A 103,853-nucleotide genomic window follows, 5' to 3' on the forward strand; every position below is an offset into this window, starting at 1 on the left:
TTCGAAAAAAAAAATCACAAAACCTTTACTTGTTTTCATTTTAACGTAATTTAAACAGTTGCTTAAAAAACAACCCTAGCATTTCGGGGCTCTGTAAATGAAGGAGGATGGATGCAATGTTTAGAAAAATAGCCAAAAACAAACCCAAGACCCTGAAATGAAGAACTCAATCGGTTCAATGATTAACGAGATCGCAATGGAAAGACAAAAAATACGTATGAACTTGAGTAAATCAACGAGTGGCTACGCATCTTAACGATATTTACCTATATTGACATTTTAATTTCACATGTGAATGTTTTTGACAATGTACAAAAAAAATCATCACTTGAAAAGGTTTCGTGATGATTTGGGTTGGACGATTTTTTTTATTTTGTTGGGCTATTTCTTCATGGTATACATCAGCAGTAAAGATTACCTCTTTTGTAGATTAAAATTATTGGTTGAAACGTTTCTGAACTATGAATAAGATTGCTTAGTTAAAAGACATTGAGAACCATTGTAATTTACAGCCCAATGTTCTTCCCTGCATGGTAACGTTTAGAGTAGCTTTGATTCTAAAAATCTAAATTAATACCTACGTTTTTGATAAAAATAAATAAATTGTTGACTTTTATCAAATTTTGCCCTTTTATAAACATAACATTTTATATTATCTATCTGAAAAGAAAACACTAAAATCTTAAGGTATTAAATCACAAGCAATGAAATGTGACCAATAGAAAAACGAAAACAAAAATTATAAGAAAAATATAAAATATGTGTACTATGGCATAAATGGGATGATTCTTTTTATTAATAAGTAGACAAGATAAAATCGGATACATTATATCATTACAAAATCATCACAAAACTTATGATAAAATCAGATAAATTATAATTTTAAGAGTACAAAATTCTTAAAATGTAAACAAACTGGTACATGGTTTGTTTGTCTTCTGGAATAAGGTGATCATTTGCAATTTTAAGATTTATAATAACTAAAAAACTGTTGAATTCAGCTACAATAGATTTCTACCAAGATTCAGCTCTATTCGGGAATATAAGCTCTTATTAGTATTGATCTTAATTAGGTTTTATCAAGGATTACTGACACACAAGTTTAAAAAGTTCACATAAACATGAAACATCGGGCAAAGGCAATTAAATGTGTTAATTTTTAAAGGTATCAAAGCTTTTTAAAAAATTAACATGGAAATATTTTCGTTCGACAACCTCGAATGATAACATGTGCGTCTAAAAAACAGAAGTTTTAATTCTTTTATTTACATTATTTTGATATTTCTCACTTGATTTGTCCTTCACTTTACATACTTATTTATTCACTTTAATTACATTTTAATTTAAAATACTTGTTGTGAGAATTTTGAGAAACTACTCTAACAATAAAGAACTTTGATGATAGTTAGGGTGGCCTAAACTTAAGCTTTTGTGGATAAATGGATATAATATACGCGGATATTATTACAGGGGAAATTTGATGTCAATTTAGGTTGCTAATTTAGTCCTCATTTATTGCAAAGTAGGTTCCTTCCGTAAAAAAGAGGAGTTGGGGTAATAAGGGTGGATAAAGGACATCGTTATATTAACCAGCGTAGGTAAAAATATGGAACAAGTGTTTATTTTTCGATTATCAAACTGAGAATTATGAGAAACTGAGTATAATCAAGTAACTATAACTGGAAAGTTTTTATCACAATAATCAGAGTGTTTGTTCTTATTTTTATCTTGATCCATATTCAAGCATTATTTTTTACTTGTTCCAAGTCTTTGCTGATGTGCTGGAACCACGTGTGCAGTCACAAGGAGTGGGTGTAACTATAAACAACTTTGATTGTAATGTGTAGGTGTCCAGGAAAATGGAGCTTTGAAATGGATGTATAAATAATACGTAGATATTGACAGGGGAAACTTTGTCATCAATTTAGGTTGCTACTATAGTGTTCCTTTATTGGTCAGTGGATCCTCCATTAGAATGGCAGGTAATAGATAGAAAGTATTATATTAAGCAGCTGGAAGTATCATTTTATTAGATTAGGCGAAATTCTAGTGTAATTAAACATCGATTAGCTTTGGTATTATTCATTTTGTTTTTGACTATACCTCATAATGTTTTGTTCACTTTTACACGAAACAATCAATGATTACTTCTTTACACAGAGCCCAGGAATATATCTCTGATTTACAGCAGAGCTTACATCACTTCCATTCTAAGAGGGGGAGTCATTTATGGCAAAATTATTGATATTCAGTTAAAAGATTGTCTCGGATAGCCTATAGTGGACGCGTTACATCACAAGATCTTGCATGTGTATCTCTGAACTAAATCATGCTTAACGATGTCACGTGCATAATTATATGGTAAAACGCCCTTAAGACAAGAACCCTTCAAATGATTTTACGACTTTTTACTTGCAGTCCTAAATGTGCAATGTATTGAGTTGCTTTTGTTTATATCACAGACCCAACATAGAAGCATTAGGAACCATTCTAATGTCATTAGTCATGAAGCAATGTAGGTTGTGTTTCAAACCTATCATATATCTAACAACGAGCGGATGCGCTTCGTGTAATACGCCACAGTCGCAAGTTGAATTAAAAGGATCGTCATATTATTTCTGACTATAAATATTTAACTGCTAAGCATTCTAAATTATTCTGGAATGTCTTTATTTCAGGGATAAGCCATTGGAGAATTTATTGAAGTACATTCCCATTAATGATATAATATAAAATAATGCCATATAGACAAAAACACGACCTAATAATAATTTTAACATGCAAAAAATATCCGGTGAATTATTTCGCTATAAATGTTTCCCCCTCCCTCGTTCAGATCCTCTTCATCGCCTGTTTTAGATCTGATTGCGCGAAGTCTCCTTATCTCCTCCTCTCTGTTTCCACAGTTCAATTCATGAAAATTCTTCACGAAATAGCATTAAAAACACCCTGGTTAATTTCCTACTTTATGAAGCAGAAAGGTTTTATTTCTATGTAGCTTTGTGATTTTGATAACTAATGAACCGATTAAGGGAAGCTTCACTTAGGTCCCTGTAAGGTTTTAAGCTATTTTCTGCCCAACCATTCCCCTTCTGTATACAGTCTCTAGATATAGATGCTTAATATTGATGTAATTGCTTTTTAGATGTAATTGTACAGCTATATACTTTTATAATAATGTTATTATTTATCATAGGAATCACCATTTATAAAATCGATTAATACAATAGTTTCAAAATTTGCTTTGCTTTCAAGATTCTTACTTATTGTTAAAGGAATCTTAATACAAGGTTTGACACCGCTAGGCCGTTTTCCACATTGACAATTTAAAAAACATATTATACTTTCATAATATGTTTTTGTTGAACTGTTCCTAAATGCTTTTCTTTCTGATGGAGTTGCGTTGTGGATCTTTCTGTTAAATAAACATAATTGAACAAGGATGACAACATCTATAAGTAGCGAAGCTAAAAAAATCCATAGAATGGAAAAACATACAAAGTGATTTACAGAGCAGTTGTCCAGTTCTCATAAAAAAGGAGATAACATGCAAAAACTAAAAAGAAGGAAATTTTAAAACTACCAACCACTTACCTAGTCCATTCAGTTTAGCTTTTAACATAACTTAAAAGACTTTTTAAAACTACGAGATTTTAGTTCTTTAGACTAAAACAAAGTGTTGAACTTTCATAGGTCTTTCGAGACATGAAAACGGTGTCTGGAAGAGAACAAATAAACTAGGCTTGCAGTTACAGTGCTGCAGACAATAAAACGATAAAATTGAAAATTAATCTATGAATTTTGTCAGCTTCTTTAAATGAATATGGAACGAGGAAATGATAAGATTTATGTGCGACCAGAAAAACCGTTTAGGCTGCTCGCTAGAACATTATGGAATACCTAATAAAATATGTTTAATTTCCTGATAACATTTCTGTTTTTGATGGTAGCTGCTGGGTTATAACCACCTAGAAAATTTTGAATTGTCTCAGGGGTGTATATTCTGTATTTGATCCCCGGCCAAAGAGGGAGGGGAAAAAACGAATCTTGTGCAGAATATACACCCCTGAATTATCTTCTTGAAAGAGTACAATCTCATAAATTGCCTCATATGTGTAGAAAGCAGTTATTGTGTAAGGTATTTACCTGGTTTGTTTCAATTTTCACTGTTATCCAAAATTCAGCTCCATATAGCCTTCTTTTTGTATTTTAAGAAGCAATACCGACTGAAGGATGGATAATATAAAGGAGAAACAAATTCACTTAACGTCATTTAGTTAACAATAAATACTTCTGCTGGGATTTATTAAGATTTTAATTGTTTATATTATTATACGCCACGGTCAAAAGCCCTTCAGACAAGGGGGGGGGGGGAAGTTCTGACACATTTGCGCAAACCTGGTGTATAGGCTTTATCTTTGGACTGAGAGGATAGGTTATTAGGGATAAAATCATTCTTATATGATAAATTTCCCCCAGATTTAAGCTTTTTTGGATAGGCCTCCAGGTTCCGGAGCTCCAGGCCTCCAGGTGGTCTCTGTACAGGTAAAAATTAAAAATAAGATTTTTTTTTTGAAGAGTTAGAGGTTAACTTATAAAACAAAATATGCTTCTTTTTGATAGTTATTCACATATTTTAAGAAAAAACATACATATTTTGTCTCATAAGCTGACATCTAACTCTTAAAAAAAAATTTTTTTTTCATTTTTACCTGTAGAGAGACCACCTGGAGGCCTGGAGCTCCGGAACCTGGAGGCCTATCCAAAAAATCTTAAATCTGGGGGAAATTCATCATATAAGAATGATTTTATCCCTAATAACCTATCCTCTCAGTCTAAAGATGAAGCCTATACACCAGGTTTACGCAAATGTGTCAGAACTTCCCCCCCCCCCCTTAACCCTTTAATTGTACTACAATTGTCTAGAAGTCTTGACTTTGCATAGTGATAAATTGCGCCTGTTTTTAGCCCAAGTCATTCTCATAACCTAAATATTTATGTCGCGCAACATACATAGATTCTAGAGAGAAAGAGGGGACAATGGACTGTTTATTATACTAGTCCCTGAAGTTCTATAATAACGCTTTCTTAATCGTTGGCTTTGATTGGTTAATTCATTCAATTGAATGTTAAAACGTTTCAATCACGAATAGTAATTTTTTGTATCGTAATTTGGGATGTACATCAATTTATCGGCCATTGTCTTATCCCTTTAGATCCCTGGGTAAATTACCTGCTGTATTATTACAGCTGGCGCCCCAATCCTCTTCATCAACTTCTTCTTCAGCTGGCTGATCATAGCAACAATATCATTTACTTAGTACAAATCAGGAAGGAAGGGATGAGGCATTGAGCTATAAATTACACCAGTAAGATCCAAGTTATCTTAATCCTTGGCTAAACAACTTTGGAAACTTTGTAAAAAATAATTATAATTGATCAAATAACAGTAGAATTGACGACCTTTTTATCTCCCCCCAAATTATTAAACATTACTACATGTTTCGTGATTTTGGGGAAAAACTTCGTGGTTATGTCGACCTTCTGACCTTCCCCCAAAATATTATTTAACATTTATTTTGCTTATTGGCTATACCTTATTCCTGCAAAATTACACATGTGCTCAAATGCAAATAAAGTTTAGGGTGGAGGTTTTTTTTAATAAATTGAACATAAGGAAGGTTTTTTTCTATGCCTAACACCTGCAGCAAGCTCTATTTCCTATAGGGTGGGGTGGGGGTCTCCCCTCTTTATTTCTATGTATCTCAAAATAAGGGGGAGGGGTATCAATGATCAAAACGCCCCACGAAAATTTTCTTTTTTGTTCAATTTTTAGGATTTTTATTGCCAACGGCGTCGAAAAATAGGTATTATCTTTAATTAAAATTTTTCTCTTATTTTACTCTCTTAAGAAAACCCTAGGGCACATGTATTAGGTATTATATTTAAGGAATGTTTTTAAGTATGAAAGTGATATTGTTTCCGTATTGTCCACAACCGTTGCCCTAAGTTAAGAGTAGTTTCATTTAAAGGTTTTGACAACAGATCTATAGTATAGATGTATATACAGACAACTACCTCCCTTCCTTTTTCAAAGACCTATTTCGTCTGCTTCTAAACTATTTTCTGTACTTGGCTGTGTTAATAAAGCGACACCATTGGTTGATTATCAATGACCCAATAGAAAGGTTACACAAGGTGGTTGCGATGGGGAGTTACAGATATCTAACCCTTTCTTCCTATTTAAAGCTATTTTATTTGAGCACTTTCCAACAATTAAAGTTCAAAGACGATAGCGACAAGTTCAGAATTTCATACCTATAATAACCATAATCTTGTTTAATATTAGTAAATAAAATTGAAATGAAACTAATTTCCTCGTCATACTGCATTCTTTCACTACGTTCTCCAAAGCCTGAAAACAAAGACAATTACGTCAAAATGATGCACAGTAATAGCAAAACTACAATTTATAATATAAGGGGGGAGGGGGGGGTAATGCAACCATCTCGTAATCAGTGAGCAAATGGCACTTAGAATTCGAATTTTGATCTGAAATTTTGCATGAGTAATCCTTGGTAGGTCTATTTTCCCTAAATCGAACAAAAGTTGAAAAAGTAACGGCTAACGGCTCAGCCGTTTAGCCGTTTTTTTTTGGCTATTTTTAGGGAAAATCTGCCATAAATTATGTAGGAATCAACTTTTTGAAACATGTTTTTGCTTTAAATCATGTGAAAGGATACAAAAAAAAACATTTTTAGATTTCTAGTACCAGCAACTAGCGGCAAGAACCGTTTGAAAACGTTTTGGAGCAGCAAAGAGTATTATGTAGAGATAGGTTTCGTGATGATTTGCCTTGAAAATAGTTTTAAAATGGCTAAACGGCTGAGCCGCCAGCCGTTATTCGTTACTTTTCCAACTTTTTGTTCAATTTAGGGAAAATATACCTACCAAGGTTTACTCATGCAAAATTTCAGATCAAAATTCGAATTCTAAGTGCCATTTGCTCACTGATTACGAGATGGTTGCATTAAAAAAAAACCCTTTCTATTAAGAAAATAAGATTTTTCTGTATATCCGTTAGTTCTTGCTAACCAAATAACCGATTCTCTATTTCAGGGAAGCTTCACTTTTGTCCCATGAGGGTTTTATGCTAATCTAATTTTAAACCTTGGGATGGTTTTGTGATATGTTTTGCCCCTTCAAATACAGATATAATTGATGGCTTAACATCAATCAATCTACACAACTATCTTGCTTTTTACCTCTGCATCGTAATGTGCTTTATCAGGACAGACAAGCAAATGTTGGTTCATCAATTCAGGCTAGGTTCACACATAAGACAAGTGATTTATTGCATGCATTATAAGACAGCTTTCGTGGTTATTAAAAACAAAACTTGAGTTTTCATTATTTGTTTAGTAGACAGTAAGTACTAAATTATAAAATACATACTGATATGTCAAAGCATTTGTGCTATTAATAAAATTTGTAAAATGGATTAAACACAAATGTACCCCCCCCCCCTCAATTTTTAAAATAAATTAATCATCTAATGTGCCTTGATGCGATGAGTGGTGTTGAAAACGCATGTATCCAACTAGATGTCCATAAAAATTTGAGGTCACAAAATTATTTTTATCAAACTCCGCATTGGAAGAAAACCTTTGGTCGTAAAACAGGGGAAAGATATACATGAAGATTGTATAAAACAGTACATTAAGAAAACTTTATACCTATAGTTTCATAAAAAAGTCGGGGCTTAGTTGGTAATTTTCGCTTAAAAAATAATTCATACAGCTAGTTAGTTGTACATTTATTTTTTTGAGAAAAAGTATCAAAAGAATATAGGTATATGGGAAATTCTATGAAAATTTTTTTTTTGTCTCAGATGATTTCAAATTGTTTAATTTGGTGAGAAAAGGCAAACAAAATTTTGGCGGGAATCGGCGGGAGTGGCGGTTCCACCGCCGTTTCTTCACAGTTCCTTATTGTACCTCTTTAAAGCAACTGCCATGCCTAATCCCAGAGCTGTAACACTTTATTTAGTAAAGTTCCTTTGAGTTTTGGTTTCAAAAAGTGTCACTTCCGCCCCCATCCTTTTATGTTAACTACACCAGCTGCTCCGAAGGAAGGGGGAGAAAAACAGTGTAAAACCATTCCAAGAAATGGAGAACTCAATCGGTTAGTAAGAGATCTTAACAGAGAAACAAACAAAAGCTTACTTCTTTTTATTTCAGGATAGGGATGGGAATATTTTCTATGAATATATTTTTTTTAGATGACGTATATAAATAGCTTTCCTTAAACGAGAAAAAAAAGAAAGGAGATCTATAACTCTTAACTATAGTAGTCAAAGTCATATCTTGCTGGCTATATCCTACGTTACAGACAAAGAGATATCCTGTAAGTAATATATGGAAATCAAAAAGAGAGGGGTCAAGGGGATGTTTATTACACTAATCTCCAAAGTTTTATACTAACGTTTTCTTATTCGTTAGCTTAACAACTTTGAGAACTTTTAAAGAATTCTGAAAGGTTGGTTCATTCAGTTGAGTGTCCAAACGTTTCAAACACTAATTGTAATCTACAAGTAAGGTAATTAAGTGTATTATCATTGGGGATGTGCATCAATTTATCGACCATTGTCCTATCCCTTTAGATCCCTGTATGGAAAAACAACTAAAAACAATTTTGTGATGCTCCTTGATATGTTGATATGATCTGGAACATTTCATCAGGTGATTGTCAAACCTCCTGCCGTGAATTCAAGGAAGGATTTTTCATCTGTAGAAAACCTATGTTGCCTCCAACTTTAATCAGTTAAAGAACTTTAGTATAATTTTCACAGGGAAAAGACAATGGCAGTTAAATCATTTTCCAATATGGCTTAAAAACCGACGGATTAATCCACTGGATTGGAACTTGTTTTCAGCCACACTGATAAGGGGGGGGGGGAAGTTCTGACACATTTGCGTAAACAGTGAGAATAGGCTTCATCTTTGGACTGAGAAGATAGGTTATTAGGGATAAAATCATTCTTATATGATGAATTTCCCCCAGATTTAAGTTTTTTGGATAGGCCTCCAGGTTCCGGAGCTCCAGGCCTCCAGGTGGTCTCTGTACAGGTAAAAATGAAAATTTTTTTTTTTTTTAAAGAGTGAGATGTCAGCTAATGAGACAAAATATGTATGTTTTTTCTTCAAATATGTAAATAACAATCAAAAAGAAGCATATTTTGTTTTATAAGTTAATCTCTAACTCTTCAAAAAAAAAATCTTATTTTTAATTTTTACCTGTACAGCGACCACCTGGAGGCCTGGAGCTCCGGAACCTGGAGGCCTATCCAAAAAATCTTAAATCTGGGGGAAATTCATCATATAAGAATGATTTTATCCCAAATAACCTATCTTCTCAGTCCAAAGATAAAGCCTATACTCACTGTTTACGCAAATGTGTCAGAACTTCCCCCCCCCCCCCCTTATTTATAGAATCGTATTACAGACAGTTTTCCATGAATATTAAAATAAAAATCATAGGATTAATACCACTTTTGTTGGCCCAGGCACTTCAGAACAAAACTGGTTTTGATCTTTAAAGTTTTCATTTTAATATTCACGGAAAGCTGTCTATAATACGATGCGAAAGATAACTATTATTCCCTTAATTTCCTGAAAAATCTTTTTTAAAAGTTAGATAGAATTGTTTCAGGTATAGGGAAATAAGGGGGACCTTAAGGGATGAGACAATTCACGATAATTTGGAAAACAAAATTATCAATTCTGTTGATTTAAATCAATGGTTGCAGAGATTGGACACTGCTAGTTTGGAACCAATCAATCAACATTCAATATAAGTACCCAAAGTTTTTGAACCAACGAATGGGGTATAAAACTCGAGTACCATTATAATTTACAGTCAAATGCCCTATTATCTGCCAGCGTCACCTCCCCTACGGAGGTAGCATGCTTTTCTTAAAATGAAATATCCCTCCTCCTTCCTGCGTTGAATAGTGTGGGCAATGTTGTAAGGACAAGTCACAAGATCGTCCGCCATTTTCAGATTTAGCTGGAATTAGGAATCTGTAAAACATTTCAATTTAAAATTAATATCATGCACTACATTACAAAAAGATTTAACTTATGGCTTTTGATGTGAAAAAGCTAGCCGACCTTTCATATAAAGGTAGGCAAACTCCATTTAATATTTAGTATAAGAAAATCAGTAATATTTAGCCACAAAAACTTTGAAAACTCAACGGAAACGGTCAAGATACACCCTACCGCTATGACAAGACATCTTAATGATCTAACTACTGCATAGAATGAATGGAAATTACCAAACAAAACCAGACATAAACGTGACACAAAAACAACCTATATTTTCTAAGATTATGGAAAATGAAATGCTGTTTTTTTTGGCTTTTTTTAGGGCTAAATTATCGATAATAATACGAATAAACTTTCAAAATGTCTAGTACCGGCTGCTTAACAGCTAGAACCGACTAAAAACGGCTGGTATAAGCTATAAAATGCCAAGAGTATCATTTTGATACCAAATAATGAACTATCATTCAAAAATTTGATTCCTACGTAATTAATGATGGATTTGCCCTGAAATTAGTCCAAAACCTGCTTAACGGTTGAGCCGCCGCCCGTAACTTTTTATTCGATTTAGGGAAAATAGACTTACCAAGGATTACTCATTCAAAATTTCATCCTAAGTGCCATTTGCACATTGATTACAAGATGGTTGCATCAACCCCCCCCCCCCCCCTTATGTAAGGCAATTCAGGAATAATGTATAACAAGCGAAATAAATCTAAAATAATATTTGGGTGGCAAATGTAGAGGTCGTCAATTTTACGACAGATGAAAAACATGTATAGGTTTCGTGATTTATTTCCAAATTAATTTCGTTGTTAGTAGAAGCTGAAGGCAATTACCTTTAAAGAAAACGCAATTAACGGATCTTTTTCCCTGCATATTAGATAATTTGAAATCGATTGACAGATCATTTTTTCAATAGGTTTTCCTCATATTTGCACTTGGCTGGACATCTAAGACTTTTGATTTCAGGAATTAAACAAAATAAGTTATCAATTTTAACAGTAACAAACAAAATCGGCGGGAGACGGCAGTTTTCAGTGGCTTCGTTACAGTATTTTTACAAATTATCTTTAATTTGAATCAGGCTTAACGCAACATCTTAGATGTTATCAACAGATTTAATGACTTACAAACGCATTAAACGCTTTGTTAAAGTTAAATCTACAATTCTTGAGCAATATAAGTTTTTAAAGCGAAGCTTTTCTATAATTAGGGTCGGTCCGTCCGTCACAGAGAATTAGCTTTTTTCGTTAATTTAAACAGGTTAGAATTGTCCTATCGATTCCAAACTTTGCATGATGATTCCTGTAGTAGTTAGAAACAATTTAGAAAGCGTAGCAACTCTATATTCAATACCAGATGTCCATTTGAAATATGTCGATTTTTAACTTTTTTGACAATAAATTTTTGTATGTTAAAATTATCCGATTATTCTGATTTTTTGAAAACCGATACCTATTACGACAAGGTACAGTTTTATAAGCAAAGCATCTCTATAAACATGGCCCAAAAATGTAAGTAAGTCCTTAAACAGTATCATCTATTTATGCAGTTTTACAACAAATTTACTTACAATATTGTTTGTACTGATGCATTAATATTCTGCTAATTTAGTTCTAATAATCTACAAGTGTCAATGTTAGTTTGTCCTTCCATTTCAGAGCTTCGCTTTTATGGATGTTGTCATCCTTGTTTTTTAAATGTTAACTCAATATGACGAATTTTTAAAATAAGATATTTTCAAACGTCCTTTGTATAAGAGTGATTCATCGACCAAGTCTATATTGTAATAAACTATATTCTTACAAGATCCGCATTGACTACGAACAGAAGGGGGTTATAATATACTAACACTCTTTCAACTCCAACATTTGTTACTAGCTGCCAAAGGTAGAATTTCGACATGAGAATAAAAAGCGGGTTAATTCTTTTAAACAAATACTTCAAAAAAAATAGTCATTTGTCGCATTGTATTAGGTATTTTTTGCCTATAGTAAGATTCAAAACTTTTAAAATTTTGATAGCCCCAAGGGGCGAAGGCCCAGGCCAACAAAACTGGTATTAATTTTATGCTTTTTAGTTTAATATTCGTGGAAAATTATCTATAAAACTATACATAAATCTTCAATATGACTAAGAACTGGTTCTAATCCAGCAATTGTTGATCGGTTTCGAAGCCATAATGAAAATTCAATCAAGACTACCTACATATTTAATTGAATGACCACAAAACTCAACCTTTTGATCATGGATGTTTTATACTTAAAAATCTTTAAAAAATCACTAAGCGTATAAATACTGATTATTCAACTCTTATAATAAAGAATTTTGCATTCCATAACATGTATGTAATAATATAATACATATAAAATTGATGATAAGGATAAAATTTATTTCAAGAACTATAGATTGGTAATATTAAATAAATAACAATGGATAATCAAATAATACAATATTGATTAACCTAATAATTAAAGAAATGCTTTAATGAGTTATTAACAAGATGTATATGAGCTAAATCAAATAAAAAAACAAGAGAAAGGTAAAAAAAAAGGAAACTGGTTTGATGGTAAAAATCATAGGGGACATTTTTAATTTTAGTAGCTTCTGCCGAACATACAGTAAAACTTAGGAGCATTCTCGCAGCCAGGGCGCACGCACTTGGTTCCCGCCGCCAACTCTTGAGGCTGTTTGAAGGGTATGCACAAAGATTTAGCTCCCATGCTGGGTGCTCCAGGCTCCAGGTCTGAGTCCTTCTTGCTCAAATCTTTGATCTGGTCCTCACAACTCTCCTCTCCACAGAATGGTGTCTAAAAATAATTTTGGTTTAAGTTTTTTAGATTCTTTTATGGAGTGGTAAAAAAAACTTTTAAGTTGAATATTTATATGATTAAAACATTACTATCCGTTTGTTGTTAGGGAGATTCGAAAAACCATTAAAAATCCTAGATGTTAAACAACAAAAGAGGCAATATCTTATTCTTGGCCATTTAAAGGCGTCATTGCCGAACAGTGTTAAGACTTTAGGTCGTGTTATCAAATAGTTGGGATGTCAGTGCCTTAGACTTACTTTAAATGGTAGCTCAAGGTTGTTATCAACAATCCTTATTTTGTTTTCTCTGACTTTTAAAACTTTAGTTTTTTACCTGTAACAAACATTTCTCATCCAGTCCTTTAAGGAATCCATCAAAGTCGTGGACAACTCTGATATGATCGGTCATCTCAGTTTTGGCCTTGGCAAACATGCATGACTGGATGGTGTCCAACATTGCAGGGATGTCATCCTCTGCCCCAGCTCTCTTCATCACAATTTTCTCTCCCGTGTCCCTTCTGACTACAACATACTGACTATTTTTCATATCCTTCGGTCCAATTTCCACACGAATTGGGACTCCCTTCAGTTCCCAGTGGTTGAATTTCCATCCTGGTGAATAATTTTCTCTAAGATCTTCCTTGACTCTGACACCAACTTTATGCAATCTTGCCTTAAAGTCCTCGCACTCCTTGTACAAGGCATCCTTGTCTTCCTTTTTCAAGCTGGCTGTTACACCACAGGGCACAATAACAACCTGGATTTTGGACACCTTCGGTGGCAGGACAAGACCGTTGTTATCAGCATGAACCATGACCATGCACCCAATACTTCTGGTGGTGATACCCCAGCTGTTCTGATACACAAACTCTTTCTCTCCAGTCTCAGGGTTCTCAAAAGTGATGTCAAACATTTTGCTGAAGTTCTGGCCCAGGTGATGGGAGGTGGCTGCCTGGATGGCACGGCCAGACGCTCCAATGTAGGCCTCAATGGTGGTTGTAAAATCTCCGCCAGCAAATTTCTCCTTCTCAGTCTTTCTGCCCGGAACAACTGGGACAGCCAACAGTTCTTCGTACACTCGCTTGTACAGGGTTAGAATAACCATAACCTTAATTTAAAAATAATGAATATTAAGTAACACTTCTTTACTCCTATACCTAATGTAAATAAGAAGTTATAATTATAGCTTTCTCTGATTTTGTAAAATCTTATTACAAGATATTATTTTACCCTTCTATATAAATTCAAATATTCGTTGAAAAATGTGTTATCCGTCATAGCACCCTCATTAACTGCTTTGCTTACCTCGTCCTCAGCCTCCTTCTTGGTGGCAAAGGCCGTGTGTCCCTCCTGCCAGAGGAACTCTCTAGTCCTTAGGAATGGTTGGGGATGTTTAAACTCCCATCTCTGAAAAAAAAGGTTGGATAAACTTTAGGTGGCGATTAAGTAAAATTTTCTTTGAAGTTGGCATAAAAAGAAAATTACTGCTAGTGGCAATTAAAGAAATGAGATTCTTACTGATTTTTCTAAATGTCAGCTTCCAAGTGCTCAGTTTTTAAAACCATGGCCTCTCATATTATCATTCAAGAAACAGAATGATAATCAAATATACTAAATAAAAATGATAACCTACCACAACATTATTCCATTGATTTAGCTTGACTGGAAGATCTCTGTAAGACTGTATCCACTTGGCATAAGCTGGATACATGACAGTCTCACTGGTTGGACGGATGGCGATAGGTTCAGCGAGGTCAGTGTTTCCAGATTTGGTCACCCAGGCAACCTAAGGGAAAAATCAATATTTGTTTTTGTTTTCTTTGGGATTCTTTCTAAGTAAATCATTATTTGACCATAATATCAAAACAAGAAAATATCGCCAAAGTTGGGGTGGGGCTTATAAAATTAAAATTAGGTGGTTATATTTTTTTTGAAAAGGCTAATTAAATACCTCGGGTGCAAAATCATCGATATGAGTCTCCTCTTTCTCTAGAGCAGCTTTAGAGACAAAGCAAGGGAAGTAACAGTTCTCCACATCAAGCTTCTTAATTTCTCCATCAAAAAAGTCCTACAAAAAAATCAAGAATAAGTTTTAATTTAAATCCATAAAAGTGATTGTAAATATGTTTAGAATGGTTGGAATTTTGACCATGATTTAAGTTATTCAACTAGCTGGAAAATATCTGTATACTGCCTTTTATGCTCAGGTAGATGGAGTCATTTGTAAAGTAAAAAGTACATAATTTTAAAGCTGGGTGGAGATTCAACTTTTTGAAGTGTAACCACAGCTACATAATAAAATACTTACTCCTTTTAATATCACATGTTATGATCTCATAATAATTACCTTAATAGATTCCCAGATGGCATAAGACCAGGGACGAAGGATATAGCAACCAGACACATCATAGTAGTCCAACATCTCAGATTTTGTTAGCACCTTTAAACATGTAAAGAGATTGGGTATTCTGTACACAGCTTTTTATTTTACGCTTTTAGAAACACGACTAAACCTGAGAAAGAATTGTATTTCTCCTCTTAAATGCTTCAAAAAGGTAACCACCCACTGAAAATGAGCCGTTCTTCATTTTGGAGATAACTTTCTAATTATTAGTTTTTTAGTTTATAGAATATAAAATATATTTAAGATCATACAAGGGGTAAAACTGGGGAAGATTATTATTTTAATTCCAAATAAATCTTTTTAACAATTCAGATTTTTTCCCTCAATATTTCACTTTTCCCAATGCCCATGTATAAATTTTTATCTTTCCTATTCTTTGGTCAATAACTTGAAACACGTAAGGTTGGTTTACCTGAGCATACCATTCTGGCAGGTTGTCCTCCTTCTTGGCCTCAATTCCCAGCCTGGTGACACCAGCCGCGGGTACCGCTGGGGCGGGCTAAAACCAGCAAAAAACATTTTAACTTTGGCGATTGTTTTTTATCTAAGAAATATGAAAACGTGCAAGTTTATAGAAAAAAAAGGTGAGAAGGACGTGCTGCAGGATTAGGGTTGGCAATCCGAATCCGGGATCCGCCTAATTTTTGGTCAATTTTGGAATCCGAATCCGGATTCCATTTTTTAATAGCGGATTCGGATTCTTAATATGTAGGCTAAAATTAGAGTCTTGAGTTATTTTCTTTCAACTCCCCCTTTTTTGAGGCAAAGATTATCATCATTAAATATAAAATCTTTTTAAATCTGGTTCAATTCTCGGAAGTGAATTATAGAGAACACCAAGAACATTAATTTTAAGGACATATGTAGCACTTAATTTAAAAAAAAGCCTTTTAAAGTATTGCTAGAATCCGGAATCCGAAATCCGCCATTTTTTTGGACGGATTCTTCTAAAAATCCGAATCCGGTCCCTTGCCATCCCTATTCAGGATATTCATTAATAGCAACTAAGTAGAATCAAATACAATGGAGATAATTCAATAATGAATATCCTATCAGAATTAGAAAGGGCAATCTTTAGAAGCTGCAAAATAAACCTAAGTAATAGATCCAATACCTAAAGATTTTAACAATTAGTCAAATGATAACGTTACAATAAAGTGAAATAAAATCTATTTTTGCAGATTCATAAGAACACCGTGAGATATGGTTTTATGACACAAAATTCTAAGATTTCATAACTTATTTAAAGATCCTTTTGGATTAAGTGTTCAATAAAAATCATTCCCAATAATTTAAGGATCTTCAAGTAAATTTCAACTGAGTGTTCATCTACTATTCCATCCCAAGTTTCCATCTAACATTCATGCACGACATACAGAAATAATTAAGATTAAGGAAGGTCATGTCAGGGGTGTATATTTTCCAAAATATAACTAAGTTGGAAAATAAAACCCCTGGGATCATATATAACCATTATAACAATATGTGCCTAAATACATTTAGGAGACATTTGATACTTGTGGGCAAAGCCTTTAAAGCGCCAAAGTTTTCAGTTATAATAATTTTTTAAAAGTTAATAAAATATTTAGCATCTAAACTTTTAGATGGAATTGTGAAAGTCTCCATTACAAGATTAATTCGACACATGGTGAAAATGTTTTTGTCCTTTAATGTTATTTAATGAGTTCATAGAAAAAAATATCCGTTTTTTTCACTTACTTATGTAACAATTGAATATTTAGACTCGATTTATTTGTTTTAAATTTTTTAGAATAAGTAATAGACGCATTGTTTACAGAAAAGTCAAAATTATTCTAGAGACTAGAAAAAAAGAGTATATTCCACAACTTGTAAAAAAAACATGCATTTCTAAGAATACAAAAAGTTTAGGCCAGTATAAAGAGTAGGTATTATTTTTTTTATAAAAGTAGATAATATTTAGATCCTTTGTGCTAATAATAGAATACACTCTAAGATAATAAAGAACAATATATCTCTAATTTTTAATAAAACAATGTTTTCTATTTTCAGCACAAAAAGGATAACAACGATACATGTAACAATATGAGGTAATAGGGCATATAGATCAGATGAATTATTGATGCAACGAAATATAATAGTTTTATCATAATATTCTATTATCCATATACCTTTTATCATATACCATAACCACATTCATATATAAACAAGAATTAATGATTACTCCTCTACCTTTTCTTTTTGCTTCTCCTTTTTCTCCTGCTTGGGCTTAGCAGCTGGTGCCCCACCTGCGGGCTTCCAATCTTCTCCTGTGGCTGTCTTGTACTGAGCCTAAATGTAAAAGTCTAATAAAATATTGTTTCAGGATTGAAAAAAAAACAAAAATAACTTCTCTTTTTTAAAATAATTCATCGATACAAGTTTTGGCGAAAATAAGTATTTTATTCAAGAAAAAGTCTTGTAAAAACATATATTTCATAATTATCGGCCATAATCAATACTGTTAAATGATTGTGATACATTGTAAAGAATTGAAAAAAAATTGGTAAAAACTTACCTTAAGATCCAAAAGAACTTTGACAGCTGCGTCAATTTCTCCTTTGTCGGCCTTCTTAGACTTGAGATCTCTTACAAGGTTTCCCTGCTCAGTAATCTTGGCATTAATCTCAGCGCATGGCCCAGCAGCAGCAGCAACAGGTTCTGAGTCAAGGGGTGGTGACATTTTATCTTTACTTACTTTCCTATTATTCTTACTTATCTGCAATATTATAAATTTGCTTGGTAAAATTTGGAGGATTTTGTTTCTTTAACAAGTTTTACAATTTGAATGCTACAGCCACGGTATCCAATTAACAAAATTAACATTATGTTTTTGGACTAGAATATTTTGAAATAGTTACAACATTCAAAATTAATCTTAAGATCACATCTTGTGTTAGTTTTATGAATGTAATAATTATATTATTACTATTCTTAATTAAGTTAAAGGCAATATTTCAGCGCAAAGATAATTTTTAATAAGAAGCTTGCAAGCGTGCAAAATGGAGCTATGTAATGCTAGGTATGTGTTTGGAAAGGAAATTTGGTGATTTTTAATGCCTAATATAATACAAATATTTAAACAAAAATTAACAACCAAAATAAAAATGGGAAGACAAACATAATTCTACATGCAATAACAATTTAATGACCACCACCACTACCTTGCTTGACTGGAACAGTCTTGGCCGCAGCAGGCATATCTGGCTTCCAATCGATACCATTGGCCGCTTTGAAATCAGCCTTGAGAGCAAGCAAAACTTTAACAGCTTCATCAATCTCCTTCTTGTCAGCTTTTTCGCCCTTTAACTTTCTTACTTTATCACCCTGGCTTCTTATTTTGGAATCAAGATGATCGGATGATCCACTCTCTGCCTTTGGCTCTGGTGGATTCATACCAGGCTTCCAATCTTGACCAGTCGATGCCTTGAAATCAGCCTTCAGTTGCAAAAGAATCTTGACATTAGCGTCAATGTCAGTCTTATCAGCTTTCTCTGTTTTGAGCCTGCGAACAATGTCACCCTGAGCGACAATTTTGTTGTTAATATCAGCAAATGCGCCACCACTGCTGGCAGAATTAGCAGCAGCTGCCTTAGGGGCAGCTGCTGGGGCAGCGGAAGCTGTAGCATTTGGTGTCCAGTCTTTGCCGGTTAGCTGTTTATATTGAGCTTTCAAATCAAGCAAAACTTTAACAGCCTCACCAACAGCTGCTTTGTCAGCTTTGGCCTCCTTCATTGTTCTCACCTTATCTCCTTGGGCCTTAATGTCAGATAAGACTTTGTCAACACCTCCAACGGCTGCGCTGGGTGCAGCTGTGACTGCTGGTGCGGCAGCCGGTGCTGTTGCGTTTGGAGTCCAGTCCTTGCCAGTGAGCTGCTTATATTGGGCTTTAAGATCTAATAATACTTTGACAGCTTCGCCCACAGCTGCTTTGTCTGCTTTGGCCTCCTTCATTGTTCTAACCTTGTCTCCTTGGGCTTTGATGTCGTTTAACACTTTTTCAACACCTCCTGCAGCAGCAGCACTTGGAGCAGCTGCGACCGCAGGTGCGGCAGCCGGCGCTGTCGCGGTTGGAGTCCAATCCTTGCCTGTAAGCTGTTTATATTGCGCCTTGAGATCAAGCAGAACTTTGACAGCTTCACCAACAGATGCTTTGTCAGCTTTGGCCTCTTTCATTGTTCTAACCTTGTCACCTTGGGCTTTGATGTCGTTTAACACTTTTTCAACACCTCCTGCAGCAGCAGCACTTGGAGCAGCTGCGGCCGCAGGTGCGGCAGCCGGCGCTGTCGCGGTTGGAGTCCAATCCTTGCCTGTAAGCTGTTTATATTGCGCCTTGAGATCAAGCAGAATTTTGACAGCTTCACCAACAGATGCTTTGTCAGCTTTGGCCTCTTTCATTGTTCTAACCTTGTCACCTTGGGCTTTGATGTCGTTTAACACTTTATCAACAGCCCCTGCCCCTTCCACCTTAGCTGGAGCAGCAGCCTTTTGTGGCTTAGCCTTTCCTGCTGACTTTCCACCAGCTTCTTTAGCTTTAGATGGAGCGGCTGGAGCAGCAGATTTACCTGGTGGCCCATAGCTGTTAGGGGTACCATCTGGGATAGCTATCAGAACAACAGGCCTAGGTTTACCAACACACTGGTCATAGGGAGCGTATGGAACATCACAAATGAAATATCCTCGCCTCTGAATTTGAACCATGTCACCTTTCTTTAAGTTCTTGAGCTCTGGATCACCAAGCATCTCCACCTCATGCTTGCTGTCCTGTCCAACAAAATTCTTAAAGTCATCATCTTTGTCAAGAATGGCCTTGCTGATGATATGATCATAATAAATCAGCAGAGATGGTGTAAATGGAGATTTTTCCTCATTTTCGCACAGCCAGGTCAGTTTCAAAGTTTTCTTAAAGTCCTTGTTTGAAGTGTTGTCCTCTGCATCGACAGAAACAACTTTGCCGTTTGATTTGTTTAACTTTTTAATCATCAAATTACCCCAGTTGATAAAAGTAGCATTCTCTCCTTCTTTAAGTTGTTCAGCGTCTACGCCATCAATAGTCAGAACAGGTCCGGTCCACACAGTCTTCTCGCCAATATCAGGATTCTTTGGATGGCGAGCGGCGGAGATTGAATTTAACTTAGCCCCGGCAACGTTAACTGGAACACGATATGATCTGTCAACGGTTGTATGTCGGGGTACAACAGGGTCCAAAACTTTCTTGTTAAAAGCCCAAATCTTATCCCATTCCATGAAGACAACAGACCTGCTGGACCCTTGCGCCACAATGAATTGTTTCAAGGCCTCAACAGTCAAACCTCTTCTGAGAACTCCGCGTACAGTTGGCAGACGTGGATCATCCCATCCATCAACAATACCCTCGTCGACAAGCCAGGTCAACTTACGTTTAGACATTACAGTGTTAGTCAGATTTAATCTTGCGTATGCCCAAATATACGGCTTTCTTAATCCAAGGGCATTGATAAACCAGTAAAATTGGTCGTCTCTGTCCATATACTCGGTGGTTCTTAAAGAGTGGGTTACTCCCTCCACACTGTCAACAATTGGACAGGCAAAATCATAGGTAGGATACACCTTGTATCTTGTTCCAGTGGCAGGGTGGGGCTCAGGCTTACACCTGTAGATGGTAGGATCTCTGAGGCAACCATTAGCTGATTGCATGTCAATTTTAGCACGTACAGCACACTTGACTCCAACATCACTGCCTTTCTTCATTTCCTCCCACATTTTCATGTTAACAGCTACAGAATTATTACGGTTCTTTGAATCTTTTTTAGCCTCTCTCTCTGCTTTCATAGTTTCAGCGTCTGTATCGTCGACATAAGCCTTACCTTCCTTCAACAATTTCTCGCAATACATCAAAATAATCTCGAAATGGTCAGAAGTTCTGCTGAAGTGATCATACTTGACCTGTAACATTTTGAGATCCTCAAGAATAACCTCCTCGTATTCCTCCTTCTCTTTAGCAGGGTTAGTGTCATCAAATCTCATAATAAGCTTGCCCTTAAAGGATTCCTTGTAGTGATTGTTGAGAAGTGCTGCTTTGGCGTGGCCAACATGAAGGAATCCGCTGGCCTCTGGTGGGAATCTGACAATAACCTTACCCTCTTCAGCGCCAGGCAGATCAACAAACTTTCCTCCAGCGCTCTCCTCCTTTTTCTCCTTGTTAGGATCACCAAGTGGAGCAGGAGTGATTTTAGCTTCTGCGGGAAGACTTTTGGTGACAGATTGAATCTCGGGACGAGAAGACATCATTTTATACCAACGCAGAAGGCTTGAAGGTGCTTGATTTTTCTCAACCATAAACAGCCACTGTGGACTTCTATTAAGTGCTCCAAAAACACAATAATCGGCAATTGTGACAGCTTTACCGACCAAAAATGTGGCTGGCTTCAAAACATTGTCAAGATAGCTGATGGCATTCTTAAGTTCACTCAAACAGGACAGGGGTCCGAGACAGAAAGATAGCCAGTGATCAACTTCGGTCTGGCTGAGAATATCCTGTCCGTAGAGGCCAGTAGATGATACTTGTCTAGCAATACACCTACAAGTAAAATCATCAATAATAATATGTTTACAACTCAACCCGAATATTTTTAAAGAGACTTTTAGATAATAATTTTTATCTAAAGGCGTATTTTGGTGAAAGTCACGGCATGACAAATCTATTATATAAATTTATCAGTTAAAGTTCATAATTCATATAAAGATTAAAGTGCCATTGGGGAAGAGGTAAGGTGTACGAAAGTACCTCATTTTGAAATAAGCCATACTAAAAAACGGACTTCAAGAAGAGATTTTCATCACTGAGTTAGCTTATTTTTGAAATTCACATTAATCTACACAGGGGTGTATATTCTGCACAAGATTTATTTCTTTTCCCCTGCTCAAAATATTCCCTCCCCCCCCCCCCCCATAGTTTTTAGTCTTGAGATTTACATTTTAACTTGGGTCGAACATTTAAACTTAAATATTTAGCAGCAACATCCGTCCCAAGAAATATTTGTGTCTAGACATACAAAACATACGTTTATGGGAAAGAAATCTAGCTTTAAAAGCATTTTGTATAGAGTAACTTTACTTTTCACAAGACACAGTGTAACCTCGTAACCTAAATTCTTTATAACTACTCGGCAACACATTTTATGCAATTTAATTTTATTTCAAGAAATAAAACGGACACACATATTTCATACTACTTAACAAAGATAAATAGCTATGAAGATATCATAAAATTATCTTTGTATGTGAAAACATTAGGTATAATTTATATTGTTATTGTTTTTTCATAGCCAGATAAAAATGACAAAAACAACTAAGGGTATATATTCCCTGCTAAAGGCAGGGGGGGGGGGGGGGTGAATATACGTGAATATGTTTTTCTTATGTTGAAATAAATCTTCGACATTTTATTGCTCTTAAATGTTGTTACCTTGCAATACCAACAGCAGTTGTGGAGCCAATAGAACCTCCATCCATGGTGTAGGATGTTTCATCTGCCCAGGTCACAGCAATATTCATGCTTCCTTTCACAGCCTCCGCCGTTGCGAGGGCACCCACCGCCGGACATTTTTTGCTAACTTTTAGCTTGGTCATTCTGAAAATAAATAACATAAATTTTTTGTCTCAAGATTTATCGTGTTTGTTTTGGAATTCGTTGTAGATTTGGATCAATTCAGCTTTAATTCTGGGCTTTACATTGTACAGAGCTTTGTTAAAATGCTGCGACGTTACAGTATCAGCTTCAGTCTTTTCTTCCAAAGCAGCTAAAGCTGCTTCATTACAAATAGCTGCAACTTCTGCGCCGCTATAACCTTCTGTGTTCTCTGCTATAGCATCAAGGTCAACACTTTCATCAATGGGAATATTTTTTGTGTGTATGCTTAATACTTGTCGACGTGTTTGTATATCAGGAAGCGGCACATACACAACCCGGTCTAGCCTGCCAGGTCTTAGCAGGGCTCGATCCATCATGTCAGGTCTGTTTGTGGCGGCTACAACTGTTACGTTTGCCAGGCTAACTACTCCGTCCATTTCTGTAAGCAGCTGCGCCAAGACACGTTCTGCTACCTGGTTGGAACCGCCAGCGCCACGCGAAGCTCCCAGGGCGTCGATCTCGTCGAAAAATATGATGGATGGAGCAACACTCCTGGCTCGCCGAAAAAGATCACGCACTGCCTTTTCACTTTCGCCCACCCATTTGCTGAACAACTCAGGTCCTGAAAAAATAAACCATTTAATAAAATATAGAATTAAAAAGAAAACTAAAAAAATGAAACTTCGTAATCAAACCCATTAATAAGATGTTATAATAGGATGAATAAAAAGTGGTTACATGCCTTTTTGGTTGTATGAATACTATACACAATATTTTAATTAGTGCTCAAAAGTAAAGAGAGAGAGGGTTAATTTCGTTTTGTTGAGCAGTAAAAATAATCAAAACTAAACTAACAAAAATGTAATAAGTTTTACGTTGCTAAATATTTAATAAGGTAACATAACCTTTAATAGGATACTAATCCATTGAAAGCTAGACTATTTTAAAACCTACCTTTAATTGAAAGAAAATTCAGGCCACTCTCATTGGCCAATGCTTTAGCAATCATAGTTTTTGAACATCCTGGTGGTCCGTACATCAGGACCCCGCGTGGTGGCTTTATTCCCATTCTTGTAAACACTTCAGGATGCTTGATAGGCCAATCCACAGCCTGTCTCAGCTTTAGTTTAAGATCCTGCAGACCTCCAATGTCAGCCCAGGTAACAGATGGTACTTGAACCTGAACCTCTCGCATAGCGCTTGGCTTCACCTGAACTCTGGCAGCCTCAAAATCTGACATCTGTAGTGTATGACCATTCTGAAAAAAATTCAGTTAGATAATATAACTACATAACAAAACTAAAATAATGATATTACCCTGGCGTTAAAAAAATATTTCTATGAGATAACATTAAACTTACCTTTTGAGCAAACAGTAAGCTCGTAGAAAATAGATTTGAAACGTCTGCCCCAACAAATCCATGTGTATCCTAAATAGGAAATATATATTTATATAACGCAGTGCATTAAAATGAGGAAAGATATATAGTAACTAGTAAGCACAGTAATGACATAAAATGACAACCGAGAAATTAAAATTTGAATCACGTTTAAAGTTCAAATGGTAAATATACAAATAATACTTTATCAATGTTTAGATAAAAAACATGACCTTTAGCACGTTTTCCCGTAACATTTCCGTCAGACAAACAAAGACATCAAAGATTATAGAGCAGCTCCGCTAAATCAATGTATGCCCTACCCTTGCTATGAGCTTAATATCATCCATAGACAATGTATGTTGCGTAGTATCCAGGTACAGATTCAGTATCTCCAGCCTGGCCTCGACATCTGGTGCAGCAAGTTCCAGCTCGAGGTCAAGTCTACCTGGCCGCCGTAAACTTGTGGGTATGTTGTCAATTTTACTTGTTGTCGCCAATACAAATACTCTACACATTGAGCAGGAATAATTAGAACAATAAATACAAGATAATTACTCAAAACTTTTGTTTATCTTGTAATCTATGTAGATGAGTCAAATTGCGAATTCAGCAGGTTAAATTCAATACGCATGTTAGAAATGAAATAAAAAATTAAAAGTCCTATTAAGATCTTTCCTGCTCCCTTGACTGATTTATCTTAATTCTGTCGAGACATGTTTGTAGGGTTGAAAGAACTCTTCTTTCCTGATCTCCCATCATATCACCATCCTACACAAATATTTAAGTAATCTTTCAGACAATAAAAATGATGAAATAAAAGACATCATGTGTGATAAACTTACATTGGATCAGATAGGTATCATTCGGTATGATGTCAGTTTTTTTGTTACTAAATATTTTTCATGTTTTATGCCGGAAAAATTCAACACACTTAATCAAATTAAATTACCGAACCGAAACCATAAATATAAAATAGTGGATTTTGAAATTTGATATTTGGACCAAATAATGGTGGTTAATTCAAAACTGATTTGAGACTGGACATGTGCAAAACTTAACTTACAATGCCAAAGAGTAATTTACCTTTTTAGGAGCAAAGCTGTCCAGATCATCAAGAACAAGAACACAAGGAGCAAGTCGGTCACATTCACTAAATAAATCTCTTATCTTTGTTTCAGTTTCCCCATAATATTTGGAATACAATTCAGGTCCCGAGATGATGCGATAGTTACATTTTAATTTGCTACAGACAGCCAGAGCTAATATGGATTTACCGACGCCTGGTGGCCCGTATAATAAAATACCATTTACTCCACGGCCTTGGCTGTCACTGAATATGGCAGAACATGATTCTAACAAAATGTTCATTTGTTTAGATAGGCCACCAACTTTAACATTTTTAATTGGTAAATTATCATCTTCTTTACTATCATTTTGGAGATTTAATGATGTAGATGTTGTTATAGTAAAATAATTTTCTTTATCTTTAGATGAACTTCCTTTTCTTTTTACAGGAGTTGATGTTATATAATCAGCTAAGCTCATGTCACCAAAGTTGTCACTCAAAGAATTGTCACTTTCTAACTCTGGAACGTGGATTAAAACATCAAACATTTTCCCATAATAATCAAATGGTAAAATACTGTTTGTCTTTAATATTTTATCCACTAAAAATAACTTGAACTTATTAAGAACACCAGTCATATCAGAGTCATTGTCCAGATTAGGTATAAATTCAACTGTAACATTATTTGGGGTAGCAACATGTCCATTGAACCTTGTAACAGTAACTTCCTGTGGCCTGTCGCCGGAAATACTTTTACTTCGCTTTAGAGATTCAAACAGCCAAGAATTCCGGGTGACCAAACAGTGATTCACATCTTTTTGAGTAAAGGCACGAAGAACAATTTCCTGGCTGGGTGTGGTGACAAGAACATGGCTGCCAAATCCAATTTCACAGTGCACACATACCTGCACTGGCAAATAAATGCTGGCAAACTTGTCAAAGCTTGGTACTAAAGTTTTCTTGTCCGAACATGATACAATGGACCTAAAATTACACGATTCTGATTAAACTTAGATAAAGTGATAGATTATAAAAAACCATAACTTTTAACACATCAATTTAATAAAATCAAACATTAACAACTTACATAAGTAGTAGATTCATACACAGTAGTTGAGAGAAATTGTATGTTAGTATTAAAGATATTAAACGTTAATTAAAAAAAAAAAAAAACAGAAATATGACAGAAAGTATACGTTTCTCTTATTTTATGAGATTACGATATATCTACAAATTAGTTTTTTGATAGTTTTAAAAATAAAGCATGCAGATTGCAGAAGTCGGAGTTAAACGATTACAAGTGCCTCTAACATGCCTTACCTGAATGTTTTATGAATAATTGACGGAAATGGAGGTTGTATGTGCGAGGTGTCGGATGAACTGTCCTGTGACCAACTGTTAAAAGTTTCCGCATCAGATGAATGGTAACCAATTCCTTAATAATATATTAATAAATATTGGGTCAAGAGAAGAATCTGGATAACAAACCCAAATGCACCTAACCAATTATTGAAAATGAATACATTAAAAAAAAAACATTTTTCTTCGTGTTGATTAATTTTGTCTAAAGAAACGATACAAGACGATAAATGAAACTTTCTGCTAATTGACATTAACAAATTATGGACCATGGTAAGAAAACGAAGTAGCGAGTAACGTCATATTTAACAGTAGCTTTAAATAAGTTATTTTAGGAATGATTGTCCCGCAGGACTAGAGCCCCCTGTAGGACCTAGAAATAGGAGAAAAGCTGTGAAAATACGACGAAAAGCACTACTATGTTTTCTTTCCATGATCCCAAATTATATTTGTAAACATCGACCACGCCCTTTATCAGTCTAGGTTGCTACAATAAGGACACAATAGTCCCTTATACAGTAACTTCCTACATTAGTTATTTTCAAGGTCAAATGATTATTAAGATTAAATATGATAGAATCTAAATTTGTTTTTGTTTCTCATTATTACTCAATTCTTTTAATCTATTTCATCAGAACAAGTGCAATTTTGTTCAAATCGTAATTTATGCAGCAGTAAATTGTTTTTAAAGTTGATCTATTAAAGGGGAAAAAAATAAGGAAATATTAATACCGGTTTTCTCACAAAATATCCAGTCAATTTTCTGTTTACTTTTAACTTTCTGTCCCATATTGGTATTTTTTACGGTGTCATCTGAAAAAAAATAATATTACCACAAAATTTTAGCAATTAATCCAGTTCAAAAGGTTTTAATAGTGTCTGATGCAATATTAACACAACGTGAAAGTTTGGTCCGCTTCCTTGAACAACATGCCAAAATATGCCGCAACTGCGCGCAATCAATCAATAAACAAAAACAAACTATTCACGAACCCTCACAATAAGGATTTTTAGCATTATACAAAATTACATTAATTTATAATATATATTTTATTTTATTCTGTTGAAAAAATACATAAATATAGCATAAATCTAAATATTTGTATTAGAATTTATCTGGGGCACTCATGTTGAAAACGAGACATTTTAGAACTCCAGCCTTGGGTAAAACTTGATCCTGAAAAGAAAAACAATATTTTATAAATGTTTTTTTCCAGTATGACTTCGAAACCGATTAATATCCGCTGAATTAGAACCAGTTCCTAGCCGTACCAAAAAATCATGTAAACACAGTTTTCCACTAAAATTAGGATAAAAATCATAATATCAATACCAGTTTTTTAAAAATATTTTTCATTTTAATATCCACTGAAAGCTGTCTCAAATAAGATACGATAAATAACTATTACCATATTTTAATCAGGGATTTAAGGAAAAGAACAATAATAATAAATTCATCTTCCCTACTCCTAATGTGTTTTAAAATCACTTTAAAATTTATGTTACTTAACAATTACATTCAAACTTTATAAATCCACCAACGACAAAAAAAGTAAATTTTATTCCAAACCTTGTTTATAACACCGACCATGGAGTTAATATCCGAAATAATGGTCGCTGTTGAGAATTTAACGTCATTTGTCTGCTTCCAAACCTTAGTTTTCTTTTCCTAAAAAATAATCCCTTTTAAAATAGGTAGATGTTATTCAAAATTAAATCGAAAAATATGACAAGTATTAAAAAAATATCAATATTATTAATCTGACACAGTTTCTCTTGGACAAGTTACTCGTTCTGGTAATCCTTGACAATATTTTGACTTATAAAAATCTGAATGCCATTTCTACTATTTCTATTAAATCAAGGAATAAATAGAAATAAAGAGTAATACTAAGCAGAAAACATTCAAGTGATATTAAAAAAAACAAGGAAATGACAACATTAACAATTATGTAGAATGTTAGAACAGAAAAAGCAGAATATAAATGTATAAGTCTAAACAAAATAGCAGAATATAAATGTATACGTCTAAACAAATTGTAAGTAAATTTGATGCAAAACTGCTTACATAAAGGATACTATTTAAGGAATACTTACAGTTTTAGGACTTGATTAAAGAGATACTTCGCTTATAACATTGTACCTACCTTGTTGTAATAGGAATCAGTATTTCAAAAATCAGATGAATGGGATAAAAATTGCTTTTAAAAACAACATGTTTTAAATGGACGTACGGACTTTCTGGTAACGATTTTAAAGTTGCTACGCTTCCTAAATCGTAACTAACTGTTATAGGAATCATCATGCAACCCGATGGGACAATTCTAACATGTCTAACTCAACAAAAAGAGCTAACAGTTCCGGACGGACGTACGGACCTACCTTAATTATAGAAAAGCTTTGCATTTAAAGCACAAGAATTTTAAAGAAATTTACCTGTTTATTTGTGTCTTTCTTTAGTTTAGAGGTATTTGTGAAGACATGATAATCTGAGTCTGAATTCTGGCGGTGCCAAAGGGTCCTTTAAAAATGAATTTATTCAAATCTAGAATGGTTCCAGGGATGAAGGGATAGAACAATAGGCAATTAATTCAATTTTAGAGTAAAAAGTTTATTTTAGCAATCTTACAGGTGCCAATTTTATAAAAATTTAAAAACAAAGCTTTTCAAAAGATGTAGTTCCTTGAATGTTATTTAGTACTTAATTGCTAATAACTCACTTTTAGATTAATTCATTTTTTGACTAAAAACCTTACCCTTTTCATGGAGCTAATCCTTTTTTAAAAACCTAAGTCATACCTAGCAATTGAATGAATATGCAGGGACTCGAAAGACTTGATGAGAAAATTGTCCAGGACTAAAATAAGGTTACTATCACAGGAGTCTGCCAGTTCTGAAGATTTTTTTATCACATCTGTCACAGAGTTTACTTTCAATTTCTTCTTCTCTTCCAAGTATAATTTAGAAACCTTAATAAAGAACATTACATGAGAAATCAAACATAATCCCTATCTTGTTTTTAAAAAAGGACATTTATGTAGTATCGGAAAAAGGTGTAAATATTTTGCTAAGTTGCGCAGTTTTCGGAGTGGGTTATGTAAAAGATAGAAAAAGCATACATAAAAATAATCTTTTATTCAATGGTTGGTTAGTTTTTATGTTGCCCATGCACCTGTTGTGAAAGCCAGCTCGGTTGTAGCAAACTAATCTCCATGAACATCTCATTGTCAGTCAGATCAGCTATCTTCAGAAAAATGTTTGAAATCTTCTTGGCAAGATCATGCTTTAGTCCTGTAGTATTTAGACCCGCTTTGTTTTCTTGCATGTCACGATAGGCTGAGAGCATTGCACACATTGAAACCAGTTTCCTAAACACAAATTTTGTTTAATGCTAAAAAACTATGAACACCGCGAATTCTGTAGAAAGATGAATTTTATAATTGGTGGGAGAAGGGGGGGGGGGGAAACACTTTTAAAAATCTATATAAAAAGTGAGTTCGTCATCTGAATTTGTTCACAAAGTTATATTTTTAAAAATATATGTATAAATATATAAAATATTGAGAATACCTGGCATCAGTTGAAACTTGTACATCTTTGTTTACTGTGTACTCATATAGTTTTAACACGGATTCATTTATGTGTTTTTGAAGGTCTCTCTTTCCGTTCAACAGGTAAAATAATATTGGATAAGAGATTTCTCGGTCATCCTAAATATCATGTCACATAATAAGGTACTTTCATACACTTAACAATCTTTCAACCCATTTTCCATTTTATACTTTTCAACTTTCCCAGGAGGGAGAGTACAACGAAAATTAAATCAACATATCTCGCTCGATATGAATATATGTTAGTCATTTCATGTTAAAACATTTTAATTATCTATAACCATTTTCGGTCTTGTATAAATTTCAGTACTGACTTTTAAACTGTAATACCTGTCGTTTAGTTTGTCTATGATGTTTCCACCATATTTCAAAATCTCGTTGGCAAATGTTGACCACTAAACTGAGCATCAACCTAGTAGACAAGTGGTCATCCTCTGTTGCCCTCTGTAAAAGAAATAAATGTTATAATAATAAATGCATGAGTTAGATTTATAACCCAGACAACTACCTGGTTCCAGTGAAGTGGACCTTATTCGTCTGTTCCAAATTGCTTTCGGCTTTTTTGTAGTGACATGGATGTGTCCGACAACATATCCGACGCTATCGGCCAAATTGAAAGTCGGTACCTGGGCCTTTCCCCGTGAATATACAGTTGTTTAACCCCTGCCCCCTCTATTCTTTTACTTTAATGTGATAATATATATCTTTAAAAACCTTTTTTTTTCGATTTGATGAATAACTTTTAATCTTATAATTTTTTATTTTACTATCCGCGTTGAGCTGTCTATAATACGATAACTATTCTAACCTGAAGTACTCTGGAGAAAAACTGGTAACATGATTGAATATCAGGGCTGGACTCCAGATCTATCCGTTGGTTTGTCGTGCTATCCCTGATACACAAATATAGAATAATAAATCTCTATTTAATCAGAGAGAAAATTTACGATTTTTTTTGTTTCTTAGGGCTCTTGAATCTTTATGTAAGAAAAGCAATTTTTGTTTGCATATATTATTACCCTGCAAACGATAAACAATAAATTATCTTTCAGTTGTTTTTTCTTTGAAATTTGATTTATTTATGATTTTTGGTTTTGTTAGGGGCGGCTGTAATCAAAAACTGATCAATTTTGTTTTTGGTTACCTAAACCTGAGTAAGAATTAATCCCATGTGTACAAAAAAAAGATGTTGAGGATTGTCCATTTCGAAACCAAATATATGTTTTGTCCATTATAAGTAATCTTTGAATACTGTACTCCTGTAAATAATATCTTACTATTTCTAATAAGTTGATATTGACTCCAACACTAACATTTACTAGTACTAAATCTTACCTTATAGATGTTAGTATAAGATAAAGCCACTCCTCTCTGTTCTCCTTGGCTGTCCCCAAGAAATGAAACATAATCCTGTTGATATACTGGTAGCTTTTTATGGCTACCGAGGGAACTTGCTGATTCCAAATGAAATGCCGCATTATGTTGTGAAGTATGAAGCTGGTTGGATGGGTGTACAGGTCTGTGTGACTATTCAGGTACTCCAGTTTCTCTAAATAAATCAAACAATTAAAATAATCCATAGAATAAAAGAAAACAATACTAGCATTGACTTTAAAAAGGTCTAAAGGTAACGTAACTTTAAAATCGTAAAGAAGTTTGTAAGCAAGTAGTTCGTTAGCCGTTATTTATTAGGGTTTGGATTTGATCGGATAAATAACAAAGCTCTGGTTATGAATACATATCTCATTTCGAGGATGAATTATCTATCTGACGTCTAGACGTAGAGCTAATAACAAAATATTCTACATAACACCCTATGTATTTATTCCTATAAATACATGCAAAAACTATGGCTAACACAACAACGTGTAACGTGAAATAGCTGAAGGTCTTTCTGCAGGATTTAATATCAAGCACTAAAGAGTTTATATAATCCAAAGATTACTAAGGTACTCCCATGAGACTGTACAAATTGTCTCGATTTACTCCAAGAATCCTTAGGTTTGAACCCCCTCAAAATCATTGATATTGATAATCAATCGATGTATGGACGGACCAACTCATATAAAAACATACTAGCAGACCTTAGATATGGAGAAGCTTTGCATTGTTTGTACCTGAGAGTGCTACAGTAGTTCTAGCTCCATCCTCATTTTGAGAAATGTTGAGCAAATCCATTTCGTCCCCAAGATCGTTTACCTAAAAAATACATTAATATTGCATTAAGATAAAGAAATCTTGAGTCCAAATTTACCAAGGTTGGAAGTACTTTTAAAAGTACTCATTTCCCATTTTACTTTATCTTTTCTTACATCTATTCTACTTAACTAATCCTATTCCTATTTTATCTCCACTTACCTATACTATTAAGATTTTACAAACAAATGATTTTTTTTTCGTTATTTTTTCTTACTTTTTGAAGGCGGGATAATTCTTTAAACTAAATATTTTCTCAGCAGAGTGGTGTATTATATTTTAACACCCCGCCCCCTGGGGCTGGAAATTTGAATTATGGAAAATATACAACCCTGATTCTCATTTATATAAGCTAGAGTAAAGATACCTTAAGTTCTAAGTAAATACCAAATTTGAGGGGAAAGAGATATATTATACTGAATTATAATGTTAAATTAATTTTACCCTTTTCTCAAATCGTTCACTGAAGAAATCCTCTATGACTCCGTCCTCCACAGGAACTATTTTCTTCTTAACAGGTAACTTCTCCCTATGCTTATCATACTTGGCTGTTCTGCGGGTAACATAGGAAACTTCAATACAATCCCATGTATACTCCATCTTGTCATTAATAGACATCAAAAGTCTTTGAAACATAGGATCATCTGCCTGCAAAGTATTCATTGGCTTGTCAGGTTTTGGTATATTTTTCTTGAGAATCATAGTTGGGATGACTGGTATTTGTTCTGGAGCCTGTTGGTCAGGGCTTCTGCTGTCACGTGACTTCCGTGAGGCTCGCTGCTTGGCTGCCTCTTTGTTCTCTCTTTCATTATTTATATTAATTTCATGTTTTTCAGACCATTCGAAAATCAGATATAAATTTATCCTTAATTACCAGGAATTATTCCTGGTGAAATTTCAGTAAAAGTGCCCTTTTGAAATAAATTGAAGATTTGGGTTTAGGTAGTTTTTAGCTGGTTTACTATTTTTGGTCAGGTTTGGTTATATGTTGTGTACCTTGTGGTCCAGCTGGGTTAGGACCCCCGCAAGGTTAGGGCCCCTCCGCAAGTGTTAGTCTAAATTGACTCCTACACCTTATTTTAATTTTATTTAAAAAATGAAGGTGTGTGGGAGTGTCAGTGATATTTATGCCCTTGAAGGGCGCTTATTGTTCGTACTAAAGAAAATACTATTTTACAGTTAGCTTCCATTCATTAGAAATAGTTGAATAATATCATAAAATCTGGTTTGGTTATGGCTTTAAAATATAATAATGATCAATTTTAAATGGGGAATGTGCGCTAACAAAAAAACAACACTTGCAAATCTGTGCCTTCTATCCCTAGGTATACAATATACATATAGGCATAGCTAAGGAAATTTTGTTGAGATATTGATGTTCATTATTCAAAAATATCTTTCTTTAAATGAAATCAATATAAACCTCCGTTCTTCTCTTGCTTTCATCTTGTCCAACTTTTCTTTAAACATCTTTGATTTCTTAGTGCTGACCACCTCCTTAGGTTGATGCTTGCCTGCTCCAATAATTTCAATTTCATCGTCTTCATTAACATCATTATCAACTGGTTCCTCGTTAACTGTTTCTTCTTGGCTATCCTCGTTTACACTGTAAAGAGAATAGTAAACCATAATATAAAAATAGAGATTAATAAGAAATATATCTTTTTATTAAGATTATAAATTTTCATTTGAATATAAGGGACGGGCAAAAAAGTTGAAAAGCAACTGCACAACTGAGAATACTAGATTGAAATATATGCACCTCTTGTTATGACTTTTAAGAAATATTAATTTTTTCTTTAAGATGGTTAAGTAGCCACGTATTAAAATTAAACAAAGATTATTTTTTGGCATATTGGATTTTCTGTAGGTTTTAGAAAAACCATAAAAAATTTTTTTTGGCTTGACAATTAAATCATTATTTTACCTTTCATTGTCAGTTTTACTTTGTTGATCCTCTGTATCGGAATCTTCAATGTTCACACTAAAATAATTACATATATTTAAAGTCTTAATATCTTTATTTTATATTTATTTATCATATTTTTATACCAAATACTAAGATTGAAAGCAAAGCTGAATAAGTTAGGCAATACAATGTATATTGTATAGAATACCTTTAAATTCGTGTTTTTATAGAAATGTTTCGATTTTAACTGTGTGTTGCTTGCCATATATAGGAATCACTAGGTATTGAAAAAGTTCATATATGAGCCAAATTTTGTAACTGAAAAATAAAAATTCAAAAACCAGGGGTCAGTTAAAAACATTACTTACTTTATTATCGTCTTGCTATTGAGAGCTGAAACATTTTCATAATAAATTCTATTTTCTTTATTTCCATTATTCTTGGCTAGCCTCTCCTCCAGAACTTCAATGTCATCGTCGGAATCTTCGTCAAGTTCTATAACATTAGGAGCTATCTGTACAGTTTCATATTCTGTTCTGGTACGTTTGTGTGAGCTATTGTCAGACTGGTCGGAACATCTTTTACCAGTACTTGGCCCTAAGGTTTATTAAATAAGATTAGGAATCATGGGATGAAATAAAATTTGAAAATTTGTTTGAAAAAAAATCTAAGTATGGTAAAAAGGTAGAGTCTCATGTGCAACCAGTAAATAACAAGATTTATTTGAAAAGTAAAATTTATTCGTGGGAGGGGGGGGGGGGGGGGGTTAATGGACGATTTACAATGGCGATAAAAGGAATTTCGCAAAATATATTTTAATTAATTCTGGTATAGAATCTAATCTTTTTTCCTGGTTGAGGTTCTTCAATTGATTCTTTTCTTTTCTCATTTGATATCTTATCGCAATTGCCATTTACAGATGGATTTTTAGTTTGATTTAGGGTTTCACAGTTTCTAGACGTCGGAGGTGTCCTAGAGAATGATATTTTTCTTTATAAAATTTGAAAACCGCAGTTTAAGTAGCGTTCGAGTACAGCCATAGCGGGTATAAAGTTCTGGAATTTTTACAAGATATCTAAAAATTTTCAGCGATTTATCTTAACAATTAAGCCGAGAATATTACGTTTCTCCAAAATTTAAAAAAGATACTAAAAAGCTACTTTAATCTTTAACCATTTTTTCGCCATTTCTGTTTAATACTTAAATAAGCCCCATAATGACGGGTATGTTGATTAAACATTTTATCCGCATATTCTGAATAGTTGCCGAGAAAATCACGTTTCTCACAAAAAGTGTCTAATATACAGACTGACATTTCGAATTATAAAGTAGCTTGAATAATAAAAAATTTATCATTTTTGCCTGGTTGAATTAGAAGATAAACTATTTGCATCAGAATTATTAGTTTTATTGGCACTTTCTGTGGTGTCATTATTGCTGGGACGTCTAAAATCGCCTTTTTCTATAGCCATTGAAACAACCTAAAATTCAGGTAAAGATTTAATGTTCCAGTAGTAAATTAGATTTTCAAACTTAAATAAAATTTCTCCTTTAGTAGATTAAAATAAATTATTTCAGAAAAAAAAATTGAATATCAATATGTGTTCTGTTTTAGAAATGAAATACCCCCACCCGTTCCGTCCGACAATTAAAAGCCACCAATCAATTGCAGTTTAAGGGAGGCGATTGAGACGGGGGAGAGGGGTGGTGGTGGTGATTAAGTGAGATTCATTTCCATAAAGGTTTTTTTTTAGAGTAGGTATACAATTCATAGTCTGGCCCTTATACTCAAAGGGGTGACTATTAACATTAAACTCGAATATGATAAAAAATAGAAGGAGTTCTTGCACTTTTTAAGCAAAAAGGGACGTATAAGATATCACCTTTTGATCAAATAGACAGTAATCACGTGGTGTCTTTTGTTCCTCTGGCCAACGTAGATAGTCAAAGAAATATCTGTAGTAGATAAAGCGGCCTCTGTATCATCAAAGAAAACTTTAAACTTTTGATACTTTTTTTTATATTACTAGCGGCTTCGCCCCTAGCCTCTAGGGGCTTTGCCCCAAGAGGTTTGATAAACCTATTTTTGTGTTATTTAAATTTTATAAGAAAAATAAAAAAAAATCTGAAGGGGGGGGGGGGACTTTTTTTTTGGGGGGGTGGGGGTAATCGACCCCCATTTTTTAATTTTAGTTTTAAAAAGTTTTTTTTTGATGGGGCATTTTCATTTTTTGGGGGGTTGGAGTGTCCCACCTCCCAAGAAAATAGCTTAAAACCATCACAGGACCAGTAGGTATATTCCTTGAAGAACTACTTTGTATTATAGATTATTTAAACGAAAAAATATATTATGTATTGAAAAACAGAATAAGAAAATCGCATTAGCTAAACATAAAGTCTATTTGGTTTGTTGAAAATGTTACGTTTAAATGGACAAAAATGACCATGATTAACTCATCAAAAAAGAATCTAAAAATATTTTACATTATTTAAAATTTTATCTTTTCCTGATATTAACCCCTCTTTCTGACCAAATCCTTTTAAAAGTCAAAAAGTCTTTATTTTTGGGGTCCACATTACTCAAGATATAAGGATCAACAACAATGTGGGTTATTTCATCTACTCCTAAAACAATAAAAAATAATCTTAATATTTTGCAGCCAATTATTTCGTCCAATAATATTTGTTATTGCCAAACTGAATAATGCATTAAAATACTTTTCTTTTGATATGTAATTAATTTCACAAATAAACAATAAGACTATATACAATGAGATTTTTTGTAATTTGTGAAATTTAGACAAAGGTCTTATGTTCACAAACGTAAAAATACTGTTATATCTCAAAAATGTAAACCAATTTTGCAAATTTTTCAACAAAACATAATGCATAGGTATAAAAACAATTTAAAAAAAAAATGCATAGAACGACTCCATACCTGGAACGTTCTTGATTAGATCTTTGAATGTTTTATTCTGAATGACAGTTCCACCACCCGCCAAAACAACATCTGTATACGCCTTTACACGAGGTTCAGAGTCCAGCATGAAGAGAACCTTCATATCTTTGAAACAGCCGCCGTTCTCTTGTTTCAGTTCTCTAGTAAATTGGAACATTTTATTAGTTTTAAACACCTGGAGGTACGACTTTTCAATAGCTATATTTCTTTTTATTGCACATATTATTTGTTATTTTATTAATAGCAAAGCTAAACTATAATTAACTTTTTCTAGTCGCTAGAGAGATATGCGATTCTCTAGGCTGCTATTTAAGATAAACAGCTTAAATTTTAGATGATGATTCGTCCATTTTCCAGCTACTTTAACTGTTTCAATCCATCATCTATGAAAGGAAATACTATTGCTTAGTTCAGACGAGCTTTGGTTTAAAGTAACTACACTAAGCTACTTGTAATGTAATGCATTTAAAAAAACAAAAATTACAAAAAAAAAATAGTCTATAACAATCTCAGGACCTACAATCTACATATATGAAGCAATGGAACCTGCAATGGAAATCTCAGTTGGTGGTTCAGTGGTAGTCGAGATCTTAATGGACAAACAAAAGATTACTATTTAGTATTACTTGATTGTACCTATGTATTCTGACTGCTTCATTACAGATAAATGGCCTAGTAGGGAACCATGTGCCATTCTTGTAACTTCTCTCTACATATCTTTTGGTAACAACCCACCCTCCACTAGCCAAACAAGCAAGAACCTGCAAATTAAAATGTTTTTAGATTAAATGATGTATAAACATTATATACGTACTCTAACGTACTTTTTTTAACAAAAGAATACAGTTAATATATTTTTTGCATTGGTGGAATAACCTCTCAGTGAAGAATCATTTTAAAATTTGTGTATATGAAATACCTAAACGTTTTTTTATAGAATGAAAATGTTAATTTAATTCATCATTTGAATATTAGCTCAGAATTAAAATAAAGTTATAAGCCGAAGGACTTATTTTGCATAAGTACTAACAATAAAAACCCAATAGTAAATCATTAAGAAGTTTATGTAAATGAAATAATCGTTTTTTTAAAATAGATTCTTTAAAGTAAAAATTTTATTTTGTCATTTAAATATCCGTCAGGCCGACGGATAAAATGTAAGTTAGCTTCACTGCTTTACAATGTACCTTGGCATTGAAATTTTCGTATCTGTGAGCAATAACATGGGTACAGTTCATATTCCATTGTGGGGAATCATCAATTTCTCCCCCAAGCCTTTCTATTCTAAAATTTGATGTATTGTTATGAAGTGAAACTTTTACAAAACGTATGTCCGTTTAATCAGTCTGTGACGGAGAGCTCTGGTCGATAATTATGTTATGTCAGGGAGTAAGGGAGGGGACAATGGATCGAATATTCAATCTTTAGGAGTCTCAGACTTTGGGGACTGGCTTAAAGGGAATGTGCAAGAATTTAGCAGTTTCTGACTGAGTTTGGGGACTTGCGCTAGAAATGCCGTTACTCGCTATGTTAGTTTTGAATATATATAGTTTTGCAGACAGAGAGTAGTTCAAATATAAATACACGGCTCCCCTCCCATACTATATTTCAATCCCTTCATCCCCACCTCATTTTTAAAAGTAGACGAGTAAGGGAAATGGAGAAGGGAGGTGGGGGAAATAAACAGGATAAAAAGGGGCAGGAAGGCGTGCGGGTCATATACTTGCCCATACAGCTACACGCCTGCCTGCCCTTTTTTCCGTGTTCACATCACTTGCCCCTAAATCTCTTTTCTCTTTCCCTGTCATCTGAAAAGATCCAGGGAGATATTTCTAGTAATTAATTACAGAATGGTTATGTCAGTCTGTAATACTGGTAATCTTATTTTCAAATGATTGCTTTTTTTCTTGGAACTTTTTTCTTAGTTTATGGTTTTCTAGATTTAATCAACAATCACTTTACAATTTCCACCATATTTTCGGGATTATTCTGGTTTTCATGGCCTTTCTTCAAAAACTCTTAAATTGAATTAATTGCCCATTGTCCCCTCCCTTACTCCCTGATGTTATGTCCTTTTAGCATCCGGATTGTTCCAACACAACATTTGAATGATATAGAATTAAAGATATGAAGTGCTAATTGTGTAATGTCTTTTTAACTCACTTGGACGGACGAACGCATAAACACTTGTTATAGAGAAGCTGTGGAACAGAAAAATACGTCTTTATGCTATTTTATGTTTGTCATAGATGAATTTAAGGATATAATGAAATTACTTTTCTATGAGCTGTTGCTTTTCTAGTAGAAGTTGTTGGCTAGTATACCCAGCAAACATAAAAACTTTCTCATCTTCATCCTCCATATTATCTGAAAGGAGATCAGTTACGAAAGAGTCTTCAAGATAAGCCAAAGTCCAGTGAAGGGAGTAGACATTGGGCTTTTATTACACAAGTCCCCAAAGTTTTAAATTGACATTTTCTTATTAGTTTGCTTAACAACTCTGGGGACTTGAATTTTGATTGATTGGTTTATTAAGTGGGTGTCTGAACGTTTCAACCACTAATCTTAATCTGCAGAAGGTGTAATTTTGTTTATCATCATTGGGGATATACATCAATTTATCGGCCACTGTCTTCTCCCTTTAGATCACTGGAATAAATACAAAAAACTTCGAGCAAATTCAAACAATAAATAAATATCATTAGAGTGTCATGTACAGTGTCTTTATTTAGTAGGTAACTTAAATATTATTTCAGCTCAATTATTGTAATTAAGACTTTGACAAAGTGTTTGATGCTATATGTAAGTATACAACTTGACAAAAATGCATAATCAATGAAATTGATTAATTTACAAAAATTATCACAATAGAGTAAACTGAAACATACATCTTAATTCTATGTATTTAATGAAAAAATATATGATAAAGGTGGAATTATTCCATTCCTAGTTCTATAAATAATGTAAATACTAGGTTTCTAAAAATGTCACCTTAAAAACTTATCAAAAATCACAGAAGATAGGATTTAAGCTTAAAAAGAGAGCTCATAATTTGATTATTATCAGCTTACACCTCAAAATGAATATTCGAATATTAATAATGCTGCTGTTTCTAACTCCCTTACTTTTCTATATAAATCAAAAGCTTAAATAACAATATACTTTTCAGTATAAAACCTTGCAAGATCTTGATTGCCAGATCCTTGATAAATTAAGGATATGTTGTAAGCAATCTCTGCTTTTAAGTCAAATATTTCATCATTATCAACAGAGGGTCCAAGGTTAATAGCTTTCTTGTAATAGAATAGAGCAGCAGGTAGCAGGTTTAACTGGTGCATGGTTCTTCCAAGGTTGTAGTAAACCTCCTGTTATGTAATGGATATATTCATATAACTTTTTTATTATAACAGCCATGAAGTTCTGTTTAATTTTAGAATTCTTTTTAGTTAGTTTAAGATTAATACCTATTAAAAAAGATTAATTTTTCATAAAAACTTATTACATTTGAAATTTTAAAAAGATAACAGTCATTTAGTCTGCAGACATAAAAACCCTTGTCTAGAAGTTCTAACATTGCATGATATTGAGTTGCGCTTGTTTTGGGCCAAGATATTCCCTCTACTCTAACATTTATGTCGCCCACCTGACATTGCAGCAAAACGTCTTTAGTCATTACGCGGTATAAGACCGAGATTGGAACCTATCACCTTCCCAATAACGAGCGGATGCGCTACAGATCCAGGTCAATAATGAATGAAACCATTCCTGACACTCTCCACGGAGCTCCTTGTATGTGTTGAGGAAAGCACAGGCCTGCACCACAAGACTGTGCTTCTTGGCACTGAACTTTTGACAAGCCATGTGACAGAATGTTAGGCCCAACATTAGTGCAACTAATGGGTTCGAGCTATCCTAAATTTAAATTCAAAACATATTTTAGTTATATATTTATCCAAACAATTTTCATTTAAAATGCCTTAAAATATATTTACTAGAATCTAAAGATACACATAGAAATATGTTTTAAAACAAGAGTAACTAGATAAAATCTTGTGTGGGGTAAAAGGAACTGTAAAGAAATGCCGCCGAAAACCGCTATATCCCACCGATTTTTTTCCATCTCTCGGACAATTTTAAAGTCTTAGATAACACACCTTTACGGAAAATATGCAGAAAAATTTACCCTTTTATGATCATTGAATAAATTGTATATGCCCCAGATATTTAATGATGCATAGTTTCTACCTGTTTAAAAGCTGATATATATTCCCCCAAGGAATATTTATATGTTCCAGCAACCAGACAATTATGACCATTAAGAATTCCAAGTGCATGGATATCAGGATTTCTTGACATTAATCGCATTAAAAACCGGTTATGTCGTACATCGTCAGCTCTCATAATAACTAAAGAAAACATTAGGTTAAAATTGTAAAAAAAAACTTTTTTCTGCAAATTTACAAAATAACATAGATATTGATAGAGACTGGACCATCATCAATATCTTTACTTTTGTCTTTTTAGATAAAAATGGCCAATCATATGGTCTGATAAATATAATTAACTTAGTCTAATGAAGTGAAGGGTAATTATTAAAAAAATCTCAGAAACAAGGTGTAAAGTACACTATCTAACATCCTGTAAAGCTAAAAATTCATATGAAACTTTCTATTAATGAGACATTTCCGTCAACTCCATCATTTACTGCTCTGTTGACATTTCTTACATATACTTTCTTTACTACAAAAATATGCGTTTTATTTGGTGTTAAATATTATCTTTGTTTTTTTATTCTCGTAATTCCTGTTTTTAGGATGCTTAATATAAAGATTTAGGTGTACCTAATACATTAACCTTGTTATCTACAATAATGACCACTTCCTTATTACCAAACTTACCCACATTGAACATATTCCAAATAGCATGATTCTTAATATCCTTCAGAACAAGGTCCCTCACACAATTGTAGGCATGGTAAGAGTCACCATTGAAAAAGGAACCTTAAATATTTGTTTTAAAAATTATTGAGATGTTTGTATGTGTATTGTGTATGTATTACGTAAGATCTCTAAAACGGCTTCACTAAGATGACTACTTCATTAGTTTTACATTAGTCTGAACTATAAATGGTCTCCTTTAAATGTTGTGAGGGAAAGTCTAGAATAGTAAAGTGTGGGGATAGAAAATTAACTTCAAAGTTTGTTTTCTTTCTTATACAATAAATAAATATACTCGATTATTTACAAGGACGATCTTTTCCAATAATGGCGAAGATTTTGGAAACGCTAAAGCTTACGTAAGAACATACCTTGAGGGGGAATAAGAAATATATTAGAGGAACAGAGAAATATCGAGATATCAAAATAAGGAAACAATCAATAGAGTAGAAACGAAAAAAATCTTACCTAACAAACACAAAAATTCACATTCTTTAAAAATTTGTTGATTTCTGGCAAATATTGGGGAGCCGAGGGCTGAGAATACTAGACGTTGAAGTTCTTCATATTCCTCCAGCTCGAATAGAAGGTCACAAGCAGACAAGAACAGATTAAACTCATCGTGGATATTTACATCGTCACTGAAAAATTACTATGATATGTTTATCATCCTAAATACACATGTATAAATGGAAAAGAATTTAGAAGTCTAAGCAGGGATTGGTGATTGGACGATAGATGAAAAATCAATATAACTTCCAAAAATAATAACCAAAATTATCATACCTATCTGTAGTTTAAATTTATTTGTGGAAAATAAATTTACCTCTCAGTGATGATAAACAAAATAATTTTTCAATTTTTCCCTTCCCTCCTTGAGTCTTTGAGACAAAAAAATCTATTTTATATAAATAATTTTAAAAATATCAAATGCTTTGTTTCTATCAAATGTGCGTATCTGTTTTTTTGACGAGTGTTAAGTTTACAATAATATCACGGGAAAAATTGTTGTCAATTTAGGTTGCTAACATGGAAATCATTCATTGGTCAGTTCGTTTCTCCAGTAGGAAGGGAGGGGATGTGGTAACGGGGGTGGATCGTAATTTTAGCCAACTGCATGTTTCAATTTATAAGAGTGCATAAAAATCTGGTGTAATAAATCTATTTTTAAAATATTATTACTCTAACCTGGATTGTTCAAACTCTGCAGCCTCTGTCTCAGTAAGAGGTTCCCGCCTGAAATTTCGCACCTCAGTCAGGGCTTTGTTCTTACACGAAATTCTTTTTGCTGAAGATATTGCATGCAGCTCCTCTTTGTTTCGAATATTTACAAAATGTCGGGAAAACAATAATTTAGCTTTTTCAAGAAATTCTCTGTGTCTTTTTTCTTCCAAAAGGAGTTTACATCTATTGTAGAGAAGATGGGGATTCAACATTTCTTCCGATTCGTCCTGTGCTAGTGCCTTCAGAGCGTCCTCGGGACGGCCCAGGCTCCGCATTATTTTGCTTAACTGTAGGCGGGCGTTGTAATGATGAGGGGCCATTTCAACAACCTGAAAATTATAACTATTTTCATTTTTATTGTAAAAAGAAATTAATACTATCTGTACTACAAAGAAATTAGATGCATTTGCCTATACAAAGATTAAGATCTAAGTAACCGCTGAACCGATAAGGTTGTGCATCTTAGGGAATATGCCATGGTCCTGTCGTAGCTGTTTTCAGGTAAAGGAGGTGACACACCGGCCCAGCCGAGAAATTTGCATCCTCAAAAAAGGGAGAGCGAATCCCTAGCTAATTAACCTGTTGAAATGCTTGTTCAGAACGTTCCAGATCGTTAGAACCGTAGAGGCATTCAGCATACTGCAGCCAGACTGCAGCCTGATTATACCTAAATAGTTTTTGTTTTTAATAGAAAAATCTTTACAAAGATTGTTGTTAATTTGAATTGCAGCTAGGATCTTTCCTCTGAAGCCCAAGACTGACTGAAAAAGTGACCAGAAACGAACCATTCTAGATAAAAACGTTGTTTTGATGCTTGTTTTTTAGTCTGGTTAAGTAAAGTCTATATGAGCCCCGTAGGTTTTGGGCCCTGCAGGTTTAGAGCCCCCTAACAGGAGTTAGTTTGTCATATTTAGAAGAAAAAAAAAGAATTGGATGGATGGGGGTTCTGTGGGAAAAATTACATAAAGTGAGTCATTAATTCAATTATATTTAAATTCTTGGGAATATACCTATATATGTTGATTTAATTGTCTATTTTTCTATTATAGAATGGGATATTTCAAAATGATTATACCTTTGACTCTGTACTAACTTGTGGAAAAACTGCACTGCATCTTCAAAAAATTTATTCTTCATCAACGCCTCGGCAATCTTGTAAGTTTAAGTTCATATCTATTCATAGTTTTTACTTAATGACAGAATGTCATAACTGAATAAGCAGAATATTAATGACAAGTCTAAACAAAATTGTAATAAAATGTCAAATAAGTAAAAAATCAATATGTTTTAAATGGACGTACTAACCTGCTAGTAATAGAGTAGCTACGCTTTCTAAATCGTACCTTATTATTTTAGGAAACATAATGCAAAATTTAAAATCGATAGGACAATTCTATTCTGTTTAAATTAACGAAAACAGCTAACTGTCCTGGATGGACAGAACCTAATTATAGAAAAGCTTCGCCTTTAAAAATGTTTTATATGAACATTCAACACCTCAATTGTAAGATCACCAAAATCATCTGGGTCAGCCTAATAATAATTATAAGTTGGTTTTAGAGAAGATGTTCAGTGGTCATAAAAAGAGGAAAAAATAGAAAGAGAAAGAAGGATGATAAAATCACGAAAAGGATGCCCTGGAACGGGGGATCTTCCCCGAAAAGGCTGCCTAGAGTAGCCAAGATAATCAAATTTAATTTAAGCTTCGGTACTAAAATATTTTTCTTGGACTAAACTTAAAAATTTGATTAATTTTAAAAATCCTAAATACCTCAATGAACTGTTCCAGCAGATCAGTGCAGAGGTGCCTAGCGTTCAGGTTGATAAGAATTATAGCAAGCTTGCATCTGATTTCAGCTGTTAGCTCTTCAGGTACTACTACATCTAAAACACGTTTCCTATTAATATACAATAATTTGCTGGAAGTGATGACGATCATGAATGAAAAGCTAACATTAACATGTAGTTGCTCTAATAATAAAACAAATGTTAGAGCTCGATAGGACAATTCTAACATGCAAAAATTTACAACAAGAGCTATCCTTTACGAACGGACATATCATAATTATATAAAAGCTTCGCTTTTAAAAATGATATCTAAGAGCAAGATAAAAAGTTCGTCATTACCACTACGCTTTATCTCACAAAATTACTCAAAATCACGACACCTTTACAAGAATATTTGGGTATAGTCCCTTTCGTGACATCGCACCTTAAGGGGCGATTCTTCGTATTTTTCACAGTAGGTTTTATCTTATTTCTACCCCCTGCGGGGGGCTCTAACCCTGCGGGGCCAATTACCTAACCCTGTGGGGCAATCACCTAACCCAATATAACCTAACCTAACCTAAAATAACCCATAAAAAGCCATTTTAAAAATACGACAAATCGCCCCTTAAGGTGCGATGTCACAAAAGGGACTATTCCCGAATATTTTTTCGAATTAATTCAGCTGTTGGTTACAGCTGGGATATTACTATATTTAACTAATGGAGATTGGACGGACCCCAGAAAAAAAAAACTTACTGCTAAAAGCCTCAAGCTGACTTTCCGGCTCCAGCGTGTCAATATTATCCGTTTCACTCTTACAATCAAAGGAAACATTGGCATATTTACAGCATATCAGCAGCCCGTCATTATATTTCTCCAGAATAATCAACAGTTCCAGAAATAGGTTGACATCTTCATCTGATATCAACTCAGAAAATCTTTCAAATGCATCGTCAAATAAAACTTGTGCCTAAAATAAAATAAAAATATGTATGACATTTGTAGCAAAGATCTCACAAATGGAGCCCCCCCCCCCCCCTCCGAAAAGTTACAAGATACAGCATTATAGGAGATCAAACCAAATTACTATTACACATAAATGACAATTTAAAAATATTACTTGTGGTAGTTGGTCTTTTTCGTGAAGCAACCTTGCAGCCTCTCTGGTAGCAAATAAGAAATCCTCTCCCTTAGATAAACAGTATGTCATGAAATATACTTGTAAATAATTCTAGTATTTTTATAAAGTTTTATCTTATATACTCAGGGGGGTGGGGAGGTGACATTGGACGACAGTAAATAACACGCGTACCAAAGTTTTAGAGCCTGCTCTCTATGTCAATAGCTTTAAAATTTCAAATCTTGATTGAATTTGCAGTATCCAAAAACGAATAATTTAAATCTATAGAAAGGGTATTTTTTATGGGGCGCATATAAATTTATCATCCATTGTCTCGTCCCTTAAGATCCCTGTATAATATACTAGTTTGAATTGTAAATCATGGCCAGGTTTAAGATTACTTTTAGGAGTTTTGTGCAATGTTTTGAGATATATTTGGTAACTTTTAAATTTTACATTTAAAACAATTATAAGAATAATTAAAGTTTAGTGGCTTAGTTTAGGACACCCAAATAAACCTTAATTCCCAGTAAGTGCGGAACTCTTTCATTGCATTATATCTCTTACATTACTGGACCTTTGTCCGACAACCTTAAAAGTTAAATTAGTATTTCCAAGTTGTAAAGCTTTTTTAAGACATTTCAATTCCTGATCAGGTTTTAGATTAGCCAGCATTTTCCTGTAGCATCTTAGTGCGGCGGATTTTTCTCCCAGCTTCTCCAGAAGATTGCAGCGTGTCAAGTAAAAACTAGAAATATGAAAGTTTTTTTTTTGATACAAACTTATAATCAGGTCCGCAATTCGTAGGATTCTACACAAACTTATAAATAAGTCCGCAATTCTTAAGATTTTAGATACGGTTAGCCAAAAAAAAAACTCAAACGTACTTTCTTTCTTAAAATGCACATAAATTTTTTATTATAAAATATTTAAATTGCAGCTATCTAGATCCTCGTCAAATTAATAACAATTTCACAAATATAGATAGTTAAAAAACTTATTTTGAAGATTTGTATGAAAGTAGTTATTATTTTCAAAACTTTGTACATCCTTCATTAATTTTTCTTATCTTCGCTCCTATGGATTTCTTTATCCTTGTTTCTTTTTGGATTGTTCGTTTTTCAGATACAAGAACTAAAATCAACACTTACTTGACGTTTGTAGGATCACTCTCAATAGCTTTCTTGTAGCAGAAACAAGCTTGCTTCACATCCTGCTGTTCAAGGGACATATCTGCCAACCTAACAAACACAATAGTGTAACTTTATCAAATACCCTCCACTGTAGCGTAACAGTACACGTAGTGCATCTGAACGTTGTCGGGAAAGTTATAAGTTCGAATCTCGACCCAACACAGCGTCATAACCAATGACGTTAAAATGGTTTCTACTGCTGCTGTGTCAGGTACGCGACATGAAGAGTTAGAGTAGGAGGAATGCCTTGGCCCAAAAATAGGCGCAACTCCATACCATACATAGTTAGGGCATCCAGACAAAAGGTCGTGCAATCAAAGGGTTGGTTGTCTAAAGGGCGTGTGACCTTAAAATCATGCACAGCAGTTTAGCAAGTTATTATAACTAAACTAAGAGAAATCTCTAAACTTCCTAAACTGAAGAAATATAAAATTTATTTAATTTTTATTCTGAAATTATTCCCTCTTTTTTGTTAGAAAATAAGGTGTTTACCTGGACCATTCATCAGGATCTGGAGGTGCCAGTTGGGCTGCTATCAGAGCAAACTGGAGACCCTTTTCAAGATCCTCCTTTTCCTCATACAAATTGGCGAGTGCTTGGAAAGGTTCAGGCGCGGATGGGTCTTGTCTATTCAAAATAATATATTTATGATTTAAAATAAAAAACACGATATATTAAATATATTTTAACTATACAAAAAGATGACTATAACAATTCATGATGTCAATGTGATGAATTAGACAACAATGAGCGTAGTAATAGGTTAGTAAACGTATTCGTTTATTTAAATAACAGAATAAGGTCCATGAATAATTTCTTAATTTTTCATGATTGTGTATCTTTCCTGCGGATGTAAAAATGTCCTACAAATTTCTAATAAAGTACCTATCTTTCTAAGTAAGTCGAACTTTATGCAATTCAATATCATTTAAAATTGTTTTGGCCTAATTTTACCTGATGATTTCTAAGCACATTTTCTTTCCATTTTCAGTGTCACCCCTGGCAAATCTAAGATGAGCTTCTCCCATCAAACCTTGTAAGGCAGGATCAAGTTTCTTCCTTCTCCCACCCCCACGTGGTTTCTAAAAAAGGACACTTTCTCAGAAAGTGTAATAATGATATTTTGTAATTTTTTCTTAAACGTTTTTATTTATTTGAATTTTAGAGCGTAGAGTTTAGTTTTAGAGCAGAGGCGTGTAGAGGGAGGGTGTATCCACCACCCTTTCAAACTTAAATGGGGTGTATAGTTAATAGTTATATACCTCCCTTATACAGCCAATTTATCAATTCAAGGACACTTCTTTTGAAACTTTTTATTGATGAATTGACACCTAGGGGATGTATCCCCCCCACTAACACTAAAATACAACCATCTTCTTATCTGTAATAAAATTTCAAGTGCGCTTCGCGCACCCCCATGGAAAAGTACACTGCACCCCTCTAGTCTCAAGTCAGTCATTGTACCTACCTTTGCTTTTGGTGTTTTAGCAGCAAATTGATCGTCTCCAGATTCACCTGATTCGTCTTCAATTACAGGTTTTGCTCGCGGATTTTTTCTGCTGAAACAGTAATAACATGTTTATTAATGTATCTTTTTGAAACAATTAAGTTTTTTTAACAGATGTATAATGCAGGACAAATTAGAGTCTAATTCAAATCTAAGATGCAGTATTTTATTCTGGTTCGAGAATTTATTTTTATTCTGAGTAGGTTCGAAAATATTTTTTTATTGCTTCCATAATCAGATTGCTCTGTCATGTGATACTAACATTTCACCAAATAAATACCTTGACCGATCAGTCTTTTCTTTTGGCAGCCATTCTTCATCTTTTTCAGATTCTTCAGAAGAGTCCTCTTCACTGGATCCCTCTGAACCAATGTTCATTTCGCTCATCAAATCTTTAAAGGTCACTTCTCCAGCTAAAATTTAAAGAATAAGTTTGGAAAAGTTTTAATAATAATTTTAAAAACAAATGTAGGTAGGTAAATGTTTTGATATCAATGAAATTAAATATCTTTTCAGTATTTCCAAATTATAAGGATATAATATACCTAATACTTTCTTACTTAATATTGCTTAAAATATTTCCAATCACAAAAATTCTATTATTCCAAATTACATACCAAGATATTTTTCAGTAATATCTTTTTCTTCGTTCTTTTTACTGATTATGTCCTAAAAAGAAATGAAATTAGTAAACTGTTTTCATTGTACATATTATTATAATTATTACTAACTAACTTCGACCTAGCTCGATCCTATATAGTCCCTAAGGGGGAAATATCTCGTGTTTGTGAATTTTGACGTTATAAATTCTGTTGCTTCACATTGCTATCATTTTATAAAATTTCTTTAGGCAAAGAAAAATATTATATATCATGTAAAATTAAACTTAATAAATACTTGTGGTGCATCCGGTGTGTCTTCTTCGCTGGAATATTGTGAATCTTCGGCAAAGAAAGTTAAACTATTATTCTCACTTGTTACATACGAAACTCCTCCACTAAAATATTATGTATTTTTAAAAATGTGTAAAACAGTTTGAAATTTCGATAAGACTAATTCAAATATTCCCTGAAAAGCACAACCTAATCGGTTGGCGGGCGGTTAGCGACATCATAGGCTACGGTGAGACAGACATCGTTCTACTATGATAATGAATAAAGGGCGGAAGTGACACTTTTTGAAACCAAAACTAAAAGTCAAAGAAACTCAACTAAATAAAGAGTTACAGCTCTGAGATTTGACATGGCAGTTGCTTTATAGAGGTACAATAAGGAATTGTGAAGAAACGGCGGTGGAACCGCTGCTCCCGCCGAAATTTGTTTTTGCCTTTTCTCGTCAAATTAGATAATTTTCAATCATCTGAGATAATACCTATTTTTAAAAGCGAGGCTTTTCTATAATTAGGGTCGGTCCGTCCGTCCGTCCGTAACGGATAGCTTTTTTTGTTAATTTAGGCATGTTAGAATTGTCCTATCGATTTCAAATTTTGCATGGTGATTCCTTTAGCAGTTAGGTACGATTTAGAACCAAAATGTCCGTACGTCCATTTTAAACATGATGATTTTTTTTACTTTTTTAACATCAAATTTTTATGTGATCTAATTATCCGATTGATCTGATTTTTGGTATATTGATTCCTGGGACAACAAAGTATAATGTAATAAACGGAGCAACTCTATAATCAAGTCCTAAAAATGTAAGTATGTCCATAAACATTATCCTGTATCAAGCAGTTTTTTAACAAATTTACTCACAATTTTGCTTTGACTCTTATACATTTATATTAGGATTATTCAGTTCTGAAACTATACAAGTGTTTACGTCCGTTTGTCCTACCGTTTCAGTGCTTCGCTTTTATGGATGTTGTCATCCTTGTTTCATAAAAATTTACCTGATATTTCACTTGACACTTGAAATATTTCAAACATGTCAATATTAAAATTGCAAGTGTCAAGTGCAAATATTGACAGGCCTCATACTTTAAGTAAAACCACACCTCTCTTCTCCTGAATTATCAGCCTTCCACTTTCCTGCCGTTCATTATATTTGCATTTGGCGAGAAAAGGCGAAAAAAATTCGGCGGGAAACGGCGGTTTTCGGAGGGAGCGGCTGTTCCGCCGCCGTTTCTTCAGTTCCATATTATTCCTCTTTAAAGCAACTGCCATGTCAAATCCCAGAGCTGTAACTTTTTATTTAGTTGAGTTCCTTTGACTTTTAGTTTTGGTTTCAAAAAGTGTCACTTCCGCCTCCCCCCTTTGTATCCCCATAGACAATTTTTTAAACAATTCTTTAGTTAAATATTTTGATAGTTAAAACTAAATAAATATGATTTCATAATTTTAAACCTTGATTTCTTAGATACTGGTTGTTTTGCTGGTCCAGGGTTATATTCTAGTTCTGTGTTCTCAATATTATTACTTACTAAAATAAAACATACGAAATGGTAGGCATAGTTTTATATTTATTATATCTAAAGGCAAAATATGCATATTTTAAATACCTTTCCCTACTCAAATAACTTTTAATATTTAGGTACCTTTTTTAAAAACAGGTTAGATCCTTGAATAATATAAACGATTACATTAATCAAAAAGTAGAATTTTAACTTGATTTGTCAATTTAACGAGATTTGAAGGGATAAGACAATAATGTGTTTTTTTATCAAATAATAAAATTACCACTTCTCTAGAATTAAATTGTTTGCTGAAAAGTTTAGACAATACTAGTTTGAACCAACCATTCAAGACCAAATCCATGCATTCTACCAACATTTGCTTATATCGTTTCGCATCTAACATAGTGGCAGAAGGTACAGTTTTAAGGCAGTGTTTGGCATACTTTAACCCACACCTTAAAGACAGCAGCTAATGCTGTGGATTTCAGAAACATGCACTAACCTGCCTCAATACCACCCTCCAAAATCCTATTCATAATTTCATTTAGTTCTGAATTATTACCAGTGTCCATTTTGTCTAAATACGTTTATTTCTGAAAGTCATTTAAATTAAATAATCATGATTAAGATATTTTTATTACATTTCTTATAAGATTTATCAAATAACATAAAGTACATATTTTTAAGAATCACATAATTATAATAATGCATATTATATATTTATAGTAAAATTAATATAGAATATTACAAACATCAATTGTGAAAATATTTAGTTACACATCTGTTAAATTATGACAACTGCAAATATAAATAATTCAATTATGAAACAAATTTAAAAAGTAGTAAGCTTATAAACACAATCGAGAGAGAATAATGTATTAAAAGGCTTGAATTTATCAAAGTCAATCTTTTTTCTTCGCACGATAAAAGTAGAATTTCATGATAATATAATTTCTTTCAACATGATAAATCAATTTTAGAATATAAATTCAATTACTTATTTATTTCTTCTTCTTCAATGCCTCAAATCTCTTTGTGAGGTCATCAAAATCAATATCGTCGTCTTTGTCATTGCTTGCAGGAGTATTTCCACCTACAGGAGTATCAACAGGAACCGAGGGCAGGTCAGGCAGATCGAGAAAATCTGGATTCGTTGCTGGGGGTGGAGCTTGCACATTCATATTCTTTTTCACTTCGTCTTCTGGTTCATATGGAGGAGGTCCACTCTCACCACTGATGTTCAACATATCCTTGGATTCAATGTTATCATTAGGAGAATCTGGACGGACGTTTGGAATATTGTATTGAAACGGAGGAGGTGCAGCAATGTTTGATGGTTGCTGATTTAAATAGGGATAACCGCCAACTGCTCCTCCCATCGGGTGTGACGGTTGGCCTGGCGGATATGGGGCTGCCTGTCCGGGTGGCGGAGGAATACCAGGCTGATTTACAGCTGGATAGCTGAACGGAGCAGCAGCAGGAACAGCTGGTATAGGCTCTACAAAGCCACCTCCACCCCCACCACCATTACCTTTGCCATCTAAATCATTCTTTCCCGTAGTAGGGACACTTGGCATCAAATCTATCAGATTATCTGATGCATAAACCTCGTCCTGAGTCATAACCTGGGGATCTGGTTCATAATCAACGTTGTAGTATTTCGAAATCTCAATTAGATACTTTTCAACTGTTATCTTCGGTGGAGCTTGCACGCTTAGCTTGTGCATCAATTTCGCCGAGACAGTTCCAACCTCATTCTCTTTACAAGCCTGTGCATAAGGCTTTCCATATTTCGCAGCAAACTGATCAGCAACAATCTTAAGCTCTTGTACATCAGCCTGCAACCGCGGAGCTACCCATATCAAGCTGCTAATAGCTTCAGCAAGGCCATCGTCGAGCGTTTTCATTTGCTGAATAAGTCCAAACCTGGCCAATAACAGATCACAATACATTTCCACAATTTCCATTGCCTCAACGAGATAATCTTCTCTGATAATGTGCTCCACACGAATCTTTGCTCTCTCAGCTTTTCCAGACGAGATGTAGTCAGCAATTTCCTTGCGTGACTTTAATGCCATTTCTGATTTCTTTTTCTCAAGAAGTTTAAGTCGATTGATGGCCAAGCGTAAGTTTGTTTTCAATTTGTTATAATTTGGACCAGAAGAAAACATCTTATTTATTTATATATATTCTTGCAATTATTTGTCTTGTTGATTATAATGATCAAATTTTATTTGAAATGAATAATTGAATGATTCATAATCTTAAATTCTTTAGAGTTTATTATCTCTCAAAACAAATACAAATGATTCCCAACATATTTAACAATAATTTTTATTTAAGATTTTCATCATATTATATTGGTCAAAAACTCTAATTTGCATATGTAATTTTAGAAAATATATTCAGCTAAAATTCATTATTAAAATAATAACAATATTAATAGTAAAAATAATAAAAAAAAGAAATTCCATAAGAAATGTTGCTTACTCTGTAGCCCAAATGCCGCGGTAATTTTTATTGCTGCCAGACAAAATTACTTATTTATACCAAAAATTTTTAAAAACCCATAAAAGATAAGAAATAATGCCAATAATTGTTATAATTATTCTTACATCTTGGATTTTAAGATATGAATATATTTTATTAAAAATTATATTGACAAAGTTCATCTGGCGACATTTGTTTACGTTGTCTGCTGAAAACATAGTGAAATTTCATTTCTTATTAATTACTATTTAATTTTATTTTAAGTTTTAACTGTAAACAACATACATGGAACTATGGAAATATTGAGTTTATATACTTGACAAATCATAAACTTACAACTGAAACCATTTAATGCTTCTTATATTCAATTATGTAAAAATATTTACAATCTAAATTTATATTTCAGAAGAAAATTTAGGATGATTATTAGACATTTTATACTTTCATTAATATGTATTTTGTACATAATATCATGCGAGGGCAGACCTGGGGAAGCTTCACTGTATACTGAATTTGATAAGATAACATTAATGAACAAAACAAACATCAAGGTAACTTTCTTTTAGTTTTCAAAAATATAATTTGATGTAAGAAAAAGTTTTTTGTCGACGTAATTTGTAGCATATGTTAAATCTTTTTAATTGCTTCCAAAATCCAATTATAGGTAGGTACTAATACAAGCTATATGAAATACCACTATGAAAGGGTTCTTCTGTTATATATTACTTTTAATTGTGATTGTTTTTTTTCTTTCAATTATGGCTTAAATAATAACCAATAAAGCTGTTTTATTATACCTAAAGATATAATTTCTGTTTAATTATGTTTATAAAAACTTTAAAGAAACTCAACTCATTAAATTTTGTTAATATTACTTACCATGAACGGTTTAATTCGTTAAGTACCAATCTCTTTGTGATTTTTCTCTTATCAAATTGAATTGATAAGAACATTTTATTCATCAAAAGACAACATTAGTTTAAATAATCAATTTTTGTTTTCAGGATTACATTGTTGGTTCAGAGAAGGCCTGGTTAGTTGAATTTTATTCTAGTTGGTGTGGACATTGCATTAACTTTGCACCAACCTTCAAGCAGATGGCAGCGGACGTTTATGCTTGGAGGGACACAATATCTGTCGGTGCTATTGATTGTGCTGATGACGTAAACACAGACACATGTCGAGAGTATGACATCATGGGATACCCAACTATGAAGTTTTTCCCAAGGAAAAGTGCAGCTGATTTCCTTGGTGATAGAGTTGATGTCAAGGCGTTAACTGTCGATGCTATAAGAGATGCCATGACTTCATTTCTAATGCAAGAAGAAGAGAAAAAATCAGATCTTAAAGAGCTCTGGCCTGCATTGTTTCCTATAAAATTAGAAAGCCTGTCTGATATTAAGAAAGAAACTAAACAACAAAATAATATGTTAATTATTGAGAGTGCTGAATCAAAAATTGGTATGGAAGTTATGCTAGACTTTCAATTGCCCCTTAAAAGACTAAACATACCACTTCAAGTTCGTCGCACCATATTTGATCCTAAATTCGATTATGGAGCCAAACTGACTTCCTTTCCTTCTGTGTTGTATCTAAGTGAAGGACAAATGCCAGATTTTCTTCCAATAAAAGAGTTTACGAGACAGGGATTGTACAATACAATTAAAGATTATTTATGGAAAGAATCTGGTAAGTATGTTGTACAGGATAACAAGGACTCACTTGACACTAACGATGTTGTAGTTGTTCAAAGCCAAAATGATAAACCAAGAAGAGATCAAGTTGACAATTCATCAAAGTCTAAAAAAGCTCTAATCAACCGTCGCTACACTGTTTACTTGTCAGATTTAGAGAAAGCTGCCATATACGCTCTGTCACATGAAGTAGCTCAGCATCAGACTATTGCAGGCGAAGCATTGGAGGCCCTCCGTAAATTTATAACAGTTTTAGACAAATATTTTCCTTCAAGGGATGAGTTTTCAAGCGTTCTGAAGGATCTTCACTATTGGGTTCACCAACATGAGGATGCTATTAAAGGAGAGGATCTTGGAGAAGTAGTAAAGTCTTCCCTAAATAAGTATGGGGTACAAATCAACGACAAATGGACTGGTTGTCAGGGAAGCAAGCCCCAATATGGTAATTATCCTTGCGGACTCTGGTCCCTCTGGCATACCCTTACTGTCCACCATTCGCTAAAAAATGATGGCAACTCACAGGATGTTTTGGAAGCCATGAAAGAGTACATTCAAGAATATTTTGGGTGTCGAGAATGTGCAAGACATTTTGGACAAACAATACAAAATGGAGACGGTATTATCGAGAATGTCAAGACTTCAAAAGATTCTGTTCTCTACCTGTGGCATATTCACAATAAAGTTAACATACGATTGTCTGGGGATATTTCCGAGGACCCACAATATCCTAAGCAAGTTTTTCCTGACAAAGACTTTTGCTTCAAGTGTCATGTGCCGTTAAGAGGCTCAAATTTATGGGATGAATTTGACCGAGACGAAATATATTCGTTTATGGTTAACCAGTATTCAAATAAAATCAACAAGCAAGGTATCAGCTCAACACAGCTTCAGAAGCCCGGAGGAAATGTGATGGCTGTTATTGACGATATCGAGGAAAAGCTAGATATGAACAATTACAAGAATAATGAAAATAAACAAATGACTGTGAATTTTATCTTTTTCAACGGGGCTGACCTTTCTTTGTACATGATTTTGTGGCTTGCATCTGCAATCATGATTATTCTGCTGTACCTGAAATTTGTCTCAAAAAGATGGTTCCGTTCCGGACAGATGTTTCCTGGCAGTGTTAGGCATAAAGTTGCATACAATCCTCTTCTTGGCAAAGTTTAAGTTTATAGTCAACACATATAACTTTTATTTTGTCTTAGAAATATGAATTTGTAAAGATCTTAGAACATAGAACAGAACATCAATGCACTAATGAAATGAGCATAATTTTTATACCTCTAGTACTGTTTTATTGCATAAGTATAGGATTTTTAATGTGATATTTATAAGTAATCAGTTTGTAAAGATATAAACTATGTCAAATTTTTTTTAATGCACTATCATACCAGTAAATATCAGTTACATGACAGCCCAATGAAGTTTGATTTTATATTTACTTTTTTAAAGTTTATTGTTTTGATTCAAAAGAATCTCAAGTTTTATCTCGAGCTTTATGTTTATTATAGAGTTTTAAAGTTAAATATATTTCCTCTTAGATAATTGTTTCCTTAAATAAAACATTTTTAGATTGTAAATTTTTATCCTCAAAATACTTTTTGTTTTGTTGAATATGATATTTTATTATTTATGTTTTATTTCGAGATTTTAGTTTTGCATTTTGACTGAATTTTTTACTTATACTCAACCCTAGTGAAAAAGGTGATAGATTTTTTAGCAATATGTTATGAACAATTTAATAATTTATATATGTTGTATACCTAGAGATTTGATATTTTAAGTCAAGTCTTGTATGTTGACATCAAGATTGTATATATAAAAATTTAAAAAATAATATTACCATGAAAAATGGCTATGTAATATGTTTATTCTTAATTGGAAACCTTTTTCTTATACAAATTCAAATTATTTAAATTTTTTATGCTAAGACTTGATTTAAAATATTATTTGTAATGTGATATTGTATTTTAATGGAAGCTTAAAGCATAATATTTAATTGATATTTATAGATAATCCTTAATAGTATTTCAGGGTTGTACAAAATGGCACTGCCCCTTCTTACAGGACTGGTTGACCAGCATGGCGAGACTTTACAACAGGCTGCTTTGTTAGCATATCTGAAACAGGGAGAGGAAGCACAGCCAATGCTAGAGGTGAGATATTTGTGTTTTGCTAAAGATTTAGGTTGATTGAATCCAATGTATATAAATACATTCAACCCTCTCCTATTAAAGAGATTGGAGAGGAGAAAAGTTTAGTACTAAGCAATCAAAGATAAATATTTACCTTTTCAAGATAAAAAAAACTGCCATTGCAACCATCCTAAGAAATGCCAAAGAATCCAATTTTAATTTACAGAAATTTTTATGTTTTTATTCATTAGAAATTTCTCAAACTACTAGGCTACACAGCGAAACAATATATAATGTCTATATTAATAGGCAATTACCACAGCCAGGCTTTGTAACAATGTTATGAAGAGCCTCAGCAAGGAGGACCAATATGAGGCCGCCAGGACGGAGACAACTCTTAGGATTGCCAAATGGATCAAGGAGCATCCACGCGCCACTCAGGTATTGAAGTTCACTTGCACATTTTGAAAACAAAACAAAAATCTGGTTAGGTAATATATTTCAAAATTTGATTCAATCTTTATTTTAGGGACAAATCCGCGATGAGGTCATGAAAGAAATAGAGATATTCAAAGAAAAAATAAAGAACATTTGAATTTTAAAATTTACATAAAATATTTGTAATGTATTTTGTCTTTCTTTGGCTTGTTTTAGCAATGATTTTCTGTAATTTTGTATTTGTGTTGAAATTGATTTTTAGAAATTTTCTCGAGGGTATTATGATAAACGTGCCAATTTATTATTATACTAAGACATCCCTTTAAGCTTATCTTGTTTGTCATATTTTTAAATTGTTTTGATTTTATTCTAAAATTTGTGCATTGTTTTTCTTTTAGATTTTATAGCATGTATTGTATGTATTGTAAAATTTTATGCCATAATTAAATTACAAAATTTTTAGAATATAAATGTTTACAGATATATATTAAAATGAATGGATATCCTATATTTCTACTACAATGTAAGGTAAGTTTTATTTTTGATTGACTGTATGGATATTAAAGTAAAAAATTTTCTGATAAGTACAATTCTTGTATAAAAATTGTTAATCACAGTGTATCTTTTTGAGGACTTAAGTTATTAAAGAATATTTTTATGTAAAACATTGAAGTTTTATATTAGGTACCTACCAAAAATATTTTTATATTTTTAAGTCTAATCGTTTATAATCTTAGGAAGAGTTTAAGAAAAGATTTCCTGAAGACCCTGTGCCAGGCGAGCTTGCGGTCAAATGCATAGAAAGATGGAAGAATATGTCAGACAGAGAAAAGAAATGGTTTAACCATCTTTCAATCATAAATAGCCCCTCCCCTACAAAACAAGAATCAGCTAAAAGGTAGTTTTTCTCTTATTATAAATTTTAATGAGGTATCTTATGATAATGTCACTTGTTTGCCTAATTCTTGAGCAAATGGGTTGATCCACTGCTGGCTTGCCAGACCTATCACTGCTTCACTGCCATCGACAGTTGATTATCTGGGGTTCACCAGGCTTAAGTGTTACTGTTGATAGTCAGACTTTACACTCTAAAATTGTCTTAAAGTAAGAATTAAAAGAGGGTAAAGGAAAATTACAATATAAAAAATTTAGTTTTAATTGTAAAATGCCATCTTTGCAATATTTGGAGGTAGTTTGATTTAATTCTATTTTTCTTTTTCTGTGTTTTTACATTTATTTTTATAAACAATGCGTTTTTGACAATTTATCTCTGAAATAACATTGGTTGAAATAAAAATATATCAGGCCAAGAAAGACAAAGAGACCAAAGGACCCTAACGCGCCTAAAAGAGCCTTGTCTGGATTTTTCTGGTTCTCGAATGAGCATAGAGGAAAGATCAAGGATGCCAACCCAGACTTTGGAGTTGGAGACATTGCTAAGGTAAAGACATTGTGTTCAAAAATTGTTATTATCTGAAAAATTTAAGAAAAAGATAATAAAGAGATGATTTACAAGTTAGCTACCCAGTAAATTAATATCTGCAATGTGTAAAGGTCAATTTTGATACTTTATTTTTAAACCTAAGAAATGTACCTATGCATAATAGGAAGTTAGTATTGTTAATCACTATTTACTACCAAAATACTTTAATGAAAGTATCCCTTTCAATAAAATAACAATGGAATATAGTTCCATAATTATTTTAATTTAGGAACTTGGGAAAATGTGGGCAGAATGTGATGAAGCAACCAAATCAAAATATGAAGGTACGAAAGTTTCCTCATCTTTTTCTTTTTTTATATTATTAGCTGGCCTTGTTGGGCACTTTCTAATAGTTTGCAGACCTCAGTGATCTTAAGGGATAGGACAATGGACAATAAATTGATAAACAACCCAAATAACCCCTTTTGTAGATTAAGATTATTGGTTGAAACGTGTTTGGAACGAACCTATCAAAATTGAATAAAAGTGCCCAAAGTTTTTGAGTCAACGAATAGGATAACTTGGGTATAAAACTTAGGGTACAAGTGTAGTTTACAGCCCTTGTCCTTTCCTTCCCTGTAGTTAACCATAAACAAATGACAGTCCTATAAGTTATTTTAGAAAATATGAATTTAAGGAACTGCATAATCGTATCCTTCCAATCTTCCCCGAGATTAAAGTCCTGCTCTATATTTTCAGAAATGGCGGAGAAGGACCGTATCAGGTATGACAAGGAAAAGACTGCGTACCAGCTGAAACAGAAGGAAGACGGGGCACCACAACCTGATTTCTACGATGAGGATGCTGATTGATTTATGAGAGATAATCTTAATACAGCTGAACCGAGAAAGGCAGGAATAACAGATTTTTTTTTTAAAATGTACAATAAAGGCACCTTTTAAAAAACGTCTTGGCCTCTATTTTTTCTTTAAATAATCCTTTTAAAAAGATACCTATTTGATTTTTGTTGGAAAGGGGTGGGAGTTACTTTTATTCCTTTTACCTACTATTTGAAAAAAAATTTACTGGCCTGAAATTGGAAGCAAAATATTTTTTATTTACTAGTATGCCGCTGCGCCCCTAATTTATAGGTGCAATTTTAGTGTAGAAATAAAACAGAAAAAAAACTTCCTCTTGCATATATAAAGATCTCCTAAAATGGAAACTTAATTTCAAGTTTAGTTATTTAAGAGATACTAAAGGACAGACTTCTTTTATCTTGTAGATGGCGATAGTTATTTGTGTTACAATTAATTTTTAAAAATTGATATCAATTCTGTTATGATATCTAGGTGTCTGTAATCTGTAGTGAACCAATGTGTTCTATTTTGGCAATGTACCTGAAAATAACAAATTAATTGAAAAGTTGACACAATATCGGATGCTATTTATTCATTCATATAAGATACCATTAAATCCTATGTAATATAAGTTATTATGATGAAAAATTCTTTTTATGGTTGGTATTTTCTTGAATTTCAAAAGGAAACCTTCGTTTAATAATGTAATGTAAGTTTTATACCTAGCTTAAATAATTTTGGATGTCCTGGGGGCAAATTCTTACGAATATAATAGAAATTAAGTATTAGTCAATAAGATTGGTTTTGATAATAAAGGATTTTCAGCCTTTCTTTATTGGTATTATCACCCGAGTTAGGTAAAATGAATCATTTCATATTGAACATTAAGAAAGAAATTTTTTTTACTCACAAAAGTATAATAGTTATTTATTTCATCGTATTATAGAGAGCTTTCTGAGGATATTAGAAAAAAAATATAAGCCTAACGAAACTGGTATTAATTTTATGATCTTTATTTTAATCGTGGAAAATTATCTGTAATACGATGCTATACATGATTTTTTAGTATTGTTGAGAACCGGTTCTAATCCAGCGGATATTAATCTGTTTCGAAGCCATATTGGAAAACTATGTTTTAGTTTTTTTTTTACTTTTTCAAATTTTAAAGTGATCTCGACAATTTTTGTCTTCATATAAGATATTTTTAAATACCAATGCATTCATGTTTTTTTACCATTATAAATTACCTTTTTTATCCGTTTTATGATTTTTGATTGTAGCTATGCTGCCTTTAATGATAATATAGTATGTTCTGTACATTTATGTATTTGTTTGTATTTATTATTGAGCTTTAACTTGGAATTAATTTTGGAATCCCTTGAAATTGATGTTCTCATAATATTACAGAAATTCAAAATGGCCGCTGCTCCACAGAAATCTGAACAGCTTGATCTTCTGCAGGAATAGATACTTAATTATCATTAAAATACTGACAAGGACTATTTTGTCAATAAATAGCGCAGCGAAATATTTCGCGAAAATATTATCAAATATGTTGTACGACATTGATATAAAATACTTCTATTCAACATGACAAGGGGGGGGGGAAGTTCTGACACTTTTGCGTAAACAGTGATTATAGGCTTTGTCTTTGGAGTGAGAGGATAGGTTATTTGACAAAAAAGTTTCCTTTTGGGATGTAGTTTTCCTATTTTTAAAAAAAATTTGGATTCGGCCTCCAGGTTCCGGTACTCCAGGCCTCCAGGTAGATTCTGGACAGGTAAAAAAAAAATTTCAAGTTAGAACAAAACTTATTTAACAAAAGTTGCTACTTTATGGATGGTATGAACTAATTTGAAGAAAATTTTGAAATCGGGCTCCAGGTTCAGGTACTGCAGGCCTCCAGGTGGATCCTGGACAGGTAAAAATTGAAAATTTTTACTTTAAAAGTTAGAACAAAACTTATTTAACAAAAGTGGCTTCTTTATAGATGGTATTAACTAATTTGAAGAAAATTTTGAAATCGGGCTCTAGGTTCAGGTACTGCAGGCCTCCAGGTGGATCCTGGACAGGTAAAAATTGAAAATTTTTAGTTTAAAAGTTAAAACAAAACTTATTTAACAAAAGTAGCTTTTTTATAGATGGTATTAACTAATTTGAAGAAAATTTTGAAATCGGGATCCAGATTCAGGTACTGCAGGCCTCCAGGTGGATCCTGGACAGGTAAAAATTGAAAATTTTTACTTTAAAAGTTAGAACAAAACTTATTTAACAAAAGTGGCTTCTTTATAGATGGTATTAACTAATTTGAAGAAAATTTTGAAATCGGGCTTTAGGTTCAGGTACTGCAGGCCTCCAGGTGGATCCTGGACAGGTAAAAATTGAAAATTTTTAGTTTAAAAGTTAAAACAAAACTTATTTAACAAAAGTAGCTTTTTTATAGATGGTATTAACTAATTTGAAGAAAATTTTGAAATCGGGCTCCAGGTTCAGGTACTGCAGGCCTCCAGGTGGATCCTGGACAGGTAAAAATTGAAAATTTTTACTTTAAAAGGTAAAACAAAACTTATTTAACAAAAGTAGCTTCTTTAAAGATGGTATTAACTAATTTGAAGAAAATTTTGAAATCGGGCTCCAGGTTCAGGTTCTGCAGGTCTCCAGGTGGATCCTGGACAGGTAAAAATTGAAAATTTTTAGTTTAAAAGTTAAAACAAAACTTATTTAACAAAAGTAGCTTCTTTATAGATGGTATTAACTAATTTGAAGAAAATTTTGAAATCGGGCTCCAGGTTCAGGTAATCCAGGCCTCCAGGTGGATCCTGGACAGGTAAAAATTGAAATTTTTTACTTTAAAAGTTAGAACAAAACTTATTTAACAAAAGTGGTTTCTTTATGGATGGTAGGAACTAATTTGAAGAAAATTTTAAAATCGGGCTCCAAGGTACTGGTAGGATCAAGGTGGATCCTGAGCAGGTAAAAACGGAAATTATTTACTATTTAATTTAAGACAAAATTTATTGAACAAAAGTTGTTAATTTTTAGCTAGTATTACCTAATTTGAAGAAAAAGACGAAATCAAGTTTTGTTCTAACTTTTAAAGTAAAAAATTTCAATTTTTACCTGTCCAGGATCTACATGTAGGCCTGCAGTACCTATACCTGTAGCCCGATTTCAAAATTTTCTTTAAATTAGTTAATACCATCTATAAAGAAGCTACTTTTGTTAAATAAGTTTTGTTCTAACTTTTAAAGTAAAAAAATTCAATTTTTACCTGTCCAGGATCTACCTGGAACCCGATTTCAAAATTTTCTTCAAATTAGTTAATACTATCTATAAAGAAGCTACTTTTGGTAAATAAGTTTTGTTCTAACTTTTAAAGTAAAACAATTCAATTTTTACCTGTCCAGGATCTACCTGGAGGCCTGCAGTACCTGAACCTGGAGCCCAATTTCAAAATTTTCTTTAGATTAGTTAATACCATCCATTAGGTATCAATTTTTGTTAAATAAGTTTGTTCTAACTTTAATAGAAATTTTTTTCAGTTTTTACCTGTCCAGGATCCACCTGGAGGCCTGCAGTACCTGAACCTGGAGCCCGATTTCAAAATTTTCTTTAAATTAGTTAATACCATCCATGAAGTATCAACTTTTGTTAAATAAGTTTTGTTCTAACTTTAATAGAAAAAATTTTCAGTTTTTACCTGTCCAGGATCCACCTTGAGGCCTGCAGTACCTGGACCTGGAGCCCGATTTCAAAAATTTTTTCAAATTAGTTCTTACCATCCATAAAGAAGCATTTTTTGTTAAATAAGTTTTGTTCCAACTTTTAAACTAAAAATTTTCAATTTTTACCTGTCCAGGATCCACCTGGAGGCCTGCAATACCTGAACCTGGAGCCCGATTTCAAAATTTTCTTAAATTAGTTAATACCATCTTTAAAGAAGCTACTTTTGTTAAATAAGTTTTGTTTTAACTTTTAAACTAAAAATTTTCAATTTTTACCTGTCCAGGATCCACCTGGAGGCCTGCAGTACCTGAACCTGGAGCCCGATTTCAAAATTTTCTTCAAATTAGTTAATACCATCTATAAAGAAGCCACTTTTGTTAAATAAGTTTTGTTCTAACTTTTAGAGTAAAAATTTTCAATTTTTACCTGTCCAGGATCCACCTGGAGGCCTGCAGTACCTGAACCTGGAGCCCGATTTCAAAATTTTCTTAAAATTTGTTCATACCATCCATAAAGTAGCAACTTTTGTTAAATAAGTTTTGTTCTAACTTGAAATTTTTTTTTTACCTGTCCAGAATCCACCTGGAGGCCTGGAGTACCGGAACTTGGAGGCCGAATCCAAAATTTTTTTTAAAATAGGAAAACTACATCCCAAAAGGAAACTTTTTTGTCAAATAACCTATCCTCTCACTCCAAAGACAAAGCCTATAATCACTGTTTACGCAAAAGTGTCAGAACTTCCCCCCCCCTTTAATAAACCTGCACTTTCGCAACGTTGTGTTTTCTTGCCTGTAATGATTAAGTATGTTTGCCAGGAGGATGATGAGTTCGAGGAGTTTGAGACTGATGACTGGGATATCAGGAAGGAGGACCAGACTGATGTTAAGGTCAGTGGGTGATGCACTGATGCACAGAATTGTATCAAAAATAAGGATGGGGGAAGTTTTTCGTGTGTTTCTTTTTAGATTAGTTGTTAACTTGTTATTGGGTACAGGGTAACGCTGCAGGATTAGGCATTAAGTAAAATTTACTACCCCCCCCCCGTTCCCTTCTTATTTTCAATTTATTATTTTTCTTTCTGAAAGGGGAAGGGTGTAATTCTGCAAAGAACTTTATTAATATGATTGCACAAACCTTATTGCTTAGATACTTAAGTAATTTGAATTAAAACCCTAAGACAAGCGTTTATTTTTCGTTCATTTAAACGCAATTTTAATTATTTTTGCAGTTTTCTTTTATTGATACACTAGCGGCTTCGCCCCTAGCCTCTAGGGGCTATGCCCCAAGAGGTGATTAAAACAAAATTAGGGCAAAATTCGTAAAAGGACCAAGGAAATCTTCAGCAAGTTCTTTTTAAAAAAATGAGGGGGTATTTTTTTTGGGGGGGGGGGGTTGGGGGTGTCCCACCCCCAAAAAAATAGCTTAAAACCACCACAGGACCAATAGGTATATACCCTGTAGAATTCGATCGGTTCAGTGGTTACCGAGATCTTATGGGACAGACGGACAGACTTCAAGCTACTTTGTATTATAGATAACACAATAGCACAAGCGCTTAAGTATAAAAAGTTGACTTGACAAGTCAAATGTTCCAATTTTTTTTTATTATTTCATTAACTTGCGACTTTCCCCCCACAAAGAAAATAGAAATTCGTTTAAAGGTTTATACGAAGAGTCCATTGAATTGTAGAACTAACAGCCCAGACGCTTCGAATTCTTACTTGAAAAAGTAAGGTGCTTTCCCTTAAAGTTCTTATCCAGCACTAATCCCCCCTCAATAATTTTTTGAATTATTGAAAATAAGGGGAGGGGTAGTTACTTTTGCACTGCCTAAACCCTGCGGGGGGCTTTAACTCTACGTTGCAACCTGCACCATATAACCTAACCTTATGTGACTAAAAGTAACCCGTCCATCCCCCACCCCCCACCTTTCTTATCGGTTTTCTGTGCTCTACAAGGCACCCAAGATAAACCACCCAAGGTTATCACAATTAGTACAATGTTGTTATTATTAAGGTATGGGAGGATAACTGGGACGATGATAATGTTGATTCTGACTTTGCCAAGCATCTCAGACAAGAACTTGAAAACCAAGGACTCGTTGAGAAAAAGTAATAACTAACATCTTTGCCTTTATCATGTGATTCTCAATATTAATATCCACTATTTTCTTTTTGTATATCGTCTTTTTTCTTTATGTTACAACACAGTGTTTAACCCCCCCCCCCCTCCGTAATAAAGAATCTTACAGCCAAAAAAAAGGGGAAACTTATTTCAAAGTTGGTATCCCTGTCGAATGTATTAATATCAATAATGTCTAAAGGGAAAATATATAATCTAATTTTGTAAGAATTGTTTTCTTCCACTTGTATGATTTGTATAATTATGTTGGTTTCCGATAACTATTATATCAATATGGATTGGATAAATGATATACCATTGGCTTTATCATAATATTATATATACATAATATACTCATTACTTGTATATTTATTTATTAATGTACACCTAACAAATAACTTCTTTATCATAGTAATCACTTTTATAGATAATTTTTTTAAAATTTTTAATACATACACACAATTCGTTGAAATATATTACATGGCTTAAAATCAAAAATGGTTAGTTTTTGGTAGAATTCATTTTCTTCATATTATACCTATTAAGCAAGCTATTATTATGTGGTATAAAGTAAATTTTGAGTAATAGTTGCTTTCCTTTTGCATTTAAATATAAGTAATATTTTAGTAGTGTATTGATAAGTTTATAGTAAAAACCAACATGTTTATAATTTTATTTAAAAAAGAGTATGAAAATCATGTTAAACAATAAACACATACTTTTTTTTATTTATTATATACCCATTTAATTAATTGAGAAATCTGTTTAAAGTTTCCAACTGTGCTTCTTGTAAATTCAGAGGCACTAGATATAAAGTTCCAGTTCATTTCTTCACACTAAAAATAATTAAAATTTTCAATATCATTTTAATCTAAACATTTTTGTTTTATATACCCTAGGAGCTATAAAGTTTGATAAAAGATCTAGCACTTAAAGAAAACCTATTCAGCATGACATTTCTATGTGACTTTTTAACTCATAATGGAAAGAAATCCGGAAAAATACTTACTAAGTCATACTTTGAGCAGTTTTGGCCACCCAATCCATATTTCATTGCTTTAAAAATCCTTAATATAATAGCTATTATAAACCAACTTTCTTTTTTGCCTAAGCAGAAAAATCCAATGTATTTAAATGTGATATGAAATTTTTGTATTTTTACTAAAAATAAAAAATAATCTCATAAAGTGTTCTTTTACTTTTATTTCAGATTAAAAAAATGAAATGAGAATAAAATAAGTTCTAGATATGATTGAATGGTGAGTGATATGCAATTTTTTTACATTAGGTATGCAGATAACCTTATTTTAAAGAAAAAACAATATTACATGTTTTGTTTTAAATGATGAAGAATTTAACTTACCTAGATCTTTGGGTTGAGTTTAATCTTGGAATATTTTCTAGAATTACATGGTTGTATACATTTGTTAAGTGCTGCGCCACTTCGCTCATTGTTTCCTAGTTTATAAAATGCTTTTTAGAGACGATTAATCATCATGTTAGGTTTTATTGTGTTGTTATTGCCTATTGGTAACACTTTTCAACTTTTACTTAGTATAGTAGTATAGTAATTTCGGAAAAGAACAATAATAAATTATTTTAAAATTTATTGAAACGTTATAGACAACTTATATCCACGTAAGACATTAATCTAAGATCTTTAGAAATAGTGTAAAATTCGTTATATCACTCAAAAATCTACAAGTTCTAATGAAATGATTTCATGAAGTTTTGAAAATCTAATGTATGGATCCTAAGAAAATTATATTATTAACTTTACCTTCATTTTTAACTGAGTTTCTCCTCTTTCACAAAACATTCTATTATTCAAAAAATCAACTTATATAACAGTTAGATATAAACAAAGAAGTGAAAAATCAACAAGTTTGCTACGCTTTCTTAACAATACTTAATTGCTAAAATTATTATGCAAAGATTGAAATCGATAGGACAATTCTACAATCGTTACAGACGGACCGCTCTGTTGATAGGAATATTTTTTAGTTGGGTGCAAGTTACATACTGAACGTAACAAATAGCCTTACAATTCTATAATGTAATGCTTCTTTCTTTTTCTGGATATAGGTATTTATAATCATTAAGACAGACGAAATTGTTGTTCGTTATTAAGGTTGAAATTTTTCCTGTCTAAGCATGCCAGAGATGGAGATAGGTGACTGGAGAATCAAATTGTAATATAAAAAGTTTCATAAATATAACATGATTTATAATAAACTTGTGCTTCGCCCTTAGCTTCTAGAGACTGCTAGGAGTGTGAATTCTTCCCCAAAAATGGTCTAAACCCTTCTCAGGACACGTAAAAAAACTTATAGATTAAAATTATTAGGTATACATTTTATAATGCATTATTATTATTTCTTTGCTAAATAATTTGATGACAGTTGTATAACAATCATAAACGACCTCTTGACTTTAAGAAAGTGTTTGTCGGAAAATTAACACAGTAAATGGATTAAAATGTATTAAGAGTTTGTTAAAAAAAATTTCTTTATTTTCTTTTCATAAAAGTTTTAATATTTACAATACAATCCTGCGCATGATAAGATCAAATCCATTGTACAGTACTGTATTTAGGTCGTCTTCCATCTTCTTTCTTTCTTCCACTATCATGAGTTTAAATCAGTAACATTATGATATGATTTTTTTTACTTAACAAAAGCGTTTACATAGCACCACCTAATGATTTTTTCCTCTACTAAATTTTCATACCAGGGTGAATTTCAAATAAAAGTTTTTTTTTGGTAAAAACAATTTTGTATCTTATAACTGTGTTGTGACTTGCAAATTAAAAAGAGCTTTTTTCTTTAAATGAATTATATATCCCCGAATTATATTTTTGTTATCAGTATTTATAGATATTATTAAAGTTACCTATTTTGATGTCATCATTGACTTTATTATCAGTGGCAGCCAGGGCTTCTTTTTTATCATGTACAACATCAGTCTCTTCTATATTATTGTCAATGCTATTGATGCCTTCCTCTTCTGAATTCGCAGATTTTTCTTTCATATTTTCTCGCAATTTTCTAACCAGACTTAGGATATAATTCTGATTGGTTAAACTTCTTTTTCCCAACCTTAATGATTAAATGAATTTAAAGAGGATCCAATAGAACACAAACAATATGTGCAAACATTTTTAGTATAGTTCATTTTTAAACCATAACATTATGATCATGCGGTAGTTGGCCTCTAATGCTTAATTAGTCATACCTTAAAATCCACATAAAAAATGAAAGTATTATTATGCACATATACACATAAACAAAATTAATATTAAGATAAAAACCACTTTAAAACAGTTGACTTTTGACCTAATTTTTTTATAAGTGCAAAAATAAGGTTTTTTATCTGTAGCTTAAGATCTCAATAACGACTGAACCTGTAATGGTTTTAGACCATCCAATTTTCCGATTTAAGTCTTGGGATGGTTTTTAGCTATTTTCCTAGCCCTTCTTCCTCTTCGAATACAGAGCCCTTAGAGGCTATGGGTGTAGCCGTAAGTATTTCAGTATAGAACTAATACTCATATTGTAGATATTTAATTGCTTACCTATTGTTAATAGATCTTCCACCAAGACCCACCATTACCATTGACATTACCATAGCATTTGTATTACTCTCATTAATAAAGTTATCATTGAGGTTGTCAGTATTATCATTGATATTGTTGTTGTTATTGTTGTTGTTTGCATTTGATACCATCAGTGAGGCAATGTTGAAGGAACTAAAATATTATGTCTTTAATATAAGAAATGCAGTAAATAATTTCAACGATTAGGTATGATACAATAGTTTGTTTTTTAATCCAACAGAAAAGAGTTAAAGCACTTTACTTTGCAATACATAGGCGTAACTATTAAGAGGTTATTTTCTTCTTGAGTCGTTCCTAACCCGTTCCCCCCCCCTCTCCCTACTCTCTTCTAAATCTATTCGAACTCTTTTTACCTGAGAAGAAAAGCAATGAGTTGGAATGCATCCAGTGTACCTCCAGTATCTCCACTACCTCCACAATCGGAATCTCCAGGAAACCACACTATGGGTGGCTGAAAACAGTTTTCTTTGCATAATTGTATATTTAGAGTTAGACCTTAGGAATTCAAGCATTATTTTATTCTAAGAAAAAATATTTACAAAGATTCTCCCCAAATATAGCATTTTTTACCAATCAAAGTATTAAAACTAGAAAATAAACGTTTTCAACTCACATGTCTTCAAAATATTTGATTCTACCTTAGTTGTTGGTGGAAGAAATGGTTTGTAAGGTTTTGGTGAATACTTTTTCTTGCTGGAATATTTAGACCCTGCAAAAAAAGAAATATTATCTATAATACAAAGTAGCTTGATGTCTGTCTGTCCGTCCGTCTGTCTGAAGCTTAAGATCTCGGTAACCACTGAACCGATCGGATTCTACTCTTCAGGGAATATACCTACTTGTCCTGTGGTGGTTTTAGGCTATTTTCTTGGGGGGGTGGGAACCCCCACAAAAACAAATCCCCCCCCCCTTTTTTATTTTATTTTTTTTGTAGGAGATATCCTTGGTCTTTTTTTTGTAGGATATATCCTTGGTCTTTTTTTTTGTAGGATATATCCTTGGTCCTTTTTTTTGTAGGAGATTTCCTTGGTCCTTATTTTTTTTACGAATTTCACCTTAACTTTTTTTTATCATCTCTTGGGGCAGCAAAGCCCCTAGAGGCTAGGGGCGAAGCCGCAAGTGATTAGGATAATACACTTTGCCTGTCCGTCTTTCAATCCATACTTACCGAGGAAATGCGATTTTATCCGCTGTTATTCAAGATAGATTGCTGAATAGCTTTTAATTTATAAAGAGCATCCAGTATACAATTTACTTTTTATGTTGGTCATGCAATAAAGACATATAAATATTTTTATGAAGGTTTCGTGATTTCTTTCATAACTTTCTTTTTCTTACGCTCTTTTTTGTGAACAATGGATATTTAATCCATAAATAACTTTGTCCGTTTGTAAATCCATGATATTTTTTGTTCTTTGCTACTTATGGATGTTGTCGTCCTTATTTATCATTTCATTTATGCTTTCTTTCATAGCTTAAATGTATGAAATAAAAGGAATTACCTAATGCTGCAAGTTTCTCGTGTATATCCTAAAAAAATTCTGAGTTTATTTGTTTAGACAGAAAAATATTGTTACTTTCTTTTATAGATAAATTTTTATTATCTAGTAAAAAAATTAACACCAAAAAATATTTATACATAGGTTGGTATGGTAAAAAGTAAGTGTAATTTTCAAGTTGTGGACACATGTCTAAATTCTTTCAATACCTGGGGAGCCAGAATTTTACTTGGCAAATTTTGAGTCTCACCACCACTGCTCATAATGTTGCCATCATTGGAATTTTGAAAACTATGAAATTGTTGTTGTCTATTAGGCTGTTGTGCTTGTATTTGTTGTTGGTGAAGTCTGGTTGGCTGTTGACTGTTGCTACCATATGTAGGCCATCCTATTCATAAAACATAAAAAAAATCGAAAACTTGAAAAGGAAGTTTATTTTTATTTACTTGATTAAAATATTATCTAGTCATCTTAGTGTTTTTTGTTGATTTTTTTACTAGGTTTACAAAACAATTTTTCAAAAAGCACATTATTAACTTTTGAAAGCAAAATTAATGAGTTGATCATATTTGTCCTGTCAACACTTACATCTTATAATCAAGAAATCTTTTCTAACCTGTATTTTGATAATTTGCTGATGAAAATTGCATTGGAAGTGACAAATTCATTTTTATCTGAAATATATATTATTTACAATTAAAGATTGTCATAATACATTAAGAAATTTCCAGTCACAATCAGAAATATCAACGTCGTCTTCATAACAGCCAGGGATGTCTAATTTTTACAAAAAAATTTATTACCATTTAATTTTTGTGTTAAGTTCACTACACAAGTTAATTAGCCTATCAAAACTCTAATCGTCATTTAATCAGGGGTCAAAAGAAATGAGACAATCAACAGTAAATTGATGTTTTCTGTCAATTAAAACAAACAAAATTACCCATTCTATATTAAAAATATTAAAGTTGGGAGGACAGTTTGGACACAAATGTATGAGATAACGTATTTATAGATTTTTGGGGAACCCCCCTCCTTTTTTTCATACAGTTTAAAAGCTTTAGGTATGTTAAAGAATAAAGCAAAAATCTTTTTGTAATTTCCTGTATGGTGCAAGGTTGTGACTGCAAGTTGACACATCATCCTGTGTTGACACAAGTCTGAACTATCACTCTCAAATATTCCTCTCGCCAGTATTATCAGCTGATTGTAACTCATCCTTGGTCTTTCTAGTTCCAATCCTGATGATCTTTTTGATCTCTTTCCTTGGTTATCTAAATTAAAGCAGGGATAACTTAATTTGATTTAAGTAAGGCAAGTGATAACAAACTGTACACTTACCAATATCTATGACCCATGACTGAATTCTCACTTTCGTGACTCATGTCTATGCAAGGATATAAGTTGAACGGTACTCATAAATGACAATTTCAGATCAACAAATACCCCTGGGGACGGTTGATAACAAATTTTATAGTAGGTTCAAAGGCACTTAAATCTCATCTATTACAGACAACCATCCCTTTAATTGCACGAACTTTGTCTAGAATCATTAACTGTCAGTACAATATTTATCTCTTTAGTTCTGACACGGCTTGGGTCAGAGTCGACCCAACGCTGGTAACTTAGTATAGTACTGACAAAATTTAGATATAGCTATAACTGATTTTTCACCTGTTGCCATAAGATATGGATTAATATTAATTTTTCTTAGAAGATCAAAAGTAATTGTTTGATTTGAGCCAGGTAATGTTTTGAGAATATCAATCTGGTTACTTTCCTCAACAGTGCCTAAATACAGAGAGAGAGGGGACAATGATCTGTTTATTACACTTGTCCCCAAAGTTTTATAATAACGTTTTCTAATTCGGTAGCTTAACAACATAGGGAACTTTAGTGAATTTTGATTGATTGATTCATTAAGTTGAGTGTTCAAACGTTCCAACCACTAATTTTAATGTACAGAAGGGGTAATTTTTTTATCATCATTAGGGATGTAATCCATTTATCGGCCATTGTCTTATCCCTTTAGATCCCTGGCCTAAATATGAAATAATTTTTTTAAATTATTTAAAAATGTTATTGTATAACTGTAGTTTTATCAAAAAATATGTTTTTTAATTCTAAAAATGTCAACAATAATTACTTTTGCAGTTGAACAAATAGAGTGTATGAATAAGTTGAAGACAACTACATGTCTACAATTTCTATTACCTAGTTTTTGTTAAACTTTAAAGATTACAATTCATAATTTTTTTAAAGAGCATTACAGACGTACATACTTAAATTATTTGTAGAGCAACTTTGCTCCATAAGAATATTTACCAAAAGCAACTTGAGCATATTCTATAATACCAGTCCCAAGATATTCTATTGTTCCATTTGTAAAAATTTTTCTATAAAAAATAAAAATTCATTTAGAACTTTTATGCTCTAAAATTTTGCTGATGTAGTATTTGTATATGTTTTTGTAACTTATCCCATAATAATCCCATTTTAAAAGTAGTTATTTATGTGCCCTATGCAAGTCCCCATAAAATATATTGTGTGGGATACCCCAACCCCTCCCCTTCTTTCTTTTACCCTCCCCCGCCTGTACCTTTCAAAATGTCATAACCTTTTGGAACATCCTTGAACCTTACATAACCTAATATACAAAATGCAAGCATCTCAAGTATGTATTTTTAAAGATTTGTCCACTAGCAAACCATTGTTTTTTTTGTTTTAATGTTTGTACCTGTCCAGTCCTTGCCAGTAAACACCTTCGACCTCCATTCCTTTGTTCAAACTGACCCGGGAATTAGGTAGCAGCCAGCCAATAGGCATGGTGACGGGGGGTCCAGAATCCAGAACAAATATGCACACCAGTTGTTTTCCTAGATTTAAACCAGTTTCTTAAGTAGAGAGCCTAAAATTTTTTTTAAAAACATGTATTTTTACATTTCGATGTTTACAAACAAACCTATTCGTTGAACACAGACTCCCGCCCTCCCTTATTTTAAATTTTGCCAAAACTTATTTTTGACCCTCTGCGGTGAGCTCTAGTACTGCTGGGACCTTCAATGCGGGGACTTTCTAATGGTCATACTTTCTGCGTTTTTCAATGGCTGAAGGTAATAAGAGAAAAAGAATTGATACAATTGCTTAATTTATATACATAATAAATTGCCCGCCCCCATCACCAAAAAAAAGTTTTTCATATTTATGCTTAATGATAATTAATCAATTTAGGCTTTTTTCTGTAGTTGTGAACCAAACTGTACCTGTGGTTGATACCATCCTCTGATGCAAAATCTCCAGATCAGACTGTTTCACCAAGACTGGAGAACCATCAACTTGAATTATATTGGAGTCGCGCTCTTTTCTAATATTAGGTAGGAATTAATATTACATAATCTAAATGTTATCAAGTAGAAATTGAATCAAACAAACAGATTCGAGTCTGGGCTGAGTCAGTGCGTTTTTTATATTAAAGTTACTCCTATAAATGGATATATTATTACTTTGATCTTATACCAGATTTTCATATTCTGTAAAGTTAAACACGAAGCGGGCTAAAATAACGATTCCTTCCCCTTTACCCCATCCCCTTCCCTCCTACTAGATGAACGAACTGACCAATAATCAAGTACCATGTTAGCAATCAAAAAAATCATCAAAAATCGAAGCGTGCATGGTGCAAAGGCAAAAATTAGCGCTTATCGCAGGCGCTTAAGGAAGTTATAATGAGTTATAGAGGAGCTTTTACACTGTTTAGAGAAGTAATCTTCTATCTTTCAATTTATAAGGCGTAGTTGGCTGATGGAGGGGGGAGTACCTAATGCTTTATTTGAAAAGAATTTAGTTGAAAAGGGGAAGGACAGGGAAAGCTCGCCTACTCCTTCTATTCTGATTTTTTTCTAACTTTATCCGTGGTTTAAAAAACTTTTCCAAATTAAAACAAAATATTAAAATGAATGTGCCATTCCGTGTTGATTATTCAATTTTTACGCAGTCATCTAAAATGGTCGCCTTAAGCATCTATGATTCTAAACATTTCAAAATCGATCCTTCCTATTGTACGAAATATAAACCACAAATGACATTATAATACTTAATCTACACCCATAATACTCTCAATCATTTGTAACCACATGATACTTCAACAATCTGTCAGAATTGTTAGTTTATCTTAACCAAGATCCACCCTTACCTACCCCTGCCATGTGGTGTTTATTCATGTCTGCAAAATTTCTAAAAATTGTTCCTCTTATATTACAATAATAACAGTTAAATGATCAAGATAGAAATGAGGATTTTGTGTTTTATCTGTTATCGTCTTTGTCTTCTCCGTGATATTTTGTTAATGAAAAGAACATTTAGTTTTTTTGCGAAACCGTTAGCACACCTCTCCACACACACACTCAGTTAACCACCCCCCTCCGCGTCACACTGGAATGGTTTCTACTGCCTGGGGCATACTATTTGTAGCCCGAGGGTATGTTTCATAGTGTCAAATAGATTTCACTAATAATCCATCATAATTCTGATTGATGGATGTCCTATTTGTGACACTAAACCCTCAAGTGGTTTGGAGAGATAAAGGTTGTGCCGTTCAAAACAGCATACTTGTTTATATTTTTTTTAGTTTATATAAAGTCTTTGTTTGATTTTATGAAAAAACCTTAAAAACTTTTAAATTGTCAGAAAAATCATTTTTTTCTACTATTAATAAAAGTATTTTAGCATAAGGTAAATACATCATGTACATAAATAACACTTTAGGCTTTAATTCTTTATAGTTTTACTTGATATAATCAATTTATAACTTGAGTATATTTGTTTTCTTTTTTGATTAAAGTAATTGTTGCTTTTATATTTTCTCAAAAATGTTGAATTGAATAAACATCCTGCTTGTTGCTTGACTGATATGAAATGTAAACAAACCCCGCCCATTTCCTGCTTTTTCTACCCCTGCGGCTATATAACAACTGCCTCAAGGCATATATTTCATTTGTTATCTTGAAATCTATCCCATAAGTGGGGAGGGGACAAGGGAGGTTGTTAACCCTTTCCTGTTATTTAAACCAATCTACGCGGGGTAGGGGTTAATCCGTCAAATTTTGACACATAATCAATAAAGATTTGTCAATTTTGTTTGTATTGTTATCTTCTGCCTAGACAGACAGTTCGGCGCCAGGATTATGGTTAATGATAATAGATTAGAGATTATCACTTTCTAAACTTCAATTTAGTGCAAGTCGATTTTTATTATCTTACAAATTTGCCTTTAGAATAGGATCTAGGCATTGTATTTGTTTTAGTATATTTTGTATTAATATTTGCCTCGCCCCTAGTCTTTAGGGGAGTGCGGGGATATAAGATAATAGGCTTAAACCACCTGAAGACATTTATAAAGCTTCCCTGACGAACCAGCATTTTGTGAGATTTTTAGCTTCAGACAGAAAAGCTTTGAAATTAATTTGCTAAACTTAGAAGGCGAGGAGAGTACAATTGTAGATGAATTATTCCTCTTTTACAATTCTTCACAATGACAATTTAAAGTTATCAAAGACACAATTCTAAAAATTGAACAACTGTTAGTAAGGGTCTATCCATAAGGAAAAAGGATAAGAGGATGAATACTCACCCCAATTTCATTGTAAAATATTACTTCCCCCCTACTAAAATAATTTGTCTGCTATTTATCTAAACCGTCCGCGGCTTTTTGCATCTTAATCATAACCTATTCTATATATGTAAAAAAAAATAAAAAAAAATTTTATCTTATTAATTATTATTATTTTTCTGTAATTTATTATGTTTTAAAAAAAATTAAAAAAAATATTTAAAATACAATTTGATTTAGAATCTTAAAAAACAAACAGCCGCGGACGGTCTTAGTGCAGCAGAAAAGTATGTTTCGCCTAGTTTAAAAATAGGAGAGTTCACCTTTTATGATCAAAAATTTATTTTTTTTCAAATTAGCCTAAATGTAATATTTAAATCTAATTAACATGATGAAACTTTTAAATGTTTACTAATAAAAAATTAATAGTTTAGCTCTCAGCCACCAGGTTCGCTAGTTGTCTACTTCAAAGACATACATTAAAACTAAGGCTAAATATTAAATAAAAAATTTCATAACTGAATAATCTATATAAGTGAATAATCTGTAATGCTATCTATGTTCTTTCTCAGACAATACTCGTTTTTACAATATTTTTAACATTTTCAAGTGATGTTATTTACCCCTCAGGGTTTGGCCCTTTAGTGACAAAAATCCAAAACAAGAAAAATACAGGCAAAATAAAAATTGATGAACGCTTTGATATTCTAGTTCTATATTCAAAGCTAGATGGCACTGAAAAACTGATTATTATAATTTACAATCAAATTTGTAAAAACGTTTATTTATTAAAAAATATAAGTTAGATAGACTGCAATATAAATCTTATAAGCTGATAATGAGTGTTATGATTAAAGTCAGTAGCAAAGTCATGAAAAATTAATAATGATAATTTTATATTCTTTCATTAGGTTTCATCAGAATGGATGATAATTCAAAATATTTCTATATCATCCCTTAAAAATTAGATTTATGCTTCAAACAGCAACTATAATTGACTTGAAATTATATTTAATTTTAAGATATTCCCATTTTGAAAAGTGGTGGAATAACAATAAAAATTCAGCGCGGCAATTGCTCAATATAGGCCTCTAGGCCCACTGCCTATTTTAGTCCTTCAAATACCTCGATTTCTCTCTTTTATTATTTTCTCTATGGGTCTATCCGACAATTGCCTACTTTTTTGATTTAACAAGCGGAGGCGCCCCAAAAATCTAGGGGCTCTTTAATCGAAAGGATATAAAGTAAGCCTAAAACTATACCTAGACTTTTCATAAAAAATAAAATAGCCTAAAACCATCCTTGAACCTATAACAAGATTCACTGTAAAGAAAAACCATATCGGTTTAGTGTTTAGCGAGATCTTTCGTTACAGACAAAAAGAGAGTAACCTACTGCTTTATGTAAAAGGATTGAATATTGACTAAAAAATCAAGGCTTAGAAAAGCACAAGCCTTTTATCCAAATACTTAGGTTTACCTGGTATGATTTGATTTGTCCAGATTTCTTAAACTGTCCAGAGTAAAAGTAAGGTCTCTTCCCTCTGGTAACAAGTGGAACAGGTTATTCTCGTCAACTGTTCCAAAATACTGCTCACCTATTTTTATATATGAATTATCATTTATATCAATAATTATCCTATTTTATAAAGTAGTAAACTTTTTATGTCCGTAGCAAAGGATCTCGCTAACCACTGAACCTATATGGTTTTCCTTTACAGTTTTGTTTAGGTTCAGGAAAGGTTTTATAACTTTGTTGGGGAGGGTATCTCCACCCTCTCAAGAGAAATCGCCCGTAGAAAAAATTAAGTAAGAAGTCTAAAGCCAGATTTCCACTCAAATGGACGAATATGAATTTATTCTCCAGTGCCCTATCTTTATACACGAAACAAAAACTTCAGGCAAACGCTTATTTCCTTTAACCGACACACATTATAAAAAAAGTTTATTTATAAAACAAAATTTCCAATTGTTTTTCTAGCTCGGTAGTACTTCTTTCCCATCTCAACCTCAGCCTCTGATTAAATTAGATGCATACCCTGTTTTTCTTACCTTTAACAGGTTTTGTTTTATTATCTTTGTAGAAAATATACCCATCATCTGTGACCGCCCACATATCTGATTCCCAGATAACACCCTAAAATATTTATATCGGGGTTATTTTGCAAGTAATATTAGTAGCAAAACTTCTTTACAATTGCCTCAAACCAGTTTGTAAATGTATTTTTATGAAATGTCATTCCAAAGAGCAAACACTTTGGTTACGCGAGGCCTCTAGGGGCACTTGAGGGAGGAGGGGGGAAGTGGGGTAATCAACTCTCAATTTTGGTTTTTAAATTTTTTTTGGGGTGGTATTTTTTCTTGGGATGGTTGACAGAAGACATCTTATTACATACTTTTATAAATAGAATTGATACCTTTTCTGAGACTCCCTCGTTGAGATAAATTGAACCATCCTCTAATATTCTACCTATAAGACACAATAATTAAGTTTCTATAAATAAAATATGTGCATAATAGTACTTAAATTATACTAGTTCTGTTAGGAGTTCTGTCCTGAAATTCTCGTTTAAAAATATGTCAATAATTTGATGAATCATTTTATCAAGAAATCAAAAATTAGACCAACCTAATTTATAAAAATGGAACGATTAAATCATTTTATGGACCAAAAATACTTAAGAAAAAATTGAAAAAAAACACGCGGGGTAAGAAAATGGTTTTAATCTTATAATTTTTCATTTTGATATCCGCGGAAAGCTGACTATAATACGATGCGATAAATAACTATTATTCTGAAAACCTACCTGCTGGAATAACTGCAGGTATTCCAACTGGAGACACAATAATCATAGCCATGGCAGAACCCTAAAATTATTATTTAATTGTATAAAAGTACAAAACTTAAGATTTGTTTATTTGTAATTTCTAGTTTTTTAAACTCAAATATTAAGATGTCGTATTTTGTATACCAACGATAGCATAATATGATAAATGAAGGAAATAAACACCCCCCCCCCCCCGAAAAAAATACCTAGAAATAGCTAATTTTAAACGATTTCAGCTGAACAAAATTTCAAATACCATTTGCGTAGCTTCCGATGATTGTTGATTTGTATTGATAGATCCCAGGCTGGCTTGGAAATCATTGTTGTTGTTGTTGTTTCGGTTGTTGTTTGTGTTGACAACAACATTGGCCACCTGAAAGGTTTTTCTAATTTAGTTAGTATGACTGACCTATATTCTTATTCTACAAAAAAAAATTGGATCCTTGTTATAATTAACTTAATTCATTAAACGAACCTTATGAAACTCTACTTAAGTAGTTCACGTAGTAAAATTGTAAAACTGACTCATAAGGAGCTGACCCATCTATGATTTTACCTGATTAAAAGACATGAGCAGAAATGCCAGCAGATTATACGTGTTGAAGCCAAATGAACCTGCCCCTCCTGGACAATCTGAGCGCTTTGACCGCTTTCTAGCTGCCGCCGCGGCTAGTGTGTGGGTCACATTACCCAAGTCTGTCCAGGATTCCAAATCATGTTTGTGTAAAATACTTTCCAAGCTGTCGTACTCGAACTTTATGTGCCTCATATTGAACTTTTTCACTGAATAAGTCTTGTTTATGTTTTTATACTTGTACAATCTTTCTTAAAGCATTGCTTTTTAGTAACGGAGCTATTCTGTAAGCATTAAAGTATGTAATCATTGCACACATAAAGCATAAAAAATTAAACTTATTTCTTAATTCTGTGTTTAATACAAGTCAATATTCTTTATTTATTTAATATTTTTTTGTATGCAGTATGTATGTATATTGAATATAGATAATTTTAATGTAACAAGGATGACAACATCCATAAAAACGAAGAAAAAACGAACATTGACACTTGTAGAGTGTCAGAACAGAACGGAATAAGCAGAATATAAACTTATAAGTCTACACAAAGTTTAAAATCGATTGGACAACTCTAACTTGGTTAAATTAACGAAAAGAGCTAACCGATCTGTATGGACAGACCAACTCTAATTAAAGAAAAGCTTATCTTTTAACAATAAAGATCATAAAAATAATTTTAATTCCAGTGCTTAATGTGGCTAAAAACTTGTTTAAGTTTTGATAGAAAATTAACAATTTAACTGTGTAAACAAAAGTGATATTTGAAACTGTTACAATACAAGCAAGAATGGTTTCACTGAACTGAACGAGAGTGAAAGCACTTTTTCCCTACCTAGAAGTACCGTAACTAAAAAAATACTTCTCAAGTAATGAAAGTGTCCCGTAATTGGTACGCTTTCGCTACTTGCTATTCACTGCAAGTTTTCTGAAGCAAAGTTTTTCTACATTTTAAACAAACGTACGTCTAATTAAATTATTTATCCTTATACTAAAGTAACATGATGCCTGTTTGTGTCTGTGTGTTTGTACTGAAGGATCTCGCTAACTGCTGATTCGATCGGGTTCTTCTTGACAGGGTAGCTTCTCATAGGTCCCGGGTTTATAGCTATTTATAGGTTTATAACTATTTTGGGGGCGAGATCCTTTGCTACAAACAAACAGACAGGCAGACAAACAAACATTGTTCTACTTTGTATTATAGATGGCGGTTATTTTGGGATTTTCTTACTTAAATAATTTTAGATGAATTGTGACCTGGTCTCTCCCCTGAAAAACCATGAAGCATCTTACACTTCTGATTGGGCTCACTTTGGTTTCATTCTTCCTATTTACAGCTTATAATTTGGTAAGATTTTATATTGGTATTGTATTAAATGAGAGGAATATAAAAAAAACCTCCTCCCCTCGATTTTTGTGTGTGAAATTTTGCTTAAAGTGGTTCCAGGACAAACGCAGGAGTCCCAAACGTCGGAGTGGACAAACACAGAAGTGTTAAAATATTGGCGTTATCCTCTTAGAAATTTTTTTCTTCAATTTTTTTCAATTTTCATGATTTTGCTTCTCAAAAATAAATGTATCCTGTATATTGAAGAAAAACCTTACCAAAGTATATAAATTTGAAGTTTATTTTGCATTACAACTTGTTTCATGCACAGATATGTACATTTTTCAGATGCTAAATATAAACTTGAAAATTATATTTGTTGTTCAGTTGTTTAAAATTTTAATCTAAAACAGTATTGTATTGTTTTATATTATTTTTTTTAGATTATGAAAGCATCCAGATTTAGAAATATTGATGTTTCAAATAATTGCTATGCAACACTAGGAAAGATTTAATATCAAGTTTGAATATTTTATTATTATTTCCTATTCACTTTGCAATTTACACATTATTTGGACTAGTTATGACATATCAAATGGTAAGGACTACAAATTACGAGGGGAAGGAAAAACTTGCCACTTTTTTAACCAAACACCGCAAAAAGGCGACAGTTGTGTTTCCGCCGGGGTTTATTAACAGCTCCTCATTTTACCTTATTAAAGAAACTGCTGTTATTAGAAAATATGTCAGACCTGATTTCCCCCCTCTGGGCAAATCCTCCATCTTTTTTAAAATTAGATTTTTTTTTCTAAAATTTTTCTTTCTCTCTACCAATAGGAATTTACTTTTTAAGGCAGAATTTAATCGATAAGAATTAAGTATTATCTTATCTCTGTCAATGTCTATGCAAATCAACAATAATAATCTAATAAAATAGTTACTGCCTATTACAAAATCAAAAGTAAACACAGCTCAGACCAGTATTTTAATTGGATGAAAAATTTTCTATCTTTGCAGGTAATTTTTGTTTTACATAATGATTTGTACGAAGACCGGGGCGGAGAAACATAAAAATACAACGGGAAATAGGGAATTAAGCAAAGATTGCTGATGTCCTGAACGTGACTGATTGATGGGGGGGGGGGGGCTTGCCTTCTCATATCAACAAGTTGCTTAAAGGAATCCTGCAAGACAATACACCGCTCTAAATGCTGAAAGACTGCCACAATTAGACCAAATACCCAAAATTTGAAGGCTTCTATGCGACATAATTTAATTTCTAAATTTATATTTTGTGTATTGGGTTTACTTGTTGCAGTTTGAGCGGTGTATTTCTTGCGGGCTTCCTTTAAAATGTGGATAGGACAAATATAAGCAATGTGAAAAGGTCTTATTAAAAACAACTTTAAAAAAAAAATAAAAATAAGTAAAAAGATAAATACCCTACCTCAAAATGAAGGATGCCTTTATTAACTTTTTTTTCAGGATTGCATGGTCGTTTATACAACAGAAGATTTAGTCACACAAATTAGGTAAATACATGCACATTTTTTATTTGGATGGTTATCCGGAGCGGTTTTTTTTACAAAGGTTGTGATGTTTAATCTAAAAAATAGCGGATTAATACAGAACGAATTCGGTTTGTCTCTCTTATACTTTAAGTCAAGAATACAATAACATTTAGGAGCGAAACAGCCAACGGTTAATTGGAATATATGAATTTCGGTTAAATGATTTATACTTAATTTTTTTATACATTTTACTACTAAGGGAGTTGCGACCAGAAGGATATCCATTAGAAATTGTCACCCGACCTCTGGAGTCATTTAAAGTTGCTCAGGTTAGACTTTTCACATATACATAAATTATCCTAGAATTATTTTTCTTTTCTTATTGAATTTTTTTTTTTTTTTTGGGGGGGGGGAAGACAAAGTACAATTAAGAGTACAAAAATTATTTTGTCTTTTAGAATAGAAGGCATATAGTTTTTACTTCTTCCACCAATTCATAAATTTTTAAATGATTTCTAGTCATTTGTATTGCCCGTCGTCAAACCTCCAATTTTTTTGATTAGGTAAATGTATTTTTTGAAATTAGATATCTATTTACCAAAGTAGTGTGATTGTATGTTACTCTATTAAAAGAAAATGTTGGGTATCTTAGCTTTTCCTTTTCTCTCCGGATTTAATTAAACAGGTTTCCGCGGATATAAGATTATAAGATTAAAACCAGATTTTTTCCCCGAGATGCCGAAGGCACGGACTATTAAACTAATCTTGTAAGTAATTAAGGGAAGTATTTAAAATTAATTTTTTAGATGCTTGATTTTAATGGATGGACTAAACAGGAAACATTTATATTTCAACACTTTTGGTTTTCTGTTAGACCACTTATACATATGTAGCGCGAGTGTAAATATGTTTGAACTGTCAAAAAAGTTTATGGGACGATTGAGAATGAAAACCTTCATTTTTGAAATATATATTTGGCCTCTTCAAAGATGTTAGTTTGATAAAGTAGCCTTGGGTTGAGATGGATCAGTAGCTTTTAAAACTACTTTAAAATTAGAAAAAATGTATGAGTTGGGAAGGACAGGGTTTGTTGGTATATTGGGTAGATTAATTTCGACTAGATTTATTTTTAAACACCAAACCATGAATTTAAATTTATTATTTCTTTTCATGTTAAATTACACCATCTTATGTAATTTGGCTTGTGGTTCCTTTACATTAGAATTATTTAAATGCAGATGAAAGGACAAAAAATATTTACTTTCTGCAGAAAATACTTTGTTAGAATTTTAATTTTTTAAAAAATAAATAAAGTGCATTTTCATTTAAAAGTTACAGGGGGGGGGGGGGGTATTTTGTAGAAAGATTTAGAAACTTAATGTTGAAATGTAATGATTAACCCAGGAGGGACTTGATTCTGAATTAGATGTTGGACATTCCAGGTATGATCAGTGTTTACTTTATTTATCGCATCGTATTATAAGCAGCTTTCTGCAGGTAGTAAACTGAAAAAAATATATGATAAATATAAGTTTTGTGAGCACCGAGGCCCGGGCAACAAAACAGATATTAATATTATGATATTTTTTTTTTATTTTAGAAAATAACACGAAACACTACATGGTTTTCAGTATGGTTCAGACGTCATCGGATATGATCCAGCGGATTCTTATCGGTTTCGTAGGCACCATAAAAATATGTATTGCAATAAATTTTAAAATTATTTGTTTTATACGTTTATACTTTATATTCATTAAAAGGCACTTTAAATTCTTATTTTGTTTAGAGAATTATATTGGATATGGAATGAGAAAACTGCACTGTTACACGAAGTATCACAAGTTAATCCATTCCAATCTGATTATTTTGCATGGCTTGATATTGGAGCCATACGGCAATCCAGGTTTATTCTTTTTTTGTGACCTTGACAAATCATAAATGCGAAGCTCATCAAATAAGATGGCCATTTACAAATATTGAGGTATGACTATGCAGCATTTAATATTTAACATTATTTAGAAGTCTGAAAGAAAATTGTGTATTTAGCTATCACAAAATTACTCAAATACAATATGCTTGATATGGGCATACTAATATTTAAGAGTAATTATAGAGATGCATCGAATTAACAATGTGTCCAAACGTTCTAGGAATTAATTAAGTTGTTTAAAATGAACATAATAATATCTTATACGGTTTCTAAATTGTACCTTACTGTTACAGGAATTATCATAACGAGTTTGTAATCAAAAGGACAATTCTAACACGCCTATAGGATTGATAAGAGATATCCGTTACAGACCATCCCTAAATGTTGTCCTTCAAGCCCTACAAAAACAAGGATGACAACATCCATAAAAGCGAAGCACTGAAACGGTAGGACAAACGGACATTAACACTTGTATAGTATCTAAACTGAAAAATCGGAACATAAATTATAAATGTCGAATCAAAATTGTAGGTAAATTTGTTGAAAAACTGCTTAAAAACAGGATAATGTTTATGGACATACTTACATTTTTGGACTTGATTATAGAGTTGCTTCGCTTATGATATTGTTCTTTGTTGTCCCAGGAATCAATATACCAAAAATCAGATCAAACGGATAATTAAAACAATTGAAAATTTGTTGTTAAAAAAGTAGAAAAATCAACATGTTTAAAATGGACGTACGGACATTCTGGTAATGATTATAGAGTTGCTACGCTTTCTAAATCGTACCCAACTACTACAGGAATCATCATGCAAAGTTTGAAATCGATAGGACAATTCTAACATGCCTAAATTAACGAATGAAAGCTATCTCGGACGGACGGACCGACCCTAATTATAGAAAAGCTTCGCTTTTAAAAATACAAAAAGATTACTAAAATCGTCCAATTTAGAAGATAAAATTCAAGCCAATTTGTACACATCCATTATTGAGTGAGTTTATGTACATTGTATACTATTGTATGATGTTACTTGACGTTTGTTTAGGGATCTTAAGGGATAAGAAAATGTACCATAAACTGAAATACATTAACATCCTCAATGATTATAAACAAAATTACCCCTTCTGTATATTAAAATTATGGTTGAAAATTTTGACACTACTTTTGGAACCAACCAATAAAAATTCAATAAAAGTACCTAAAGTTTTGAGCTAACAAATAAGATAATGTGGTTATAAAAGTTTGGGTACCTGTGTAATTTATATTTTAGTATTCCCTCCCCCCCTGAGTGTGTTTACTCTTTACATCTAACATAATTCATATTGTGTATTTGTATTTCATGGCGTTCATTTGGTCCCTCAAAAAACTATATTGATTTTGTAATTTTATATTAAAGGATGGTATACATGCTTGGTTATTAAGAGTTGGGCTTTTTTCCAACGAACATATTATTATTTTATAGGGTAGGTTCACTTAAAAAGTTTATCAACAATTTTTTTGAGTTGTACCTAGTTAAATTACATACTATTATTTTAAAATTACTAATTATAATTCTACCCCAATAAAATATTTTTTTCTTCATTTCGTTCGCATGATGAGTCCGCTAAAAATGGCCCCATTTCTAAGAATACAGTTTTTTTAAAGTAAATTATACCGTGTAAAAAAAAAATCTTCATATAATATGAAGCAAAACATATTAAAAGTGATCTATAAATAGTTGAATTTCTTAAGATAAAGTTAGCTTTTTATAAATTATATCGTTTAAAAATTTCATCGCTGGTATTACATGAATTTTATATTTTTAATATAACATTGTCTGATATTGATCTTCTTTATTTTGATAATTTTTTAATTAGAATTTTTGTTGTATTGTGTGTGAAAAATATATTTGATGAAACCTCTTTGTTTAGTAACAACAGAGAGAGACTCATGAACAACTTTCCATTCCAGAAAGGTAAAACTTCTTCCCATCAAAATATATCCAGAATTAATTCCAGGGAAAGGGACAATTGACCACCTTATTTTAAAATTAATTGAAAAAGAGGGGGGGGGGGGGTTGCGTGTATTTTTTTCTTGGGACATTAACTTATTGTTTTCTATACCTTAGATGCCCTAACCCTACGGTACAACCATGTAACTAATGTAACCTAATCTAAAGGAGAACAGAAACGTAAAACCATCCCTCCCTATTATTTTTAATTTATTTCTAAATAAAGGCGTCTTTTATGTGCTCGACTAAATACTTTGAGGGAAACCACGAATATTTTTGCACTTAATCTTTCCGCAAGTCAAAAAGCTTTGATTATTTCATAGTGAAAAATTGTATTTTAAAGAAAACTTCTATTTTTCTTTAAAAGTTTGAGACTTTTGTTTATATAGTCATATTCCTGTCCCTACATAATGTATTCTGTTGTTTTAATATAGTTTGTGAACTATATTTCTGAATCCGCATAATTAGTTTATCTCCGTATTAAAAAGGGAGGGCGGATTTGTTAGTTTTTAATCTAAAGGAGTTAGACAAAAAATTATTTTAATCAACTTATAATAGTGATGATAAGTGGTAGTTTTTCGTTTGTTAGTCTATTAATTTTAAAGGGTGTTCCAAAAAATGCACGCATTTTTAAAACACACTAGAAAAATACTGCGTGACTAGAAAAATACCATGCATACTGTTTGAGCTGTTTTTTTTTAAATATAAATACTATCTATGTAGCTACGTAGAAAAATGTGAGGATGGTTGGAAAATGCAACTTACTTATATACTTATCCGCGTCTTGCTGCTGCAGCAAATTCGGCCAATTTTGTCCTCCAGGCGGTACGGTCTTTAGCCAGACTTTCAGCTGTTCCCCAGGTAAGTTCCATCCTTCTAAGCTCTTTTTCAATACTCCTTCTCCACGTTGTTCTCGGTTGCCCTATGCTTCGCTTACCACCAGGAGGTTCCCATCTCAAGCATTTATTGGGATGTCTTACTTTGTTCATTCTCAGAACATGCCCTAACCATCTTAATCTGCGGGTTGTTATTTGGGATTCAATATCTTTTTCCTTTGTTTTTGTATAGAGATCAGCATTAGAGATCTTATTTGGCCAAAAGATCCTGCAGATCTTCCTGAGACAGTCATTGTGAAATGAGTTCAGTTTGTTCATTTCTGTGGTAATAACTCTCCAACATTCTGACCCGTATAATAATACTGTTTTCACATTGCTACTATAAACTTTGATTTTAGTCTTCAAACTGATTTTCTTGGACTTCCAAATGTTTTGTAAAGATTTAAAGGCGTTTCTTGCTTTGTTGATCCTGGTGTTAATATCAGCTTTGGCTCCATCTTCATTGCTGATTACACTACCCAGGTATGAGAATTTGTTGACTTCTTTTAGATCTTCACCTTCAATCTTTAGAGTTACATCTAGAGCTTTGCCAATAGCCATGACTTCAGTTTTCTTTATGTTTACAAAGAGACCTACTTGTTTTGCAAACTTTACAAGTCTGTCAGTTTTAGTTTGAAGTTTAGCAGGGGAAGATGACAACATTGCTAAATCATCGGCAAAGTCGAGGTCTTCAAGAACACCAAGGACACCAAATTGAAGACCTCTTGGTCTGTCATTAGTGTTACACATTACCCAGTCAATTACTAATAAAAACAGCAGTGGTGACAAAATACAGCCCTGCCTTACACCCGTTCCAATCTTGAAATATTCAGTGGTGGTGTTGTCAACAGCTACACATGCTTGAAAATTTTCATAAAACTTGCTAATTATATTAACAAGTTTTATGGGTATTCCATAACTTCTTAAGATCTTCCAAAGTGTGTTTCTATGGATGGAGTCAAATGCCTTTTGGAAGTCTATAAAGTTGATGTAGAGTGGTGTGTTCCACTCAGAGCATGTTTCTATAATATTCCTTAAAGGATGAGATGGACAACAACCTGCCAGATGGTTCATCCTGCACCGTGTATCAAGGATCTGCTGAGCTGTACCAGGAGGGTTCTACCGAGCTGGGGTGGTTAACAGTTAGATACCAGACAGAAAGTTGTTCCTGGCCCTCCAGGTTGGGGGTTAGACGTAGGCCTGACAAGTCTACTCTTTAAAACAAATCTTGTTAAAGAAACCACTATTGAAAATGCAACTTGCGAGTATATAATAAAAATTGACTAACTGATGATCAAAAAATTATCTTTTTTTAATATAAATATTATATTAATATATAAATACACACACAGCACTGGCGTATATATGTAAACCATTACCTCCTGATACAGTTAGAAAGCATATAGATTCTAGTTTTCCAAATATAAAGTTTTATTTCGTTCTTATTAATAACTCATAATTTAGGTATACTCCTGCTTGAAATACTTCCCTTCTCTGAGGAGGAGCTTGTTTTACAAAATGGAACAAGTTATGCAGATTTTTCTAAGGTTATACACTTTTTATAAACATTTGTAGATGACAGGCAAATTCCTGAACCGATTTTGCCCTCTAAACTTGCCTCTTACATTTTAGGACTATGGCTGTAGACAAGCAAAAAGACAGATAGAAGTTTTTTATTTACATAGCCGCTTATTACTAATTCTAAGTCTGGTAAAATAAGAAAATAAAGGAAGATGTGTATAAGAAAAAAGAAAAAAAATGGACCAGTAGTTTTCTTTGGTTAGAAGACGAAAAGTCATGGAAAGAATTTTTGTTATTAAATTTCCAACTTATTTCATTTAGGTAAATAGAATTGGTGGAGGTATGATTGGAGGGGAAAAAGAAGAAATACAAAAGTGGTTCAACATATATTACTCCACCATGGAGAGGTATGTATATAATATGTAAGTATGTCTAATAAAGTATAAAGGGTGTATCGGTGAAGGGGTCTAAGGTAAAAAGAGTTTAATGGCATCATATGAATACAAATAACCATTTTGAATTAGATTAAAATTAACAATAACTTTGAGTACTTACACACAGTATCTTAACCGGAATTGATTCAACAAAATTTATAAATAGATTAATTATAAAATTATCATTTTATAATTTTCTTTTGAAAGACAATTATTTGCTCTTTGAGACTGAGCTTATTAAAATTAATTAATCTTATTCATTAAAAATAAAGAATTGAATTCACCGAATTTAGATTTCTTTGCAAATAATATTGATTTTTTTATATATTTTATATTTTAATTTTTAAATCTGTTAAAACAGCTAATAATTCTTTTTAATAATAGACTTTGACCCACTGCACAAAAGTAAAATCAATCTGGATGGAAAAAATATTTGCGAATTGTTTTGATAACTATAAATCACTGATTTAAAAAAACATTACCTTAACTGAATGCATCTAACATTTTTCTCGATTTTCGTTACGACTTGCAGCTTTTTGTCAAATTTCGGTGATTCTCTTTAAATTGGAGTATTGAACTCCCCTCTTTATTTCAATTTATTAAAAATATGTTTTTATGTAGTTTTTAATTTGTTTGTTATTACTTTAGGTTAGGTTAGGTTAGAGCTTATCGCATGAGTTATGCAAAGGATAAAAAAAACCACCATCTATTTTCAATTTAGAGAAAGCATCGAAAGGGTGTCATTTTTCGCGTATTTTCCGTAATGTTGTTTGAATGCGCTTACAGTTTAACACTCATTATGACGCTAATCAATGTATTAAAATTTTTCCTTGTTATATTAGATACCTGAGAGAGGGAAGGTTTGTCGGGAAAGACCAGAGTGTGATGGCCACCAGCTGTCTGGAAACCAACCTGTGTCTCCTGGTCCCGGCTCCAAATATAACTGATCTACTTGGCAGACACACGACGGATAAAGAGTAAGTATATCTGCACGGGATTAAGTATATTTGTACGGGATTAAGTCAAATTGGTAGATGAATTACTCAAGTATCCCAAAATTTTAACTAACAAGGATGACAACATCCTTAAAAGCTAAGCTATAAAATCAGAAGGTAGGAGAAACAAACGATAAGTCTTTTAGAATGTCAAAACTTAATAAGCAGATTATTGTTTTTTAAGTCAAAACAAAATTGTACACAAATTTGTTGCAAAATTACGTAAAGGATATACTTTCAATTTTTAGTATTTTAATATAGAGATGCCTCGCTTATAATATTGTACCTTGTTGTCCTATGAATCATTATTCCAAAAACCAGATGAATTGGATAATTATGTTAATATATAAAAAGTTGTTGTCATAAAAATTAAAAAATCAGCATGTTTTCAATGGACGTTTGGAATTTTCATGCAAAGTTAGGATAATTCTAACATGTCTAAATTAATGAAAATGAAAAAGGATGGACCGGAATAAAAAAATCGTAATAGCGTTTTCTTCAAAGTTTTACTTTTACTACATAAAATGAATGTTACCCCACTATCTTCTCAAAGCCATAAACAACATGTTATTTTCCAATTTTGAACAGAAGTTTACATACATTATCTAATTGAGTTAATTTTTTGTTCAGTTGGTTCTTCCTACAGAGTTTCTTCCGAGGCGATGTTAAAATACTTCCTAAACGACAAAATATAAATAATATTTTTTACATAAGTTGATAATTACTAATTTTATCTTGTTTTTTTGTTAATTTGTAAATATGAAAAGATTGAATAGCTCTATTGATTTGAGTTTTGCATTTATTTTAATTCTATCTTTAATAATTGAGTTGTGTATATTTATTTATCAAAACCAGGGATCGGCAGCCGTTCTTGAGCCGCCTGTTAGTCGCCGTGAATTCAACCTTTTATAATTATAATCATTTATAAGTCTAAACAGTCGATCCAGATATAAAACATTCCCAACTGTTTTATCTCTTGTTCATTTATTTGTTTTTGATTTTTAAGAATAATATTTCATGATCCATTTTTTTATTTTTCCGTAATAGGGCAAGAAATTACCGTCCTAAGATTTGATGTTCAGATGGGCTAGGTATAAGCTAGAATCGATGTTGAGGTGTCTAACGAAGATATTTTAAAAACTTCTTATGAACTTCGTGTCTTTATAAATAAATATGAAATGGATAGAACATCTAGTTTTTAAATACTCTACTAATTATAAAATGTTGTCATGAACATGTGCCTTATTACCCATTGTGTGCATTTAAAAAATGTGATATAGATTTAAAATTAGAGACGATGCACGAACGAGAGTGAGTGGTTTTAGTACCTTCTAGCAATGAACCTAAGTATTTTCTTTCATAATATACTAGTTAACTGTTAATCATTGCTTTATTAAAGAAAAAATTGAAAAAATTGGAATTCAGCCCACACGGGATTCAACCCACGGAATTCAGCCCAGCGATATTCAACCCAACGGTATTCAGCCCACACGGGATTCAATCCAACGGTATTCAGCCCACACGAGATTCAATCCACGGTATTTAGTCCATATGTGTGGGCTTAATCCCGTTGGGTTGAATCACGGTGGGCTGAATTCCGTGGGTTGAATCCAGTGTGGACTGAATTCCAATGGAACCGAAAAAATTACACCATCTTAAGTTGAAAACAAAGTGAAAAAATGTCTTGCAATTTTAGTTGAAATTTTATTAAACATTTTGTTGTGTCTAAGGTGTCTTTAATCGCCAAATTATTACATTGATTATTTAAACATAGCTTGCTCTTATTCATGCGTAGTTCCCTTTAAGAAACTTAAATTCTAAGATAATGTGATAATTTAAAAAGTTATTGAGATTGTTTCAAATGAATATATATTCTTGAATATATTTTTGCATTTACCAGATTATACAATAGTTAGAGTAAGCAAGTATGACAACATCCATAAAAACGAAGCTTGACTAAAAACTAATCATATTAACCAATAAACAAAGTAAAAACTTCTCAATATTCAATATTATTTAGTAGTTTGAAAAAATTCTATAACAATGTTTTCCAAAATTACCTGAATAAGGGATTGTAAATGTATATATAATAAGTAATATTGTTTTTTAAAAAGTAAAAAAAAAATCATGTTGAAAATGAAAATATTGAACATGATATCATAGGTGATAGGATAGCTATCCGTTACAGCCGGACGTATGCAAAATGTAGAAAATTTTTGGGGTATAGTCCCTTTCGTAGCAACGCTTCTTAGGGGGTTATTCTTCGTTTTTTTTCACAGTAGCTTTTCTCCTATTTCTAGCACCTTTGTGGGGCTCTAACCCTGCGGAGCCAATTGCATAACCCTGTGAGGCAATCACTTAACCTAATATAAAATAACCTATCAAAAGCCATTTTAAAAATACGACAAAGGGACTATTTCCAATTTTCGTTTTCAATAAATTCTTTCCTTTAAAAATCCTTCTTAATTACAAAAAACCCTGACTGTATTTGATAAATTGTAATGGATATAGAGTTATAGACAGACGGACTAGTTGACTTATAGAGTAGAAATGCTAACAAAAACCAATACCATACCTACATAGGACTGTTCTGTTTAGAAATTAACTTAACTTTTCCCTTATGTATTATTATATTATTCTTCCTATATTATCAGCCTAGTTTTTATAGCATATAGGTATAGATTATTTTCTTTTTATATGAAAAGAACTTTTAAATTAGGTTTTTACCAAATACCTGTAACTACTGAACCGATTGAGTTCTCCTTTTGAGGAAAACTTTACATAAGTCCGAGGATGGTTTTAGGCTATTGTAGTCCTGGGTTTCAGGGTATTGTAGTTTTGGGCTTCAGCTTTAGAGTGATTTTTGGCTATTTTTCTGCCCCCTTCTTATTCCTTGAATGCACAGCCGCTAGCCACTACCAATTATTATTTTTTTATAAGCGTATCTTATTGCATGACTCGATATCTTTTTAGAATTAAGGCCTCTATATGCCTTTCTCCCTGATTATATATCTTATTATAATTAATATATACCTATATGACTATGTTCTATCATTACTGAAAAAAGACCTGTTATTCATGTTAAAAACAAATATCCATATAGCTGGAAAAATCCCATTACATTTTGCTATTTAGATTAGAAAGATCATTTTTTGCAGTTGTGAATTTAGCGGGTTTATGTTTCATTGAAATTTTACCCAAATATAATTCTATCAAATGCATCATAAAATTGTATCTTAAAACCCTCCCGGAAGCCTAACAACTGTGTTGGGATAAAGGGAGGAGTAGGTAAAATCCGTAAAGGTTGTGAGTTTTAAGTTAAAAATACGATAAAAATTTATTTTAACTTTTAAAAAATGTCTATAGTTCTTTTCAATAAGAAATACACATAATTTTATGAATATTATCGTTCTACTACTATTTTTAAGCCTTAAAACTCACACCTTTACGGATTTTTAGCGCAACCTACTCCTCCCTTGTTTATTTCTAATCTTTAATTAACCTAACCTATTTCATATAACTTAATTTTACTTTGGGCGCTTCCAAGGATCTAAAGCGATAAGACAATGTCCGATAAATTGATGTGTATCTACAAAGTTGATCCACAAAATTACCTCTTCTGTAAATTTCAATTAGTTGTTGAAACGTTTGGATACTCTACTTAGTAAACCAACCAATCAAAATTCAATAAAAGTCTCCAAAGTTGTTAACCCAATGATTAGGAAAAGGTTATTATAAAACTTTGGGGACTTGTGTAATAAACATAACATTGTCCCCTTCCTTCCTGGGGCGCTCCACACATAAGTGACAAAGTTCAACCACTTGTTTACATGTATGGCAAATTAGCTGGAGTGATGGGACACCTGATATGACGTGAAACACGGGGAGGGAGGGGTAGGGTAGGCGGGCTAACATTTGTGGCAGACATAAATAAGGATAATTGATATTAGCATACAATACTCACAAACCAGGATGTGTATTAATGAAAATATTATTATAACATTGCAAGGTACTATCAACTATGAATAGGGTAATAAGCTGCATGGTTTTGGAGCCAAATCTGGAAGTCTTACCTGTGTATGTTAAACATTTTTACTTGTTTATATATAGCAGCAGCAGGAACCATTTTCAAGGTTCACAGTCCGAATTCATTAGGCTGGGATAGGAACCAATAACCCTCTAACCATAAGTTATTCTAAGATCTCGTAAACTATGATCAAACCATAATTTTTAGGGAGGTTTTATTTAGTCCAAGGATCAGACAAGCTTTAAGCTAGAGGCGAAGCCACTAGTATTATAACTTTACTAAAAATTATTGTAGGTTTTTATCCTCAGGTAAGTAAGTAAAATAGTAACTTTAAAATAATAGTGCTTAAAGGAAAACATTTTTTCAATATTTTGTTGATGTATTGCATTGAAAAATCAAATATGCATAGGTTTTAATTTCTTTCTTACTTGTTATGGACAAAACCATCCTTGTTTTCCCTTAATTATTCTCCAGAATTATGAAATCTTAGACTGCAAGGCAATGAGCCTGCCATATTTTGCACATTATATTTACCTTGCTCTCTTATTTTTCTACCTAATTTACCTCTCTATATTTGCTTACCCATCATTATACTATACAACTACCTTGTCCCCCCCCCCTCCGCCGCCACCAGCCACCCTCCCCCATGCTGCTAACAAACTAGTGCCAAACTAAACCACGCGGTGGGGGCGTGATTTAAATGTGTAGTATACTCCTTTTGTTAAACTTAATTTAGGGTTTCTTATATAATTGCAACGTAGTTATAAGACTTTGGGTAGCAATAAAATGAGACGTTGGGTACACCTCTAACTGAAACGATTTTTGATTAGTCAACGGATCTAAATTTGTCTCGGACAGGATATAATTAAAAGCCTAAATCGGACAAGGAATAGCCGAAAACGATAATTTTATACTTAAAATTTAAAATATAGAGCTAAATGAGTGACTGCGTCTTTCTCTTTTTATCGACAGACGCACTTGGATATATTATTTTCATAATGAATGATATGTATTTCCGATTTTAACGTCAGCTCATGTTTAAATTTGGTGAGCTATATCATTAAGTAGCGTTGTTAAGATTGGATGGAAGAATTTTGTAATGAAAGCAAAAGTGGGGAAGGAGGATAAGGGATGGGGTAAACAAGTTATCAAAAAACCCAAATTTCTTGCCAGTGGAACAAATTCCACCAAAAAAGGGGTTGTGAATTGATATATTGGATAAAATAGTTGTCTGGTTGTAGTAAAGTGTGGTATGACCTATTTATTTTCACCAAGCTAGTGTTCAAGCTCTTAAACTAATAAACAAAAATTCAAAACAATTTTTTAATTGAAACAATGTTCTTTATTCAAGCGAAGCTACTAATAAGTTTTTCTTATGTAATGCCACCCCTTTGCCTTTTTACTTCCTATAAGTTTTTCTTAAACTAGTACAGTCACCCAAAGCCTATAGGGGTGATTTTACTATGTCTTACATACCATTGTTTTATTTTACAATCTTTTCTTTTTTCTGACTTTAGGTGATTTTGTAATAGATAGGATATGCCTATATCTGACGTTATTGTCTTAGTTCAAAATCCACAGCCAGTATTCCACAGCCATTATTGGTGATTTTGCAGGGATACCTACAAAGGAATTACACTTTATACATTCATTGAAAGGGAACTTGGTAAAACAAGTCACAGAATCAAAAGAGAGAAAGAGTACGACGGAGAAAGAGAAGAGAGACAGAGATGGACGGAGAAAGAGAGAGAGAGACTGTCGGAGGGCAAGAGAGAGAGAGAGAGAGGAGAAAGAGGAAACAGGAAGGAAGATCTGTTGCTTAATTATCTTTTTTACACACTTTCAATAATAAACAATATGTAAAGTTGCCTTTAAAAATTTATAAAACTGTTTTGCCAATTTAAATGATATTCTAATTTACCTAAGTAGTAAAAATGTGTAAAATTTTAGTGTAAGTTTATACGATAAGGGCGGCAATATGCTTCAATGGCTTACCATTGTATATGACCAAAGTTTTGTAAAATTACTAATAATACATCTACGTCCTTTTTTTGTTTTATCTTATGATGTTGATTTATAGGTTATCTTTAAGGTTTTTTTAAATTTTGGAGACTTGTTTTAGGTATTTCATGTATAAAAAAAATCGACGTCTTAATTGTGTGGATGGTTGAAAAGACTTGTTTATAAAATCTCGAGGTTGCTGTGTGTGTCCTCACTGTACACCTGGTGCTCTGGAATACGACCTCTCCATCCTCTGTGTGAGTGTGCGCTGTGCCAGTACCAAGGTATAGAGTATCGATCCTCTCCTCTGTGTGGTGTGCACAGGGATACTCTCACACTCTCCCTTTCCATTGTCAACAATAAGAGAGATTTTGTTTGTCTTGCAACCAATGGTGAAACCAATTTTTTTATTAAACCAATAGGAGAATACTTCAAATTATTTTATTTTGAACTTTCTTTATGTCTGCCATTACAAATACAGAAATATTTGAACTAAACATTTGTTTGTCAACATAATTTAAATATTGTTTTGATTAAAATTTGTTTAACATGGAAAGAAAAATGATTACAAATGTAACAGAAGTAAAAAAACAGGCAAATCATTTACAATTCAAATTTTCTCAAAGAACGTAGTGTACCAATAGAAATTATTGAAATTAATCAAAACTCTAGAGCACAATTCTGATCGAAATGAACCAATAGGAAAGCAGTTGACTATTCCAAACTTGAGAGTCAATGTAGCTGTGTACATCCATAACATCCTCTCATTTCTACCACCCACTCCCAGGGGGGTTACCATTCCTTTCACTTACTCCTCATTACCTCTGTCTATCCCCTCTGTCTCCCTCCCCACCTCCTCTTTGCTTGTGTTGTCCTTTCCTCAGTTGATTGTGAACCAAGGTTCATTATGACATTCCAGTGACAATAATAATATCTCACGTTTATATTCACAACAAGTTTTAATTCACAATAATTTTTCTTTATTATTTTTAACTCATATTTATTAACATAAAAAATTATTAGTGAAGTAAAAAGTGAAAATATGCAGCAGAAATACTTGTAATGTTAATATATGCAAGTATGCATATAAAGACAGGATTATGGTACATTGAATGTAGTTATTGCCTAATTGTGTGTTTAATCTGTTGGGTATATGTACAATGTATCTCTATCTATACATGAAAATAAAGTGTACAAATCTTAATCAAAACAAGCTTCTAATAATATATTTCATTCCTAAAAACAGAAATTAAAACAATAATGTTGATCTCTCGTGTATAAAGTACAATTATAGTATGAACAAAGTAGTAGCATATAGGATAAAGTTAATTAATCTTATTTGCAGTTAATTATCATGTATGCAAGAACCAACATACACTAAATTTGGCCATTTTTCACATTATCAACAATAAAATTATTACCCTAGTAGATGGTCAATTAGAAGAAAGAATTTATAACAGGGGAAGGTTTTTGTTTATATTTAGTCACATATGATTCAATCTCATAATAAGACATTTTTGGACGATAAATTCCCACAAGCAAAGCCTGTCCTTAGAAATTTCATTATTCAAAAGTGACTTATTAAACTAATGAAATGAAAATTAATTTATGGATGGACGGGACATTTGGCTATAATGTTGTGTATTATCATTGGGCATGCACCACAGGTACATCAATTTATCTGCAACTGTCTTATCTTTTTAGATCCTTGAAAGTAATTACTTATTCTATTCTAAACATGTACACTGTCTAACCAATAAAGTGGCCGGATTGCTCCTACACTGCTTTCCAATTGGTCCGATTAAGTGATTGGGGATCTAAACTTTTTATATTTATTTTACTATGAATGTTTTTAATGAAAATATTTAGTGTAAGTATGGAAAATACTTTATTAAAGTTTCTTTTCGAGCTTTATTATATTCAAATTATTGAAAAACTTTTCTTATTCTTTTTATATTGGCAAAAATAACTTGAATTAGTGTCTTCAAAATACAGTTTTTTTGGATAAATTGTTTGATCAAAATGAAAACGTAATATTGTTTTAACCATATAAGATCCTGAACCTTATCCAACCTTACGAGATTAAGCATAACTAATACCTACGTGTTTTTTTTTCATAAAAAAAGCTTGTTAGTGGTTCAATTACAAATGGATATTACCTAATAATTGGCTTTAAATGGTATTTTTAAATAAAAGAATATAAGTGTTTTTTAATGGATATGGATATAGAAATGGATATAAAATTAAAATCATTCTCCTATATAAATTTTCCCATTTTTGCAGAAAATTACAGGAAATTTTTTTATATCCTTATTTAAGGTGCTCCTGCTGCCTGCACCTCTCAGGAAGTTTAAGTTATATAGAATAACAGCACAGGTTGCAACTTTACTTTATCATTAAACATTGGGGCATAAGAGCATAATATTCAACACAGAAATTAGAAGACTTTTTGCTTCAAACGGACTGACCGATAAGCTGCATTATACTTTATTTTAAAGATATTGAAACGTGATAAATTCCACGTAAAAAGATTACCTAAGAAAATGCAACTATTAGCTAAGGACATAAAATTTAACCACCCATAAAAACTAGGCCAACCCTGCATTAAAGTTTATCATCTTTTAAAATAAATTATGAAGGTACGTGATTAGAAAATACCTGCTTTGTGAAATAGTCCATTTTGTGTTTCTCTTAAGCAATAAGCATATACCTATAGTTCTTATTGTAAGTCTACATATATCTATCCATTACCTTTGGATAGAGGATAGACATGGCATTTATGTAGACATTTTAGGGTATTTTTATCCTTTAAGATCTCGTTAACAACTGTACAGATTATGTTTATCATATTAAGAAAGCTTACGGGTTGATTTCAGGCTATTTTAATTCTAATTTAATTTAATTTAAAGTCATGAGGACTGTTTAGATTAATCTTTTTTTCCTTGAAATTTAGAGTCCTAGATGCTAGGGTGCAGCCACCCTATTGACTGTTTTTGTTTAATGAATTATGAACAAAAAAGGTGTACTCTGTTCTTAGCTTAAAAAAACTAAGAAAACTAATTTTGGAAGGAGTTATTTTGTTTGTTTAGAATCTAATTTAAATCTCTTTATTACTAGGACAAAGCTTCCATGAAAGCAAAATCTAATTTAAGGATTAACATACATACATACCCATATAAACTTTAAATATTTTATCAATAATGAATTATAATTTTTTTTATAAAGTACATTTAGGTGCGTACTCTTTAAAGTAATTATTGATAATGATTTGGCTAAAGTTGATTTTAATTAACATAATTTATGTATGTTTACAATACATACCTTAGAACTTAATTATAAATTGTCAACAGTTAGACATAACAATGGCATTTGATATACTTATGTTTAAATATAAAAACTTATAATTAATTTAAATGTTTTATTACTAATTTAATAATTTATTTGTCGCAACGTATTATAGACAAATTTCCGCGGTTATTAAAATGTTAAATTGTAAGATTAAAAACATTCTTTGGTACTGCAGGGCTAATAATTTTTTTATGATTTTTATTTCAATATTCATGGAAAATTGTCTGTGATATGATGATATACATCATTCTGGAAAATAACTTACCATACTATACTTACTGAATATGTAAAATAATTTCATTGGATTTGATCGAAATTAAGAATGGCAGAATAAGAAAGAATATATTTTATTAAAAGATTGGATCTGCTGCAGTTCACGGTAAAATATTGCTGGTAACCAATATTGCCAAAAATCTATGAATTTTAAAGGCTGTTAGCTGCCAAACGGCTGAACGTACAGATCATGCTCACACACTGTTTTAAGCGGCATAAGAAGTCCTACAAAAAATCTGGAATAGCCATGAATCAATAATGCATAATTATCTCGCAGTGCAGAGAAATGCGCGAAAAAGGCCTATTTTACGCGGTTTTTTTTCAGTGGAGCTTTCCCTGTGCATCATTGTATCTTGAATATTCCAGATTATTTGTAGGCCTTCTTATACCAATTAAAATGGTGTGCGGGAAACCCCATAGAGTTAGGGCTCCTCTAAGGGAATAGAAAAAGTATATTTTTTTTTTTTGGGGGGGGGGGTTGTTTTAATTTTTGTACCCCTATTTTATGATTATTTTCAAAGGTTATAAAAGTATTCAAATAATTGTTTTAATTTTCAAGCAAAAATATACATATACAATTTAATAAAAATATAAGCGCTTGTAAAATTAATTATAATACTAATACTGGTATGACTGCAGCAAACTGGTTATAACATTCACCTTAATAAATTCATTATTCATAATCATAATTTACAACTATACAATTTGCGAAACTCGAAATTAATGTTGAGTTTTGTGTTTATTTGTTATGTTGGTTTTTACGTAAATTATGAGCTTAAAACATTACATTATATGTATTATGTATGTTTATATATCCTATTCTGTAAAGTGGTAAAGTAAACGATTGAATTTATCACTTTCAGAAGCTTAACTTGGGTCGTGGGATAGTTTTAGGATATTTTTATACTTCCTATATACCCTTTCGAATTGAGAGTGCCTAGATGCTACGGGCGCATCCAATAGTTCATAACATAGATTCACACAACATATTCAATGTTATTGTGGGTTTATATCACCTATTAAATCAGGAATCTACTTTATGAACTGATCCTCTTTCTGTTACAAATTAAATGGCTTACACTTCTTCCTAAAATAATTATAGTAAATAATATAGATTTTCTTGTAAATTTAAATGACATTTTAAAATTCAATTAAACCATTATTTAAGGCCGTTTGCAAATAATTTTTAAACATTACAGCACTTAAATATGAATTATTACGACAAAATTACAGCAATTTTAATGTTAGAGTTACACAAAAGTTTTGTTATGTAATTCTAGAAAGCAAAGAAATGATGGGTTGGAAAATTCAACTTTTATAAAGTTGTCAACTCATAATTTTGTAGTGTAGCTGCCACATAATTAATTATTGCAATTGTCTGTATTTTAACCTAGACCTATAAAAGAAAAATATATTTACAGTTTTTGATGGTTTTCGGCCATTTTCTTGGAGGAGGAACACTCCCAACCAAAACAAATGTTTGTGCATTAATTAATCGCACACAAATAACTGGTTGAGTTTTCTATTTCAGGGAAGCTTAACATACTGGGAAATGGACTAAAAAATATATGTCTTCTTCCTTATTAAATAACGAATTTAAAAATTAAAAGATCTGATAAAACTGGAAATAACTGTTCTTGTTATTCAATTATGGTTATTATTTTTCAAATTTACTAGGGATCGGTAAATGAGCATAAACCACAAATAAAATTAAGTGTTAAAAAAAATTCGATGGACTGTCGGATTGCCCTATTAAGAACAGGCTTAGACATCCAGGTTTAAGTTAAGAAAGGTTTAATTTGGATACAGTGAAGATGTAAATAGCATTTATAATAATTATAAAACTTTTATATAATCATTATTATTGTATGACTATTGGTGGACGTAAGAAAATCGAAAGTGGAGGGCAAAAATAGCTTAAAACCATGACATGACTAAAATTTAAAATTGTAAGTCTAAAACCATCTCGGTCCTTAAGTGAAACTTCCATTAAAATGGGGAACTCAATCAGTCAGTGGTAAGTGAGATCTTAATGGACAAACAATGAAACCTCTACATGATATTTTAAAAAGTAGTAAGGTTTTTTTGTCTCAAGCTTAACTAAAGAACTGATTGAGTTTTCACTTTTTGAAAAGACTTACATAGATGGTTTTATTTTATTTATTTTTATATTAAAAACCTGTGGACGGATTTAGGCTATTTTTCTGTCCCAATCTTACCACTTCTTAGTCATCTCTAGATGCTAGGGGCGCAGCTGGTAGTTCTTTATATCCTATTATAAAAAGTAGTTGGTTTTTTTTTGTCTGAAGCTCAATATTTCGATATCTACAGGACTGATTAAGTTTTCCCTTTAGGAAAGCTTCACATAGATGCCGGGATGGTATTAAGGTGTTCTAGTTTTAGATTAAAGATTTGTGATGGTTTTATGCTATTTTTTTGTCACTATCTCACCCTATTAAAGACAGGGTACTAGGGGAGCAGCTGCTAGTTCTTTATATAATAGGATATTGAAAGCGTAGCTCCTCCTAAGGTTTGATTCATGAAATGTTATGCTACACATTGTATAGTATGGGAGAGCGCTAGAGACGGTACTTCTTATTTTGATATTGAGGGAAGGGATGGGGAGTGAGGGGGAAATGTTGCATCGCTATCTCATTTATATCTCTTTCTCTCTCTCTCCTTGTCTCTCTTTCTCTATCTCTCTTATATTTGTAAAGAATGTTGCATTCAATAGATTCATATATAAAACCATATTGACTTTAAATTTAAAGTCTATTTCAAAATAGTTATCATTTAAATTTACCAACATGGCAGAAATATCAGGGATCTAAAGGGATAAGACAATGCTCGATAAATTGATGTACCTAGCCAATGTTAATACACAAATTTATCCCTTCTGTAGATTACAATCAGTGGTTTAAACGTTTGAACACTCAACTTCATAAACTAACCAATTTAAATTTATTAAAAGTTGCCAAAGTTGTTAAGCTAACGAATAAGATAATGTTGTTATAAGTATAAT

General features: G+C 32.5%; 15 protein-coding genes across 25 annotated transcripts; 5 read left to right on the top strand and 10 right to left on the bottom strand.

Annotated features, from left to right (window-relative positions):
- Positions 1-645: 645 nt before the first annotated feature.
- Positions 646-10,702, bottom strand: LOC145316067 (uncharacterized). 3 transcript variants are annotated; one of them, XM_080156356.1, is made up of 12 exons: positions 9,999-10,702; positions 8,706-8,755; positions 7,562-7,600; positions 7,266-7,325; positions 6,377-6,415; positions 5,984-6,004; positions 5,234-5,291; positions 3,923-3,968; positions 3,374-3,415; positions 2,828-2,894; positions 2,149-2,210; positions 646-1,818 (listed from the first exon to the last, which is right to left on the bottom strand). In XM_080156356.1, exons 1-12 carry the CDS (start codon positions 10,054-10,056, stop codon positions 1,800-1,802), a joined length of 561 nt encoding a protein of 186 aa, XP_080012482.1. In that variant the 5' UTR covers positions 10,057-10,702; the 3' UTR covers positions 646-1,799. The 3 variants fall into 3 exon arrangements, with proteins under 3 accessions (XP_080012482.1, XP_080012484.1, XP_080012483.1); XM_080156358.1 differs by having other exon boundaries at positions 2,104-2,210; positions 9,999-10,699; XM_080156357.1 differs by having other exon boundaries at positions 646-2,210; positions 9,999-10,698.
- Positions 10,703-12,480: 1,778 nt separating this feature from the next.
- On the bottom strand, positions 12,481-22,954 carry GluProRS (Glutamyl-prolyl-tRNA synthetase). The gene is made up of 11 exons (XM_080156352.1): positions 22,791-22,954; positions 18,508-21,902; positions 17,862-18,004; positions 17,537-17,635; positions 15,738-15,824; positions 15,269-15,361; positions 14,873-14,989; positions 14,555-14,707; positions 14,227-14,328; positions 13,256-14,029; positions 12,481-12,919 (listed from the first exon to the last, which is right to left on the bottom strand). Exons 1-11 carry the CDS (start codon positions 22,952-22,954, stop codon positions 12,707-12,709), a joined length of 5,340 nt encoding a protein of 1,779 aa, XP_080012478.1. The 3' UTR covers positions 12,481-12,706.
- On the bottom strand, positions 22,954-27,628 carry LOC145316064 (ATPase family gene 2 protein homolog A-like). Its single transcript, XM_080156353.1, has 8 exons — positions 27,495-27,628; positions 26,724-26,838; positions 25,421-26,387; positions 25,020-25,105; positions 24,658-24,844; positions 24,317-24,385; positions 23,910-24,213; positions 22,954-23,577 (listed from the first exon to the last, which is right to left on the bottom strand). Exons 1-8 carry the CDS (start codon positions 27,550-27,552, stop codon positions 22,985-22,987), a joined length of 2,379 nt encoding a protein of 792 aa, XP_080012479.1. The 5' UTR covers positions 27,553-27,628; the 3' UTR covers positions 22,954-22,984.
- Positions 27,575-35,085, bottom strand: LOC145316065 (uncharacterized). Its single transcript, XM_080156354.1, has 14 exons — positions 34,847-35,085; positions 34,497-34,553; positions 33,993-34,175; positions 33,014-33,371; positions 32,491-32,572; positions 31,709-31,922; positions 31,182-31,266; positions 30,704-30,817; positions 30,333-30,472; positions 29,935-30,130; positions 29,562-29,731; positions 29,199-29,283; positions 28,333-28,431; positions 27,575-27,939 (listed from the first exon to the last, which is right to left on the bottom strand). The coding sequence occupies exons 3-14, from the start codon at positions 34,037-34,039 to the stop codon at positions 27,868-27,870; spliced, it is 1,662 nt and encodes a 553-aa protein (XP_080012480.1). The 5' UTR covers positions 34,040-34,175; positions 34,497-34,553; positions 34,847-35,085; the 3' UTR covers positions 27,575-27,867.
- A 208-nt stretch (positions 35,086-35,293) lies between these two features.
- On the bottom strand, positions 35,294-39,805 carry LOC145318389 (uncharacterized). The gene is made up of 8 exons (XM_080159682.1): positions 39,714-39,805; positions 38,625-38,721; positions 38,074-38,198; positions 37,417-37,577; positions 36,986-37,103; positions 36,362-36,455; positions 35,841-35,959; positions 35,294-35,450 (listed from the first exon to the last, which is right to left on the bottom strand). Exons 1-8 carry the CDS (start codon positions 39,797-39,799, stop codon positions 35,294-35,296), a joined length of 957 nt encoding a protein of 318 aa, XP_080015808.1. The 5' UTR covers positions 39,800-39,805.
- On the bottom strand, positions 39,801-52,211 carry LOC145316068 (general transcription factor 3C polypeptide 3). The gene is made up of 22 exons (XM_080156359.1): positions 52,086-52,211; positions 51,534-51,609; positions 50,086-50,185; positions 49,806-49,857; positions 49,469-49,601; positions 49,150-49,240; positions 48,636-48,763; positions 48,174-48,308; positions 47,640-47,729; positions 47,136-47,236; positions 46,489-46,556; positions 46,125-46,338; positions 45,370-45,482; positions 45,096-45,131; positions 44,674-44,750; positions 44,178-44,265; positions 43,563-43,927; positions 42,843-43,015; positions 42,336-42,437; positions 41,683-41,843; positions 41,201-41,349; positions 39,801-40,800 (listed from the first exon to the last, which is right to left on the bottom strand). The coding sequence occupies exons 1-22, from the start codon at positions 52,153-52,155 to the stop codon at positions 40,584-40,586; spliced, it is 2,739 nt and encodes a 912-aa protein (XP_080012485.1). The 5' UTR covers positions 52,156-52,211; the 3' UTR covers positions 39,801-40,583.
- On the bottom strand, positions 52,170-54,057 carry Ist1 (increased sodium tolerance 1-like protein). The gene has a single exon (XM_080156360.1). It carries the CDS (start codon positions 53,752-53,754, stop codon positions 52,585-52,587), a length of 1,170 nt encoding a protein of 389 aa, XP_080012486.1. The 5' UTR covers positions 53,755-54,057; the 3' UTR covers positions 52,170-52,584.
- Positions 54,058-54,376: 319 nt separating this feature from the next.
- Positions 54,377-57,804, top strand: LOC145316071 (sulfhydryl oxidase 2-like). The gene is made up of 2 exons (XM_080156361.1): positions 54,377-54,624; positions 55,078-57,804. The coding sequence occupies exons 1-2, from the start codon at positions 54,493-54,495 to the stop codon at positions 56,935-56,937; spliced, it is 1,992 nt and encodes a 663-aa protein (XP_080012487.1). The 5' UTR covers positions 54,377-54,492; the 3' UTR covers positions 56,938-57,804.
- Positions 57,772-58,824, top strand: LOC145316076 (uncharacterized). Its single transcript, XM_080156368.1, has 3 exons — positions 57,772-57,926; positions 58,215-58,346; positions 58,435-58,824. The coding sequence occupies exons 1-3, from the start codon at positions 57,816-57,818 to the stop codon at positions 58,498-58,500; spliced, it is 309 nt and encodes a 102-aa protein (XP_080012494.1). The 5' UTR covers positions 57,772-57,815; the 3' UTR covers positions 58,501-58,824.
- On the top strand, positions 58,744-62,036 carry LOC145316074 (high mobility group protein DSP1-like). Of its 6 annotated transcripts, XR_013878289.1 has the most exons (8): positions 58,744-58,871; positions 59,081-59,241; positions 59,649-59,784; positions 60,056-60,110; positions 60,526-60,677; positions 61,119-61,285; positions 61,542-61,563; positions 61,693-62,036. XR_013878289.1 is itself a non-coding variant. In XM_080156366.1 (6 exons), exons 1-5 carry the CDS (start codon positions 58,836-58,838, stop codon positions 60,636-60,638), a joined length of 501 nt encoding a protein of 166 aa, XP_080012492.1. In that variant the 5' UTR covers positions 58,744-58,835; the 3' UTR covers positions 60,639-60,677; positions 61,119-62,036. The 6 variants fall into 6 exon arrangements, 1 of the variants encoding a protein (XP_080012492.1); XR_013878287.1 differs by having other exon boundaries at positions 61,119-61,563; XR_013878285.1 differs by having other exon boundaries at positions 61,542-62,036.
- Positions 61,890-66,579, top strand: LOC145316075 (uncharacterized). The gene is made up of 3 exons (XM_080156367.1): positions 61,890-62,084; positions 65,165-65,239; positions 66,369-66,579. The coding sequence occupies exons 1-3, from the start codon at positions 61,890-61,892 to the stop codon at positions 66,465-66,467; spliced, it is 369 nt and encodes a 122-aa protein (XP_080012493.1). The 3' UTR covers positions 66,468-66,579.
- A 140-nt stretch (positions 66,580-66,719) lies between these two features.
- Positions 66,720-93,066, top strand: LOC145316072 (protein HtrL-like). 4 transcript variants are annotated; one of them, XR_013878284.1, is made up of 16 exons: positions 66,720-67,732; positions 74,820-74,962; positions 81,841-81,943; positions 82,366-82,423; positions 82,857-82,939; positions 83,408-83,454; positions 83,693-83,762; positions 84,240-84,266; positions 84,835-84,875; positions 85,220-85,336; positions 87,278-87,321; positions 89,697-89,779; positions 90,075-90,160; positions 91,030-91,164; positions 91,813-92,493; positions 92,957-93,066. XR_013878284.1 is itself a non-coding variant. In XM_080156364.1 (15 exons), exons 3-15 carry the CDS (start codon positions 81,875-81,877, stop codon positions 91,898-91,900), a joined length of 948 nt encoding a protein of 315 aa, XP_080012490.1. In that variant the 5' UTR covers positions 66,720-67,732; positions 74,820-74,962; positions 81,841-81,874; the 3' UTR covers positions 91,901-93,066. The 4 variants fall into 4 exon arrangements, 2 of the variants coding, with proteins under 2 accessions (XP_080012490.1, XP_080012489.1); XR_013878283.1 differs by having other exon boundaries at positions 92,978-93,066; XM_080156364.1 differs by having other exon boundaries at positions 82,366-82,421; positions 82,855-82,939; positions 91,813-93,066.
- On the bottom strand, positions 68,624-72,258 carry LOC145316073 (uncharacterized). The gene is made up of 8 exons (XM_080156365.1): positions 72,205-72,258; positions 71,798-71,976; positions 71,592-71,619; positions 70,728-70,798; positions 70,443-70,540; positions 70,048-70,221; positions 69,366-69,571; positions 68,624-69,097 (listed from the first exon to the last, which is right to left on the bottom strand). The coding sequence occupies exons 1-8, from the start codon at positions 72,254-72,256 to the stop codon at positions 69,012-69,014; spliced, it is 894 nt and encodes a 297-aa protein (XP_080012491.1). The 5' UTR covers positions 72,257-72,258; the 3' UTR covers positions 68,624-69,011.
- LOC145318392 (uncharacterized) lies at positions 72,537-74,606 on the bottom strand. The gene is made up of 4 exons (XM_080159686.1): positions 74,326-74,606; positions 73,914-73,984; positions 73,263-73,379; positions 72,537-72,862 (listed from the first exon to the last, which is right to left on the bottom strand). The coding sequence occupies exons 1-4, from the start codon at positions 74,412-74,414 to the stop codon at positions 72,537-72,539; spliced, it is 603 nt and encodes a 200-aa protein (XP_080015812.1). The 5' UTR covers positions 74,415-74,606.
- Positions 78,534-80,960, bottom strand: LOC145318221 (uncharacterized). Its single transcript, XM_080159557.1, has 6 exons — positions 80,580-80,960; positions 80,280-80,396; positions 79,999-80,063; positions 79,613-79,661; positions 79,248-79,332; positions 78,534-78,793 (listed from the first exon to the last, which is right to left on the bottom strand). The coding sequence occupies exons 1-6, from the start codon at positions 80,790-80,792 to the stop codon at positions 78,672-78,674; spliced, it is 651 nt and encodes a 216-aa protein (XP_080015683.1). The 5' UTR covers positions 80,793-80,960; the 3' UTR covers positions 78,534-78,671.
- Positions 93,067-103,853: the final 10,787 nt, after the last annotated feature.

The sequence above is a fragment of the Acartia tonsa genome, chromosome 4 (assembly GCF_053477335.1).
Source record: "Acartia tonsa isolate MP-2025a chromosome 4, ASM5347733v1, whole genome shotgun sequence".
NCBI classification, from domain to species: domain Eukaryota; kingdom Metazoa; phylum Arthropoda; class Copepoda; order Calanoida; family Acartiidae; genus Acartia; species Acartia tonsa.

Bases quoted from the DNA above. Each gene is read 5' to 3' on its own strand.
- LOC145316067 (XM_080156356.1), bottom strand. From the start codon at position 10,056: ATGGCGGACGATCTTGTGACTTGTCCTTACAACATTGCCCACACTATT. The intron at 6,005-6,376 runs AAATTAGTTTCA...TCTTAACTTAGG, and splicing joins AAGAATGCAGTATGACGAGG to GCAACGGTTGTGGACAATAC. The intron at 2,211-2,827 runs GGAGGGGGAAAC...TCCCCCTCTTAG, and splicing joins ATGAAGAGGATCTGAACGAG to AATGGAAGTGATGTAAGCTC.
- GluProRS (XM_080156352.1), bottom strand. From the start codon at position 22,954: ATGACCAAGCTAAAAGTTAGCAAAAAATGTCCGGCGGTGGGTGCCCTC. The intron at 17,636-17,861 runs GTAAGTTTTTAC...TTTTACATTTAG, and splicing joins AAGTTCTTTTGGATCTTAAG to GCTCAGTACAAGACAGCCAC. The intron at 15,362-15,737 runs GTAAACCAACCT...ACATGTTTAAAG, and splicing joins TGCCAGAATGGTATGCTCAG to GTGCTAACAAAATCTGAGAT.
- LOC145316064 (XM_080156353.1), bottom strand. From the start codon at position 27,552: ATGGGACAGAAAGTTAAAAGTAAACAGAAAATTGACTGGATATTTTGT. The intron at 24,386-24,657 runs GTAGGGCATACA...TTTCCTATTTAG, and splicing joins ATATTAAGCTCATAGCAAGG to GATACACATGGATTTGTTGG. The intron at 23,578-23,909 runs GTAGGTTTTAAA...TTATTTTTTCAG, and splicing joins GAATTTTCTTTCAATTAAAG to GACCTGAGTTGTTCAGCAAA.
- LOC145316065 (XM_080156354.1), bottom strand. From the start codon at position 34,039: ATGTTTAAAGAAAAGTTGGACAAGATGAAAGCAAGAGAAGAACGGAG. The intron at 33,372-33,992 runs GTTTATATTGAT...AAATAATGAAAG, and splicing joins AAAGCAAGAGAAGAACGGAG to AGAGAACAAAGAGGCAGCCA. The intron at 31,267-31,708 runs GTAAGATTTAGT...TTTGTGTATCAG, and splicing joins CTTATACTAACATCTATAAG to GGATAGCACGACAAACCAAC.
- LOC145318389 (XM_080159682.1), bottom strand. From the start codon at position 39,799: ATGGAGGATGAAGATGAGAAAGTTTTTATGTTTGCTGGGTATACTAGC. The intron at 38,722-39,713 runs GTAATTTCATTA...ATCAAATTTTAG, and splicing joins AAGCAACAGCTCATAGAAAA to AATAGAAAGGCTTGGGGGAG. The intron at 35,451-35,840 runs GCAAAAATGATA...ATCATTCTCTAG, and splicing joins TTATCTTCTAATTCAACCAG to GACACCTCCGACGTCTAGAA.
- LOC145316068 (XM_080156359.1), bottom strand. From the start codon at position 52,155: ATGGACACTGGTAATAATTCAGAACTAAATGAAATTATGAATAGGATT. The intron at 46,339-46,488 runs GTAATATTTTTA...ATTTTATTTTAG, and splicing joins AAAAAGACCAACTACCACAA to GCACAAGTTTTATTTGACGA. The intron at 43,928-44,177 runs GTTAATTAGCTA...TATAATTTTCAG, and splicing joins CTGAACAAGCATTTCAACAG to GTTGTTGAAATGGCCCCTCA.
- Ist1 (XM_080156360.1), bottom strand. From the start codon at position 53,754: ATGTTTTCTTCTGGTCCAAATTATAACAAATTGAAAACAAACTTACGC.
- LOC145316071 (XM_080156361.1), top strand. From the start codon at position 54,493: ATGATTATTAGACATTTTATACTTTCATTAATATGTATTTTGTACATA. The intron at 54,625-55,077 runs GTAACTTTCTTT...TTTTGTTTTCAG, and splicing joins TGAACAAAACAAACATCAAG to GATTACATTGTTGGTTCAGA.
- LOC145316076 (XM_080156368.1), top strand. From the start codon at position 57,816: ATGGCACTGCCCCTTCTTACAGGACTGGTTGACCAGCATGGCGAGACT. The intron at 57,927-58,214 runs GTGAGATATTTG...CTATATTAATAG, and splicing joins AAGCACAGCCAATGCTAGAG to GCAATTACCACAGCCAGGCT. The intron at 58,347-58,434 runs GTATTGAAGTTC...TCTTTATTTTAG, and splicing joins AGCATCCACGCGCCACTCAG to GGACAAATCCGCGATGAGGT.
- LOC145316074 (XM_080156366.1), top strand. From the start codon at position 58,836: ATGAATGGATATCCTATATTTCTACTACAATGTAAG. The intron at 59,242-59,648 runs GTAGTTTTTCTC...AAAATATATCAG, and splicing joins AAACAAGAATCAGCTAAAAG to GCCAAGAAAGACAAAGAGAC. The intron at 60,111-60,525 runs GTACGAAAGTTT...CTATATTTTCAG, and splicing joins AACCAAATCAAAATATGAAG to AAATGGCGGAGAAGGACCGT.
- LOC145316075 (XM_080156367.1), top strand. From the start codon at position 61,890: ATGATTTTTGATTGTAGCTATGCTGCCTTTAATGATAATATAGTATGT. The intron at 62,085-65,164 runs CAGGAATAGATA...AAGTATGTTTGC, and splicing joins CTGAACAGCTTGATCTTCTG to CAGGAGGATGATGAGTTCGA. The intron at 65,240-66,368 runs GTCAGTGGGTGA...GTTATTATTAAG, and splicing joins AGGACCAGACTGATGTTAAG to GTATGGGAGGATAACTGGGA.
- LOC145316073 (XM_080156365.1), bottom strand. From the start codon at position 72,256: ATGAATTTGTCACTTCCAATGCAATTTTCATCAGCAAATTATCAAAAT. The intron at 71,620-71,797 runs GTATTGAAAGAA...GAATTTTTTTAG, and splicing joins GTAAAATTCTGGCTCCCCAG to GATATACACGAGAAACTTGC. The intron at 69,572-70,047 runs GTAAGCAATTAA...TTAATCATTAAG, and splicing joins GGAAGATCTATTAACAATAG to GTTGGGAAAAAGAAGTTTAA.
- LOC145318392 (XM_080159686.1), bottom strand. From the start codon at position 74,414: ATGCCTATTGGCTGGCTGCTACCTAATTCCCGGGTCAGTTTGAACAAA. The intron at 73,985-74,325 runs GTACAAACATTA...TATTTTTTATAG, and splicing joins TACTGGCAAGGACTGGACAG to AAAAATTTTTACAAATGGAA. The intron at 73,380-73,913 runs GTAAATATTCTT...CTCTGTATTTAG, and splicing joins ATATGCTCAAGTTGCTTTTG to GCACTGTTGAGGAAAGTAAC.
- LOC145318221 (XM_080159557.1), bottom strand. From the start codon at position 80,792: ATGAGGCACATAAAGTTCGAGTACGACAGCTTGGAAAGTATTTTACAC. The intron at 80,064-80,279 runs GTATTTGAAATT...TAATAATTTTAG, and splicing joins CATCGGAAGCTACGCAAATG to GGTTCTGCCATGGCTATGAT. The intron at 79,333-79,612 runs GTATCAATTCTA...TAAATATTTTAG, and splicing joins ACGAGGGAGTCTCAGAAAAG to GGTGTTATCTGGGAATCAGA.
- LOC145316072 (XM_080156364.1), top strand. From the start codon at position 81,875: ATGAAGCATCTTACACTTCTGATTGGGCTCACTTTGGTTTCATTCTTC. The intron at 81,944-82,365 runs GTAAGATTTTAT...TATTTTTTTTAG, and splicing joins TATTTACAGCTTATAATTTG to ATTATGAAAGCATCCAGATT. The intron at 83,763-84,239 runs GTTAGACTTTTC...TTAATTTTTTAG, and splicing joins AGTCATTTAAAGTTGCTCAG to ATGCTTGATTTTAATGGATG.